The following is a 132,480-nucleotide window of genomic DNA, read 5'->3' as shown; positions in this document are numbered from 1 at the left end:
CAGGACAATTTTCCTATAAAAGTTAAGGTGTCCACTTTGCCCCGCTAGCTTGATTGTGTCTACCAAATTTAAGCTTTTTTCAAACTTTTTTTTGGAAACAAAATATTTTAAACAAAAATTTTACAACAATGTTTAACAAATGCTTAGGAACTCTAAAAAGCATACTGCACATGAAAAACAATGTAATATTCATGTCTTTATAGCCAAAATAGGCAAATGCCTTAGAGTGTCAATATTGCCCCGTGTCCCCCTACTGAGTTGAAAAAAAAGTAATTAATTTTAGTCATGTGAGGGTTGTGAATAGAATTTTGTTGGGATTTCAACCACTTGTAAGAACCTAATTTAAACCCAGTAATATTTAGGAAAAATTTCATAAGGATCACGTCGAATGTTTAGAACAGTGGTCACCAAACAGCGGCCCACGGACTCAAATTATGTTAATACTTAAAAAAAAAAAAACATTTACCCGTTCAAGGGCTTTGGCAGGATTCATGTTGAAATTGTAAGAAAAAATATGAGGAATACTACTACAATACACATATATTCGTAAGCCCCTAAATCTTTCTGGCGCAACGTATCCACTTGCACAGGAGCTGCTTTTCAGCTTAGTGTTTTATGGACACTTCCACAAATAACAGATGAGAGCTTTCTTTGTTATTTCACCATTTATGCAAACAAACAAATCGGACGTCTACGTTGGAACTTAACGATAAAAAAAATTGTGTTAGATCATCGATTTTAAAATAACAAAACATTTTTTTTTTATAATTTTATGGTGATACACGATTCAATGTTTTGACATAAACGTAATAATATTGCAATTATCAAAACAATCAATTATTAAAACTACTTTCAAAGGAAACATTTTACAACATAATGAATAGCTGAATCTTAAAATATGATTGAAAAGCTGAATCTGAAAATATGGTTGCAAAATTCTTGAACAAAAAATAATATTTTTAAAACACTGTCACCCATTTTCCATAAATTTGTCGTATTTCAGAAAACACATCTCTAAAATGTTACATAATTTATTATTTAGATTTAAACGTTTTATGACATTGTTTATATTTTATATCGCGGAAACTTTAAAAAGTAACTATTTTAAGAAATGTCGAAATTGAACTTAAGAATTAGAATTAAAGAATCTCTTTCTGTTTTCAAAAGTGAAATAAAAAATAGAAATAATTTAAAAAAAATAATGGAAACAATTAGGCTACTTTTAAAATGTTTTAAGAGATTTATCAAACAATGTTCACTAAAGATTTCTCATAAATTCTTAAGCATCTATTCTAGAGATGGATAGAAATATAATTCCTAAGGATCTTTAAATAAAATCTCCAACATTACCAGAGAGTTACAAATCAGCTTATCATAAACCCATTATCGGGAAGCAATTTCTAGGCGTTATAACAGAATTATAAGACCTCCTAAAACAATCAGACAATTTCTTATAGTTGATCATACTTCGGAGATTTATCAAAACATTTTTGAGATATTTATACCATGATAAATTTATCAAGGACGTTTTCTAACCGTTTGTCTGGAGTAGTAATTTCTTTTCTAATTCTTCTAATTATTTATTTCCTAAGTTTAACAAATCTTCCAAGAATTTATTCAAAATTCCATCATGATTAGCAAACATTTATTTAGTGACTCTTCCAGAAACTTCTTCAGGATTCCATATGGTTCTGCCAGCAGTTTAATCTACGAACTCTAGGGATTTTTCAGTAATTATTTTAGAATAAATTCGTAGATTTATCTTGACGGCTAAGAATCCCGAGGGAAATATTACAGATACAGGGCTGGTAGCGACTAAGTGTCTTAAAAAATATGAATTTTTGAAGAGGTCTCTAGTTTGAAAAAAGATCAAAATGGACAAGAACCAAAAAATAACAATTTTTACATTATTTTTTTTTCACAAAATCTGGTATTTTTGTATATTTATATTTATTTTAATTGCGACAGACATAACTCGTGACATAACAACAAACATATTAGTTTCGTTCACATCCTTCTATTTGGCTGTCAGAATAATATTAAAGCTTTTCAGACACCTTTTGAACACACTTAAATTATTTCACCGACCTCAGTGAAATTTTTCGCCGAGAACCCAACAGCTGAGAGCTCGGTAAAATTTAACGCCGAATCTCGGTACTTATTTTACCGAGATTTCGGCAATCCGAATTTTTTGCCGAGATCTCGGCGAACGTTACCGAGATTCGGTAAACGTTTACCGAGATCTCGGTAAAAGTTTTACCGAGAATCGTCAAATTATTACCGAGATATCAGCTGTTGGGTTCTCGGCGAAACCGTTTAAGTGTGAATGTCCTGGATGGTTCATTTTGATTTTAATTAGTAGGACACATTGTTTTAGTGCAATATTCAAAAATTTATTAATTTAAAGTTTATTTGTTTTTATATAAGAAAATTGCGTTGTCCTTTGCCCCTAAGGTATTATATAATTCTAAATGTCAAATGAACTTTTGTAAAAAAAAATCTTCACAGTTATATTTAACAATTGTAAATCATTGATACTGTGCGGAAAACTAATTATGTTTTGCATATAATAAGAGTCGAACCTTATTTTCCACTAAACAGATCGAAGATCTATTATCTTATTTTTCAGTCTTGCCTACATTTTTATAATATTTCGCAAATTTCGCGCTGGCGAGTTGAGGACATTTTCTTAATTTTTCGTAGTGAAAATTTTCGACTTTAATATTTACATAAATCTCAATTAGAACTCAATTAATACTTAGCCTGGGTTAAACTTAAAAAATTGTTTTTATGTGTAATTTCAGGTGGCACACTTGCCCCTTGTCCACATATACATGCTTCAAGAATTTCTCTAGGAAAAACCTCAGAAACAAATTAAAATATTTATTTCAAGTAATACTTCGCCGATTTCATCAAGGATTAATTTATTAATTGTTTAAAGACCTTCATTAATTTATTTCAAGATACCTTTAAGAATTCAACCTGGATTGTTTCTAAGCTTGACTCTAGAAATTACTACAGAGATTCCGCCATAGTATTTTTCCCAAGGCTTTTTCAAAAATTTCCCAAGAAAATTCCGTTTTCCAAAAATTTATAAAGTGATTTTTTTGACAATATTGTCAATATTTTGTTGAAGGTTTCCTTCCTAAACGAAATACAACTAGTAATTACTCCGATGATGCCACTGATTTTTTGAAGATTTCCTCCGTTGATTTCCTGAAGCAAATTCTAGACAAATTCTTTTAATGGATCATTGAAGGTAGTTTTTGTCAGTGCTCACCGCTTCAAAACAAAGGCGCCACTGTAAATGGGATTTAACATAGTGACAGCATTGCTGTTCTGTCAAACACTATCTATGCTTTCCATAGCGGCTGTTTTGGTTATTTATCCATTATTCTTTTAAAAAAATGTAGTGGTATTATTAGACATTTTTGGAGATTTTATGGAAATCTCTAAAGGATTCTCTGGAGAGATGCCTGAAAGTATTTCCAGAAGAAATCACTAAAATAATTCCTGAAGTTTTGACTCGAGGAGTCATGGTTCCAACATTTAAATTCCGGGAGAATAATCACGTAAGAGTTTGTGAAGGTTTCTCTCGAGCCTGTAGAATTATGCACCGGGATTTACTGCAAGGATAAAGAAGTGGCTTTAAAGACCATTTTTGTTAGAAATGAAAGTTTAGAAACATGCCATTCAAAATATTGAATCTCTTGACGCTTGCATTAAAATAGATACCATCTCTTTAAAAAGAGATCTGCTACCAGCCCTGCAGATATGTTTGCACGGATTTCACCCAGAAGTTATTTAAGACATTTTTGATGAATTTCGCAAATAATTCTCGGAATTATTTGAAAAGAACGCATTGAAAAGTTTCTAGATGAATATTTAGATCAATTCCTGAAAAAAAAACCTTTACGGAAATGCATACAACAATCACTGGTTCAGTTCCGCAGATAACCCTGAATAAATCTAATGAAACAAAATCTCCTAATTGCTCTTGGATGAACCTTGGAAGGAATATCTGTTGAAGCTCTTTGAGAATCTTGATAATTAGCCAGAAGTATCTTTGAAGAAATTTAAAGAAAAATCCTTTGAACAATGCCTGGGCATATTCTTGCTACATGAATAGTAGAAATTCTAAAACAAATATCTGAGAAAGTTTGAAATTTTGAAATAATCTCAGAGATTTAATTTTATATTGACAGATTGACGGTTGTTAAGATATGCATGAAGTGTAACAGCACCCTTGGACGTCGCAGGTTATTAGGAGAATGATATTGCATGTTTTCCTTAGGCTTGGGTACGGTGACTGTCTGGATTTGACCGTTCTCCTCGTGTGCACCGGGGTTGTACTGTTGCTGGAGTCCTCCCGAGACGTACCGTTCCCAGACGCCGATGCGTTATTTATACCGTCTAGATCATCGTTTTCTAATGCTGGAACTTATCGGTTTATCGAGTCACTACCGTCTAAGCCGAATTCGGGCACAATTCGTGAGTATATTGGTTAGCTGCCGGAGCTGCATCAATGTGGAGCTGATGGCATGATGGATGCTCTATTTTATCCCGGTGTGGCATGATTCTCCCAGTTTCGAGGTTAAATAGTTCAAGGGATATCTTCTCGGCTGTTTCCGGGAGGCAATCCAAATAAAATGAAAATGTTATTTATCAGTTCCATGTCCGAAACCAAAGCAAACATTTATTTTCAAACCTACCTCATTTCTCCTCCAGCTCTTATTAGGTCCTGGTAATGATGATGTCCTGATGTGTGTCTGCAGATATACATGCATACTGGAACAGCCATCCATATAAAAATGCATCGGAAGGAATCGAACTTGTTTGATTAAAAATCAGAAACACTCCCGGATTTCTTTCGCGACTGAACTTTTTGACATTTCGAAAAGTAAACAACAGCTGATGATAGGGCTACCAGTTTAACGGTTTTTTCGTTTGTTTTGAAGAGGTGAAAATTAATTTCACCTCTTCTAGAGTTACCATTTTCGTTCCGCACCCCTTGAAAAGTGGTGAAAATGCCAATTTTTGAAATTTTCTACAAAATTCTAAAACACCTAAAAATAAAAAATACTGACATAAATGTTATTGAAAAAATATTGTCTTCCGATAAAAAATATAAAAATAGGGGGTTAGATCCGACGGAAATGGTCTATTGTGCCTAGAGCGAAGGAAAAGGAAGTATGCACCAAGAGGTTCGTTTATGTTTTATAATGTGCTGAAACTAAACGTAGTGAATATTGAATATACATATAAAATATTATTATTGAAATAATAAAAGCATTTGTATTTTTCTTTTATTGTATGAAAGCATCTGAACAGAATAGTATATGGTTGAGAAACAATAACGGACCTTAAATCAATTATTCCTCATACATTATTAAATTCAAGCAAATCTTATAGGTTAACTATTTCATCACTGTTTGGTTTACAGTAAATTTAAAAATAAATGGATAATATATCGGCCGTTTGACAAATTGTAAACGAAAAATTTTGTTCGGAGAAATCGGTGTTTTTGAATGGTTACATAACTTATCCGCCTATTCCCCACATTGTTATTTTCCCATTTACAATTTTCCAAACTGTAAAAACCGTTCATGGTGGGGTTGATTTATTGTTATTTTGGATGTTATACGAAATGACTTAGACATAGTTTTGAATGGTTTTGTACAGTATAGGAAACAGTAGCTATTTGGTTCTTATTTATGCGGGCACACTAGAGCAAACATAAGGTCACAGAGAAACAGACGTCACACTCTCAATGCTGTCCATCGATCAACTTTTCAACGATCGATTTGAATATATGGTAGGTGGTCAATCGACCACAGGCAGCGCTCGCGTCGTTTTTGTTCGTGTTTGACGTTTACACACTAACGCCACCTGTCGGTCCATCGGCCACCTACAGTGTTTTTAGTATTGGGCGTACATGTTTTCGCGACTATGATTGTGATCGCGATTTGTTCTAAGTGTTACGTCTGTTTCTCTGTGATAAGGTATTCATATACAGCTTCGTGGTTACTTGGGTAGTGTCCTAGGAAGGAATTTGGGTGCGTCCTAGGAATTTGGGTTATCCCACGGAAGGGCCGAATTGCGTCAAAAGAAGTCAAAGTTGGGTTGATTTGTGGCTCCGTGTAGAAACATTCTTGATTTGACAAGTTTCCCAAGAAACAATTCAGTGCAATTGATAAACATGTATGCTTAACTAGTGTTCCACAATAGCCGTGGCAGTTTAACAAGAGTTAATATTGTACAAAGCGACGAATAAATGTTGCATACAGTCTAAGCGGCGCTTTAGTTCCTCAATTTTATATCATTTCATAATTGATCGAATAAAAGTTTAAACTGTGGTTGCAATGTACATCATTAAATATGTTTTCAAAGTAATTGAAAAAGAGATGGTTTTGTAAAATAAGATGCTGTTGTTCAATATGTGGCACACAGAATAACAAGCACATTCAATGTTTAACAACATTTGCTTAGTAACTGTTCATAGCTTTAGTTAAATCACTTGATACTGCAATGATCTGATGTTTATAATATTTCGTACTTCCAAATCGAGATTTTTTTTCAGTAGTTTAATACTTACGTGCTCGGGCTTGTTACGAATCATAAGAATAAATCTCATTTTCTATGCACAGATGTTTTTTTAATTGACAATCACGCAACTAACAGATGATCAATGGATACACGACTACGGAACAATTTTTGCCTTAATAAAAGTTTATCTGCGCTGTTTTATTAAGCTATCCATTGTTTAATGATAGTCGTACCTAAAATGGCGTTATTATTCAAGTGTTATTCGCCCAAAAATGGAGAATCTGTTCAATAACAACTTTTTCATTGTACATGTTTGTTCAATGGGCTTACTTCGGCTATTTGACAGTAGTAACATTATAAATAGACTCTTCAATGTTTATACAACGTTTAAACCACCAGTTATCCATCGAATATCCAAAAATGCTTGTTCAGTGTTTGTCTAATACGGTTGTATAACGAGTAATTACTTAATTGTGGAAGAAAAGTTGTAGAAGTCAATATTACCCAACATCACCGTCATTCAAAATAAAAGCCCAAATACAGTATTCATTCAACCACATGTTTATATAAAGTGATTGTTCGTCTTTTATTGAACCGTAATAAAGCTGATAGCTTTGATAAGAGTTGTGTTTGAGACCTTGTCACTAACAAGGTTTAACAATGGTGTTTAGACGATGTTTGAACAACACATTTACGATAACCTGTTCGATAATCTTGCTGAATCTTTAAATACTGCTTTGAACCTGCTGTTGTGTGTAACCTTGGTTGGAGCAGTGGAAATGCAAGTGCCTGCAAATCGGAAGGTCCTGAGTTCGAGCCCCGGCATCACAACAATGTTTATTAATTGAAATTAAAAAAAATCGTTCTAGGTACACAGATATGTGTATGGAATAAAGTGTATAAAAAATACGAATATTTTTCCTATATCTAGTTAAAATAAATGTTGAAGAAGCATCAAAGAAACTTCGTGTGGTACGTTTATACAATCAATTCTATAAATAAATATGGTAGCTATACCAGTCGCATAAAGCACCAAAACAGACTGTGTTCAGCATGTTTTCTGTTGAACTAATGCTGAACAAAGCCTACTATTTTGTATACCCGTAATCATAAGTAATAATGGCATCCATAACTTTTCTTCCACAATTAAGAAACAACACGTCATAAAATCCTGTTGCATAAACACTGAACAAGCATTACTTTATGTGCTATGGATACCTTGTGGTTGAAATGTTGAATAATCATTGCCATGGCTGCGTATAATCTTACTACTGTTGAACAGCCGAGGTAGGATTATTGAATAAACATGTACTATATAACATTGATAAAATGGTTGTTGTTGAATAGATTCTCCATTTCTGGGCGAATAAGGCTTGAATAATAGTTTCATTGTAACTAAGTCGATTATTAAGCAACTAATAGTTTAATAAAACAGCTCTGAGGAACTTTTCTTAAGGCAAAAATTGTTTCTTGGGTTGGCATTCTACTTTTGACCACTTTGTGTTGTACGGTGGGTATCGCGGATTGAAATAAATGTATTGCAATGCTTTGTAGTGGATGCTACTATGGACATGGTCACATTTACTGCACTGCTCAGTGATTTGTACCAGATTATGGTAATCTTAACAGATTTTTGTAGTCGGTTGAAAATCGTTGGTGCAGTTCTTAATTCTACCATGGATTTGGTAGATCATACAACAAAATTTGTTTGCGTGCAGAGAGAGGATCGACGAAAATAAATCGACCATGCGACTTACGCCCTTATTCTAGCACACGCTTGATTTTAGGTATTTTTTAGCTTGATTTTGTTGGGCAGAGGTGGACACGGCACAACGGAAGCGAAACACCGAAGAAAAGGAACCGGACAAGGAATGAAACACTTGTGTGAATGAAACGAGATAAACTTTAATACACTTCTGTTCGGGTTGAATATAAACGGATGAATGAAAAAATCAACTGTACTTTGCACTGTTGCTTTGCCTTCTCCTTCTCAATGATGCGCTTTTGGCGCGCTCGCTCGACGGTGCAGTGGGTAGCATTCAGGGTTGCCACCTTGGTTACCACTCACCGAATACTGCACGGAGAGGAAACAGCATTGCATATTCCATCACTCCTCCTCAATGCTGATCCTCGCTGCATTTCTCGGAATATCTCCTCCTGACTTCTTGCTCTTCTGCCTTCTTGCGCTCCTGCCGTCGGCTCTTGCTATGCCAACAACGTATTCCGACAGATGACTAGGCGGGACACCCCGATTACTCCTCCTGGATCGACGCATGTCTTCAGGAGTTTCGTCTGCACTAGACTCTTGAATTTCATCCTTTACTTGTAACGGATCTCGTTCTTCTTCCGTATTGTCCAAATCAAAATAGTCTTCTTCTTCACTTCTGTCCAACTCGGATCCATCGAAATTGTCCGCTTCGGTAGGCTGTGCCCCCGAGAACCACTCAACTTCACTACCTTCATTCATTTTCTCCTGTGATGAACACTTCGGATCCTGCATTTCCAAGAATTTCGCATCTCGGCTTATCGTCACCATATCCGTTCCGGTATCCACGAACCGGTAGCCTTTATGCTCCTCCGAATAACCGATGAACGTTAATTTCTTCGCCTTGCTTTCGAACTTGCCACGTTTTACTCCTGGAACATGAACATACGCCGGACACCCGTATGCCTTTAGATGCCCCAGCTCAGGCTTTCGACCACACCACTTTTCGTACGGTGTCGTATCCACTGACCGGGACGGAAGCCTGTTCTGCAAGTATGCAGCAGCAACGCAAGCTTCTCCCCAGTAACGCTTGTCCAAACCAGCATCCAAGAGCATCTTTGTAGCCATCTCTTGTAGCGACCTGTTCTTCCTTTCGGCCACTCCGTTTTGCTGAGGCGTATACGCAGTCGTATACTGTGCCTTAATACCTTCGTCAGCAAAGAATCGCCGCAACTCTTCGTTGGCGTACTCGCCACCGCCGTCGGATCGGATAACTTGTGGTTTCCGCCCAAACAAGTTCTCCACGTACCTCACGTATTGCTTTATCTTACCAGCAGCCTCCGATTTCTTCTCAAGTAAATAAAGGACCGTGTATCGACTGAAATCGTCGATCATCGTCATAAGAAATCGTTTTCCACCAGGCGTCGTCGTTCGCATTGGACCACAGAGATCTGTGTGAACCAACTCCAAAACACGCTTCGACTTTCTTTCCGCTACTTTCGGAATCGGATTCCGCGACAACTTACCCTCCAAACATGGCTCGCAAGTTTGCCTGATGCCGCAATCCGTGACCTTCACGCCTACGCCCAATTTGCCATCGACAATCTTCGACAATACTGCCGGGTCTCTGTGTCCGAAACGCTTATGCCACTGATGTTGACAATTATGATTGTGCATCTTACCTTCCACTTTCCTTGCGACTTCCGCCAGCTTCAGCTTGTACAGGGATCCAGTCTGCTCTCCGGCAACAACCACCTTACCGCTGACGTCGCAAATGGAACAGCCATCCTTTCGGAATTTCACCACAAATCCTTTCGCGGTTAACTTGTCCACAGACACAAGTCCACTTGTGAGGGAGGGAACATACAACACATCGCGCAACTTTACTTCGATTGTACTTCCATCTCCACCTACACACAACACTACACCTTCACCACATCCAGCTGTAGCAGCAACTTTGCCGTCGGCCAAAATCACATTTGGACCAGCCTTCTCCTCGAACGTCGTGAAAAATTTCTTGTCACTTGTCATGTGGCAGCTCGCTCCACTGTCTATAAACCAGCATTCACGCTGTCCATCATCCGCCACCATGAAGCACACACCGGCACTGCAGGTTTCGTTTTTCACTTTCTTCGCAAATCGATTTTTCTTCTAGCTTCTTCTCGTCTTCACCGCTTTTCTGCTTCGCCAGATAAAGCCGGCAATTCCGACGCACATGGCCAGGCTTGTTGCAGAAATAGCACACTCGTTGTGAAAACACCACCCACACTTTGCATTGCACTTTTTCATCGCTTTCATATCAAACAAATCACCGGATCGTTCCTTCCGCCTCTCGAATTCATCCAGTAGCTTCGATTTTACCAGTTGCATGGTGATATCGGCATCGGCACGACTCTCTAGGGCCGTCACCAATGTTCCGTAGGAGTCGGGCAAGCTGCGCAGGATCATCGCGATCCGCAGCGACTCTTCCAGCGGTTGCCCCGCATTCGACAAACGGTCGAATAAATCTTCCAAAACTACCAAATGGCACTCGAGATCACCATCTTCTGCGAGGTTCACACTGCAAAGCTTTTTCAATAAAGACACACGCGACGTAACCGTGTTCTTTTCGTGGTATGCTTTCAACTCATCCCAGAAAGCTTTAGCACTGTCCGCGTTTTTCACTAAACCGAACTGATTGTCCTCGATACATAAACCGTGGTGGCACGAGCTTTCCGGTCGTCTTTCGTCCACTGATCGGTAACCGGCTCCGGCTTCACATCGCCCACCACATACCGAGCTCCTCCCTGGTCAGTAGCATCTCCATCCGGAACTTCCAGATCTGCCAGTTGTGGTTGCTCAACCTGGCAAACGCGAATTTGTTCGGGCTCCGCCATTTTTTCTCCCAAACTGAATCACCACAGCAGGAAACAAATCCAATTCACACGCGGCGCGAACACCCGAAACAGGGAAAACAGTTTCTCACACTTTCTTCCTACGCTATCCGGAAATTATATTTCGGATTTCCTCTGGGGACCATTACCTGTTGGCAGAGGTGGACACGGCACAACGGAAGCGAAACACCGAAGAAAAGGAACCGGACAAGGAATGAAAACACTTGTGTGAATGAAACGAGATAAACTTTAATACACTTCTGTTCGGTTGAATATAAACGGATGAATGAAAAAATCAACTGTACTTTGCACTGTTGCTTTGCCTTCTCCTTCTCAATGATGCGCTTTTGGCGCGCTCGCTCGACGGTGCAGTGGTAGCATTCAGGGTTGCCACCTTGGTTACCACTCACCGAATACTGCACGGAGAGGGAAACAGCATTGCATATTCCATCAGATTTGAGTTGTTTCGGTTCTCCGTGTTGGGCAAGGCGAGTCCAATTCTCTGCTCCTTTCTTTCATTTTTGACAATTTCATCCACACTGATGGAGCACAGTTAGTTTCAGTTTCAGCATCATCCGGGTCAGGCAGTAATGTTTGGAAACAAAACGGACAGCAAGTTAAGATGGCCTCCTAGCCACTCCTGAGAGAGACTCGCGAAGACGAAAAATACAACGTCATATGCAGCCCAGATTCCCCTCTCACGAAACGTCATATGCAGCCCACCGTTTTTATGGGCTGAAAAAGTGAAAAAGTATTGTGTTCAAAGTTAACTGTTATTAAAAACTCAGTCAGCGGCAGCAGTTTTTTTTCCAAAGTTGCTGATAAATCTAAGCAGGAAGATTGATTATTTCTAATGTCTGCTACGTTTGCTGGCATGACATTTCACTCAAACGGCTATTTATGATTCGATGTGATGCAACTTAATTCATTTTTTTGCGAGAGGTTCATGTGAGGTATCGAACGGCTTGCGCATAATTGGGTATAAACCACGAATTGGAATAAGAAAAAAACTCAGCAATCACAGAAAAAAGAAGACCGTCTTCGCGAGTCTCGTTTCAGAGCCACTCTAGCCAAATGATAACACCAAGGTATGTAGAAGGGAGGTAGCTTAATCTGTCAGATTCCTCATCAGCCATTTTGAAATAAGAAGTGACATCTGCCGAGTTTGTTTTGTCTTAAACTTATACCATCATTCATACTATCTCGGAATAAAAGTCCCAAAAAAATCATGAGTTTTGACGAGGTTTGCCTTACCAGGCACATAGGTTGACCAGTTTTTTTTTTCAATTTCACTATTTTCTTCTCATTCCATTCATTCATTCATTCCTGGAGAAGGGCTGTATTAAAGTATAGAACATTTATTTTCCACTCACACATAGGTACATGTTTTCGCATTCCTTTGCCACTTCCACAGTTATTAACTGAGAGCTAACAATTCTACAATGCCAATGACCATTTTTGCATGTGTGTATCGTGGGGCAGTACGATATATTGGAAGTACACAAAGACAATTCAATTCCAGGATAGCTATTGAGCACAAAGAAAACAAGCTAGTACATTCCTCTGCAGACAGCTACTGGCTGATAAGTCAACTAGCAACTGCTGTTCCTTTTATTTCATCCAGGTATCTACAATTCATTTCCACTAAGCACAGCATAGCATACCTCTAAATACTACCACCGACGATTCCCGTATATCCTACCTACGAGTGCGACACTACAATCTCAACACTCCTCCTTAGTGTCGTCATCCGGATTGCTCCCTCTGTCGCCAAACTCCTCGTCCAGGTCCACAAAAGCTCTTCCAGTTCTACCATCTCGTCCATCACAAAGTCGTCCAGGTTCTACTTCCGAAGATCACGAGCTCCTTCTACTTATCCACACGAATCCTGGCCCATGACCTATTGGAAGTACACCAAAGACAATTCCAATCCAGGATAGCTTATTGAGCACAAAGAAAACAAGCTAGTCCATTCCTCTGCAGACAGCTACTGGACTGATAAGTCAACTAGCAACTGCTGTTCCTTTTATTTCATCCAGTATCTACAATTCATTTCCACTAAGCACAGCATAACATACCTCTAAATACTACACCGACGATTCCCGTATATTCTACCCACGGTGCACACTACAATCTTAACAGAAGATACTCTTAGCCCTGGGAAGTCGAGAAAATTTCCAACCCGAAAAGATCCTCGACCGGTGGATTCGAACCCACGACCCTCAGCTTGGTCTTGCTGAATAGCTGCGCGTTTACCGTACGGCTATCTGGGCCCCATGAAAACATCTTCACTTAAATATCTTCAACACCGGAATAAATGGTTTTTAATTAAAGACACTCTAACACCGACACATAGGCTAATGGACGCAGGAGAAAATTTCACTTCAACGTGTTTGTTGTTGTCAACAATCCCTAACAATCCCATAGAAACGGTAGAGTGAAAAAACCAGTATAAACAAACTCGCCAGCCAGCTAGCTCGCCAGCTGTCACTCCCATCTTCCCCTCGCACCTCGCACCCACTGACTGCTTAAGATTGCTAAACCTGTCATTATAAAAACCTTGGATAACACCTAGAGAATTGGACTCGCCTTGGTTGCGAGCAAAAATCGATCAAACGCGCAACTGTGTTGCAACTCGCTCTAGCATTACACCGCCCTTCGAATCTCTCTCCCTCTCACTCATTAAATTTCGCTTTGACGTCCGATGCGTCGGTCAAGCTTCCAGCAGCAGTCGGGTTTTTATCTTCGTGTCATCCAGACGTAATTTTGTACGCGCGCGTTGTGCTGTTAAAAAAAGTCTCTCTCAGCAGAAGAAGGAAAGTCATATCCTAAAAACTAGTGTGACCTTTTCTCTCCTGTGCAAAGTGTGTACTCGGTGTCACTCGTGCGATCCCTTTCACTCGCGAAAACTCGTCGAAAACGGTGGATGAGGTTTTAGTTTTCGCGATTCGTGAATAGTGTGTAAAAGAAAATACCCACTGAAAAGTGACGAAATTGCGTGGATTTCTTATCAATCGGCAACTTGGATTACTAGGTACGTTTGTTAATGGACGGGCATTCCAGAAAACAGAAATTATCACGGTAATGTAAGAACAAAAACCTGACAGATCGATTACGAGTTACAGAAGACAATGATGTTGGGGGAAAACTTTCTCCAAGTTCGAATTTTTTCGCCTTTACCTTTCGACTGATGGCTAGTTTCAGGTATTGCATAAATTAAGCTAAACTTGAAAAGGCTTGAATGTCAACGCAACGCAGCACCGCCCGTAATATCGATGGCAGAATTTACATTTTCATATTATCACTTTGGAATAGACGGACGGACAAAACGGTAAAGCGATCGAATGTTGCGTTTTCTTTTCACCCGCTCACCATTACGTTTGGATATGCGAATGAGAAATGCGATTGTGTGTAGGTATATGGCGACGAGACGAGACAAAATACTACGAATGATGATCATCACACAATCAAAACGAAGTAATGGGGATGTGGGGCAATATAGACACCGGTTCCCTTGCTGGCTACGTTACATGGAGCTCATTCATAAACTTCACAACCCAAAAATGGCCTAATATCACGTACGCATTTCGATTACGGTAACACGGGAGTCATGCAATTTTCCCTAACAAAATATAAGATAATATATTACATATTATATCATGATCATGATAAGGGCCTAACTTCCCAACGTAAACATTGAGAAATTCCCTTGAGAAGATCTCACATCTTTTTCTTCTTGGCATTACGTCCCTACTGATAAAACTCTGCTTCTCAGCTTAGTGTCTTATTAACTAAAAGCTTTCATTGCCGAAGTTATCAAGTTATCCTGGAATGGCCGGGAATCGAATCAAGTCAATTTCAGCATGGCCCCCAAATTCATGGTGTCATGCGAATTTTTTGAATTTCAGCAACAAATTTATTTATTTATTTTATATATTACATCATAACAATAATAAGACAAATAACCTTCTAATGGTTTTCAAAGTATATGCTACTATGCGACAATAATGCTAATGTACAAGACTAACTATTATAAAATAGCTCAATATTATTTTTGAATGAAGAATAATTCCTCGCACTCCTGCAGTTTCTAGTAGTTTATTCCAAGCACTAATTGCTCGGTGCCGGAACGAAAGTTTTAAATTGCCAGAGGCGCTTCTGGAACAACTAATAATGGTGTTCTTGGTGATTTAGTATACGAGAAGAAATTTTCAAGTATGATGGAGGATTATTTAAAATTTTGAAAGTTTGTGTACAAACCCTTGAACTTAGATGAGTTGAAACTACGACCAAGTAGTGATCGACATATCTAGAGATATGATCGCCTGATAAAAAGTGTACACTGATAGATACCGTGATCAATAAAATTATAATTACAATTACAATGATCGAATTTTCGAAGACTAAAAACATATCGAATGATAGTGTTGAAAACAAGATTGAGTTTACGAAAGTTGTTGTAGAAACTAGAGAAAACAGTATGTCCCATAATCAAACAGGATACAATAAAAGCACGTGCCAGGTGAAATCGAATATGTTGAGGAGTACACTTTCTGAGACCAACGAGTGAATAGAGAGCTTTATACACTTTACTACAAACAGCGTTGACTTGATCATTCCAAGTTAATTTGCAGTCCATGAGTATTCCTAAGTTTTTAATAACATCAGAGTATTCAAATGAAATCATTATCTACTTTCACTTTGGAGATTTATTACTTTCATACGTTTGTTGCTAAAAATGAGTTTTTTCACATTCAGTATTAATCCTTTATGCACACACCAGTTCAAGATGTTTTTAATATCATTGTTTATTTTTTGACACTATCATTTAAATTTTTATAGATTCAGAAATATATAGTTGGCAATCATCAGCATAAAGATGAAACTTACAAAGGACAAAACAAAGTAAATCATTAATGTACATAGAGAACAGAGAGCCCAAGTATCGATCCTGGGTACACCACAAGGAACCGATATTTTGTCGACATCGTGTTGTTAAAATCAACATATGAGTTCGTCCTCATTTTAAATCCAAATTTTAATTTAATGCAAAGCCGATGATGGCTAATTGTATCAAATGCCTTACTGAAATCTAAAAGAGCCATAACAGTTATCATCTTTATCTAGCGCTTCTATTTCAACATCTTTGCGAAGCCACACAGACTGCTTAAATATTCTTCTATTTTTAAAAACTAATCTACTAATATTGAAGTCAACAAATTGTAAACGCCGTTAAATAATCTACAGATCTTCCAAGGTTATTATATCCATAAGCGGTCGGTGCAGGAGTCCATAAAAAGTGAGTGTTGCGCAGTTGTCGGAGAGGGGCATGAATATTGATCTGGAGCACGCTGTGCAATCAATATGATGATTTATCATGTCTAAATATGAACAATCTCTGCTACGTTCTCTCAATCATTCTCAAACCTTGATCAGAAAGGACGATTTCAATAATACTTTTGATTAGAATCTAAATTTGTCGATATGTCATTTTAGAGTCGTAAACAGGGAAAGTGAGATTACGAGTCCCACTGTCATGCGGCAAAAGCATCCCGTACCTAGGAAATGAATGGTTAGGGGCAAAAAACCTAATCGTAAACGGTGCCGTGGAGTACCGGGCACCCTCCACAGTATTATGCCCTTACTGTGCACCCGGAGCAACGGCGCAGTTGACCTGTACTCTCCGAAATAATCGGCACTTATATTAGCCTCAAATCAGAGGCAGTGGGACAGTAAAGAATATGAATCGAATAAAATATCAGGTGAACATCAAACATTTGTCCAATACAAAATTCACCGTAAGACAAGCATTGTTGCGCCAACTATCGGGAAAACAGGTAGTATTGCTTCTGCTTACTATCCTGGAGATGTTGAAGATCCTCCATGTTCTGTCGTCATTCATTTGTCATCTACTGTAAAGAAAAATGCCCAATTTATAATAGTGCGATGCAAATGCCCATCATACATTTAGAGCAGACCGATGTTTAATAAAAGGGGAAGATCTTTTAAACACATCGTCTAACAACATAGACATATGTATAGAGGTGATCTCCTACTTTAAACTTTATCCGACAAGAGGTTCTTGATCTCACGATCTGTAGCGACCTGTTATCGGAGAAATTGTAACTGGCATGTTTCGTGGAGTAAGGTCATAAACAAATCCAGTCGATTTAAAGCTGGATCAGAAATAAAAGAAAGCTTTAGAAACCCAAAAAACCAATTGGGATCTCATCGTTCTCATTTAACGAATAGAATTCGTATAAACGGTGAACAGTTCACAACTATAAAATGCCTCAATGGGATCATTGACCACATAGGTCTCATCTTATCATGCTAGCTGTCCTATTCACAAAGGTCATCTAACAGGATGTGCCTTGTGGAATGACAAGCTGGCAGGATTGGAGAAGAAAGCAGGCGGTGTTCAATATCAAAAGATCGCTTTAGATTGGGTTGATACAAAAAAGCAGAATACAACAGAGAACTAAGGCAACGTCAAATGTAAGGACTGGAGACGGGTATGCGAAAGCATACAATTACGGCCTGCAGCTGCAAGGCTGCACAAAGTTCTTCAAAAACCATTCAAAATGGTCTAGGTAGCCTTAAAAAAGAAGACAACAGTTTTACTGTTGACTCTTCTGACACACGGAAGTAATGATGAGAACTCAGAAGGCTTTGAAATCTTCACGCCTTCGAGGGTCGAATGGGCATTGAGTCTTTCAAGCCTTTCGAATCTGCCGGAAAGATACATTTTCCCAGGCTTACTGCAACAAGGAAAAAACGCTTGCCGCTCTTACCCGAAATATTCAAAGCAGTGTTGCCGCTTATATATTCCAAAAGCGTGGCAAAAGGATCGAGTTGTTTCATTCCAAAAGCTGAAAAAAGGATAAAACAACTCCCAAAGCCTTTAAACTCTATAAGCTTTTCCTCTGTTCTTTAAAGACATGAAAAAAATATATGATGACTTCAATCAAGTAAACAAGTTTAATAGAAATGCTCTTTGTAAATACCAATTTGCGTAAGAGTTTGCAATTTTCCCGGATTCGGCTTCCCGGGAATCGGGAAATCCGGGAAATTTAAGAAACGAGAAAAAAGCAAATTGATGGAATTTTCTTTTGAGTTAAGGTACCGGGGCAAGTGGGTAATGGAATTCGCATAGTTGAGATCGTCTCAAATTCTAGAAACTTAAATCAAATAAATGAGGTCGGTATATTTTAGCTTGACTCCCACCAATATAAGCAGCATGCTGAAATTGATTTTTAGAAAAATTAAAGAAAAAAATACAGAAAATGTTTTTGAAAAATGTCTCCTTACTTTTTACTTGTCCCAAAAGTGGGCAAGTGAAAAGTTTACCGTTGAACAATAAATTCAAAAACAACAGTTATATTCACGATTTCTATTAGCTTTAACATTTGTTAAGACTTCCCAAGAACAATAACATAAGTAACATGTAAACAAAGAAAATGTTATTCTTTTCACTTAATTTTCTTCTCTTCAGGTAGTAGTTGAAATGATTCGACAACATTATAACTCAACATTTCCAATGTTAGTTCTTACATTATAGGACAGCAATTGCATTTCTGCTCTGTAGAATTTCCACCGTCGTTATTTGTTTTTTGAGAAGTCGAATATAACGTCAGATAACTCTTCGGAGAAATCAAACGGAATCCTCAAATAACGTATTTAAAATCTTTTTGTGCGGAAAGACCTACACCCCATTTTTATGTTTGAACTAGCTTTACATAGACATTCCACGAGATTTCCGTGTGTTTCTAATATTGCAACATTTCAGTCAACGTCTCCTTTCAATTGGCTGCCCGAAGTAGACATATTATATTGGTTTGGCAACATCTTTTAGAGAAGTTCCATGATTTCTAAATAGCTTTAGCGCTTGAGTATAGTGTTTCTTGAATTATCAGCACGGTATGTTTTTCTATTATAATTGCGAACCATGTTTACTTAGGCTAGAGAAAACACAAATTCTCTAATGATAAACTTTTCACTTGCCCCCCTGATAAAAAATTGACGGTGTTAAATTTAGTTATTTTTAGGTCTACGTCAAATTAATTCTAAAACTTTTTTATTGCAGCTTGAAACTGTCACAGAGGACAACTAAGAAGTGGTACAGGAAATTATTTTCCGCAACTTTTTTCCACTGACAATATTAAAATAAGATTGTACGCCGCCAATTTGTTACGAGTAACAGTTGACAGTTAACAATTTTTCGCTCTATTATGCAATAATGGCTGAAAAATCTCAGAAATCTCCTTACCTATCGTAATGTTCTGCCCTCAATGGTTTACGCATGAGTTTAAAACGTTAATTCACATATTCAGTAAAATATATCAATGTTTTCACTTACCCCATTTACCCACTTGCCCGCGGTACCTTTTCGTATTTCATGTTATATATTTAATTTGTATTGGTAATTTCTCTTTTTTTTGTTAGTTGAGCTTTTAAAAAATCTGTTGTCTTCGTTTTAATCGTCAGGCTTCAAATGAAATTCGAATCATATTTACTAACATCGAAGCAATCCTTTCAAGCACTAGAAAAAAACCAACTAGAGCCTTATGTTGAAAATTGTGACTGTTACATCCAAAAAAAACTTTATAAGCCCACTCAATTCATGAAAAAAACCCTTCGATAAATCCTTTGTTTACTATAGCTTATAATCATATTTAGAAAAAAAAAAACAGAGTAAAGTGGGGTAGGAGTTTCTTTTTAAGATTTCTAGCTCAATTCAGAACAAATCTTATAAATGTCATGGTGGTTCGAATGCTATTCAAGTAAGAGACTTTTACTCCAAATATAATAAACATCGATTGAGATTTGGAAAAGTTATGGCTATTTGTTGTTTTTTGACGTGAATGTTGTACATTTTGGTCAAACTTTCGTTGCATGGAACCAATTGTAGATAAAATCTTTTTCAATATTTTATGTAAGGGCGTTTCTAGGCCTATCATAAGGTTGCTTTGAGGTGTACTAGTTTTTGCATAAATGCTTGAAAACAATTTTTGACCCATAGTGGGGCAAATGTTCGACCCATGTATAAAATCACGGAAAAATTTTCAAATTACCTAAAATCCACATATTATCTTCAAATTTATTTAAATGTGTCTAATCGTGTGAAAACTGTCACCTAAATTTTTACATTTCCACTTAGTTTTGCGAAAAACTGCTATTTTTGAGTATATTACAATCAGTGGCGACTCGTAACCTCACTTTCTACCTGTTCTACGACTCTAAAAATGACTATTTCGGCAAATTTAGATTATAAATCTAAAAGTTAATTATTGAAATCGTCCTTTCCAACAAATCTTTACTCATTACATGCAAATTTGTTGCTGAAATTCAAGAATTTCTGATCGTGGAACAGGTAGATTTGAGGTTAGGGAATCTCCACTGATTACAATTAACCCGATTTTGGGCAATTTTTTTATGAAAATTTAGTGTGTAATTTTCGACAAACTTAAGTTTACGGCTGGTGTAAAGTATGCCTGTCATAAAAAGATCGATATTTTGTGTTTTAGCCAGCGAACTTTTGCCCCGCACTAGATTCGAACTCTTGCCCCACCGGTGGGACAAAAGTTCGAATAAGACAATCAATTTTGAAACTGTTATAACTAAAAATGAGTAAATATTTTGACACAAGTTTGTTCAGCAAAGTTATAGCCAATATGTTGAAGGTTCACTGTATGGTATTTGTTCCTGGAAACTTTGATTATACCACTAAGGTCGAACTTTTGCCCCACCTTACTCTATACATTTTATCAACAACTATTAGATTTCGTAAAACAACAAACCAACATCGAATTATAACTAGTTATCTAGTGAACTTATTGCTTACAATGATCTTCTTCTTGGTATTACATCCTCATTGGGACAGAGCCTGCAATTTTCGTGTAGTAGGTACGACGAGTACGATGATATTTTCCATTATCAAAAGATCCTGGACTGACCGGGAATCGAACCCAGACACCTTTAGTATGGCTTTGCTTTGTAACAGCGGCCTCTAACCACTCGGCTAACGAAGGTCCCTGGTTAAAATGATATGACAAGTAAATTGTGCGAAGGTTTTTGTTTGAAAATAGATGGTCAATCCTTTTTTTTAATACAACTACCCGGGAAATACGGGAATCCCGGGAAACAGAAAATCATTTCCCGGGAAATGTTCCCGGGATTGCAAACTCTATTTGCGTATCAATCAGGTAAATCTACCATTACGGCACTACAATCGCTGGTAAATAAAATCGAGAAATACCTTGAAGCCAAACAAATAGCCGTGGTTGCTTTTCTCGATATTGAAGGAGCATTCGATAATGCTTCCTATAGCTCTATGAGTTCAGCCATGGAAGCAAGGGGCTTGGATAAAAGTGTTATCGAATGGGTTATGATGACTATGCTCAAGGATTGGACAATTTCTGCTGATCTAGAAGGTGCGCAAATATCTATAAGATCTTCTAAGGGATGTCCTCAAGGAGGAGTGTTATCGACCTTACTGTGGTCTCTTGTAGTAGACGAACTCTTTAGAAATCTAAAAGATCAAGGTTTTGAGGTAATTGGATATGCCGATGATGTGGCCATCTTGGTTCGTGGAAAGTTTGATAACACGATTTCCGATTGGTTACAAACTGCGTTAAACATTACTCTCAAATGGTGTAGGAAAGAGGGGTTAAACGTAAACCCTTCAAAAACTATTATCGTGCCTTTTACCAGAAGAAAAAAGGTAAAGCTTACACAGCCTTCTTTGAATGGAGTTTAAATTCAATTTTCGGAAGAAGTTAAACACCTTGGGGTTACTTTGGATAAGAAATTGAACTGAAACTCTCATCTGAGTAAGGTCATAAGTAAGGGTACTGATGCCCTATGGGTCTGGAATAAAGCCCTAGGAAAAACTTGGGGACTGCGACCTAATATGGTAAACTGGATTTATACAGCAATAGTCCGACCAAAATTTACTTTTATGCTTCACTGGTCCAAGACAAATGAGATAACCGCTCAGAAGAAGCTGGCTAAATTGCAAAGACTTGCTTGGAGCAATGAAAGTACACCATCGATTGCCTTGGATGCCCTTCTTAATATACTGCCTTTGCATCAATTCATTAAACTGCAATCTGCAAAAAATGCCTTGCAGTTTATTCGTTATATTAAAATACTAGATAATGATTTGATTGGTTACATGAAGATCATCAAGGAATTGAATTTGAATTCAGATTTGAAAACAATAGAAGATTGGATGACAACGAAGACCAACTATGATGTTCCCTTTAAAGTGGTTGAACTAAGCCGCTATATTTGGGATTCTGGTGGACCAAGTTTACGTCCAGGTTCTATTGTATTTTATACCGACGGGGGGCAATACCGGAGCTGGAGTTTTCGGCCCTGGTACCAGCAAGGTGATTGCTATGGGGTGCAGTTCCACTGTGTTCCAAGCTAAAATACAAGCCATCATTGACTGTACAAATGTTTGTCTCAAAAGAAACTATAGGTTTGCAAAGATCTGAATTTTCTCGGACAGTCAAGCAGCTTTGAATGCTCTAAAGGCATACACATGTAGATCAAAGTTAGTGTGGCAATGCATTCTTTCTCTGAAGCAATTGGCCAGTAGGAACAAAGTTATACTTATGACACACTCACTTGTGGTATACGTACCATTGTACAATTATCTTGAAATGGGTTTCTATACTGATAATTGTCTTCATTCAAGATAGCCTTGGAATAATTTTCTTGACGGCTTGTACCATGGTATATGTATCAGATGTCTGTCCAAGGTATTACATTGTACTGGGTGCCCGGCCATTGTGGAATTGAGGGAAATGAAATCGCCGACAATCTAGCGTGACAGGTGCAGCTTCGAGCTTGTCTAGGCTACTCCTGCTACATGTGTTAAGTGCTATATTCAGTGGCTTCTCTTCAAAGAAATATACTTTATACTTCTTAAAGACAATTAATTTGGTCTAACAAACATGTAACAAAATGAACATGAAAAACAAAGCATTTACATTGAAGCATACACATATACACTGATTGTGGCGCTAGCTCTCTGAGCTACTGCATGTATGCTGACAATCATTAATGCCTACTAACTTTGTACAGTGAGGCTGTTCTATTATGATTGTGCTTGAACAGATCACATTCAGCAAAATCGGTCTATCCTTAGAGTGCTCATCTTGCCCCGCCCTACCCTAACTCACGATTGGAATTTTTCATGCGTGAGTTATCAAGCAGGCAACTCAGCAGTAAATAAATCATGGATGAATTGGCTTATCTGTCTGACTTATTGTCACATATTGCAACAGTTATATTGTATAATATTGGTCTCAAAATACTTCCTTCCGACGTTCAATTAATTTTTAATTACTCATTTTTGATGAAGTTAAGAAAAAACAGGTTAATTGCTTTACTACCTGTTTCGCTACATAAGTAGATGTTTTTCAATTAGCATTTTAACCAATTTTCAATTTCTCGTAAACTCGATTAAGTTGTTTCTATTATTTTTTCCCTTATATAGTTATTTTTGTGTGTTCAAAATACTATATCAATATTGAATTAATTTGTTCGTAGGTTCTTCAATAATCAATAGAATTGGTTGAACTACCAATCAATTACATTTTGCAGCATTATAAGTATTAATGTGTCACGTCCATACCAGCTTTTTTTTTTAAAGAATCTGAGGCACGCAATGTTGCACATTTGCTTGCTTGATTTTATAAACTAAATTATTATACTCATTGAAAGTGTGTTTTCATTCACATGCATTTTGGGATGAATTGTCTTGCCTGTTGGCTATCTTTCCCCCTGTCATATCAATAGGACAAGAAAACTGTGCCAGTGAGCTACAGCGATATTAGTTCCGCAATGCCAAAGTGCCGGTATGTTGTGAATCGAACTGCCACACTCACATAAACGTCGGGTTCACGCTGTATTCGTGGAGCGCAGGGAAAAAGATCGTACCGCGAAGGGACTTGAAGCGAATAAATTCGCATGCAAGTAAACACCGCAGAGTTATTGAACTATCGACTTACATATGCACGCGAATTATGCAAATGCTAACTCCCATACATGTACTCGGTGGTTACGCATATCCGAGTGGCCGAAAGCTGCCTTTTTGGAAAGGTTTTAGTATTAATTCTACTTTTTCTTTCGTCTCTCTTGTACTTACAGAAACGTTACAACAGTTCGATTCGTTCGGCTCGCATACTTAGACCAGTGAAACAGGTATGTACGTAGATAGTAACGTTTTGGTGATGTAAACAAAATAATCATTGCACATTAGACTGATGCAAAGTTGAAAATTTAACTGTGCACGTGGCATTCTGTAACTTAGGGCATCTTCAGCAGAGTTACAAATTGTATGATGAGTAAGATAATTTTTGAACACCAAACGTATTTCAGAATGCCACTTCGTATTTCAAAATGTATGAAAAAATGCTTGACCGAAAGCTATTGGCAAGTTAGCAAAGAAGTTCCATTAGGTTGGTCAAAATTTCTTCATTGATCCCTTCACAATAATATGGGTTCAAAAGATTGTACATAGGACTCATAGGAGCCTTAAAAAACGCCTTGGACTATATTTAAAACGCTTTTATAGTTTATATGGAAATAACTTTTAAATCACCCTTCGGCAAATTTTACTTCGCCATGTGAATCTGAATGTCTGTGTGCCCAAAGATTGTAATCTTGACAACTTATGTGAATAGCCGTAAGTCAGAAGAATACGCAAACTTATTTTGTCATCCTACGTGTTTCGCAAACGAAACTCTATAGGCTCAATTCTGAACCGACTCGATTTTCGCTTTTACAACGTTTAATTTTCGGAATTACAAAACGACGTAAGTAAGATTATCAACTTTCGCAGCCTAACCTCTACTTACACCGTTCTGTTATATGAAGAGACAAAGTGACGCAACCACAAATCAAATCAAAACACTGTTTATCTATTACTTTTTCAAATTGACGTGAGTAATTTTAAAACGGTTTTGAGAAAATCAATTGAAAAAGAATCACAGCCTGGCTTCTAAAATTGTTTCATAATGAATCCCCTTTTTTACCAATTTTTCGCCGTGTATATCGCTAAAATTTTACATGCAATCAGCTCGCGTAAAAAAGCTGTGTCAAAATTACTTACGTTGATTTTAAAAAGTGATAGATAAATCTGTTTCAATTGATAACATAAAAACTAATATACTTAAACATAATAAAATTCTTCAATACTTAGAAAAATGAGCTCTTTCAAACAAGCTACAAAAAACTTCATCTTGTTCGTCACTATACAACTTAGGTAATTACTCCTTTTCTTATAAAAGTAGATTAGTGAATCCGGGATCTACCAGATCCACCCGGCATTTTGTATGTGCGAAAGGGACGGTATGGCAACCGGCTTGTAAAGTGCGAATAAGTGGGCTGCTCAAAAACAACAGCTGAGAGCTGAAACGCGCTTAGTCTCGCAGTATCTTCTTCCCCAGTGACGGATTCGGAGTGGCGCACAAGTGGATGGGCAAGGCAAGGGGTGTGACGCTTCGCCAATTTGGCTGCTTCGCTTCTCCCCTAGTGGATGGATAGATATCGTACGATGCTGTGGCATGATGTTTGTTGGGCAGTGTTGTCTGGTGTGTTGTTGGTCAATGATGGCGATGATAATGATGATGATTACGCTGCGATGGTGTGCCGATCGTTGAATGAGAAAGTAAACGATCATTGATTGTTGGGGATATGGTTATGTACGTGTACACGCGGTCAGGTTTTTGTTTGGGTTACTTAAAATGGGGGCCATGCATAAAACACGTTATTTTTTTTTTTAAATTTAACTCTCATACCCAACCCCGCTTTAAGACGGAATATCCTTTGGAATTTTGTGTAGTTTTTTCCTAGCTCTGAAATCAAAGCGATTTTATTTTTGGCTTAAACCTATGTCCATACACGCACACTAGGAAAGTTTTATACGACTTTTAAAACATTTTTGTGTTCTTGAAAAATGTTTGATCATCTGTATTGATTTGCCTGGGTCTAATTTAACGTGTAAAGACTGAACTCGGAACTTCTCAATTTTTTAGGTATTAACTCACTATATATTAGCTACTGTTAGAAACAGCAACGACGGGCATCGATCTTACGGCAGGAGAAATTAAAACACGCAAGTATTTATTTGCCGCCAGGTAAACGTGGCTATAATATCTTTTACCATTATTATAAAATACTGTATGAACCGTTTTCGATGTAGAACAAAACGGTGTGTTTTCTTTGCCTCCGATATAAACTGTGGTGGAAGCAGACATTTTCTGCCGCGTTTTTTCTCGCGCAAATTTTTATTTCGGCTGGCGGAATCGTGAAACGGCTGATGTGAGTGTAGAGTTTTACTAATCAAATTTTTTACTAATCGAATCGATTGATTTTCGTCGTTTTGTACCGTCGTGAGTGTACGGATTGATTTTGAAAATTGTGCGTTAGATTATAAAAAAGTGCGTTTAATAAAACTCGAGCAAATGGGTTCGTGTTAACTGCCTTACCGGAGTGGATTTTTTCTCGGTTCCACATTTTGCTGGGCAGTGCTTTGCGAAGGCCCAAACCTAATAATTTGTTTTCGCGCGTCATCGGAGTGATTTTATATCCCGGCTTTTACTTTGTTGATGCCGAGATTGTAACTTCAGTCGAGGATGGATAACCAACTAATTAGTTCGTTTCATGCCTGTGAACAGAAGTTTGTCTTATCAATGGTATTGATTTATTTATGTAATCATTAAACAAAGTATGGATAGTTCGTCACTATAAGTGTCGGCATAAGCCCTTATTTCTGTTCTATAGAAAATACTACATATGCACAATATGCATACATACAATAATAATAAACGTTATAATAGATTTCATTTAATAGATTTATCGCAATTACTAAAAATAACCTTTGAACAGTTCGACATGAGAAATGTAGACGCACTGATAGATAACTATTTGAACTGAGGCTACATGCATCGCATCACTTACTAAGGTGAATCCTGATCATGTAGCTTTTGAACTTTTCTCCCAGTATTTTCTTCATAGCTTCATCGGTGTTGAATGTTTTTCCGCTTTTCTTCAACTTCTTCTTCTTCATTATCGCCCAAAACTTTTCAATCGGACCAAGTTCTGGTGTTCGCCTCCTTCGGGACTTGATAGGGCTGAAAATTTCCTTAATAAAGCTATATAATAATAATCCTTCGGGACCAGACATTGACGCTCTTCGTTTCTCACTAATCCATTACAGGCTTGGCGTAATGACACGAAGCGAGATCCGGGCAGAACAGTGTGGGACCACGGTGAGAGCGGAGGATGGCAAGCACTTCTGCAAGCATTCCTCTCGATAAATATGCCCGTTTATGGTGCCGGTTGTAACGAATGGCTTGCTCGTCTATGACTAGACAACCTGGCTTGACCAGCCACTCACGGTACTGCTTCCGCGCTCGCAATTTGGCCACCGTGTTTTGCTTATCAGTTCGGTTTGGCGCCTTCCTGACACTAAAAACACGTAGCCGAGCCCGCTTCATGGTCTGCTGGACGAACCATTTCGACGAATTGACCTTTTTGACCATGTCTTGGGTGGAACGGTTCGGGTTATTCCTAAAGTAGTTGTTGAGGCGCCGCAGTGCCTTAAACGGGATTTTCTTTCTTCGCAAAGAAAGAATACGGTTGTGAAATTACTGTTTTACTTACACTAAACACTACTTTATTCTTCACTTTGAGAGCTTTCGCCAGCTCAATACACTTTTCACTTTCACTGTTTGCTTCAACTTGACCGTTTGCCGGGTCAGAAAATACTAATCTACACGCAGAGCTGCCAGATGGTTTGATAGAAAATCTGTATCCACCAGGTTAAAAAATCTGTGTCCCATACAAAAAAATATGTGTCCATACAAAAATCGTTGAAAGAAAATCTGTGTTCCATACAAATTGAATCTGTGTCAGAATAAAAAAAATCTGTGTAATACAGATAAGTCTGTATATGTGGCAGCCCTGTCTACACGTCACACAACTTGATCGTTTGCCGGGTCAGAGAATACTGTTCTCTAAAGCGACGTTCCCACTCACTATATATATCGTCGCCGAAGGCATCTAGAACATTCTATTATTCTCCAGATTGGAACATTCTAGATAAATCGGGAATCTGGGTGCAATGCCGCTCACGCTGTCGCAATCCACATTGGGCGCGATAACGGTGATGATGATGATGATGACAGTGAGCTCCCGGTGGTTGCGTGCGCGCGCGTCGCTCATGAGTGATTGTTTACATCAGTGAGTGACCGCGCACTGCTGCTGGCTTCGGGCAATATAGGCCTATTCACATGACGTCTCAAATCAGCTGATCGGGAAGCACTTTGACATTTCTTCTATGAAAATGACAGGCCCGTGTTAGCACCGGTCCTCCACCGATGTAAACAAATGCATAGACGGATCTGTCACATGAAAAGGCCTATTATGGATTTCACTCAAGTGGCGCAGATCATTAATGCGTGCCACTAGTTCTCTCTTTTACCTTCCCGCTGTTCTTATGCAGCGCAAATAGTGACGTCACTGCATAAGAACAGCGGGAGAGTAAAAGAGGGAACTAGTGACACGCATCATTGATCTGCGCCACCTGAGTAAAATCCATAACATTGGGCTTCGGGTAGGTTGACTACTGATGATTGCTATAGGGGACAGTGGGGCAATATTGCCATCGGAGCGGTTGATTCGGGAGCGAACATACTCCCCCCGGGCTAGCAAGAACTCGTATCGAAGCACTGGTATACTGATGGCAGTTGTCTTCTTGGGGTTCCGGTTGATGATTGCAGCAAAGTCTTTCTTCCTACGTCGTTTGAAGGACAGAATGCGGTACAGGATTGGTACCGACGATGGACGATTCCCCATCGTCCAATCGGAGATCTCCACGTGGATTCGCTGAGATACACACCTGGTTTGTCCATTTTTCAGCTGATACAAGAATCGCCAAGGCTCACTCTGTGGCTGTGCAGCATAACACAACTGGTCCATTGGATGCATGTTGTAGGACGTCCTCTGCTCGATGGAATGTAGCTGGATTCTAGTCCAAAATTTCTCGGCAATCGACGCTGGATGACACGTTGCTATATGTTCGTTAGTGTTTCCTGTCGTCCCTTCTTTGGTGAGCGCACACTGACGCTGATCGAGAGTTTCAGTACGATGACCATTGCTACTCAATGTCGGGCTTTCCGAGTTGGCATCTTTCTCGTCAGTTGGACTCATCTTCGCGGAGGTCGCATCGTTGTTCAGCAGACTCAGTTCAAACGGCGGATTGTGCCACTGCTTGACCAGTTTAGGGAGACACAGGTGGAGACATCCCTTTCGTTGGTTAACCTGCATTAGCCAGTTGAGCAATCCAATGTGCTCTGCAGATCTCGGATGGCTCGCATAAGTCACAGGTGGTGGTTTGGCTGGATGGATGTGCCATTTTCTCATTGTCCTTGGTTGATAGCGACCCGAAACCCCATCCGAAGCGTTGCAACTTCTTTCCAGGAACTCAACAGATTTGGAAGTATCAGCATTCAACTCCCAATGTTCCGAAGTAGGGCACTTTTTCCCGGTTCGACGAGTACGAGCCACTACTTCAAATCCCGCATGAACGATGAGCATCATTTGATTTGGTGATGTCTTCACGGACTCTGGTTGCTCGGTGGGTTCCTCCTTAGCAAGCTCCATTTCGTTGGTAGCTGTCGTAATACTCATTGGCTTTACAAACAACAGTCTGCAGTTCTCATCCTGAGTGAACTCGAATTGGTTGTTAGCTGTCGTAACACACAATGGCTTTACATACGACAACCTGGAGTACTCCTCTGGAATGGGCCTCCATTTGGTTGGTAATAGCCCACAGTGCCGTCTCTCGGATTTCCACTGGACGCCAGGTAATGCTCTTCATGGTCGAAGTCCAGTTGTACAGCAGAGGTATCCTCGGGAAGAAGTTGGGTCGCGCAGGATTGATCAAAAAGTTCCTCCTGAACAGACTCTGATACATCCTTGACAGCAGGAGACTCGTTGATAATCATATCGGGATACATTGACCACCATTTCGTACTGCTTGGATCTGCTGTATTCTCTCGGGGTGAATTCCATTTGATCGACGGAAGTCACAGTGTGGAAGGGCTGTAACACACTGGACGCGCCGGAGAGCTCAATCAAAGTGAACTCCGGGTTTACCATGGTTCCAGCTATCACAGTCCCAGCGACTGAATGGTGTGACTGCTCTTCTTTGGAATGTGCGGACTGCTCCTTGGTAAGCTGGTCCCACTTGGTCGGCACATGTCACTCCACCGATCGATGAATCCACATCTGGCTGTTGGACGCCTTCTCTCGAGTCGACTCCTGACGGTGTTCAAGGCAATCACTTCGTAGATGTTCCCTGATTGCCAGACATGTTGGACGTCACAGTACGTTTCAGTGACTCTTCTCTGGGCGAATCGGAGAATACATGCTCCTCTTGAGCTTTCTTCGGTTCGATGTCGGTCGGGTTGCCTTCAAGTAAGACGGCACTGCATGACTCGGAGACCTCTTCTTCGGTGGGCTCTGGCAAAGGATGAATCCGAAAGGCCTCTGGAAGTCGGTACACTTCGCTAGCACGAGACTGGCTGCTCGAGCAAGTGTCGCTGATTTACTCGGTACCCTCCGCGTAAGACGGGTTGGAGTATCCTCTTCGAGCAAACTCCGTCTGGTACCGATTCCGGAACCTATCCGAAAATCGATCTTCGCTGGCTGTAGATTCAACGAGCGTGCTTACGTTGGATGGCTCCGACTGAATCTTGGCTTACGCAGCGATGTACGGCGTCTTCGCTATTGGTGTGTCAGAGAGCTTCCTCTGAGCGGATTCTGACAGCAGTCTATCTCGCGATTCGGCTGGTGGTTTGCTAGTAATTCTAGTGCGGTACGGTTGCTTCCTGATGCTGGACTGATGAGAGTGCTTGGAATTTCATTTTGATTTTCCGTCGTCGCAACGTGATTTGGCGTTTCCACGTTGGACGTGTCAGAGCGCTTCTCATGGCCGTACTCTGGAAGCTTTCCAAAACTAGGCGTTCACTCTCACCTATTACTAACTCACCAGCAAAACTCGCGGATTTCTACTCGAACCTCAGCAGCGCTTCGCTGTGAAGCTGGTCGAATCTTAGATGCTGCTCATCATGCTCGTCGTACTCCGTCGTTGGAACGCATTTCAGAATCTCCCGATGAAGACTGGTGTACTCTCGATAGTACATATCCAGCTTCTTCTCGTACGCTCGTAGCAGGGATTATATCTTCTTGGATAGGTCATCTTTCGCCTCCTCCTCCTTTTCGATCTAATTTCTCATGTAAATTGTTAATAAAATCCATTGTAATTTTTACAACATGTTGGCATTTAATTTACTCACAGATTCATGCTAGCAAGCATAAATGCCTTTGAGTGTTGATTACTAGGGCGGTTCAAAATTTAAAAATGTTTGAGAATCCAATCTTCCATATGTTTCTTACCATCCTTACCATAAAAATAGTGTTCTGTGAAATTTTCAGCTTTCTAGGTGGTAATTTGAAGGTGGACCAAAGACAATGTAGGTTTATATGGAAATTACTATGGAGAAATTTTGAGATATGTTCAAAACACGCTTGAGATATTCATGAGTTTGTTTGCTATTGTTTAGCTTAATATGGGATTATAGCCCTGCAAACATGTCTATAGATAGCCGTAGCGGTAAACGCGCAGCTATTCAGCATGACCATGCTGAGGGTCGTGGGTTCGAATCCCGCTGGTCGAGGATCTTTTCGGGTTGGAAATTTTCTCGATTCCCAGGGCATAGAGTATCTTCGTACCTGCCACACGATATACACATGCAAAAATGGTCAATCGGCAAAGAAAGCTCTCAGTTAATAACTGTGGAAGTGCTCATAAGAACACTAATCTGAGAAGCAGGCTTTGTCCCAGTTGGGACGTAACGCCAAAAAGAAGAAGAACATGTCTAAAAATCCCAAACGAAATTAGCTCAAAAGAGAATTGTTTCTTCAGCAATATTCTTCCATTAAGGTTTGAAGAATGAGTTTTCAATATGGATGATAAGTTTCTACTTACATTACAGTACTAGCGTGTTTAAAATATTTCTAATAATTTCTCCATAGTAATTTCCATATAAACCTACATTGTCTTTGGGCCAGCTTCAAATAACCACCTAGAAAGCTGAAAATTTCACAGAACACTATTTTTATGGTAAGGATGTTAAGGAGCATATGGGAGATTGGGTTTTACTACATTTTTAAAATTTAGATCGCCCTAATGGTTACTCATTTAACTGAATTAGCATGAAAGTATCACAATTGTGTGAATCATATTTAAAGTGATTGTATTTATATTTTTGTTCAGTGGGTGGTGGACTGGGTGATAAGCGAGAAGTCGAAGCCACGTGGTTTTACGAACTGTCACTGCAATGTAGCGATTTGCTCCCTAGGTGGCACTACGGTAGAATTTACACCGGAAATTTGAAAAAAATTGTTCCTGCTTAAACGTCTGTCTGCGGTAAAACCGACAACATTTGCTGTTGCTTGTTACTGAACATGTGGTCATGTCAACTCAAGAAGAATAGCTCTTGACTACAAAAACATAGTTGAAAGTACAGGGCTATAACTTTGTTAAAGTAGTAATTTGAACAACATTGTTTCTGTAATAAGATTGGTTTCATTCAATTTAACAATATTTTGGAATAGTTGTGGTAACAACAATTTCGGGATTGAGGTTACTTCAACATTATTGTCAGTGTATAAACTAAGCAAAAGGGCCTATAGTTTTGGTAACAAGGAAAACTAAGCAAACGAGTAGAGACGAATGACACGTCAGTCTTGTAAATGTGTTTCGAGCGATGAAGTTGCGCTGGAATTGGCTCCTGTTGCAATTCGGCTGATCGAGCCATTAACTTTGCATATGCCGGTTCCTCCCTCCGGACACTACAATGGCGCAGTCGCTTAAAAAGTCTTAAAAATTAGTATTGCAATACTTGGTGAAGCGATCCCACACTTTTGGCGGGTAGTGTATGTATGTCAATAGATTTTTATATAGTACCGTAATCCGGGGTATCATTGATCCGCGGGGTAACATTGATCGGAATGATTCATTTCTTAAAAAGTTCGTACCATCATTTATTGGTTTAACATTTCCAAATCATGAATGGTACTTCGCTTTCTCATATTCATGAGCTAATGAAAGTGAATATTTTTGCCAAAATTGCGTTTACCTTATGCGTAAATTTTTCAACTTTTCGTAACAATGATTTCAATGGTTAAGGATGACACAACCAAAGGTTCATGTCTCACATAAGTTCTGCAAACGATATGAACAAGAAAAATGCGGTTCTCACTACAATTGGCATCGCCAAAAAACGATGCCGTTGTCAAAACTTTCATGAGTATGCGCAATTAGGCAATATTAACGTATTTCTGTTAAGAATGTAGAATTCTCTTAGGCAATTGCCTACATTTAGGCGTTTGGCCTTCATATTCGGCTCCATGATTTAAGTAAGTAACGACATAGGTGATCAATGTTACCCCATATCTGCTAAATCAAAAATTCGATCAAAACATTATTTTAAACATGCTTAAATTTTTCAAAAAACAAAATACAGTATATGAGTATGCTCAATTAGGCAACATTAACGTATTTCTGTTAAGAATGTAGAATCTCTTAGGCAATTGCCTACATTTAGGCGTTTGGCGTTCATATTCGGCTCCAGGACCATGATTTCAGTAAGTAATGACATTTTCGGTATTATCGAACGTTGTTTACATAGGTGATCAATGTTACCCCATATCAGCTTAATCAAAAATTTGATTAAAACATTATTTTAAAACATGCTTAAATTTTTCAAAAAAACAAATACAGTACATAGTCACGAGCTATTGGTGGTAGTACTTGTTTTTAAAATATAAAATTGGCAACATTTGTATTTTCAAAACGAAATATTTAAGAAATATTCAAAAAAATGATCAATGTTACCCCGGATTACGGTACTCCAATGGGATTAAATGGTATAGTCCATTTTACAAAACGACAACACTGATGATATTCCTGTTACTTTTACACATTACGACACCACTTTCTATTAAAATTTCATTCATAAAATAAGCGATCAGCTGTTCAAAAACGTCTCGTAAAATGGACTATAGTACTAAATTCGGGTTTCGTTTCTTATACACTTCCGTGCAAAAGTTTGGGTTCACCCCTCAAAAACATACAAATGTGTTTTGTCCATATATCTGTGATAACAAGTCCAATTTGGCGCATTTGAAAGACAATTAGTGAATCTTACTTCGTAGGTATTTTGACAAAAACAATTTTTGATTTTTTTACTAAATTTTAAGTAAAGTTGTGACATTTTTCAATAAACACACTGAAAAAACATGGTTGATTTTCTCAGCATTGTATCGACCAAAACTTTAAATCAATGCGTCATTTAGAACCGTAATCTTATGTTCTTTGACGAACACATGCAAAGTTTAGGTGGAAATATCGGAAACTTTTTTAATATTAATAAAATAGTAATTCATGTCATCGTGCAAAAGTTTTGGTTCACCCCTTAGTATATGGTGCAAAGATTTGGATCCACTGGAAATTGAAACACGCTCTTGAAACACGAAAATTTTGTGAAATCTCCATACCAATACTCGATAGGTACTTTCCAATCGTTTTAATAGTTCATGAACCCATAGGACATGGGTTGAAATCAAATAACATATACATAGATGTGTACACCAATATATTTACATTCAAAAACGGATAAGATGTGGCAGAACGACACAAGAATAACCTTCGGTCACACTTTTGTCATGTTTTTTTTCTAGTAGGGTACGAAGCGGAACAAAACTTCTCCAAGTGCCAGTGCTTTCTGATTCGGAGGAATGACGATGCTACTCCCATCACATATAGGTATTTACCTTTTGACGTTGCTTGCATCAGATGAGCCTAATGCCCAATCGAGCTCAAAACCCAATCATAGTCACGCTGTATACAATTCGACGCAAATGACGTCAATTATGACCGCCTCATTCCCCTCATGTTCCCTCCATGGCTCATGGATGGTTGGGATTTGTTTTGCCAGAAGTAAAACAAAAAATCGATGAGAAGCAATCTAGCGCCGCTGTTTGACGAAAAACCCAGTATGATGTCTTGTAAAAACAGAGAAACCTTACGCTCTCGCTAGTCGAGGAGCTTGCGATTTAATTGAATGCACTTGGATGTTTTCCCTGCAAGATTTCCTATAAGCTAGATGGCGTTGTGGATCGTCACAATCACCAGTTTCGACTTTTACGTAACACGGGCGATTGCATCGGATGATTATGAAATTAATCGGTTATCAATAATCGTATGACGTGAATATATGTGCAACGATCTTTGCACCATTTCAAGTTCTGCTGAAGGTTAAAAAGAATAATCCGGAGACGAATCGATCCAATACCGCACCGCCAACCTCAATCTTGAACAGCATTCCAACCTTGACCAATTTCATAACATCTCTACTGGAGCTATCGCCCCAAAATAGCGCCCGCCGCCTATCACCATGCCCAACCACGAACAACCATTATTCAAACGTGAACTGACAACGCGCTGCTAGAGGGAGTTGGGGGTCAGCTGTGTCGTGATTGTTGATAAGAAATATGCAAATACGTTTGTAGACAAGCAACACCTTTTCAACGCGTTCTTATTGTGTCGTCATACGTCTTAAACAAAGGTTACCGATAGAATCATACCGTCCGAGATCGTTTGAATAAGTTGCATTCAATGAGATGGTTCCGAATGTAAGGGTATCTTCATAGTAGACGAGTTACGTACCGTAAAACGGGACCGGTGTGACCATTCTCGTGAAAGCAGGGCTGGAAGTGAGTCACTCTTTTTGAAGCTCACTATCTAAGGTATCTTTATTTATGTCACTTTTGTCACTATTTTTAATTCAAACATAGTTTTAGGATTAAAGCTTTACTGACAAATCAATAACAATGAGAAAATAAACTTCATTCTTTTTAATAAAATTCACGTTTCGTAAACCTATTTTAAAACCTCTATGAATACCCCACACGCCCATCTCCTTCAGTTTCCTTTGCTATTTTGTTTTAAAAAAAAGCTTAGGATTTCAGTGCTAATAATGGACCCCTTAGTAGCTGAGATTCATTCTCAACGGTTTTTTTGCAATGATATCTTAGATAGATATACGTTTTGTGCAGCATTTCAACAAGTTCCATGTCTTTAAACCGTTCAATGTTCCCGATCACGGTACCGCGAAATCAGCCACAGGATTTGACGTATCACCGTTCCTCGTTGTGTTCCTCGTCTCGCGAGGTCGCATCTATCATTACAGCAGTAAGCACCGAAGCTACATGCTATTACGTCGTGTAACCAAATGTGACTGCAAATCACGCAATCCAGCAGCCTTCCGATACACCTTATGAGGAACGACATCACTAGTGAGCGTTCGATTTCACTCTTCATTTGACCTCTAGATAATCATATTCAGCTGCTCTGGATGGATGGCTATTGCACTGTGCGGGTCAGTGTTTTTTGTTTATGATTCGAAAGTACAGGAACGTTCGCAATGAACTTCGCTTCTCTAGAACACCTCACGCTACCGCCGAGACGTCAGATTGTACGAGTTTGTATGTTTGATAGTAAACCTGACAATCCTTGTGCTAGTTTATAGAAAATCGCGATTGTAAACTAATAACTATATTACAATCGCAAGCCCTTTTCCAATCCAATCACAAATCGTGAGCTGCAACGTTGCAACCTGTTCGCCCGTTAAACATACACGGGAATGTTGATTTTTAGCCAGAAAACAGGTTTTCGCTTTGTCGTTTTCCAGCGAAGTATTTCGTTTATTTATTCGGCTAATAATACTGCATCTCTTAGCCTTAGGGAGGGTAGGGTACTTGAAGAAAGGCATTGACGTAAAAGAAACGAAGAATGCGGTTGGCTTGCTTGAGTACACGAATCTAGTTTTAGCCAAGTTTTGAATTTTACCCTTAAATTTATCACAAAGCGTTCTATTTACACACTTTATCATATTCTAATTCATTACAAATTCACATGTTTGTAAGAATTGTTCATTTGTAATGTTTCTAAAAATACAAAATTATATAAATAAAATCCTGTCACTATTACAAATCTCATTCTACCCAAAGAATACATATTAGTAGCACTAACAAATTTCTTAACATTTCAAAGGTCATCAACATTGCCCTACAATCTTTGCCAAATGATCCGTTCTTTTGAACCAAGATCCACATCATGCAACATCGTGCCATATTTTGACCTAGCAGCAGCAGCAGTATTAAGTACCTATCTCAGCTCAGTCAAGTGCATTCTACTTGACGCCCGTTCGTGTCCCCGCATTGTAGCTAGGTTCCTCCGTGTTTTACCTTGAGTCAAGCAGCAGATTTAGTTTGAATACAAAAAAAAATCACAAGCCTCTCCTTATCGCTATCACGGGTGGCTTATACATATAGAAAAATGCATGTATCGACCCTCATTCCCATATACTAAAATAAGATTCACACAGTTTTGGTACAGTGTGTAGTTTTACAGTATTTAGAAAAAAAAATCATCGAATTTAAAAAAGTTGCTCGGTAATAGAATCTGAGTACATTAAAGATTTTTGTTTGATTTTATGTCAAAAATTTTACATATATCATAAGAGAAACTGCTGCGTAAAATCCAAGGAAAACTATTAAAGAATTCCATGTTAACTCTTAAACGAATCTTCCGAGTGATCGAGATGAATTTTCTGCAAGAAAAAATTGATGATTCCTTGCAGTAAATACTTAGAGGCTCAAAATATTTCTATACAGTTTCTTATGAACTTTCTTGACAGATTCATCGAGAAAACGCATTGGAATTTCTTTCGGTAAATTCATTAGACATACATTAGGAACTCCTCTGGGATTCTCTAGGGAATTCGTCTTGATTTTTTCCAGCAATTACTCAAGAGATGTTCAGGACAATAACAATTTAAAAAAGTATTTTTTCGTCCTTTTTTAAAAATTATATATTAAAAATAAACTACTGTTTCCCGAAATTTCACACTTTGATAGTACCTGTTGATAATCGCAAAGAACATCTAACTAAAATTTTATTACAATATTCCCAATGTATTCTGAACTACCGTCGTCGGGGGTGAGAGCGGGTCAAAAATCAAAAAATATTTTCTGTGATATTTCAAAATATGTTCTGACCCATTGTCACCCACATCGATGGTGTTTTAGATTATGCTTTGATTCAATGTGATAAACCCTCTAATACCCCAAATTTTTATTTTCGATCTAAATATAATTTTTAGTTATCTAAAATCGTTTTAAACACGTTTTGGACATTGATTTATTTTTATTCGCAAATCTATGAATTTTGGTTTTTGATTTTTATAATTTTTATTTTTGAACATCCCTATCCTTCTTCATTTTTTCTTAAAGCTTCCTTCTAGTTACTGATTTTTGGCAATAATAAAAATTCAAGTTGTTACGATACTTTTGAAAATATTAAATTTTTAATATTTTTCTGGAAATATTTTTTATTTTCCGTGTAACTAACGGAAAATAAAAATATTTGCCTTGAAAATAGCAAAACACCCGTTGCTAAGGGCAACCCAAAACTACTGTAGATAAATATTCTATTTCCCGCTGCATTTCCCGCATATAAAGCCTTCAATGACACTACTGATTTAGAAAATTCATGAACCCAACATAGGCTACTTGATGAGATTCACAATTTTGAACTACTGTATTAGAAGAGACACGATTTTCGCAAAAACTCAAGCCTACCACTACTGTGTATTGCGCGATTATTGTTCATTTATTATTATTTGAAAACTTCTTAAAATGCGTGTAGATCGCCGCAGGTACTTCGAATCGTTTTGGTGTCTTCTGCGCGATTATTCCTGGTTGTCCAAGGCATGATCGCGCAGAAGACACCAAACGATTTGAAGTACCTGCGGCGATCTACAAGCGTTTTTTTAAGATAGTCGGCGCGAGAATTTTTCGCGCCACGCATAATATTACCATTCCCAGCCCTGGTTATGAGTCAAGCTTATAAAATAATTTTGACTTCCGAGCTACGAAAAAATTCCAAAGTGTAGCCCGTCTAAAGGGGTTGGGTATTAGAGGGTTAAGTCAACAAATTAGAAAGTATGTCTTGAATTTTTGTGAAGTGCCGCCGAGCACCAGCCAAGGTTTTTGCGAGGCATCAAGTGTTCCGTGGAGCAAGACCTTAAACACTTTGAGGGGATTTACAAAAATTCTTCCAGAAATAGCTCCAGGGGATCTTCTGGCAGGCCAACGCTAATACTTTAAGTCAGGGATTTTCATTGTATTTGACTCGCGGAGCACTTTTTGGGAACAAAATTATTACGCGGAGCACTTGTTTTTAAAAAGATTATGTACACTAGACTGATGCTAATTTTGATGTTTTTGCTCCCCTATGCTTAAACGAATGTAAATTATGATGAAAATGATCCTCCCAAAATTTGAAGTGATTCGGAAGAAATTTGGTTGTGCACACGCCATTTGAAGTTTATATGGAGATTACTATGGAAAACGCCAATCTTTTGTGTTCAGCCCTCTAACACGTCATCATAATATTTTAGGTAAAAGTGAACACACTCATCCTATGTGAAAACTTCCCAGCTACCAACTTTGCCGAAGACCACATTTCGATGGGACGTAAGGATTATTTGTTATTATTTGATTAACAAAAGTCCAAATCGTGCTGAGATGATCATTCAATTACTTTCAGAGCAACACTGCTTTTTTTGCTGTAGAACATAGTAGCCTGGATTACTTTGGTCTATGCTTCCCGCCAGGAGCACCGCTGTTGCCTGCCGAACAGTTGGTGAAGCATGCTACATGCAAACCAACTTTATGATGAAGAATAACAATTTATCGTGAGGTCCAATCAAAAAGTGGTCTTTGACAAAGTTGTAGCTGGGAAGTTTTCACATAAGATGAGTGTGTTCACTTTTACCTAAAATATTATGATGACGTGTTAGAGGGCTGAACACAAAAGATTGGCGTTTTCCATAGTAATCTCCATATAAACTTCAAATGGCGTGTGCACAGTCAAATTTCTTCCGAATCACTTCAAACTTTGGGAGGATGCTATTTACCATAATTAAAATCGTTTAAGCATAGGGGAGCAAAACATTTCAAAATTTGCATCACTCTAATGTACACCGCCTTCAGCACAAAGGCTGCACAGACTGAACGATCACTAACATTAGGCAACGGACAACACGAAACACCCAGTAGCCCAGCGATGAATTTTTTCGTTTGACGAAAAGTTTTCACCGAGTGGAGGGGGAATCGAAACCCACACCCCATGCACAATACGCCTAGACGACTGACGCCGCTAACCGCAAGGCAGTGGTGGAAAGAATCATGCCGTTTACGCAAAATGAACCAATCCAGGATCCACGCTCACATGACCACCAACAGCGACTGATTTGCTCACAGATTCTTGCGTCGGGGAACCAGAACAAGGATATGTAAAAAGAGCGTGATTGCTGGATGAGCAGAGTCTGCTCACAGCCGTTTCTTTTTTCCGTTCATAGTTATTTTTGTAAATTATTGGGTGAATCATGATAATAATAGATTGATAACAAACTAATGTACGTCAGGTATTGAGAAAATTAATCGATATATGGTGTTATTGTAGAAATAACACAGGGAATCGGATGCGTGAATGTATGTCAAAATAAAATGATGCAATGCCCTCTACAGTATTTGTGTTCGGGCGATCGTGAGCACAGAAAGCAAGAACGCAATCGCACAAAAGGAACCACCGATGCGTAGCATTTTTCTGTTGTGCATGAACAGACTCTGTTCACGTTTTACAGCACTGCCGCAAGGCCACGAAGCCCACGAAGTTTTTCATCACCACTTAGTTTTGAAATTCGGATTTTTGCCACACTTAAATCGATACTATAATTTATTAATCTTCCATCAATTTTTATTTTCTGGCAGCATCCCATTTATTACAAATTTATAATATTCGACCACCTCTTCCAGCGTCACGCAATTTGTGTGGCGCCTTCTAAACTTTTGATGCCAACTTAAGTAGATTTGTTTTATTTGATATAACAAGCCTTTTTAGTTTTAGGCTTAAACTGTAACAATTAAACAATTAAATGGAACTATATTTGGTTTATCGTAAAAAATCGTGCTTGAAAACTAAAGAATCTCATTAATTAGGAAGTTTTCTGAATTTTGTTTTAAGTTCGAAGAACTGAGCGAGTTTTTGTAGCGAAATATTTTTGTTTAACCTCTTATAAATGTGTTCCAATAGGTTAATCACAAGTTCAACACTCACGGAAATATTCCTAATTTTTGTAACACGGTATCAAGCTGTCTATTCATATCGAAGTTGACCATTCTTCTGTTTTTTTTTTCGACGGTTTAAGTATACCAACAAAACTTTTACACCTCTAATATTTCAAAATATCCTTTGTCATGAGAAATAGGATTTTTTAAACTGCGAGGGTTATTTTCCATACTAAATGCAAGAAAATCCAATTTTTCAGTTAAAAACTGTCCCATACAAAAATATCTGAAGTACATGAAAGTTTGATAATGATCGATATTTTGACACCGTTTGTATTAATAAAACTTGTTACAACTGTGTTTCGTGACGCAAACGTAAGATAAAGATTAATTAATATCATCTCTAAACCTCTAGAGAATGAAACGGTGGTCTTAAAAATTGATATTGAATCAATTGGTCACAACCAACGAGTTACTAATCGATTCAATTTTCAGCACGATCGGTCTTTGGTTCTCCAAATTGGAAAATTTTAGGTTTGGCATGGTTTGGTATAATTAAAAGCGTATTTTATAAAAAAAAAATTTTGGAATAGTTCAAAACTCCGCGGAGCACAATATGAAAACCGCTGTCTTAAGTTATTTCCAAAGGACTGATCCAAAAATTCTCCCAAGGATGCTTGTCCGGAGATTTTCCCACCGATGTATCTAGTTGTTGGCGTCTAAATAGAACCATATTTGTTTTTCCGTCAAATGTTTTAAAGTTCGTGACTTGAAAACGTCAGAATTGCTTTAGTTATGATTTTTTCCGTCTTTTGTTTTCAGTTCCAACAACTGAGTGAGTTTCTATAGCTAAATATTTCTTTTCAAGCCTTTATTGATGTGTTTGTATGGGTTAACCACAAGTTCAACTCTCACGGAAATATTAATTATTCTGATAAATCTAGTCCTATATTCCTTATTTTGTATCATGGTATTGGTATTTCGAATATTATCGAAGTTGCATGTACCTCAATTTTTTGATGTGGATAAGTATCTCGACAAAACATTCACATCCTGAAATTTTCGAAAATATTCTGTTGGGAAAAAATGGAATTTCTTCAACTCCAAAGATTGTTTTCTACACTAAATTCAAGAAAATCCAATATTGCAGCTCAAACTGTACTGAAAAAATTTCGCCGACAGAATGTTTTATTAATATTTTGACACCGTGTGTATAAGACTCTTAAAAACTGTGTTTCGTCCACCATAACATCGTAAAGTGAAAATGAACCACCAATAAAGTTTCAGCAGCACAAACCTAGAGACCTCTATTTAGAAATGGTCGCAACCAACGAATTACTAATCGATCAAATTATTAGATTGTTCTGTTTTCCAAATTTGATTCTTGAAAATTCTAGGTATGACTTGGTTTGGTATATTTAAAAGCTTATTTTTTTGTAAAAAGTTGAGCTATATCAGAGCATTTGTACAAATTTTCAAAACTGTCTCAGTACACTTGCCAAGGCTTTGCGGAGCACCAAGTGATCCGCGGTGCACGATTTGATGAACGCTGCTGCTAAAGAGAATCTTATAGAGATTTTAACAGGTGACAGTTACTTATATCGAGTGACACTGAAGAAGGCTACAAGTGGTAGTTCAAATACGCGTATCTGTCAAAGATAAGCAATTAGGGCGAAATTAAATGGCACAAGGTACTCAAACCTACTTTTTTGATTCTCTCTATTCCAAAAGGAATTCTCTTAGGAAAATCTACAAAAGTTTATTTCTGGGGGAAGATTCTGTAGATCTTTCTTTTGCTAAGTAATTTGAAAATGGAACTATTCACTTGCGTATAGTGTACCTTGGTTTAATGCACCTTTGCCTATATGAGGAAGATAGGGTTAATGTCAAATGAATCGATCATTATACGTCCCCCTGAAGAAAGCACTAATTCTTGAAGCTTTTTGCATGGCGCTAGTGCTGAGTAAACAAATAGGGTCCTAAAACTCTGTCCCAATTTTGATGCCAAACGCTTTAGTTTAGGCCAGTTACACATGTTTACTCAATTTTCTAAAGTTTTCCGTTGGTTTGAGTCCAAAAAACATTTTTTTTATGTTTTTTTAAGATTTTGTCACACCCCTTGGCTTAAACTCAAATGTTGTGTGTATTTTGCTTCCCGTGTGCCTTCCGAAATGTCAGATAGGAACAACCCCAGAGTTAAAACTAAAACCCCTGAGGTGTTTTTGTCGACTAAGCGAACGTTAAACATGATCAAAAGTGTCAAGGTTCATTTATGGACCCAATTTTTAAATTAATGTTAAAACATGATATAGACGTTATTTGAGCGGGGAAAATTGCTAAAGTAGAAAATGTTCACTGACAGAATAACGTCGAAAACAACAAACCAACGAGATACTAATTAGTTAGCGCGTTAGCGTTGAAAATTCTCGATATGGCTAGATTTGGTATAAATAAAAGCGTATTTTAATGCGAAAAGTTGACATATTGAAAGGCATTGATACAAATTTTCAAAACTGTCGCGGAGCACCTGCCAAGGCTTCGCGGAGCATCAAGTGCTCCGTGGAACACGATGTGAAAACCGCTGATACGGCATTCATCCGACATTATCGACGTCAGGGCCTACTGTGGTGCTCGACCATAATCGTAAGGCGATTGATAGGTGGATGCAGTACTTCGATAAACACTTGAACGTCTTCGGTACTAAAAGCACAGGCAGTGAGGGTCAAGATAATGGATATTCTATATCAATTTAGTGGAGGATGGAAATTAATCAGTTCCCGCGTGCAGGGAAATTGAAAACACTTTGATCAGTTGAGAAACAATAAAGCTAGCAAGAATGGAATGGAATTGAATCCATCACGTCGAATGGTCCCTGAGAAGCTGGATATTTCTATGCACCGCTAATAGACACCACCGGATGAGTAAATGAAAAGGGTTATATACCCCGTTTACAAGAAAAGCGACAAGTTGAAGCGTAAGAACGTTTGAGCGATCACTATTTTAAATGCCGTTTACAAATTGTTATACCAGATCATTTTTCATCGTCTGTCACTACACTAGTAAAAAAGCTCGTAGGAAGTTATCAAGCCAGTGTCGTTGACGACCAAACGATGACGAACCAGATCTTTACTATACGCAAAATCCTTAAAAAAATGCCGTGTGCAGGTCCCAAAACACCACCATTCATCCATTTCTGAATTCCAAAATATTTCACCTTAATTATACAAATTTCGTCCTCATTCGACACATCATCACCCCCAACGACGGCTGTACAAAATTTATTATGTTTCCATTCGAACGCTGCTTGCATCATACGTCTGCTGATTTCTGGGGTCACTCTACCAATCGTGCCATCACTCACATGTATGAGAGCTGGACACGTTTTAAACCCCTGACTGTTTCCTGATACCGTCGGTGTATGCAGCAGGGCTGATTAGGTCGCGCCAATTTTCCGAAAGATAATGCGAAAGAAAGTCATCAATTCCGGAATACATGTACCGTGCTATGGGCTGTTCGTGTGGTCGGCGTAATCTAATGGGTCTGACTGTTCTGCCGAATTCTCCCGGACAACATATAGCAGCAATACAATCAAACCTGATGACTGACCACCACGAACGAAGCCGTTTGCGAAAACAGATAGTAGAAAAAATTGAACAACCGGTCGGTCATCGAAGGAGCTTGATCACGGTTTACGCAAACCACGGTAGATGTTAAGCCAGCTCGCCGCGCGACGAGCTAAGTCAGTCACTGAGTCAGTCAGTTACCAGGGAACCGCGCGAGAGTACGGATCGTAATTCCAGCTCCAGCTGATCGCTTGTCTCGGAACTTAGTGGTGTTTTAATTTCTTCGGTCGGATTTTAGTGTCTAGCCTAGCAGTGTTCGGGTAGCATCATCAGCATTGTCTGACTGGCGGAAAACAGTGCAAAGTGGATTTGTGACTAGGTGAGACAGTCAGTCAGCCAGTAGTGGTCAGGTTTGTTGGGTTGCACAAAGCGTTATTACCGAATAGTCTTGTCTGTTGTGTACCAGCTTCGTCGCCCCGTTATTGCTGCGGCGTTCCGTAATTTGTTGGCGGAGTGTATCGAGCCTCTCTGATAGTTTTACAAGTGAAAGTGGCACGTGGATGGTTTTCGACCGAAAGCCCCACTTCAGTTCAGGAAGAGTAGTGTGATTCACGGTGTGTGATACCGACCGTGTTAAGCTTCGGTTTTGTCTACGGTGGATGTATCAGAGGGGTTGGCAGATGGTAGGAGGTGCGTTTACTCGATTTTTCGATTATTCAACACATTCGTGGATATATATTACACAACCGTGTGCTGTTTGTTATCTTTGTGCACTCTTTGCCAATTAGGTATGTGTCTTCGGTAAAGTTGAACAGAGAGATAAGATTGAAGTTCCAGTTTCCGATATCAATAAAGATATCGCTGCCAGTCTACGTTTCGGAAGTTGATCGTAATGAAATGTACTCAATTAAAGCTGATGATTATTCATTACTCAAATTGATTTAGTTTAAAAATAAAAATTAAGTAATAAGTTATATTTCTTCGTGGTCATAGTACTATTCGAAATTCTTTGTAAGTCTAAATATAGAGAATCTCGCTTTCCAAATATTGAATCTTTGCTCAGAAAACGTGCAAATACAACATTGTTTGCTCCTTGATAATCCCTCAGATAGTAGCGAACACTGTTTTGTTTATTATGCTCAGTCAATCATTTAAACAGTTTGATAATAGTACCTACGTGCTCCTGAACAGCAGCTCGATCGTTTACAATTGTGTACGTTTAAATTTGATGATGTCAAGTGTGCAATGTGAAAAAGTTCTTTTTTCGGAATTATGTTCCTACTGAGACAGGGCTAGCTACCAAAGTACTACCAAAGTTGTTATCTGCGAGCTGTCTTTGTCGATTGACCAGTTTTGCAATTGTGAATCATGTTGGATAGTTTATGTACCAGGAAGTCGTTAAAATTTCCGATCTTCGACAGGCGAAGTTTGAACCAAACGGAGAAAAAATTCTAATAGTAGAATATATTGCAACAGTGTTTCAGAATACTTTTGCAAGTAAATAAAAATCATGTCCTATTTGTAACTAAGAATTAAAAACTCTCAGGAACAGTATACTGCCTAGTCGCGGGTTTCTTTTTAGAAATTGAGACTTGGACTTTGTAATGCATAAGTACCAAGAAGTTTCTACTTTTTATATAAGGTTCCTCAAGTTTCCTCATTTTCAAGCAAAGCCACTCGATTACTCGATGGAATTGTCTTCTGATGTTTAGCAGAGAAAAAGCCTTAAAGGCGTTTCTAACAAATTTCAATCAAAACGTCTGTTTTTTTCCTAATCCCTAACAGTATTGATATGATTATGTTGAAATTTTGTGTTAAACGTAACACCATGAAGGGTGTCTCGTTTTTCTTGCACAACCAAAAAATTTGAGTGCAAAACAGTACTACTTCTAAATGGGAATAGTTATTGGTTTGGATCGGTCGATCGGAATAAGGCTGTTGAATAGTTAGACCAAATCCGATACGAGGCATTTGCAAAGAACATCTATAGAATTTCAATTTGCTTCTTGAGCTTTTCGAACGATTCATTCAGGTTGTATGGCAAGGAAACGTTGGAGAGTTCTTTTGGAATTGCTATAAAAAGTGCTTCGGTGGATTTTGGAGAGAGTTCAAAAAAATTTATGGATAGTAACAGTAGAGCTTCATCAAAGCTACCTGTTCCACGAATATGAATTCTTGAATTTCAGCGAAAAATTTGCATCTAGCAAGTAGCAAGTTTGTTGGAAAGGAAAATTCCAATCATTTGCTGTTTGCTTTATTATATAAATTTGTTAAATAAGCTATTTTTAGGTTCGCAGAACAGGTGAAAAGTGAGGCTACGAGTCGGCCCTGAATATGTGTGTGTGTGTGTGTGTGTATACAATTCACCTCCCACTGACCGGCAGTGCTTTTATGGAAGAAAATTGTATGCATGTATTTTTGATACCCTTCGATATCTTTATATCTGCAGACAATTTTAGCCCGGGATATGAAAGGTGATAGCTCTACTGAAATTCCAACGACCCATTTCAAGAATGGCAGTAAATACACACACATTCTGAGGTCATTTTCATATACAGTAAGCCCCGCATAAAAACACCCAGATATCAAATGGATATATGAAATGTTTTTACACTTCCCGAATCGAAAATTAAATTTTCGACCCTGGCACGTATTTATTTTCAAATGGTAATAGGTGGTAATGGTAATGGTAATAGAACGATTTTACCTGGATGTAATGCTCTTTTTTTCCGCGCCACACTGAGCTTACCGCCAAATACTATACACTTTTTCACTACACTACGCGCATAACATGATCGCTTCACCCGCCCCCGCAGGAGCAAGCGTCACGGTCAAAGGATCACACACTACTAAATTATCACGCCACTTTTCTCCCCCTCCACTGCACTGCGCGCGTAACAAGATTAATCCTGTCTGACCGCTTCACCCGCCCGCGCAGGAGCAAGCGTCACGGTCAAAGGATCACACACTACTAAATTATCACGCCATTTTTCTCCCCCTCCACTGCACTACGCGCGTAACAAGATTAATCCTGTCTGACCGCTTCACCCGCCCGCGCAGGAGCAAGCGTCACGGTCAAAGGATCACACACTACTCAGGCTACGAGTCGGCCCTGAATATTAATGGAAAATCTTTTAAGTAATCAAAATGGTATTTCTGCAACAATTTACAAAATGAGTGCTTGCAAAGAATTATGGTGTACACACTAGTTTAACTAATATGTCAGCCAAAAATCAAGTTTTTGCATAGCGGCACTTTTTTGTGCCGTTGACATCAAACGCTACTTTTTGCTGATATGTCAACCGATGTATGAGACAAAGTAAGAATCTTGAAATCTTTCTAAACCATAATGAATATCATGAGATCTTCTTTGAAAATAACCATTTGTGAATTATATCATGTTTAATGCAAACAATGTTTTTTTTTTTAAATAATGAAATAGGCCATTTTCATTACTTATTCTCAAATCTCCATAAAAAAAAAAAACAATACGTTTTCGAGACAATATTCCACATTTATCTCCATTTACTTATTTTTCTTGATGTAGAATTGCGAATAACTAATTAAAGTGGGCTATTTTATTATTTAAATTATCATTTTTTGCATTGAACTTGATATAATTCAAAAATGGCTACTTTTAGAGAAGTGATCATGATAATCATTATGGTTAAGAATGGTTTCAAGATTCTTATTGTGTCATCAGAACATATTTATTTCGACAAAAAAAAAAACAATTTTTAAAAATCGACCACAAGTTGTTCTTAGAATTTTTTTTTTCAATTTCTCCATCATGAAATTTTGTCCCAAACATCTGTTTCCTATCATATTCCTATAAAATTTAATGAATATAAAAAATCGGGTTTTTGTGTAATTTAAAATTAAAGTTTTATTTCTGAATTTTTCATGAAAAAATGTATATTTTTTCAGTGTATACTTTTTTCTTGTAGTTCAAATGGTTCGTAACAACTTCTTCATATAACATTTTTCTCTAAAATCAACAGTTTCGGAGTTAGATTTTTTTAAATATATTGCGTGCAAAAACTTGTAGGCCATTTTCAAAAGTATTATTGAGTCAAAATGATCAATTTCCCTATAGAAAACACTTATTCTACCATATCGAAAACATGTGCAACATTTACTGCAAATCGAAGATGTTCGAGTTCTGTGACTGATCGATTTGACATGGAATTCTCGCGAAACATTACTAAAGGACCTATGTACAAATGAGAGATTATCTCCTCTCTCGTTCTCTTTCGATTATAACAGTGGAACACTAAAGATTTTGGGAAGTTTTTCACTATAGATCGAAACTCAATTTCCTTGACTAGCGTTTCATACAAAAAACGCAACAGAAGAGTTTAATGTGACTCAGTTATTAATGAAAGAGAAAGTAAACAAAGAGAGCCTCTCAATGTTAGATAGGTCCTTTAGTAATGTTTCGCGAGAATTCGTCTGTTACGAATGAATGTGTAAAAATACTTAACTAGTTTCTACAGGATTTTTTCCCGAAAAAAAACTCGCAGACTTTAGTAATTATTCAAACTTTTTTTGCAAGGAATCTGTGACATTTGGTCGAATGACATTTCGTCGAATGACGTTTGGTCGAATGGACATTTGGTCGAAAAGAATTTAATTGGTCTAATAATCATATGATATTTGTTAATTGAAAAAAGGAAAGAATGTTTGGTAGGTGCTATTACTACTTACAACTTTTGTCATCTAAGTTGATTTGTCTAGCTTTATGCGATATACTGGATAAAAACAATTCTCTTGTTTGGTAATTTTCGTTTGAAATAATTATTTACTTATTATTAATCGAAATCATCGACTACATCATCGGAGGCATATGTTTGCCCAAGGAATGTAATTTAGCTGAAAGTCACAATTACAACAATAGGTAATTAACCATGAGTAAGAAAATGTATCCTACAGCTGGAACTTTTGATACATTTCATCAAAATCGTTTCCTAAAAGCCATGGCCATCAAAATTGTCCCCTTTATTCAACGTGTAAAAGTGAATCATATGCAGACAGCTCAAGATGGCTGAGGTGTTCTTCAAGAATTTTAAATACTTACCAACGGCCATATACTGTAAAACTTAATACGTATTAAAGGTTCCGAGCACTCACACTGGAATTAGGCTTAGGATAAAGATAAGCAATTATGTGAAAATAATGATGACATTTTTAAAGAATAATAAATTTAACAATATTTAACCCTCTAATACCCAACCCCGCCTTTAGACGGGGTACACTTTGGAATTTTGTTTATTTTTTCGTAGCTCGGAAATCAAAATGTTTTTATTTTTGGCTTATACTTTGACTCATAACAGGCATATTAGAAAAGTTTTTTATGACTTTTGATTTTTTTTTGTATTTTTAGAAATTGTTTGAAAAATTGCATTCTTATATAACCTACAAATGCCTGGGGTTCATTTAACGTGTAATATAAAAAATCGTACTTTTTATATTTTTCTACGATCAACCTATCGCAAAAGAAGAGCCTGGTGGTATTAATATAATTTCGAACCTGTTTTTCCGTTAGTTACACGGAAAATAAATTACGCTCCGAAAAAAAATAAAAAAATTAATGTTTTTAAAAGTGCCGTAAAAATTTAAATTTTTATTATAGCCAAAAATCAACAACTAGAAAAAAATGAAAAAAGCTAGGGATGTTCAAAAATAAAAATTATAAAAATCAAAAACTAAAATTTAAAAATTTACGAATAAAAATAAATAATTGCCCAAAACGTGTTTAGAACGATTTTAGATAACGAAAAATAATACTTAAATCAAAAATAAAAATTTGGGTATAAGAGGGTTAACATTCCAATAACTGAGGGACGAGAATATTGTCTAGGATTTCTTATGAAGAATGATGATAATTTGAAAGAATAATAAATTCAATAAGACGTTGTGTTTCCAACGGTGAACAATAAATAGGCACAATTATCTGTGAAATTCTACAAAATTGGGTAGAATAAAACGGCCTGTCTTCCAGTCCAAACATTTCTGAAGAATAAGAACATTTATAAGAATAATTTATCCTATATATACACTAGTACACATACTAATCACATTTTAAAGCGTGGGTAATAATAATCATGTAGATAGTGTCCGATCATCCATTGTGCAAATAATCTAGTTCTGTTTTATATCTGTTGAACTAAACAGTTTTTCGATCAACTTTTAAAAAATATTCTTTCGACGAAATGTTCCAAAGTAATTCGACCAAACGTCCATTCGACCAAATGTCATTCGACCAAATGTCCTAAAGCCTTTTCCAGATGCTTTCGTACATAGTTTTAGAAAATCCTCTAGGGATTATTTCGAGAGATCTTCCAGAAAACATTCCAGAAAATTTCCGCTGTTTTTAGAGGTTACTCCAGGAGCTCGTCCAGGAGTTCCTACAGAAAATTCCCCATTGATGTCTCAATAAATTCGTTCAGGGTTTCCCCCTGTGACATGCGGTTTTTTTTTTCGGTCGAATTGTCTGAAACTCTGCAACGAGAAGCATTTCAATACTAATATGAGCTTACTAGCTTTAAAAACTTTGCGAAGTGAATCAAAAGTGCCATAGTAAATAGGGTCTAAATCCCTAACTGTGGAAATGCTCATAGTAAAAAGAAAGTTTTAAAATACTCATTTCTTCAAAGATCTTGCCAAAAATTAAAAAAAAAATTACCTCTTCTAGCTAAATCCAGGTCTCGTTTTTGTCAAAAATAGTCGAATATTTGATTTTGTCAAAAATAGTCGAATATTTGATTTTGTGGATGTCGTAAACGATCTGTGCTATCTCCTTTCCTCGTTCAAGCTGTCGTTCGCCGACGACTTAAAACTTTTCCGAGTCATACGTTCGTTACACGATTGTGCGGCATTGCAAGAGGATATCAATGTAATGTTAACCTGGTGTAGTAATAACGGTATGCGCGTGAACTGCAAAAAATGCAAGGTTATATCCTTCACCCGTTCAAACTCCCCAATCAACCACCAATATCGCATGAACACCGATATACTGCAGAGAGTAACATCCATATGTGACTTGGGAGTTATCGTCGACGAAAAACTAACGTTCAAGGAACATGTGAAGACAACGAGTGCCAAAGCATTCTCAGTGCTAGGATTTATACGTCGACATGCTGCGGAGTTTACAGATGTCTACGCATTGAAAGTGCTATATTGTGCGTTAGTACGTAGCATCTTAGAGTACGCCTCCCCGATATGGTCCCCATATCATGTTACGGATGTACTCTCAATCGAACGTGTCCAAAAGAAATTCGTACGTTTTGCATTGCGACTGCTTCCTTGGAACGATCCAAACAATCTTCCTCCATATGCTGAACGCTGTCAACTGATAGGATTAGAGCCACTATCTTGCAGACGTGAGAGAAGTCAACGGTTGCTAGTTTTCGACATCATCACAAATGCGATTGATTGTCCCGTGCTTCTTGAGCAAACACCGCTTTACATCCCTCCTCGTAGTTTCCGAAACTCTCCATTACTAGCTGTTCCATATCACCGGACAAATTACGGCTACAACAACCCGCTTGACTCCTGCATTCGGTCGTTTAACGAGATTTGTAACGAATTCGATTTTGATATATCCAAAAACTTGTTCAAAATCCGTATAAGTAGGCCATAGCAAATTTAGATATAGTTAGTTCAGTCTGTACGACTTACAGTCGAAGACGGTGAAATAAATAAATAAATAAATAAATAAAATAAGGGGCTAGATTTTTGACTCAGTGTACCAGCCAGAGCCGTTTTTAAATTTCAGTGAAATGCAGTGAGCAAAAATAAATGTAGAAGGCTTAGCAAATGTTCCAGTTATTCATAAAAGCTTCATCTGCACATTGTTCGGTCATTTATTTGAGAAATTCCAAAAATATTGCTCAAATTTTTTCAGTATAAATCAACAGTTGATCCCGTCCAGCATATATTTAAAACACATCTCGCATTTTTTACAATAGTTTTGGTTTAGAAAGTCAACATTATTCTTTCTAATTCCATATTTTTTTGAAGTCAAATGGTTGTCAGTTTAATCAATCAGTTCAATCTGATTAGGATACTGAAAATAAACTTAAAGGGATCCTCTGAGAATTTAACTTTCCAAGTTCCGTCAGAACATCTGGAAGGTTTTTTTTTTCTGCGCTGGATTATATGGGATTGTCCATCAGAAGTATTCTGCCAGAAAGTCACCAAGCATTATGTACAAAACCCTTGATATGTGTAGGATTTACTATGATAACTATGATAGGTCGAGGTATTTACAGCAGCTTTGTTCTTTTGGTCAAAATTTGTATAACTTTTCTTCGCATAAAAATACTTCTCTCATCTTTAAAATGTATTTTTTACTAACAGAAAAAGATACCGAATATACACAAATCTTCCTATGTCCGGGATTATGTGAGAACCATGTCTATAATTCAGTGGAATCCTGCTGTATCCAATTTACGATGAATATTTATTCTCAAAATTCTCTTTCAAGATTGCATTGGATTCGTACTCAAAAAATCATCCTTCTATATCTACCATGACCCCACAGTTATGGATCAAATAGTGTGGAGTTCAACATATAAAATTCAATAAAACGACATGGAAAACGTTAAATTGTAATTTAAAAGCACGAATCGAATCGTTTCAAATTGGAGCTTCGGTTAGTAAACTGTTTTGAGTGTAATATTTACATAGGATTGCATAAAAATTAAAAATTGTGTCGGTTCCTGAAAACCATATTATGGATCATTTTTCATATTATGGATCAAATTGTGACATATTACGGATCAGTGCGCAAAATCAAGAGATTTTCAACTCAATGCATCTTTATTGCATGGTATGGCGAAAGTTAACAATGTGACATATATTACTGCAAAAAATAGCAGTGTTAGAGCTGGAAACAAGGGTAAAATGCCCTTTTTATTGTGATACTGCATTGTAGTAAGTGAGACATGAACTGTTTCCGCTCCACACCAAGTTTTCCACCCATTTTTGTCTGCTAAAATATGAAATTTACAAACCTTGAAGTTTTATTAGTTTTATCCTTAGTGCTATTGTCTGAAAATGTCGAATCCAAAACATAAAATAGCAGTAATCTACATTCTTTGGAAGTGATCCATAACCGTGGTAAACAATCATTTCCTGGTCCATATTATGGATCACTAGTTAGAAGTGCTAATATTCGGTGTTTTGAATAAAAATTCATGTAAAATGTTTTCCAAAGATGAATTCATACTAAATCGAAGCGAACGAGTATAAAACATGCTATAACATTTGAATTTTACCACCTGTGGGAGCTTATGAATGCTGACGGCACTTCTTACAGAAAACAACCATATAATGATAGCTGTGTGGTACCAACTAAACATTTGTCAAAAACACCGTTATTTAGCGGTTGAATTTTGTGCTTAACATTGCAAATGGTAGAAGACAAATAGTATAACATGGGAAAAATATGTTTTACGTCAACGTTTATGTTTTGAGCGAGTTATCCGATGTTGAACGCCAAAGTGATCCGTCACTGTGGGTGATCCGTAACTGTGTGGGCATGGTATATCAATTGGTTAAACTCCAGTCGCTTAGGGTCCCATAACAACTATGCGAAATTTTAGCTCAATCAGTAAAACTATAATTTAGCGCCAGCCATTCAAAGTTTGTATGGGATACTTTAAGAAAACTAATATTTTCACAGCAAAATCGCTTTAGGTCATGATTCTTCTTCTTCTTTCTGGCGTTACATCCCAACTGGGACAGAGCCTGCTCATCAGCTTAGTGTTCTTATGGGCTCTTCCACAGTTATTAACTGAGAGCTTTCTATGCCGATTGACCATTTTTGCATGCGTATATCGTGTGGCAGGTACAATGATACTCTATGCCCAGGGAAGTCGAGAAAATTTCCAACCCGAAAAGATCCTCGACCGGTGGGATTCGAACCCACAACCCTCAGCTTGGTCTTGCTGAATAGCTGCGCGTTTACCGCTACGGCTATCTGGGCCCATGAATTAACCTTTATAATAAATCTTATAATAGACCTCGATAGATAATTTTACAATAAAAAACATTGCCAAGATCGCAAAATATGCCGACACTTGTAGAGAAAGTTATTCAATGTAAACCGAATGGCAAGGTGATGATCAATTAAGGAATAGGGTGCAGAGCTACTTGGGCACTTCCATGATTCACTTTGACATGAAGTATTTTTTCTCGGCCGAATTATCTAAAACTGCAATAAGAAGTACTTTAATACGGCGTATAATGCGGTCAAATTAGAGTTCAGTAGCTTTCAAAAATCCCTAATGCCGAAGCGAATCAAAAGTGCTAAGAATAAGATCCGACGCTAATAATAAACTTGTGCTAAATTTTAATTTTAATTTTTTTCCTTGTAAAAGTAAGTTTTGCCATAGTAGGTCCCATACAAACTTTGGACGGCTGGCGCTAAATTATAGTTTCACTAATCGTGCTGAAATTTTGTACAGAAATTTTAGGAGCAAAATGGATCCCAAAAAGTGAACTGAAGCGAGAATTTACGTTTTCCATCCAACCGTGTCTAATAATAATCATATTAACAGCAAAAACCATAAAATTGATCAACTAGTTTCTAGCGAAGAACTGTACGCAGTCAACTTCCTCTTACTCCATATTAGGAATATCTTTCTTTCTAGAATAAAGGGTTGAGATTTCGTAAGAGGAGCAAAGCCTAAGGCTTTTCAATTATTTTTTCATTAAAAGTTACGTCTTTTTCGTATAAACTGAAAATTTGTTATAGAATTTCGTTGAACATTACAAACGTAGCCTTGTCACCACGGGCAAAATCAATGCGAGAGATTGCCGCGTGTCATTGTTTACTTTTACTACGACCAATCCTTGTGTGTGAACATCTACTCTAAACACATCGCTACAATGTTACCATTGCCATGACTAACAGTTCTGCAAATTTCCTATCAAAGCCCCGTAGCGTGGAGTTGTGAGTGCTCTCCAAGTTTGTTTTTCGTCATTCGATTGCTTGCGCAACAAACCAGTGACGACCCAGATTACGGCTGCTTGGTCGTTCATAGAAGTTAATATTCAATGTTATCTTCTTTTCCAAGCAGCCTAGATAGCCGTGTAGTGTCGGTAGTGGTTGTCTCAACTGGCTAAGAATAACACTACGGATTGCCTGATCCTGTAGTAAAAATCTACTAATCAGGTAACCCCAATCCCAAGGTGTGATGCGACCCGTGCTGATGGATGAATGGTTGAGGGGGTTTAAAAATATGCTCAATCGCTAACGGAGCCTGGAGAGCACCAGGGCGAACTCTCCAGTATGTAGCTCTTACTGCATTAGGGCGGGGCAATGATGCAGCGGACCGTCTTTCCCCAGCGACTCGTGGGACCAAAAAATGAGTGCAAATAATCAAACCAAAATAAAAGGTGTCGACTGCCTCCCTCAGTTCGAAAAAGGTGACGACTGCCTCTCCCAGTCGGACGAAACGGAAACAGAGAATGCTTTTGGTAAGCTTGGACTGACCGAAGATGAGCTTCTCAGTAGTTCGCATGAAAACATGGAAACCGACCTCCCTCTGACACTCCCGAACGACCCAGGACTCCATCCTTCGGTTGAACCAATGGACGACGAAGAGGATGGAATTACAGTCACAATAAACTTGTCAGGATCGCAGCCATCAATCACAGGATCGAACGTCACCTCGGGTCCTATTGATGGGAAGACCGATCAACATCCAACAGATGACGCGAACAAACAAAAACCTACTGGCACCAAAAAGATCACTCGGAGCCAAAGGAAGCAGCTAAAAGCGCTCCGACAAAGTGGCTTAAGCCGCCCTGAGGCCCTATCCAGAATCACGGGGGGTGAGGCTATGGTGTCAACTCCTTCGAAACGCACTCGGCAGGACCTTGACAAGTCTACAAATGCTGAAGAAGAACATAAGCAGAAACGGATGAAACAACACCTGAATCCGAGAAAGCGCGTTGGGCAACAGGAAACCAACAGCTCAACAGCCTCGACGATCAACAAACCCCCTCCAGAAGATAAAAAACAGACTAGTCTAAGCTACGGTGAAATTACCAGTCGCAGGAGAGTCGGAATAATCCCAAAAGACTTCCCCACGACCCAACTTTCAACGACTCAGCTGGACGTTCTCCAGGAGGCACTGCTGCTTCGGGTTGAACAACAACGGAACGCGACAATGAAGCCCAAGTTCTCTAACCTTATCTACAAGTCTGGCCATATGGTTCTTATTTGTAAGGATCAGGAGACTGCGGAATGGGTAAAGGAGATAACACCTGCATTAAATCCCCTGGAAGGCGTTGAGTTGGTTGCAATGGATGAGGATAAGATTCAACGTCCAGAACTGATTCGAGCCTTCTTCCCTCAAAGCGCACAATACACCGATGATCGTATCAAAGCTCTCATCGAGAGTCAGAACGATCTGATAACCAACAACTGGCGTGTCATGCAACGGCTCACTCCTAACAACAAGCATGTGGTGTGGGTCTTTAATGTAGATGGACCGTCCATGGAAAAACTCATTCAATCCAAGTTCATCCTCAACTTCCGCTTTGGAGAAATACAGTTGAGGAAAGTAAAGAGCACAACCCCAAACTCCAAAGACAATCCAACTGGACAGCCGACCCAAGAGAAATCTGAGGAGGCCTCTAGTAGCATCCCACAACCAACTCCCACCATACAGGCTAGCTTGTCTTCCTCTGATGGAAAAGATGCATATTTGACCTCACTTCCTGGCCCAAGCGGTGTCACCTCAATGGCTCCCAATAAAGGCAGTGGAAATGTCAAAAGTGTAAAATTGACCACAGCGGATAAGCCAGCAGGCCTAGGTAAGGGAAAGGACAAAAACCAAAATCTAAGACATCCCCCAAAATCAAAAGTTGATGATCCGCAACATCCAAAGAAGGACGGCAAACGTCCGGAAAATGCGGAACGCCTCAGCAATGATTAAAATCCTCCAAGTGAATCTCCATCATGCTCAGTGCGCAACAGATGTGCTTTGCAGGAGATTCACAAAAGAACACCTTTCCGTGGCACTGATTCAAGAGCCATGGGTCAACAAAACTCGAATACAAGGTATTCAACTAAACTCGTGTAGGTTGGTATATGATGACAGCCAGCTCTCTCCCAGAGCAGCTATTCTAATACGCAATGATACTAAATGTTTTCCAATTACAGAATTCATCAAAAGGGACATCGTGGCGGTCAGGATGGAGGTTTCTACTGCTAGGGGCAGTACTGAGATCATTATGGTTTCGGCGTATTTCCCTGGCGACGCAGAAGACATTCCTCCTCCAGAGATGGCTGCTCTTGTCTCTTACAGTCAAAAACACAACATCCCCTTCGTCATCGGTTGTGACGCCAATGCTCATCACCTTGTATGGGGAAGTACAAACACAAATATCAGAGGTGAGCATCTTTTGCAGTTTCTTTCCTCCAAAAATATTGACATATGCAATGTCGGTGATAAGCCTACATTTGAAAACATCTTACGACAAGAAGTCCTTGATCTGACTTTATGCAGTCAATCCATCTCGGATAAAATAAAAAACTGGCATGTTTCTAATGAAATATCTATGTCAGACCATAAACATATAGTCTTCGAGTGGGAAGGGGGTCTAATGATTCAAAAGTCGTTTAAAGATCCCAAGAAAACTGATTGGGAAACCTACTCAGCTATTCTCCGTTCTGAAGACTATATAATAGAGCCGAATATTCAGACTATTATACAGTTAGAAGCAGCTTCGGATTCTATTAAAAACAAAATTCTAAATGCTTATCAAGAGAGCTGTCCGATCAAAACAGTTAGTTCGAACAGAGATGTTCCATGGTGGAACTTCAACCTTGATAAACTCAGGAAAACTGCTCGGAAGGAATTCAACCGAGCCAAACGCACTTCTGATTGGAGTCTATACCGAAAGGCTCTGACAGAGTATAACAAAGAAATGAGACGAGCAAAACGGAAATCATGGGTTCTCATGTGTGAAAGCATTGAGAAAACTCCCGTAGCTGCTCGACTTCATAAAACTCTTTCGAAGGATCACTCCAATGGTTTGGGAAGTCTTCAAAGGACTGACGGTTCACTCACTGTGGAACCTCGTGAAACACTGAGTGAAATGCTAAGAGTTCACTTTCCTGATTCAATCCCACAAACGAGTCTAAATGCTGAAGGTGCCAGACTTGACGTCTCAGTTCCACACGGGTTCCTATCAGGGGACTCAGGAGCAAAAAGGGACGCAATAAAGGTTGCCAAAGAAGCTTTTACTCGCGATAGGGTTGTTAGGGCAGTGAGATCTTTCGAGCCATTCAAATCTGCTGGCATGGATGGAATCTTCCCAGCGCTTATCCAAAAAGAGGAAGAGACACTGATTCCACACATGGTAGAGATTTTTAAGGCAAGTTTAGTTCTGGGACACATTCCAAATGATTGGCGTCAAGTTCGAGTTGTCTTTATTCCAAAAGCAGGAAAAAAGGACAAAACCAACCCTAAAGCATTCCGACCGATAAGCCTATCCTCGGTAATGCTTAAAATCATGGAGAAGGTATTATGCGAGTATATAGATTCTAAATTTATGAAAACTATGCCTCTTTCTAAATCCCAATTTGCTTATCAAAGCGGAAAATCAACGGTCTCAGCACTGCACACGTTAGTGAACAAGATCGAGAGAACCTTTGATGCAAAAGAAATCGCTCTTATAGCATTTCTTGATATTGAGGGCGCGTTCGATAACGCTTCTTATTCGTCTATAGGTTCGGCAATGTTGAGGAGAAACTTCGACCCATGCATTGCAACCTGGGTACATGCTATGCTAGCAAATCGACAGATCTCATCTGAGCTGAGTGATTCGCGCATTACTGTAATGGCTACAAGGGGATGCCCTCAAGGGGGAGTACTATCTCCCTTATTGTGGTCATTAGTGGTGGACGAACTGCTAGATAGCTTAGAAAGAAGGGGTTTTGAAGTTGTTGGATACGCAGATGACGTAGTCATTATTGTACGAGGCAAATTTGACAGCGTTATTTCATCAAGGATGCAAATTGCTCTCAATCACACACTCTCCTGGTGTCAAAAAGAGAAACTAGGAATAAACCCTTCAAAAACAACAATTGTACCGTTCACAAAAAGACGAAAGGTACAACTCCACCCTCTTTTCTTGAACCAAATACAATTAGTTTACTCAAATGAGGTCAAGTATCTTGGCATCACACTTGACGCAAAACTAAATTGGAACAGCCATCTTCAAACAATCATAAATAAAGGTCTCAATTCACTCTGGGTTTGCTCAAAGACCTGTGGTAAAACATGGGGTCTAAAACCCAGTATGATCATGTGGATCTATAAAACAATCGTTCGGCCTAGAATAACCTATGCGTCCCTTGTTTGGTGGCCTAAGACAAAGGAAGCTACGGCTAGAGCTAAGCTGAACAAAATTCAACGTACTGCCTGTATTGCCATAACCGGTGCAGTTCGTAGTACCCCCTCGTTTGCCCTAGATGCTATACTCAATCTGCCCCGGCTGGATCAATTCATAAAGCTGGATGCTGAGAAAAGTGCTCTTCGGCTAAAACGATCAACAGTCCTACTGTCAGGGGACTTAACAGGTCACCTCAGTATATTAAACGAATTTTCGATAAATCCTATTGTTGAAAAATGTAGTGACTGGATGGAAAAAGTGGTAAACTATGACTCGCCATTCACGGTGGTCTTTCCTTCTCGCGAGGAATGGGAAGGAGGTGGACCCACCATTTTACCGGGATCTATTAAATTCTACACAGATGGTTCAAAAATGAATAATTTGACAGGGTCTGGAGTATACGGACCGAAAACCAAAATCTCTGTCTCTCTTGGACAGTGGCCTACAGTATTTCAAGCAGAAGTCTATGCAATCAAGGAATGTGCGCAGCTGTGTCTGAAAAGAAATTACAGACATGTCACCATATGTATTTTCTCTGATAGTCAAGCAGCGCTTCAATCTTTGAAGGCTTTCACTTGCAACTCAAAACTTGTGTGGGAATGCATTCTTGCACTGAAATCCCTAGCTGAACGCAATCGAGTTAAACTATATTGGATCCCAGGACATACGGGTCTAGAGGGTAACGAAATTGCCGATCAGCTAGCAAGGAATGGATCAACCAATATGTTCATTGGTCCAGAGCCATTCCTTGGCATTTCAAACTCTGCACTAAACACGGAATTGAACAACTGGTTGTTCGGTCAAATTCAATCAAATTGGAATACAGTTTCCAATGCGAATCAGTCCAAAAGGTTCGTAACAATAAACACGACACAAACACAAAAACTTATAGGTCTCAACAAAAGGGATCTCAGAACATACATCGGTCTAATAACTGGTCACTGCCCAAGCAGATACCACTTATACAAGATCGGTGTCGTCCAAAACACAAATTGCCGTTTCTGTGACGAGACGGACGAAACCTCACAACACCTTCTCTGCTCTTGCAGTGCACACATCCATCGTAGGTTCAAAATATTTGGCAAGCACTACTTACAGCCAGCTGATATTTGGAACGCATCCCCCAGGGAGGTGGTTAGCTTTATTAGGCTAATCACGCCAGATTGGGGGAACTACAACACTGCAACCTAGGACTTCTGCCCATCAATGGCAGATGGTTCAAAGTTCAGTCAAATGCGCAAAGTATTCCGGAGGCACATTTGCTACTGGAAAACATTGTGTACATAGAGTAATAGGGTATATCACAAAAGTCCTAAAAAATGGACGCAGTGATCCCACACCCGACAGAAGAAGAAGAAGGCAGAGACGACGCGCCTGCCATCATGGCGAGATTTGTGCAGTCATCGTATATGTACGCATCTAAGTCAAACTCATCTTCTCGGCGGGAAAGCCCAAAAAAGTAGCACGTGCATGGCCGATTGACACCATAGTGGTAGATATACCTTACCTACCGTTCTGATCCAAACTCCGGACAGCTTCTAACTACTAGACACTACTTTGTATGGGAAATATTTTACACGATGTGTTTCAATTTTCGATGGTAAAACGATTTCACTTTTGAGGCTGGTTTTAATAAGCATTTTCTTAGATATCTATAAACATTTATAATGCCTAAAACGTGTGTTTAGTGATGTGGTGATTTCAATTGATGGTTTGATTTTCCTAATTATTATTTCCATAAGTTGTCCGGAATAGAATAGAATACAAAATAATACAAATCTTTTCCCGCCATTCGAAAGTTGAGTGTTTTCAATGTTCAACAACACGAACAATTCATACAGAATTATTCAGTTTACATGATTTTTGCTGAGTTAAACTTCACTGAGACCTCAAGTTTCCGTTGAATGAATCAAAACGGTACTTATTGGCATAAGCCACATAGCCACTCAGAGCGTCATCAAACACCCCTTGCGTACACGGATGAGACTTTGATTTAGTGCGAATCGAACAGGTTTTGTTGCCAGGTGGGGTAGCGCAAGTATCTCCGGCTCAGTCCACAGTTATCGTATCGATTTTATTTGGTTTTTGTGACGAAAAGAAAACAAATGTGATCTTCGTCGAAGCTGTTTGGCTGTTTTTTTTTCCTCTGTGATGCAAAATACCAAACCGGTCCTGAGCGCTGTTATTTAACGAAAAGTTGACCTGAAAGAAGTTATGAATTATTCAGATTTTGGAGGGCATCGACACGAACTCGGCCACAGTTTCCATATTTAGATGGAAGGCTTTCTTTTTCAGACGAAGAGCTAAAATATTTTGAATATTTACGCACGATTCAAGGATAAGCTAAGCTGTCTGGCGCAAATGGTGTACCTATTTCTTCAACATTTTGCAATGCAACAGGGTTGTAGTGCAGCAATACCTATATTTAATGGCATGTAATCTTCATCTTGAGTCTCTAGAATAGATATTAGAGTGGTTTAAAATAATTTGTTGTCAATATGTTTTAATATCATGCTTCAGGCATACGGGAGCTCTTGATTATCGGACATCGTCGAAAAATGCATAAATGAATGAATAAATGAAGAAAAGAAATCTATTTAAAAAGCAATGTTTGCGTAGAATCTAGAGTGTCCATTTCCCGGCCATTTTGCTCGTCCCGGGATTCGGGACAAAAATCTATGCTTGTCCCGGGAAATCCCGGGATTTTTCAAATTTTCATTAAAACTAGCATTTCGGTTAAAATGGAATTACAAATTTAACAAGACATTTTTTTTCGATGGAATAAACAGATAATTTAACTTTTTGAATTATTATGTAAATTATAGCAAAACACATTTCAGATAAGACTTTCTTGTTCTGATGAAGAAACCTTACAAAAATCAAAACTTAGCTTGATAATTACGGGTTTGCTATGGATTTTTTCAAATTCTCTATAACACTTATGAATGGAAGTGCAGGTCGGACTCGATTATCCGGAATTTTGGACTCAATTATCCGGAATTTGTTTTTTGATGTTCATGTTTTTCAATTTGTATGCATAAATCTGAGATAATTTGGTATTGCATTATTCAATATGAATGGTTTCGCAGTTTTGAACATATTTAAGAAAGGTAGGGTTTGAATAAGTGTTTTTTTTTTTGTGTATGCTGATAAAAAATTGTTTTTTTTCCCTACTGTTCCAAGAAATAATTTCTGGCTACGCCACCGCATCATATAGATAAAACATCGAAAAAAAAAAATATTTAAGTTCTTTTATCGAAGATTTAATTTTTTTTCTTAGTGATTCGATTATCCGGTGTGAAAAAAAATCGATACTCCGGATAATCGAGTCCGACCTGTATAATAAAAGCTTAAGTCATAATTTTAAAGCAATTTGCTTCAAACATTGAATAGTCATTAAAACTTCAGAACAAAAGAAATGATTAAAGATCATTGAAGGTATTGTAGATCATGCTGACAATTGTTGACTGAAGTTTACTGCCGTGGATTGCCCATCTGCATTCTGGTCAAAATTGAGTTGATAACAGTTTTCATTATATCTTCTAATGATCTTCAAGCTACACTAACGTGAAATCAGTTTTTGTTCAGTAAAATTAGGAAAAACCACCAAGCCGAACTGTCCCATAATGAAAAGTAAAAGTATGTCAGTCCCACTGCAGATTTTTGCATCGTGTAACACAAAAATGAATCGTTATATGCTCATCTTTATAATTTTCTTGGAAAGGTAACGAAGTGAAAAGCAAATTATGAAAGTTTAGTTAAGATCGACACATGTCCAATCTCCTGATTTTTTTTTAATATTTGTATGGAACACAAGATTTAAAACTTCTCAGTCAATTTTCTCAATGCCTACTTTTTACAGACGGTACTGACTTGCGACTTGCGGCAGTTTAGGTGTTCTTTAAAATTTCGTTTTCTCAGCATAGGCTTATAAAAACGGCTAATGTTGATAAAAACTTTGTAATTATACAAATAAAAATATGTGTTTCTCACTTGAAAAATTGATCTTTTCATGAAAATAATTACTCGTGTATTCTCTTTTTCATTATGCTTTTCTACTTTATCAAAAAAGGTTGATAGTGATGAACAATGTCATTGTTTTTTATCGAAATTTAGTGGTTTTCATCAAATTCTACGTACATTTCGGGAATCCCAGGATTCCCGGGATGTCAAGCATAAAATCCCGGGAAACGGGAAATCCCGAAATTTGTCAAATCCCAGGATTTTTTGTCCCGGGATGTCCCGGGATGGACACTCTAGTAGAATCACATCCTTAAAATATGTCTTTGAAAAAGTAGAGATATTTGAAAACCGATTTAAAATTGACATATTGCCCTCGATTTTAACCTAATAATGTTTTTTCGAAACAAATATTTGAAACACGCAAACATGATCGAATATTATCATAGTTGAAAAACATGAATATATGATATCTCGTAATTTTTGCACAAGTGTCTCAAAAGCAGTGTTGGCAGGTGCACACTCGAAACACAATCATTGAGTTCTCCTGCAGGAGAAAATTAATTTGAGATCTGCATCGTTTAACTTACGCATAAGATTTTGCTATTAAATCAAAATCATGCCGACAACAATGATTCAATAATAAAATTCATCGAAAACCCCAATGTTTATGTTTATATAAGAAGGGATTGTTGTTTATAAATATAACAAAAAAGCAGAAAAACAACGATTATTGATTATCATGAAAATAGAAGCTATGAAAATACAAGCTAATGAGTCAAACAAATGGGTCATGATGTTGAGTTGCGTATGAAAGTTGATTTCCGATTTTGCATCACTTTACAAAAACTCTTGCTTCTTCTCTGGTCTGGAATATAAACCCTTTATGATTGAGCCCATTTCCGAAAAGTACGATAAATAATTCTTCCGTAATCTCCAATCACGGTCAATGTCCGCTCAGTGATGATCGTTTGATTAACTTTTTCCATTCCCAAAACTTCTCCAAGCATCTCCAACAATCCCAGCAGATTGGTTTATTATGTGCAAATTAAGCGTGCTTCATCATCTAATTCAGAACGTATCGCCCGTTTCCTTCTTATTTTCAGATCAAACGCAAAGAGGCACGTCGTCGTCAACGCAACCGGAGAAAGTCCACCACGACCCAAACTAGCAAAGAATGTCCGCAAAAGCAATTCGCGAAGCCACCGGTAAGGATATCATCAACCGACACCTCGTGGGAGATCATGGCGCTGCCAAGTGTCGATTCGCATCCGTTGACGAGACCACACAATGGACCCAGCTTGTTGCCGATCACCCCTGGCTGGAAACTACCGTAAGTGTTTCCCCCCTATACTAGGTAGTTTGCAAATCGTTTCATAACGCGATAAGTGACGACGAGACGCGCTTATTTTTGTGCCGGTAGAAAGCCATTGCCGCAAAACGGCGACGTCGCTATTATCAGTCTAGTTTGCGTTAATGCGGATTTGTTGCCTCGATTGAGCACCACTTGTAGTGGTACAGCCGAAACCTGTCGTGTGACTCCCATAACCATTCAGGCCGGTTAGATAAACACGTGCATCTAGACTAGAAGAAGGCATCGACTTTGCTAATGAAATGGGGTTATTCGGGCACACTTAACAGGTATTTATACCGTATCGAGACATACCTCCCATAAATCAATCATTATTAGATATTTAGCTGTTGTTCTTTCATTTGAAAATTTGGCTTGCAAACGATTTTGACATCTGACAAGCCCCTTGCCGTTATCGATAACGATTGCATAAAGTTATAATCGAAAATAAGAATTGAAGCCATAGATCAAGCGTGTGCTAGAATACGGGCGTAAGTCGCATGATCGATTTCTCTTCATTGAGCCTCTCTTCTGTAAATAAAGGTGACAAGATGCGGGTTTGTCAGCATTTTTTCTCGTGTTTAACTAGCATAATGTTAAAAAACACGTTAATAAAGATGAAAAAAAAAGCATTTTTTCACCTCAGGACGCAAGAATGCATTGCTACCTAGCGTCCTAAAGTGAAAAAATGCTAACAAACCCGCATCTTGTCACCTTTATTCACAGAAGAGAGGATCGATGAAGAGAAATCGATCATGCGACTTACGCCCTTATTGAGCACACGCTTGAGATAAACAGACACAGTGTTATTAATCAAATTAAAATATTCACATCCTAAAGCTAAGCATAAGTGCAGCTGATCAAAGAGGCTCAGTTGCTACCAGTCCTGATCCAGTCATAATTAGACTTATCGTGACATTCAAAGAAATTTAACTTTACTTGAAAAGGCTTTCACACGACCACCGACAGTCATATTTATAAGTTACAGTCTTGAATACACTGTTAATTCAAAGTATATCAAATTACTTCACTATGATTCAATTTCCTTATGGGGCACAAGGTGCCAATTTGGCTAAATCGAAACAACTTGCCTCAAATCAATTTCCCTGCACTCATTGTATCTAGGTGAGCAATTTTTCAATCTTATCACCGGTAATCTGGGTGCGGTGAATTGGTGGAGTGTCAAATTAACCAATATAACCGTTCGGACCGTTCTCTTCCGCTTCGATAAACCAATGAGGCACACACAAACGAGACAGGTTCTTTTTTATATTGCATGCTTATCGATAACGATGCAATTGAAAATTGTTTAAGCAGCAGGTGTGGAGTGCAAGTACACGCTTCTACCGGGTGGCTATCGAACGAATATTTGTCTCTGGAATCATTCTGGCTGAATTTGATTGCACGGCGTTTGGTGCTAGGAGATAGACCGGCATCTGGATAGCGTAAAAGTGTAGTAGCAGTTGCTGGGAGAAAACAACTCTTATTCTATTGCGGTACCTTATGCTATATTTGTCTGCAGAACTTTAGTTTGGTCAAAAGTTTAATTGCACTTAAGTTTGACGAAATCTTACTTATTCTCTCAGCCATATCATATCAATTTCTCGATTTTTTTTAGTTAATATTGTTTATCTCAAATTCAGTTATTGACATGTTTTGAATTTGAATAACTCTAACTAATAACTAAATAATTTGAATAATTTGAGTGAAGAAAGCTTCGAATAACAGCAAATTTTACAGGAAGATCTTGCTAAGCACTCTACTGGCGTTATAGGTTGGAGTTTTCTGAATGTTTCTGCAGGAGGGTTGTTGCTGTTCTATCCAGAGGAGACTACAACTGAATTCTTCTTTATTTTACGTTTGTGTCTTGAGATTTTTTTGCAGGTTTCTTGAGTAGACCCATAGAAGGTTCAATAATAATATTACAAGAAATCCAGCAGAGGACCATAGTGCCAAAGATCTTAGGAGGAATCTACAGAAAATTAACCAAATAATCCCTCAGCAACTGTTAGAGAATTTCATCAGGGATCTATCAAAATTTAACTCAGATATCCGTCAAGATTACCACAAGTTTCCCGCCTAAGGCAGCGTCCATTTATTACGTAACGCTAAAATTGAAAATTTTTGACCACCTCCTCCCCCTCCGTAATGCTTTTTGTATGAAAAAAATCAAATTTTTGTATGAGTCGTAACGCTTGAGCCTACTAACCCCCCCCCCCCCCCCTAAAGCGTTACGTAATTTGTGGATGCCGCCTAAAGGTTTTTGAAAGGAATTTTCAAATATTTATCAAGAAATTCAGTCAAAATCACATCTTAAATTTGAATAACTTGTGCATTTGCAAGAATAAGAAACTCGGGTTTCCAATGTCTAAGGTGGAATCCGCAAGGAATCTCAAAAGACATTATTATTGAGTTAAAAATGTCACTGAAATCTTTAAAAACCTACTGGATTACCATTTTTCAAAAAACTCGAGTGACAAGTTCGAGTCTACCGAAGTTTTCGATCGGCTGTGACTCCAGTCGAGATATTTTGTTCGACTCGACCAATAATTATTAAATAGTTCCCTAAGAACGTGATGCAATCAAAGTTGTGCTTTTTATGATCACAACTTAAATGCATTTAGAGATACTCAATACAGAAATAATAAACATCATTCAGGTCAATATGTTTTTTTTTCTAAATTTTGCTTTGATAAATTCAGATTTTTACACGCAGCATATTGAAGACATACAATATTTAAAGGTCTATTGTTTGAGTCGTTTTGAAATGATTCGATTTAAATGCTCTCTTGCGATGATAGCACAGGTGATAAACTAACGATTCTTGACAAACGCTAGCTAAATCTAATTGGTAAGAGTAGCTCAATTTTAACAGCCTTATACACTCATTTGTCTCAAACAACGAAATAAGTGACTGTATGGTCAAACTATTGATAAACAATCAATTAAATATTGATTTTTGATCAAACAAATAAAAGTAAAATAAAATATCTATACAGTTTGCGAATAATATAGCTTATTTGCAAATTCTAGCATTTATTTTAGAATCGTCATATTGACTGTTAAATTGTCGAACAAAGCGGTGGGGAAGAAAGGATTACAGTTATGATGCCACACATCAAATTTTCAAAATCACAAATCTGGATGGTAATCAAATACCCGTTCAAGCTGAAAACTTGATCGACTGACCACTCGCTGGTGGTGACCACTCAATAAAATTTTCGGTTGTTTGGTTTTTCGTATTTGTGCCATTGAAAATTTGAGGATTGGCTTCGATTTATTTTCATCATAAGACAAAACTACCATTTTCATCCTTCCTCCCCTTTCCCCCTTCGCCTATGCTATATCAGGTAAAAATGGCAAAAAGTAAGCCCAATGCACTAGGAGGGTTCAAATGGCCGGGTTTCAAGTAACTAAAAGTTCCGATAAAAAGGGCATTAGCCAAAAAAAGCCCAATACGAAGATATGTTAAGTTACAACCTAAATCTGACGTCCCGCCGTCCGACTCTAGTGGGCCTTTTGTTGTTTTCTTTCGACCCAAAGGCAAACGGTTGAACACTATTCAGATCAGTAAGGATCTAAGCGGTTCTTTTCCGTTGTCGCCATTGACACCAGTGGCGCGGGAAGTGGGTAGGACAGGTAGGACATGTACTACACACAAAAACACCTGGGTAGGACAATCAAAGGATTGTCCTACCAACGATTCAACAAAAAAAATCAGTGCAAAGGAAAAAGAAACAAAATTCACAGAATGTTTGCTGTTTATCCATTTGTTACCTAAAAATATAAGAGGAAATTAGAATAACCTCACTGGTTGCAAAGGCAAACTTTCTGACCTAATTGTGTCAACTTTGTTTAATAGAATTGGCATAAAAAGGATAGAAATATAAAATGTATGCATATTTTTTAATATGAATGATAATAAAACTTGATTCAATGAATGATGCAAACGACAGGATTGGTAGACTTGGTCTCTATTTCAATGCCAGTTTCTAAAAAGTTTATATTTTCAATTTTTTTTTAGTCAAAATGGTCTCTACAATTTTTTTGCTTACATTCTTATTCTGCTTACATTGGATCCTGATGCAAAATTATACAGGCTCCAAATAAACCTTCAGAGAATATAATGGGTTTAAGAGCCTCTTCAAGAAATTTGTCTCAGATTCCCCGGAGAAAAGCTTCAGGAATTATCGTAGTGATTTTATTTGAAATACTTTCTCCTACTTCCTCTCTTCAGAAATTCTTGCAAAGATTTCTCTATCAATTCTCCCATAAACTCTTCCAGCGATTTTCAAAGGATACTAGGAAGAATTTCTCCAAAATTCGCTCCTAAAATCTTCGGAAACTCAAAAGCTACTACTCTCAGTAATTTCCTCATTTAAAATTTGTTTTCCAAAATATCCTAGAATTTCCTCCAGATATTTTTCACTAATCTTTAAACCAAATTCACAAGTTGTTACTCGTGGAGATCTTCAAAAAACTTCTACAAAATTTCTTCCAAGGAAATTCACAAAGGTTTATTCCAGTGTGTTTAGAAAAAACAGCTTAAGAGTTTTTTTTTACAAAAAAAAAACCCTGCGAGAATTTCTTCAAATGTTCATGTGGATTCCATCAAGAATCCATCCACGTTTCCCCCCAAAAATCCAAAATTCCTTAGACAATTTTAAAGAATATGCCTAGAATTTTTTGGAGAAATTATTGATTAAATTTTAGAGGACGTTTTGGCTGGGAGCTTTCAAGGATGTCTGTGGGAAAAATTTCTCAAAGATATTTTTAAAGGAATTCAGATGTTTTCTGAAACAATCTTTGAAAAAAAAAATTTCATTTTTGTAGTTTTGCTTGGAAAAATTTAGGTTGAAAAAATAAATCTTAAAGAAGTTCGTTTGGAAATAATCACTATATGAACTCTTTTTGAAATTTTCGAAGTAATATCTGAGCATTTGGGCAAATATTTGAATAAATTTCTGATGAAATTCCTAGAGAGCCCCTGAATATAGAAATTTTCAATTTCAAGTCCAGGGTTAAAATTGTTCTTTGCTACACCATGCACAAAATATTTGCCAAACTTTGTCCTATCCATGGTTTCGAACGTAACCGCGCCTCTGTTGATACAGTGGGTTCCGGTAAGCTACGCGTCACTGTCAGTGACCGTAAGCAGGCCAATGAGATTGTGGCTTGTGAGCTCTTTACTCGGGAGTATCACGCTTATCTGCCAAGCCATGATCAGGGCTCCGACTCTGAGGTTGGTGAAGGGATTTCCTTCGTTTTCAAGGGTACAACGAGGAAGCGTGTGAGGCTCCAGAAATCCACAAAAAAGCCTCGGAATCTGCCTAGAAGTGACCACCCACCAACCATGAAAAATATTAAGCCTGTCGCGAAAGTCTGAAAGCGTTCACCTCCTGGATTCAAACTCCAAGAGGAAAGAGACTTTCCGTCGCTACTAGGAACATCTAAAATTCCGTTTTACCGTAACTACGCTAACGCTAACGCTACTGGGAACATCTAAAATTCCAGATATCCTTAAATTTCAGACTACTCAGCCAGAAAGTTCGCATTCGGATGACTTAGAGCAATCTCAGGGCGTTCCAATGTTTACGCTTTCTGGCATCGTGGATATCATCATTAATATTGAAGAATCTGACCTGAACCAGTGAAGAACATTGTCACAGGATTGCTTCCATGTGTGACTCCTCTTTTGAAGCAGCTGGCTCCGTTCTACACTGGAACTGTCGTAGTATTATGTCTAAATTAGATAGTTTCAAATGATTAGTTAACAATTTACAGTGCGATGTTTTTGCGTTGATATATGACCTCTGCGACGCCTTCAATATGGCAATTCTCAACACTGGGGAAGTTACACGAGGGGCACCTCCAGCTCAAGATGGAAGTCCTAGGGATAGCCGTTCAGACCTCTCAATATGTTCAAGCTCGTTATCGCTGGATTGTTCCAGGATTCCCATGGTAGCGATCGCTTGCCGATCGTAGTTTCAATTTCCAATGAAACACAACAAACTTCATCCATCGATCTTGCACATAGACTGGGGAAAGTACGCGGAAGCAATCATTGATGGAGAACAAGCGGTAGAAGTTCTTCTTCCGTTGGAAGAGTATCGATTTGTATCCGAGTTAATTCTCAACAGCGCACTTCAAGCACAACGCCGTCCTGTGCCAGGTCCGTCGGTTCGTAAGAAGCCTCCCAATCCGTGGTGGGATGACGAGTGTAAGGAACTCTATCGCAAGAAATCCGCCGCGTTTAAAGACTTTCGGAAACGTGGTTCAATTGACAACTATGAGCGCTATTCTTCCCTTGCAAGTTTGAAAGCTTGATTAAAGCGAAGAAAAGCGGTTACTGGCGTCATTTTGTGGAAGGATTATCGCGTGAGACCTCGTTGAGAACGCTTTGGACCGTCGGAAGAAGAATGCATAATACATCGTCAGTTAATGAGGATCGAGAGAGTTCTCCTCGGTGGATTATCGATTTCGCTAAGAACTTGTCCGGATTCCGTTCCTGTTGATCGCGTGTGTGGAGATATTCCGGTGGATAGGGACGCCATGTAACAATTCCGCTCCAAGAATGGATAGAATCAAGTTCAATTTGCTTAAGGGCCCAGGGTCCCCCTTCTTTATAATTCTTATGTGTTTATAATTTTTATGTGAGAGACATGACTGTCTCATGGAAAATTGCTCGTTAAGACAGATTGTTGACGACTGTGTTGTTTCTGTCACAGGCCCAAAAGCAGCCGAAATACCAGGACCCTTACAAGATTCTCTGGACAATTTGTCAACTTGGGCCTTAAAGCTGGGTATCGAATTCTCTACGGAAAAAACTCAAATGGTTATCTTTTCAAAGAAACACAAACCTGACAAGTTTCCTCTTACACTCATGGATCAATCAAGACAATCACTCATAGCATGTCTTCTAAATATGTAACGACGCCAAATGCACTTGGGGGAAACACATTGCGTATCTGATACAGAAATGCCAAAAACGAATCAACTTCATGCGAACTATAACCGGAACATGGTGGGGAGCCCATCCGGAAGATCTGATCAAGCTGTACCAAACAACCATCTTGTCTCTCACGCCGAGAACCTGGGATCGATTCCCATCCCCGAGATAGTCACTTATGACATAAAAGTTATAGTGACGACTTCCTTCGCAAGGGAAGTAAAGTCGTTGGTCCCGAGATGAACTAGCCCAGGGCTGAAAATCTCGTTAATAAAGATAGAAAAAAAAAAACATCTTGTCGGTCTTAGAGTACGGTAGCTTTTGCTTTCAATCCGCGGCGAAAACACATATGCTGAAGATTCAGCGCATTCAGTACCGCTATCTTCGATTCGCGCTAGGCTGCATGAACTCGACTCACACAATGAGTTCAGAAGTGCTTGCAGGAGTACAGCCCCTGACAGATCGTTTCGCGGAGTTAACACTCAGGATCCTTATCCGTTGTGAGATTCTCAATCCATTGGTTATCGAAAACTTCGAAAAGCTGCTTGAACATAACCCTCAAACTCGTTTCATGAGTGTGTACTACTGGTACATGACACTGGAGGTAAGCCCATCTTCGGTTAACACCAATCGTGACAACTTCCTAAACTTCGACTGTTCCACTATAGTATTTGATTTGTCCATGAAGCAAGATCCATGGTATACCAGATCACTTTCGTTCAAAGTTTATCTCTCCCATGTTTGCTAGTAAATTCTGGCATGTCAGCGAGAACCGACAGTTCTTCACTGATGGGTCAAAATGGATGATATTACGTCTGGATTGATTACGTCTGCTTAGGCGCCGACGTTCTGCTGCCCTTCGGTGCTATTGCAATAATCGATCGCAACAGACAAAATTGGCATTCAATGAAGCAAGTCGTGAGTACAGGAATTATAATGCTTTACTGTATGCTCGCTATAAACGAAGAACGGAACAGAACCTTCGTACGAACCCAAAACAATTTTGGTCGTTCATAAATTCGAAAAGGAAAGAAAACGGCCTACCGACATCGATGTACCTAGACGAGCAGTCAGCTGACTGCACCAGCGACAAATGCGAACTCTTCGCGGCATAGTTCCAACGTGCTTTCAACAATTTCGTTGCTGCGCCATCGCAAGTTCATGTTGCATTGGATGATACTACTCGTGATGTCTTCAGCTATGAAATGTTTGAAATCTCTGAACGAGAAGTAGCAAGTGCGATAACCAAGCTGAAGCCCTCCTACACTCCTGGACCAGACGGGATTCCGCCAGCGCTACTAAAAAGATGCTCAGCGTTGCTTATACCTTTGGTGAAGCTGTTCAATCGTTCACTTGGATGCCGAGTATTCCCACGAAGTTGGAAAATGTCGTGCCTATTTCCAATTCATAAAAAAGGTGACAAACGTAACGTGAGTAATTACCGTGGTATTACTTCACTATGTGTCTGCTCAAAGGTATTTGAAATTATCATCAACGACTCCTTATTCAATAGCTGCAAACAGTACATCTCCAGTGATCAGCATGGTTTCTTCCCGAAAAGGTCGGTCACTACTAACCTCGTTGAGTTTTCAACGCAATGCATACGAGCGATCGATGCTGGTAAACAGGTGGACGCAGTGTATCTGGACTTGAAAGCGGCGTTTGATCGTGTTGACCACGGAATCCTTCTACAAAAACTTCGCAAATGTGGCGTGTCCGATAGCTTCATCGATTGGTTTGAATCATATCTCACCAACCGATCGTTATGCGTAAAAATAGGCTCTAATGAATCGAGCTCATTCACGAATTTATCCGGAGTGCCACAAGGCAGCAATCTTGGGCCTTTGTTGTTCTCACTATTCATCAACGACGCATCTCTAGTCTTACCGCCCGGGGCCAGGCTGTTCTACGCCGATGTTACAAAAGTCTATATGATCGTCGACTCCTTGGATGACTGCCATCACCTTCAGAGATTGTTGAATGATTTCGAAGCGTGGTGCTCACGAAACTGCATGACCTTGAGCATTGAAAAATGCCAAGTTATATCGTTTAACCGAAAGCGGAACCCTATTCATTTCCAATACACGCTATCTGGTACAGCGATTGAACGAGTACAACGTGTCCGTGATTTGGGCGTTTGGTTGGACGAAGAATTCACGTTCAACTATCACTTCAATGACATCGTTTCGAGGGCAAACAAACAGCTTGGCTTTGTTCTGAAGGTAACAGAAGGTTTCAGCGACCCGTTGTGTCTGAGATCCCTTTACTGCGCTCTAGTTCGTTCTATTCTGGAATTTGCTGCGATAGTGTGGTGTCCGTTTCACGCCAGTTGGATTACCCGAATTGAATCTGTTCAGAGAAAATTCCTGCGCCACGCCCTTAGAAATCTTCCTTGGCGTGATCCCAGTAACCTGCCTCCTTACGAAGACCGCTGTCGTTTATTGGGGATTGATACTTTGGAGAACAGGCGTTGTGTATCGCAAGCCGCTTTGGTAGCCAAGTTGCTTCAAGGGGACATCGATTCGCCATCCCTTCTGGCTGATGTTAGCATCTACGCTCCGGAGCGGAATCTGCGTAGACGGAATTTTGTCAGTCTCGGCAGTCGGAACACTCTATACGGACAGCATGACCCAACTAGATATATGGCAACGAAATTCAACGAAATTTATCATCTTTTCGATTTTAACATCACTATGACGACGCTTCGTAATCGATTTGCTGAATACTTTAGACATAGTTAAGTGTGCATTTCATGTAATGTTGATGTTTGTTGCTCTTTTTGTTTTTTAGTTTTACTTATATTCATTAAGACAAATTTTATGTCAGATGGATCAAATACAAATAAATAAATAAATAAATATCACTGGTTTCGGTGTTTACAACGTTTCTTCAAAAGCTATGTTCTGTATATGTTGCTGATCTAGCAGCTATACAATACAGCTTAGAGTACATCAGTTCTCTCCCACCCGCGCACTTCTTCATTTTTCCGACAATCTAAGCTAAGTAATGATAGATTTTCATATACATTGCTCCGGCTTTGAGCAAAAAAACTGGTTTTGAAAATTCGTGAAACGATGATGGTTATTTTCCTCTTAAGGGATTGGGCAACAGCCGTGATTTCATTCGTGTCACGTGTCGGCTTATGTCCAATCACTATTCGTTAAACGTTCATACTCACCGTATTGGGCTCTCAGAAAGCAATCTCTGTGTTTGCGGCGTGGCTTACCAGGATGTCGAACATGTCGTATGGGGATGCGGTGAGCATCGTGACATCAGATCTGAACTGACCGAAACTCTCCGGATCCCAGGAAAGCAGCAGAAACCTGTTAAGGAAGTTTTGGCGGGCCTCATAGCATGCTAAATATTTCGGGGTCAGATTCGACGCCAAATGCCAAAAACGGTTGTCCGACATTTCGCGGTTAACCATTTCGCGGTCAACAAGTTCGCGGTGTACCATTTCGCGGTGTGTATCATTTTGCGGTTAACCGTTTCGCGATTAGTACCATTTCGCGGTATGCCATTTCGCGATCTATACCATTTCGCGGTGTGGTTTTTCCTACGAGTTGCACTGAAAATTGTTGGCATTATCATCAATAATATGTTCATCGGAGATTTACCCTTCTTTTGAATACTTGCAGTCCTTCAAATTGCTCTGTTAAGATACATGAAACATTTCGGTACAAACCGCGAAACAGTACACCGCGAAATGGTACTGACCGCGAAATGACATGCCTCCAAATGGTACTAACCGCGTAATGTCGTGCCGCGAAATGACAAACCGCGAAATGGTACACCGCGAAGTGGATTACCGCAAAATGTTATACAATCGCAGAGAATTGAGTGTTACAAAAAATATTATCAATTGCAATGACAAGCAGTGTCCACTTGTTCTCAAAAATTCTTCTCATTTTCTCTCTTATTTACAGCCCCTTGTTGTAAAGCCGGATCAGTTGATCAAGCGACGAGGTAAACTGGGACTGATTGCCGTCAACAAGAACTTCACCCAGGTCAAACAATGGGTCGACGAGCGCATGGGCAAAGACCAGAAGGTGGGCAACGCCACCGGCAAACTGCGAAACTTCATCATCGAACCGTTTGTCCCACATAAAGATGTAAGCTACTGATCTTCCAGTTCTTGGGCTCATGGGTAAATAAATGAGACCGCGTTCTCTCTTTCAGAACGAAGAAGCATACGTCTGTATTTACTCTCACCGAACGGCAGACACTATTCTGTTCTACCATCAGGGAGGTGTCGATATCGGAGATGTAGACTCGAAAGCACTGAAACTAGATGTACCTGTTGGACAAGATGTTACCCTGGAGAGCATCGAAAAAGTGCTACTCACCGAAGTAGCAGCCGCTAAAAAGAAGTAGGGTTTCCTTGCTCCGAACATATTCAAAATGCCTTATTACTAAACGACCTTTTCCCATTTTTCAGGCGAGTCGCCAGTTTTATCTATAATTTGTACAAACTTTATGTAGACTTGTACTTTACCTATCTGGAAATTAACCCCTTGGTCGTGACAGAGAGCTCCATCTACATTCTGGATCTGGCAGCCAAGATCGATGCCACCGCCGATTTCGTGTGCCGTCCCAAGTGGGGAGAGATTGACTACCCGCCGCCATTCGGACGTGATGCCTATCCGGAAGAGGCCTACATTGCCGATCTGGACGCAAAGAGCGGTGCTTCGCTGAAGCTCACCATCCTGAACCGAAATGGCCGGATATGGACGATGGTGGCCGGTGGTGGTGCTAGTGTTATTTATTCCGATACCATTTGTGATTTGGGTGGCGCCTCCGAACTGGCCAACTACGGCGAATACAGTGGGGCTCCATCCGAGCAGCAGACCTACGAGTATGCCAAGACTATTCTTAGCCTGATGACTAGCAGCCCAAAGCACCCACAGGGCAAGGTGCTCATCACCGGTGGAGGTATTGCCAACTTTACCAACGTGGCAGCTACCTTCAGCGGTATCATTACGGCTCTGCGAGAATTCCAGCAGAAGCTCATCGAGCACAATGTTTCCATTTTCGTTCGACGTGCCGGTCCCAACTATCAGGAAGGTTTGAGGAAAATGCGCGAAATCGGCAGCACGTTGGGTAAGTTGCTTCCAGGTTTGGTCCGTTGAACAACAATCAAAGTGTTTCCATTTGTAGGAATCCCTCTGTTCGTGTTTGGTCCGGAAACCCACATGACTGCCATCTGCGGTATGGCCCTTGGTACCAAGGCAATCCCAAAGAGTTGTAACGTTCACTTCGCCACGGCCAACTTCCTGCTCCCCGGCGGACAACAGGCTGCCGATGCCGCCAAGAAGTCCTCCGCCGCTAGCAACGATGCCGTCAACGGTTAGTATTGTTTTGCAATTTGAATCCTCCGGAAGATCGGATAACTGATATCACACTAACACTGTTGCTAACACACACTCAAACACAACTAAAACATCAACACGAGCATTATGCGCCGTCGTCGGTCGTCGAATGCGCCGATGGCCATCGTAAGAACAGTCTGACAAACCGTATCAACCATGCATTATATAGTTACAGGTACTATAGCACGATTAGGGGTAGCAAGATTGCTTTCGAAAATTTTCTACGGTAGTTCTGGCAGTGAAACAGGTATCATGTTATTTTATTGCGTTGCACAATTACCTACTGATACTGTGTGATTCTGTTTTGATGGTACTTGTTTGCACCTTAAATTTGATGGTCTGTTTGGAAATTGTATATAAAATAATGTTTGTTTGTCCCGGTGCTTGGTGGAATGTTTAGTAATGTTGTATAAAAAGCCTGTACTTCCTGCCAGAATAACCTTTTGGTGAATGAAGCACCTGATCAGTTGGTTGGATTGTATTTGTAAAGGGAAAACCCATTCGTTCAGATATCCGTCGGCAATATACTAGATGAGTTCCAATCAGCAAGTCCCCATTGTCCCATGACAAATGTGCAAAATTTTGTTCAGTTTGTTCAGTGAAACTATAGTTTAGCACCAGCTTTTTAAAAGTTTTCGGCTCTGTGAAACACATTAGCATGAAGAGAACTTATGGCTTCTTAACACAACAGGTTGAAATAGAACATGTAAGATTTGCAGAGTAGACTGGAATCAGTATCTTACCTAACATTCAACATGAAAAAATAACATCGATCTTGGTTTGATTGAAGCAAGTACATAGAAAGCAACTTGGCAGTCGAGAGTGATATACTTCTACTTTGCCTATTGAGTGCTGTTGAAATGCTAATGAAATCTACATCTTTATTTCCATTTGAAAAAAAAAAAAACGGTGCAGTGTCTATCAAATGAGTAAAACCGATTCGGTCTTAACTCACAATGTTATACACCAGCACCTTCACCACCATCTCCAAGAAACTGTAAAAAGAAAAAATCGTTTGATATGCTTTCTTCAATATCCTGATATCTTCTCGTGTAGAGAACTGTGAGTTGAATTTTTAATCAAGAAAGTTACAAGAAATTGTGAGATCACTTGGAGCAAACACAATTTTCATCCAATTCACCTAATGTGAAAACAATGCATCGAGGTTTCGTGTTTCCTTTAAAAGAACAATTGGCCATGTTGGCGATATCAACTTCCAACTATTCGAAAAGCACTTTGTTTCAAGTTCTAACTCGCAACTAGACGTAATATCGATGTCGATGGTTTTAGAGCATTCGACAAATCTTATTGGTAATCTTTTTAAGCAGTCTATAATAATTATCGATTGTAATTATTGTAAATCTCAGGAGAAACGGCATGCATATATTCTTGCTGATATCATTGAAAGGATTGCTTTCTTAATTTATGGTAGAAAAAATATTTTACAGTTTAAAATTAAGAAGTTTTACTAAAAAAATCAAAATAAGTCCTTTTTTGCGAATTTTTGCTTGAGAAATTCCGAAATAATTCCTGAAAGAAGTTGAGCAATCGAGATGAAACTCCTGCAAACAATAGTGGAAGAATTTATGGAAAGAATTTCCTAGTGAGGCTCCAAAGGTTCATATACACCTCCTCCTCCTCCACAGGAGATTTAGGAATCCCTTTCCTTATGAGATTCCGTGAAGATCTCCAGGAATTCTTTCAATGACTCATTAAGAAATTCAACCGTCTTCTCAAACGCACACCAAACTCATTGGGTCCGGCGGTTTCGTACTCTCCTTGTACTCTGTTCTCGTGTGCAAACCGAAACGCTCGAACCTGAACCTCTACCCAAACGTGTAAAGTGAGCATCGGTTCGAAAGCCGGCACATTTGTATCTCGATTGCAACCGCGGTTCAAATGTTGGTGCAAATCTTCAGTTGCATTGCATCCGAGGTTCAGAACTATGGCACAAAACAAAAGAAGTAATAAACCATAGAAGAAGAATGTCGCTGGCGTCGTTGTCGGGACATCTTTTGCTGGCGGAGATAGGCGGGGCTATAAATGTCAACGCGAAAATGTATGCAGTTTGACACTTATGTACCCAACATGTTTCTGAGCGAGAACAAAGGGAACACCAGCGACATTCGTTCTCTATAGTTTTCTATCTCTATTCACAAAACGGACAGACAGAAGACAGTTGAAATTCACGCTTATCAATTTCTACTCATTGTGTCTTGTTGTATGGTATAGAAAATCCTTGTTTTTTCATAAAGTTACCGCTAAATGTTACCTAAAGTATTGATCTAAGTTGATCTGCTTAAATAAAACAATTAGTCAAGCCTCAAGGGTCTTGCGATTTGTACCAAGATGTTCCATATATGATCGTAGAAATTTATCCGCGTGGATTTCAACCGTTCTCTGTCTGTCTGCTTTGTGCCATTATTTGAACCTAAGTTTTAACCGTAGTTTGAACCGAAGTTCACATGTACCGGGTTTGTTGCAAGGTTCAAACCAATTTTTAACATTGGTTCTGTTCATGGAAATACTGGACTCAACTCTTCATCCCGAAATTACCTACTCCAGAGATTTCAAAAGGGATACATAAGGGAATTCATTTTACTTATTTAAATCCTTCTCGCTGCTCAGCACTATTCTCTTCTTCTTCTACTTCTTTTTATTCTTCTTCTTGGCATTACGTCCTAACTGGGATAGAGCCTACTTCTCAGCTCATTGTTCAATGAGCACTTCCACAGCTATTAACTGAAAGCATTATTTGCCAAATTTGCCACTTTTGCATTCGTATAACGTGTGGCATGTGGAACTCTATGCCCCCCTATTTCCATTACGAAAAGATCCTGGACGGACCGGGAATCGAACCCAGACACCTTCAGCATGGCTTTGCTTTGTAGCCGAAAACTCTAATCACTCGGCTAAGGAAGGCCCTCAGCACTATATATACTGTAATTCAATAAAGATCACCCTAAAAGTTCCTCCACTAGTTCCTAAAGAATTTCCACCAAGGAATTATTTCAGAGATTAATTTATCAGTTCTTCCCACGATGCTTCATTTACCGTTATTAGGTATAAAAAAATAGCCATCCGAAGTTTTACCGCCAGTTGTTCTACCTACACCTCTAGAGCGATTTTCAAAAAAAAAAATCGTTAGGCGTTAGACATCATGATTAATTGTTTAGAAGCAGGCTCAAGCGGTCTGAAGCATTTAGATTCGATTTCATAGTATAATGATACAACAAAACCGTTCTAAGGCATACCAAATCTAAATCGTTTCAGAAATGCAAGTTACATGAGTGCACATTATATTTCAAAATGTAGGAAATGTCTTTTTGGTTCGATTCGGAAAAGAACTTTGCCCAGTGAAATTCGAAGTCACTACCTTCAGCATGGTCTGAATAGCTACGTCTTTACCGCTACGACAAAGTGAGCTTTACATACTAGGTGTCATAGACTGATGGAACCATACTAGGAGTGACATTTCATGATTTCTATGATAATCCCTTGATGCAACTTTCCAAAGAATTTCTAAATATGTTTACGAGTTTCACTGTACATCTGTACCTTGATGTTATTTTTAATCAGATTTGGACTCAACAACAAAACATCAAAACCCGGAAATACACGTGAGGTACAGGGCTGTAAGCATTTTTTTAGTACAACATGCAAGTCATTAGTTCATGTAAGAAGCATGATTCCGAGCACTTGAATTTATGATATCAATTATTTTGATTCTTGTATTGAAAAATGGTTCAAGTATAATTACACAATGAAATCGGCTCCGTCATGCCTCAGAGCACTAGAGCTCTCAAATAAACAAATAAATTGATAAGTTAAACCAAGAAACAATTACAAAAGCTTGTTCTTTATTTCGTCTCTCAAATCACATCCAGAGAGATTCCTTTAAAATACCCTCACGAATATTCCCAAGAAATGCTCAAATGGGTTATGAAAATAATCGTACGAGAAAAAATCCCATCGATTTCTCAAGCAATTTCTCCAGGGATTGTTCCAAGATCTACCAAGAATTTCTACAGATATCCCTAAAGGACATTCCAATAATTTCGTCCAGAGTTTTTTTTTTCATGAGTTTTATGTAGGAATTTCGGAACGGATTACCCTAGCATTACATCCAGAGTTTGCTTTAACAGGCTTTTGCGAAGATTTCACGAATTCTTATCTACATTTTCAATGGATTCTTCAATAAGCTCATCTAGCGTTACAGAGAGGAGGGAGGAAAATATCTAGGAGAAACTAATGGATGAAGATCTGGAGTAATTACTAAAAAATATCTATAGGTTTAGCTGAGAAATCACTTAAAAGCACATATTTTACCGGAAATTCGTAAATTTCACCGTAATCTCAACAGCTGAACAGTTCGGTGGAATAAAACACCGTAACTCCGTCGGAATTTAACGGATTCCGGTGAATTTTCACCGAATACTGTAAAAATTTATCGTACTCCGTTAATTTATTTTACCGAACCGTTTAGCTGTTGAGATTTCAGATTTTGCTTAACATTTATGCCAAACCAAAATTTTGTTAAGGTGCTAAGAAGTTGAAACCAAAATTTTGTTAAAAGCGAAAAAAAAATAGTAAATTGGTTTGTGGAGAAAGTTCATTGACGAACCTTCAAGGAAATTCTGGCTTAGTTTTTTATTACTACTAGCTCCAAGCGAACCTAATTAGATTCATAACATAGTTTTGACAGATGCCTTGAAAGTTCCGTTGCTTCTTATTCTTCTTTCTGGGCTAACTTCTCAATTCGGATAAGGCCTGAATTTCAGCTTAGTAGAACTTCCACATTTATAGCCTTTATTAAGTTTATTTGCGAATTGCCCATTTTACGACCAATTTCTATCACGCTACGAACTACGTTCTGAAGAGTCAAGCAAATTTACCACTATGGCTATTTGGGCCCCAAGTTTCGTTGCGTATTGTTCATTAAATTTGAATGATTCCTAGTGAAATCGTTGGTAGAAGGCTTTGACAATCGACAATTATGTCCTAAGGCCTTTATGCCAATGGCAGCCGAAACTAAAGGTAGAAAAGGCAAACAAACAGAAACTTGTTCTGTTTGATTTTGAAAAAAAAAATATCGAAATTTTAGCGTGACATAAAAAAATATCGAAAAGCGTGTTGCCCGATCTAAGAAGTGCTGTGCAGTTTATAAAATATTTCCACGAGTTCAATATTATAGGTTAAGTTGTGTCCTTAACTTGAATGCATTCAAATTTGTAACTTGGTTTTGAAATACAAAAATCGTGTAAATCATTGTGTCCGTAATCCCAACATATAACCTCTTCATTTCTTCCACTAACTGTGACTAATACAATCAAAAAGCACCCCATCCTGCATAATATATCATGTTTCAAAATTGTTCACTTCACTAATCACCCGTATCATGCCTCGATTATATTCCTAATCAAAATTATTTCATTCTTTTTATTTATCGGTTCTGTTGGCATTTATCCCGGTTAAAAAAATCCAAATCGTACCCCCACCTCATCCGTGTCGTGCAACACGCCCAAAAACCATGCTACGAAAACACGTGTTGCTTCCTATTTCATGCTCCGTTCCGTGTGTTCCCATCACGTGTGCCTGTGTGCGAATGTGTGCTGGCCATCATCGATTCATATAATGACACAAATCCCCAAAAAAAAACCTCAATGTATCAACCAACACACACCCAAACCACACACCATGGGCAACAAACAGCATCAACATCATCAACAGTTACTACACCTAGTGCAACACAATCGGCGGCTGCAGCGACCAGCAGCAGCACCATCAACAACGGCACAACGGTCAGCAGCCGACCAATCAAGAGCAGTAATAGATCGGACCATTTGTTATATCTTAGCATTAGTGGCACTGGGTAACCATAGACTAATTGTGGGTGTTTTCTTAATCGCATACGCAAAACAGGTGGAACCGCAGTCAAGTACTCCCAGGTAGAGATCGGCTCCGGCGAGTACCAACGGATGTTCACCAACCGTACCAAGGCGCTGGTATGGGGCATGCAGACTCGTGCCGTCCAATCCATGTTGGACTTTGACTTCATCTGTCGGTAGGTTTTGTTATTAGTGTAAGGGCCATGTGCCATGTGCCATGAAGGGCATTTGACATAACATGATTTCATCAAGAGCAGACATCTTTTGAAAGAAGGGATATACCGTGACCTGCTCTAATTCCGTGTATTGCCTAATACCGTGTATTTGGGAATTATGTGGATTTCTAGCATATTATATTATTTATTTTTCTAAATGATTGTCACAAACGTTAGCACATTAAGTAGTATTTAGAAAGCCATGACAAACTTGAACTAAAGTTGCACACACAAACAAGCAAAAATAATGTTAGAATGTAATCGCCTGGTGCCAATACACGGTATTAGGGCACGGTTGCTTATGTGTTCCAAATACCGTGTTTCAGTTGGCGAAGTGAAATATATATTTTATTTCCCGAATCCATCATGCAAATCTCAATACGTTCTTCGATACAAAAGTATTATTTTTGATGCGCTTCGTTCGTTCAATTGAGAGATGTTTCAAAATGTGACTCAGCAGTTGTGGTCAGATGCACGGTATTTGGAACACTGGTATGTTTAACAACATCAACTGTAACTATGGTTAAAATTTTCAAAATGGTTCAAATCATATTTTTTATGCAAAGTATATAAAACGGTCTACTATATAAAACATAAAAGACTTGAACATAATCATACGTTATTTTTATCTGATCGATTGAAACTTGAATTTTTTTAACCTCACGGTAATAGAGCATGTCACGGTAATCCTGTTTATGCTAAATGTCGATTATGCCAAACGCAGGGCTGGTAGGAAGTCTCTTTTCAGAGACTTGGGCACTATTTTAATTCAAGTTTCTGAATTCTCGCATAAATGTTTCTGTGTGGTCTCTTTTTTGGGCAAGAGGTCTCCAAAGTTCCTTTTTTCAAGACCATCAGTCACCACCAACCCTGCAAACGAATTTATGCCAAACGGCCCGCTCCCTGCTTGTAAGCCATCCTTATACATCGCTCTCATATACTGTCTCTCTTCCAGACGCGAAGAACCGTCCGTGGTAGCCATGGTGTACCCCTTCACCGGGTACCACAAACAGAAGTTCTACTGGGGACACAAGGAAGTGCTGATCCCGGTGTACTCCAAGATGTCCGAGGCCATCAACAAGCACAAGGAAGCCGACGTGCTGGTGAACTTCGCTTCACTCCGATCGGCCTACGAAAGTTCGATGGAAGTGCTGGACTATCCGCAGATCCGCACGATTGCCATCATTGCCGAAGGTATTCCGGAGAATCTTACCCGCAAGCTGAACATGGCCGCTCGGGAGAAGAACGTATCCATCATTGGGCCGGCCACCGTCGGTGGGGTCAAGCCCGGATGCTTCAAGATCGGTAACACCGGTGGCATGTTGGACAACATCCTGCACTCGAAACTGTACCGTCCAGGCAGTGTAGCTTACGTATCCCGTTCCGGCGGTATGTCGAACGAGCTGAACAATATCATTTCGTTGACGACGAACGGCGTGTTCGAGGGTGTGGCCATTGGAGGAGATCGTTACCCTGGAACCACCTTCATGGACCATATTTTGCGATACCAGGCCGATCCTGACGCCAAGATGATCGTACTTCTTGGTGAAGTAGGTGGCGTTGAGGAATATGAAGTATGTGAAGCTCTCCAGGACGGAAGAATTACGAAGCCTTTGGTGGCATGGTGCATTGGAACTTGCGCTGGTATGTTCACGTCTGAGGTTCAATTCGGCCATGCCGGATCGTGTGCCAATTCTGATCGTGAAACCGCGACCGCCAAGAACAAGGCATTAGCTGCCGCCGGAGCTCACGTTCCAGATTCGTTCGACAACCTTGGTGATCTGGTAGGATCTGTGTATGCCGACTTGGTCAAGAGTGGAGTGATCGTTCCGGCGGAAGAAGTCCCACCGCCAACCGTACCCATGGATTACTCGTGGGCCCGCGAGTTGGGACTGATCCGTAAGCCGGCCTCCTTCATGACTTCGATCTGTGACGAGCGAGGACAAGAACTGCTGTACGCTGGCATGCCAATCAGCGATGTCCTGCAGAAGAATGTCGGTATTGGTGGCGTTGTCTCACTGTTGTGGTTCCAACGCTGCTTGCCACCGTACGTTTGCAAGTTCTTCGAAATGTGTCTGATGGTCACGGCTGACCATGGACCGGCCGTATCGGGAGCTCACAATACTATTGTGTGCGCTCGTGCCGGAAAGGATCTCGTCTCGTCGGTGGTCAGCGGATTGTTGACGATTGTAAGTGCTGTTATTCGAAATCGTTTCGACAGGTTTGATAACAATGTTTCTTCGTAATTTATAGGGTGATCGATTCGGTGGTGCTTTGGATGGTGCAGCCAAACAGTTCTCTGAAGCCTATGATTCCAACCTGCACCCTATGGAATTCGTGAACTCCATGAGAAAGAAGGTAAGTCGATGTAATAATATATTATCAGAAGTAAGAGAGTCATTTGGCATAATTTGCACTGTGTGGAAGGAGAGGGTCATTCTAAACCTCATGTATAGAGCCAAATGACGATACTTGAAATCACTCATGAACGTTATGGATAATGTTCTGAGTGGAAGGATATAAACCGAATGTTCAACATAACCGAGAGGGAGGTTTTCAACAGCATTCAAAATGACAAGATCGACTTCGGCGAAGGACTTTTCGACATTGACGCCATTACACAGTTTTCCGTAATTTTGAGTAAGAGCTCCGCCGGGAGTATGGTTTGGTCCATCAATTATGTCCGGTTTGCACAGTGCTTAAATGTGGTGTTATCGAATCAGTAGAGTGTGGGCTTGAGCCCACCTAACGGGAGCCCAATTAAAACGAAGTGCAATTAAACGTAGTGCAACAAACGAAAAAGCTGAAAATTATACAGAACTCTATTTTAATGGTAAGGATGATAAGGAAGTTACAGGAGATTGAATTTTAAAGCATTTTTGAATTTTGAACCGCGCTAGTGCAGTTACTATGTTACAGGCACGGTTTGAGCGCCCTGCATCTGGCGCCTGAGAATTGTCAGCTGAATTGCGATATTAAAACTGTCGATGAGATAATTGGAACGTGGAAGCAGTAGGAGTTGCATGGAACACCCATATGTACTGGCCATGATGGCGGGGAGGATCGTTGTAGGATGTGCTGTAGATTGTCGAGCATGTCGTTGCTGGCTTTTTAGTGCTTTTCGATCGCCACAACGATATTACTTATATTGTGCACCAACAGTGTGCTTTACAGTACAACTTGGTGGATATTAATGGGCCCTACTACAAATATCTGCCTGACACGGTACTGAGAAAAAGTTGCATAAATCTGTACTGGGATCGCAAGTTCATAATGGGCGTCCCCATCCATGCCAGCCGCTCAGACTACGACTAAAGGATGGAACGAGTAACCCTTATCAACATCACTGTATCGCACTGTATCGTTCTCTAACAAAATGACTTGACAAAGGAGTTGAAGCAGACGTTCCTATTATTTTAGATGTCCTCAGTGACCTGAACCGTCCCAAAATCTCTACTAAGGTCCCTAGATGATCAGGAATTGAAGCCCACGCTTCGTGCCCGTAGAGAGCCACCGGGAGAATCAATGCTGTATACAGTGCAAATAAGGTTTTCGTTTGCAAGTTGCAGATCTAAACTGGTTACGTAGTCCGAAAAGGCCCTATTCGCAGCCGCACCACGTCTTTTCTTCGCGGGAAACGTCGTGGCCACATGTCGCATGTTTTCCAAGATGAACAAATTCTTCAACAACTTCCAACACTACTTCAGCATCAAGCATGCTTTATGTTCGTCTTATTGTTATTGTTCTGAGGTCTTCTCAAAATGAGAATTCAATTGAATAATGTCTCAAGTTTACAGTTTGGATAGACAAAGTTATTGGTACGGTATTATGAATATATAGGGGGCTGAAATGATATACAATATGTGTTCGCTAAGAACTAAAAATGTTACTTACCCCTTTCTTAGTATACCCACCAACGCATATGGATCGTTTTTACCTCAGTTTGATGGTAATTCGATCCGTGTCCGTGCTGATCTATGTGCTTCGGCTCCTAACACGACGTTTGATACATACGACAGATGACTTGCACCCTCGTGATGGTGTTGTTGTTAGTTGTTATACATGAAAAGAAAGAAAGAAAGAAAGTTATTAGTATTAGGAATAAACCGGATTTAGTGAGTTTTCATTGAATTACATTTGACTAAATCGCTGATTATAGTCAACGACATCGGAAACTTTATGTGTTGACTGTTGATCTAGTTTTTCCTCAGTCCCGTTGGTCAGTATTGCTAAAGGTCCTTTTTAACATGTTTATAAGTACTTGAACAAGTTGAATATTTTAAGTTTACTACTTTTGTCATGTTGGTCAATAATGATTTTGATCAGTTTGTTTTATACATCTATTCATATTCAAATCTGGTCTCGTCTGTTTTCATTTAGAATCGTCGTAAATACATTTCTATGTGTTAAAAACTATACTAGAAATAATAAAGAAATAGAAAGTCATTTTTTATTGTCCGGATCCACTTTTCGGTGACAAAATAAAGCTTCATCGCGCCTAAGCCCTATCTATTTATTATAATTTTGCGAGAATGAAGTTGTTGTAGTTTTATGATACCACCATAATAAATGTGTTTTTTTTTATTATGACTCTAATGAGAGAAGCATAACAAATTAACATTTGTGTCACATTCTACTCGATGGATCCTCAGTCATTCTCCTCATTAGTCAATATTATAACCATTTAAACAAAATCTAACCTATCTGCATCAAAGCGTGGCTACGGCTCCTGTTACCCCGATGCCTGGTAACAGGATAACCGTTGGATCACATCCGTAAGATTGATGCATCTATGCCAGATGGTTGATGACGCGGCATTAAACAAATATTTCCTGATGTGATACCACCACGACTGGACATGTCTTTGGTTCCCATATAAGTGCTAATGGGGTAAGCCCACCCATCGCGGCAAGATTACACGTCCTAGGGGAGGGATGGATTACTGATTAATTAATATTGTTACAATATATTAATTGCGCTTCAAAATGACACTTCTTACCTTACTTAATTGAATATTGTTCTCTGATTCCATTTCCTGTATCGCGATGTGCCTTTTAACAGCGCCTAATTTCTTTGCACCAATAACAACGTACGGCGTCAACAGAATAAGACGTTGTCGAAAGAGTGATTAAAATTGAAACACTTTACGGGACATCTGAGTTATGCAAAATATCCATTAAGGCTGCATCCACAAATTACGTAATGCTCTAGCGGGAGCGGGAGTATTGAGCCTTGAGGCTCATACAAAAATTTGAAGCGTTACGGATGGGGGGGAGGGTTAAACATTTCCAATTTTAGCCTTACGTAATAAATGGACGCTGCCAAAGTCAAAGGACCCTTTCTTTACAAATGGTTTCATCAAAGGTTCATATTATTCCAAATGACTTTTAGTTTACATATGGTTTGACAATGTTATGCCAAATGATTTTAATTTTTTACATAGGTAACTCGAAATTATGCCAAATGACTTATATCCTTAATGTTATATGGCCTTATGTCAAAAGACTCAGAATAACATGAATATTGAACGAATTGGCATTTCCATTCCGCAGGGTCAACTGATCATGGGCATTGGACACCGTGTGAAGTCAATCAACAACCCGGACATCCGAGTCAAGATCATCAAAGAGTTCGTCATGGAGAACTTCCCAGCCAAGCCCTTGCTCGAGTATGCTCTGGAGGTGGAGAAAATCACAACCAGCAAGAAGCCGAACTTGATTCTAAACGTTGACGGTGTGATTGCTACCTGCTTCGTCGATATGCTGCGAAACTGCGGATCCTTCACCAGGTGAGATTGGAACGACCTCATAAATGATCTTACCACATACTTATCCTTGTGTAAATTTTCCATTTCAGCGAGGAAGCTCAGGAGTACATTAACATCGGTGCTATCAACTCGCTGTTCGTGTTGGGTCGCAGCGTCGGTTTCATCGGTCACTACATGGATCAGAAGCGCCTGAAGCAGGGTCTGTACCGCCACCCATGGGACGACATCTCCTACGTGCTTCCGGAGCAGTACAACTAAATTAGGAACAATGACTGACGACGGCACTTGGAGTGTGTATCCATCGTGTGACAAGAACGACCGGGGGGCTTTAAGTCTAATGACCTGACATAGCACAACTGAGATGTCTGTATTTTCATTATTTTACGGTTCATTCATTGAACAGCTTACAAATTTGACAAACTTGACTTGTGGCTGCGATTTCCTCGATCGAGGAATCCCTGAAACAGAATCTCGTTCAAACGGTAGATTAAGAGAAACGATGGAATATCCTGACTATACGCATCCAACTCATTCCATTTGTTAGATTCAGTTCCCGTTTTCTCCCATTAACTTTCGTCCCTTCAGATACCCTTTCCTTCATTTTCTCATTCTCAAAAAACCTACATTCTATCTGATGATGCATTTACCATTTTCTTCCCGTAAAACAACTCACAAACTATGCCCGTTTGGAACACCTATCACAAGTTTTACCCCTCTAACAACGCTCATGGTGATAACAATCAGAATCGCCATATAAAATAAAACTGCAACTTAAAAACGACGAAAACATTTACTATTTCCAGAGCGAAAACGTAAGAATGCATATTAAAAAAAGATAACAGCAACAAATCTATTTAAATCCAAATCAAATTTAAGTTATTTCCCTAAACTGTAAGATCATAATTAAGTGTAAAAATTATATTCTATTGCCGGACAGAAGTTGAACGGAAAATGTGACTAAAATTGCTTCTAGTTTTATTGGCATACGTGGAAGTGTAAACAGTTTCTTTTTAGGTGGGATCCTTGCATGAAAGAGATACATTTTTTGTTACGCTATGTTATGAAGCGAAAAAGGATTATCCGTAAGATGTAATTTTTGTTCGTAACGGTCTATGATGATATCTTTTCTTTTAGTTTGAATCACCCTTCACGTCTCTGATCCTGATTATGTTTTGTGGTTTTCCTACTGTTGTTTTACGTTAGCGTTTTTTTTTCTCACCCATTGTATAACAGTTAGCAAAATAGTTTTTTGTCTCATTTTCAATCCGGTCACTATCTGTAATTGCGTTCGTTGTAAGTGAATCATTATTTTTACAGTTTTATTGTAATAAACTGATGAGCCGATTTCTTTCACATTTTGTTCGTACTATTTTTTTGGTCGCATTCGAAAATTTCCTTCGTTTACTTTTTAAGTTATTGTTTCCATAAAACAAATGTTGATTGAACTATTACAATGTCATTGTTAAACAATTACTATACTGCCCATAAACGCATGTCAGTCCCATGTTTGCTGGATTTCCTATTCACATGGGACAAGTATGCGTTTATGGGCAGTATATACATGCACTCTAAATTTTGCGACGGCATAACGCTGAGCAGCAAAGCCGCGCCAGTAGCACCGAGCACTTGTTTGAGAAACATGAATAGAGCGAACAAAAAAAAAGCTATTTAACTGTTGAACTGCACTGCGGAAAAAAATATTCCGATTTCCATACGAAACGGTTATGAAATTTTACCAAAAGAAAATATTATAGATTTCATACGATGGCTCTATGAACGAATTAGCTTGTGGTATAGTATGAATTTTGCAGTACAGTAGTACAGATTTCATAAAAGTGTCGTATGAAATCTATGGATATTTGTTATAAACTTCAAAGTGTATTTATATGAAGCTCAATATATTCAAGTATGATTCTTATACGCAAATTAGTGTAATTTATATCATATTATTATGCCTTTTGTAATATTTTAACTATAACAAGAGGTGTTCTCGTAGTTTTATACAATAAACTTTTGATGAGAAAATAAGTATTCATCAGAAAGTACACGTTTTATCATTGTTTGTAAATTACAAAATGAATAGTTTATCTTCCCGTTTAAATTGTTATCAAATCGAATATCGCCGTTGTTAGAACTGAAAAAAGCTTGGCACCGCTCACGAAACCTTCTTCGTCACTATTGATAAGTTGGATAGATTCTGAAGAAGATAGTCGATTAATTATTTGAAACATAATATTAAACCTAATAAACAAACTCACGTTTTCGATGCCACGCTCAAATAACTTCGTATTTCCATTCTGTTGCCATTGCACGAGACAAAGTTTAGCAAATTTTATCTTTTACACAAGTCGCCACATTTGCGCCACTCTACATAGAATTATCGATATTGATGCATACATTTTGAATATTATCTTCTTTACTATCTAAAACACAGCCATCGTATTCGCCAGCACTTAAAAACACGTGAGCTTCGTTTGTTCAAACGCCATTTTGTTACGTTTTGATGCTCGGTTCATAAGAAAAACGTATGATATTTGTCAAACAAGGCTTGCTTTGGATTTCATAAGCACATCGTATGAAATATAATAGGACCGCATATGAATCTTGAATCTAATTCATATGTTCTTCATAAGCGAGTTGTGAAAATCATACGCGTCGTATGAAATGTTTTTCAGCTAGCAAAATACTGTTTCATACGAAAGGTATTATGAATAACATAACTACAGTTTTCTCAGTGTGCACTACAAATGAGCAACTAACTGAACAATCGCACCACACTCACCAAACGATCATAATGATACCGGATCTGCGCACAGGGTAGGGAAATGGTTCCAGCCTCTCGCCCATCAGGGTGAGGATATATGAAACACGTGTGAAAGGGAAACGGACACTGATCGGTAGAATATTTGCACCATGGTTCCGTGTGTGTAGTATATGCTTTCTTTACAAGATGTTGGGAAGCTTTTCTGGTAATAGTGTCGTCTGAAATCTCAAAGCTTGTGCTAACTCACGTTCGCTCATTGTCTTCGGAGTGGAATCTCATGTACTTTGGGAGTTTGTGAGCATGCTCAACATCAGAGGAGGAAATCGAAGTTTCCATTACCTATGAAGCAATCAAGGGAAAAGCTTCCAATAAAAAGGCTGTATTAGAAAGTAAACATTGTTCGGTTACCTCTTGTTGTACGTGGTATATCACCCCCATGCTATAATACGCATTTTTTTGTAGTAGAAAGTTGAACGCATTACATCAGGGTTTCTCAATCTTTTTGAAGCAGACAGACGTTTATCAATGTTCTCTTCAGAAATCCAAGAAATATCTCGGTGAGAATCCCCATCCATAATAGAATCAGTAATAATGGATCTAACAAGGTAATCCCTGTTATGATTTAAAAAAAAAATGGAGGTGTTGTGGGGTGAGAATTGTCGGTCTCGTATAGCGACGTGACAACTCTCGACTCGAGGAAAGTGACTCGCCGTGTAAACCAAATGGAGAGTCACTTCACTCGAGTCGAGTATTGTCACCTCACTAAACGAGACCGACAATTCTCACCTCACGCCACTCGTAGAATAAAACTAATGGATTCATCGATACGATGAGATGAGAGAGAAGTGCCAACTCCAACAATAATTCTCGATTACTTTTTCAAATCGACGTAAGTAACTTTCATATGGTTTTGAGAAAATTAATTCAAAAGAATCACAACCTGTCTTTTAAAACTGTTTTAAAATTAATCAGCTTTTTAAATTTTTTTCGCCGTGTACATCGCTTAAATTTTGCATACATTAAGCTCACGTTCAAAAACTAGAGAGTTCCTGTTATTTCCCACAAAAAAATATTACAAAATGATAAGCCGATTTATTCAGTTACTTTCGACGTTTTTCTACCAGTGTAAAATCGGCTCAAGTAGTGTTTTGTTTTGATTCGTGGTTAAGTCACTTTGTCTCTCCATACAGCGGGGCGGCGAAAGTAGTGGTTAGGTTGCGAAAGTTGAGAATCTTACTTTCGTCGTTTTGTAAATCCGGAAATTAAACGATTTAAAAGTGAAAAATCGAGTTGGTTCAGAGCGCAACGTGTAGAATTTCGTCTGCGAAACACGTAGAATCGATAAAGTAAGTTTGTATACTTTTTTGACTTGAGTCTGTTAGAATAAGTTTTCGAGAATTGATGTTAGAGATGTCAAGGAGGCGTATATCAAGTTCCTATGCGCCACCTATTCATCGATTTCAAAGGGCCTATGATACTATCGTTTAGGTAACGGCTTTCAGTCTTAAATAAAACTGAAAAACGGGTTTTCGAGTATTATTTAAGACTGAAAGCCATTACCTCAAACATCAACAGAAAGAGTCGCACCTCCAAGAATATTATACTAACGATCGCGAAATTATGGACGATACGGTAGTATACAGTGCTTTGTGAAGATATCGGGTGCGTTATCGGGCTCGTTTTTGGGCTGCAAAATGGTGAGTCGTCAGCTACACTTAAGTTGGCAGTCCCATCAACGTGATGTAGGTAGAGCGACCCCGGTAAGGTAGCATACCAAATTAATTATCTAACACAAAAAACGGAGAAAGAAGAAGAAACGAACCCTATTTTCGGCAAACGACCTGCACGCAAAAAAATTGTGCGGTAAAAACTACCATTTTAGGGGGTTAACCTAAGCGCTCGCACCGGCAATTTTCAGCAGACCAGAAATGCGCTTGATTTTACCATGTATGTAGTCGAAGTCAGATTGTTGTAAATTATTTCTGTCAAACGTACCAGTAATGTGGTGTGATGTACCGTAAACATAGTAAATTGGTCTAAAATTCCATGGTAGTTTCAAGAATGGGCGTAGTCAGCTAAAATAGTAGTTTTAACCACGGAATTTTTTTCCGTGTGGCAACGAAATAAGGACTATGATTGGAAACTCGGTACCTGGAACGTCAGGACCTTAAATGAACCTGGACGAGTGAGCCTTTTGGCTCGTGAATTGCGAAAAGTTGGCGTGTGCGTGGCTGCTATTTAGGAAGTCCGTAAGCTAAGATCTGGAGAACGTGAATTCAGAGCGGTATACCCCGTCGCTAACACCGCCTTCAAATACAACATCTACCACAGCGGTGGCGATAAATCTGAACACGGAGTCGGTTTCATAGTGATCGGGAAGCAGATGAAGCGCATTATGAGGTGGAGGCCGATCAACGAGCGGATCTGCGTATTGAGGATTCGGTGCAAGTTCTTCAACTACAGTCTGATCAACGTCTATGCACCGACGAACGACAAACCCGATGACGTGAAGGACGCGTTTTACGAATGTCTCGACAAGGCCTATGGAGAATGCCCAAAACACGACGTGAAAATTGTCTTCGGCGCCGCTAATGCGCAGGTCGGAAAAGAGGGCTTCTTCCGCCCTATCATTGGTACAGAGAGCCTTCACTCTGTTACCAACGACAACAACCTACGTTTAGTGAACTTTGCTGCCACCAGGGGGATGGCCATCAGTAGCACCTACTTTGCACGCAAGGATATCCGCAAGCACACCTGGCAAAACCCAAATGGCGAACTTTGCAACCAATTCGACCATGTTCTGGTAGACGGCCGACATTTTTCCGTTGTCATCGATGTTAGAACTTTCAGGGGTCTAAATATCGACTCAGACCACTATCTCGTTGTAAGCAAAATTCGAGCGCGATTATCAACCGTTTCGAGTTCTAGGAATCGACAATTGTTGTGTTTCAATATTTAACGCCTGTCAGCGGATGGTGTAGTAGCGGACTATCATCAAAAACTCGACGAGCGGATTAGCGAAATCAACGAAAGCGTCAACCTCAGCGATCTGTGGGAGTCAGTCCACGGAGCGATGAGCACAGTGGCGCGAGAAGTGGTAGGTACTGCTCAACGAAGACCAAAGAACGGTTGGTTCGACGAGGAGTGCCAGAGAATGACAAACGAGAAGAACTTGGCTAGAAGCCAGATGCTGGTGTCTGGTACCCGTCAGAGCAGAGAGCGGTACAAGGAAGCAAGGGCGGCCGAAAACGGATGCATCGCTGAAAGAAGAAGGAGCATGAAGAGGCAGTAATCACTCAGGCGCAAGAAGCTATGGAACAGAAGGTTTATGGACAAAAGGTCGAAAGACAAAAGGTCGAAAGGACAGAAGGTCGAAAGACAAAAGGTCGAAAGGACAAAAGGTCGAAAATGATTTGCATGGTGGGAAATTTTTCCTTCTTTGAAAAAAGATTTTCGACCTTTTGTCCCTTCTTTTATGTTCTTCGACCTTTTGTCCTTTCGACCTTTTGTCTTTCGACCTTCTGTCCTTTCGACCTTTTGTCTTTCGACCTTTTGTCATAGATTCGAAAGAGTACTTCGAGTCATTGTTAAACGGAGATTACGGAAGTGTATATGGTAGCAGAATCCAAATCGATGACGATGGACAGGCTGTGGAACCTCCAACGCTATCAATGGACTGAAGCTGCTGGGAAGGACGAGCTCCCGGCCGAACTTCTCAAACACGAAAGTAAGCAGCTGCACGAACTCCTTCACCGTATCATTTCGAAGATATGTGAGGAAGAACAAATGCCTACTAGTTGGTTGGAAGGTCTCATTTGCCTTTTGTACAAGAAAAGGCATCGATTGGAGTGCGCCAATTACCGAGGGATAACACTCCTTAATTCAGTCGGCGAATACCAAGCTGGTTTTCGAGAGGGCCGATCAACGACGAACCAAATGTTCACCCTGCGTCAAATCCTAGATAAATTCCGGGAGGACAACTTGCAGACTCATCAGCTGTTTGTATTTTCAAAGAAGCGTACGATTCAGTGAAGAAAAACGAGTTGTGGCAATTATTTCCGAACATGGCTTTCCGGCGAAGCCGATTAGACTGATTTGTGCAACGCTTGATGGATCGAAATCAAGTGTGCGGGTGGTGGACGAGATTTCGTCATCGTTCGTAACCTTAGATGGATTGAAACAGCGCTCGAAGGTGCTATCCGGAGAGCCGGAGTGCAGAGAAGCGGTACCATTATCACACGTTCTCATATGCTCCTAGGCTTTGCGGACGATATCGACGTCATCGGGATTGACCGTCGGGCAGTGGAAGAAGCGTTCGTGCCTTTTAAGAGGGAGACAGCGAGGATCGGGCTCACGATCAACACCACAAAAACGAAGTACATGATAGCTGGTGGTCAATGTGGGTCCGAACGTGTTAGTGGTAGCAAAATGGTGCTAGGTGGTGAAAAGTTTGAAGTGGTGGAAGAATTTGTGTATCTTGGAACATGATGTTACCCGCGAGGTGAAATGACGTATTGCAGCTGCGAGTCGGGCTTTCTACGGGCTCCGTAACCAGCTGAAGTCCCGTAGCCTGCAAACGAAAACAAAGCTTGCGTTCTACAAGACACTGATCCTTCCGGTTGTCCCCTACGGCCATGAATCATGGACGTTGAAGAAAGCCGACCGGAGAGCTTTCGGGGTGTTTGAACGTAAAGTGCTGTGAACAATACTCGGCGGTAAACTAGAAAATGACATCTGGCAGCGACGCAGAATCACGAGTTGTACCAAGTGTATGAAGAGGTGGATATTGTCAAGTGCATAAAACACGGCAAGCTGCGTTGGGCTGGTCACGTTGCCCGTATGGCGGAAGAACGACAAGCAAAGATAATATTCAACAGAGAACTCGGACGAGGCCGCCGACTTCGTGGTAGACCGCGCACACGATGGCTTTTTGCAGTTGAGGAGGACTTAAGGGCACTGAACGTTCAGGGCAACTGGAAGCGATTGGCCCAGGACCGAGCCTAGTGGAGAAGACTTATCCATTCGGCGCAGATTCATCGTAGCGAATTGTAGCCCATCAAGTATCAAGTAAGTAACCAAACTTTACTGTTTAATTATGAGAATTATGTGATGGACATAAAAGTACGATTTCGAAACGCTTCGGAATTTTGAAATAAAGTCTCATTTTCAATAACAATATGTTATATTTGTTACCTCCATCGACATTTTTTTGCTTTTTTCTTATAAAACGAAAACAAAGTTATAATTAATAGTAACACTCATGTTATGCATTGTTTTTCTTCGATAAATTAAATCATGCATTTCCTACCAATTCTGTCTACGCTTCACCAATTCAAATTTCTGACTTTAATGTCGAGTCCAAACGCTTTGTCTAAAATCATCATTTTTATCGTTTAAATGCTTGTCTTAATTATGTAGCTAAAATGATTATTATAATCCACTTTGCCTCTCTGCAACTCGGGTGAAATCTCTCAGCAAAAGAATAACAAATCAGTCTACTCTCTATATGCTTTTGTAGAAAAGTAATGCTTAAAAATGTGTTTTCGGTAGTATGTATAGTGTGAAATTTTTGTTACAATTGAAAAGAAGGTCAAACTATAATTAAATCTAGAATGATGTTGACATCAGCTAAAATTTTACAATGTTTCAAATTTCCAATCGTTCCTCTTGCACTGTTACTGTATAGGTAAGTGACGCAAGCGAGTGATGTGCTTACAGAGGAAGATCGTCATTTCTCTCAGTGGTTAATTCCATTGGCCATGGCTTTGCTCTTACAGATGCGTACTTTCGGTTAAAGCGTCGTAAGCGACATGCAAAGTCATGCAAGGAGATGAAAATGCCATCAGCTATGATTGGAAAGGGCTACTTTTGCTGCACTTCTATTCACAAACGATGGAAGTAGATGCATCTACAATCGGCTAGTGGGACCCCTCAGCCTTCAGTCGGATTTCGTTCCACCCTGCGGTACCTCGTCGGATGGATCATCAACAGGCGAATTTGTAGCCATATCGGCTTCTGGCATTTCATCTTCTTGTGGGTCGCCATGATCGGGTGTCAATTGCTCGGCTGCAATGGAAAAAAATGTGACTTTATTTTATACGAACAAAAAAAAATCGTGGCGGTAATAGGGTGATAGTACATATGTAATTGATTCCTGTAAAACTCCGTAGCATAACTTGTATCTACCTACTTAGTAAATTTAAAACGTTTTTCTCAATCAACATTTGTTACTGAGCGTTATTATCTAACATGTAGATAGTTTCAGAATATGTAACGAATAAAAATTATTTGTCCTGAAAAATACCGAAAAAAAATTGAAATGTTTTCACTTCCGTATCCGTGGACGAATGGACGCATAACGGTCCTACTGCAGTAATGTAAATTTGTATAACACTTATTATTTACAAACTTTTAAAAAGCATGAATAAACTACATATACATCAGCTTTGATGGTGTTATTGGGGAAGATTTTTCGAGGAGGAAAATTGTAATAATTTGAGCTTATGCTTAATTGTTGGCCGCCCGTGGTTGCTACGCCAGAATTGCCAATTCAGCTGCACTTACACAAGGCGCAATCCAGATGACTTTTTGGGACTAACAGACACCCTCAGTGTATAAGTGCTGATGATCTTCTATTTTGTGCAACACCCAAAAATCATCCCAGGATTCTGGCTCAACTCCACAATTTCTTCCGAGGGTTTCTCCACGGATACATACAAGTATATCTCCAAGTAGTCCTTCGAGATTCTTCCAGTAATTATTCCGGAAATTTCTTCCGAGATTACTACACGAATCGCTCCAAGAATTCCTTCAGGTGGTCTACAACTCACAAGTTTCTCAAGAATTTCTGACAGGAATTCTCCTAGAGTTACCACGACGAAAATCGCTACATAAATTATTCTAATGATTTCTCCAGATAATCCTCCACTTCTTAAGTCTTCTTGGTCTTAACGTCCCCACTGGGACAGAGCCGGCTACTTAGTGTAGTGTTCTAAGAGCACTCCCACAGTTATTAACAGAGAGCTTTCTTTGCCTAAATTCCCATTTTCGCATTCGTTTATCGTCAAGGAAGTTAAGGAAATTTCCATTACGAAAAGATCCTGGACCGACCGGGAATCAAACCCAGACACCTTCAGTATGGCTTTGCTTTGTAGCCGCGAACTCCAACCACTCGGCTAAGGAAAGCCTCCAATGCTCCAGGATTACCCAAAAATTTCTCAAGAGTATCTCTTGAAATCCCCCAGCGATTCTTCCATAAATTCTTGCAGGAACTTCATTAGGAATTATCTTAATAAGTACTTGAGGGATTATATTAGGAAAATCTTTACAAAAATTTCTCCAGTTAATGATTTACGAAAATTCTTTTTAGAAAATCTTTTCATGGATTTCTCGAGAAATTTCTCCTGAGATTTTTCCAAGGATTTCTCCAAAAAATCTCTACAGGAGGTTTTCCAAGGATTTCACCAGGAAGAAGATTCGCCAGGAATTCTTCCAGGGATGCCTCCAGGAGTCCTTCAGATGTTCCTACAGGCATTTCTCTAAAGACTATCTCTACATCTCTACATATTCCTCAGGAAATTGTTCCAAGAATGAGCTTGCTGGTAGAGAATCGACTGCATAATTTATTGAAATATGTTTTTCGTCTACGCAGTCTTTATTATAAAAAAAAGCCGTTGAAAAAAGACTGTGTGGCCAAATGGCCGAATTCCTCCAGAGATTTCCTCGGGAATCTCTCCAGAGACTTTTACTAGAATTTCTCCAGGAATACTTCCTGGAATTTAACCGGGGATTCCTCTAGGGATTACTCTAGTTTTTTTTTTTTCTAGAGGTTCCTCCAGGAAGCCCTTCAGAAACTTATCCAGATTTTTTTCAAAAAAAAACTTCTTCATGAAAGGAGTTCCTAGTAAAATCTGAATAAAAATTGCGAAGAAAATCCTGGAAGAATTCATTTCATTTTGATGAAATCCCTGGAGGAATCTTTGTAGGATTTTTTTGAGAAATACTTGAAGAATCCGCGGGCGATTTTTTTGGAGGCCCAGAACGGATATCTGGAGAAATTTCAATGGAAATCCCTGAAGGATTATCTGAAAAAATCTTAGAATAATGCATGTACCGAGTTTCCTGGAGGTATCTCTAGGAAAATTCTTTAAGGGAACTCTTGAGGAATCCCTATAGGAATTCATGAAGTTATTTGTTGTAGAATCCCTAGATGAATTTATGGTAGAATCTCCGAGCGAATTTCTACAAGAAGACTACCAAAGAAAATTCTGAAAAAATATCTGAAGTAATCCTTAAAGAAATCGTTGTACTGTAATTTGCAGCAAGCATTAAATACATTTCTACATAATCCCTGGAGGAATCCTTAGAGGAGTCCCGATCAGACGGAGAAACAAGATTATAACAGAATTTGTACGAGAGTGGACTGTATTTCTTAAAACTTCTACATAGGCGGACCGACGTATCTCCGAGAAGACCACTTAACAGGGAACCGGGACCAGATGAAAAACACTTTGCTTAACAGTTCAAACTTCTATTCACAGCTATTTACATGGTTTGTTAGTTTTCAAATTCACTTTACTTAATTTTGCTACGACACGTTGAAAGCACGGCGGACAAAGATGTCTTCCCATCACGGGTAGCAAAATCCTCAATTTTTACGCGCTCATTTTTTGCGCGCTCGTTTCGTGCGGCTGCGGCTGATTGCATCACACGATGTCTTTTCATGCATCACGCAACTCAGCAGGCTGCGGCTGGGCGATGCACTCACAAAATATTCATTCGGGGCGAACGGCTCGAACAGAATTTGTTGATGTAATATGATTTTATTATTTCACCAGTTGTTATAAAACGTGTACCGCAGAGTCTATGAATGGAGAGTTGCGCGAAGAGTGAAACCAAATCTACCTATCGAACTGTCAAACCGTCTACCTATCGAGCAGCCCAGCAAAAAAGGTAGGGGCTGTTTTTGAAGACAAAGAAGAACAATCATTCAAAGAAGTCTCTTCGCGCAACTCTGTGTATATAGACTTTGATGTACCGTTAGTAGTTAATATGTAATAATCTTGTTATGTGATTCTGGTTGGGTCTCTGGAAGAAATTTTGGAAGAATATCAGGAGAAATCGCTTGAAGAATCTCTGGTGGATTCTTTGCAGGAGTCCCAGAAGTAATCTCTGGAAAAGTTCCCTAAGGAATTCTTGGAGAAAATCCAGGAGAAATCCTAGTAAAGATTTTACTGGAGGAATCACAGGAGGCATTCCGGCAGAAACTCCTGGCGAAATCGTTAGAGAAATCCCTGTAGGAGTATCCCTACTAAAATTCCTGGAATAATCCTTGGAGAAACACCTGGCAAAATTCCTGAACGAATTGCTAAAGCTATTTATGAAGCCCTATCGAAACCGGTCTGGTAACGAATGAAATTTCTTCCTGGCGAAACCTCAGCGAAAATCGCTAGTGGAATCCCTGAAGAAATCGCTGTAAGGATTACATAAGAGATTATCTTGGAGGAATTTCTGACGAATTCTACCGATTCCTTATACAGTCTACTCAACCTTACACGATTTTTCGTATATCAATATCGAGTTAGAAGACAATGGACCGATGCACGAGTTCACTGTTTGACGTTTAAGCGGTGCCGTGTTATTTATGTGACCATGGAAACAAGTGAATTCGGCACCGCTCAAACGTCAAATAAGTGAACTCGTGCATTGGTCCATAGTAAAAGTTTGTTTGCATGGTTACATCGATGGTTCTTTGGATTGCAGGGTTCAAATCCCACCGATCGAGGATCTTTCCGGGTTGGAAATTTTCTCGACTTCGCAGGCATAGGGTATCTGCAGGTCCGACCCACTCGGGTTCATATTAGGTACAACTTCTCGTACTGCAATTGGTCCCTTGGTACTACAAAAGGTACCCAAGTTAAACAGATCGCAGTGTACTTTTCACGACATTCTGCATTTTGCTCTATTACTTTATGCGCCATAAAATTTGCATGCGTGCCACAAAGGGAAAGCTCTCCGTTGATAACTGTTGAAGAGCTCGTAAGAACACTATGCTGAGAAGCAGGCTCTGTTCCAGTAGGGCCGTAACGCAAACGGCTATAAGCCATTTTACGAGACGTTTCGGAACAGCTGATCGCCGCAACGGCGTCAATTGACAGAAGATCTGGGATTAAATCCAGCATGATTTTTAACAACGCCTCATCTTACCAAACGGGGACATGGAGAAAATGACATAAAAGAGATCCAAAAATGTTCGTTACTGCAACATTACACCTAGTTGTTGTATCAGCTATCTCTTTGTTACCCATATTGCACATAAAAAGGCACTTTTGTGATCAAAAATATTTTAATAATTTTTCTCCATTTAGGTTTTTGCCTGGATGAAAAGCTGCGCTAGAAATGCGCGCAGTCATCAACCATCATTATCGCGAAAACTGATGACGATGATTCAATTCTCCCAGGTCTCCTGTCATTTGACTAGCTTCGTAAAATGGTTCATTATGCCAAACGGCATACCCAATACGTGGGTCTGGATCGATTCTACCACATTACCCCGAATGCCATTCACCCGAACGCCATTACCCCGAACAACCCATCACGCCGAATGACATTACCCCGAATTCCAATATCATGGGGAAATGTCATCAATATCATCATGTCCAAATAATTGTAAATTCGGGAAATCGAATTTGGGGTGATGGAATTCGGGGTTATGGCATTCGGGGTAATGGGGTAGAATCGTCTGGATCATTTGGCATAAAGTCATTTGACATTAGTATATTTGGCATACATTGCATTTAGCATAATGGTCATGTGATGTACTGGACGTTTAGCATAACATTTTTTAGCAAGAACAGTCATATTTTGAAAGAAGGGCTATAATTCTGATTATGCCAAATGACCATTATGCCAAACACGGCGTTATGCCAAATGGCTCGCTCCCGTCATAATCAACAAATGCAGGACTGTAACAAAAATCTTAAAATCATATCCGCGAAAATCGCGACTGGAGAAATTCGATTCGCGCCAAGAAACACCAATCCGCGCCGAAAAAAAAATCTTTTTCATTGACATCTTTACTATTCATTATACAAAAAATGTGAAAACGTGCATGATCAAAAATTAGTTTTTAATGGTATTTAAAGTGAATATTTTCGCCTTATCTTAAAGTATCTACCATTGAGCAAAACAAATTGTAGGAAAATCCAATAATTCGAGTTTTACATCGGAAAATCGTATTCAACAATATCACTCGAAATGTATTTGTCACAGGGAATGTCTGAAAACTCAGTGCAGTGCCAAAAGCATGCGTGCCACTCAGAAATTGATTGTGCGTCTCCCATTCTTTGCGAGTAAACTCAAAGCAAGGCGCAGGAGACAATTTGTTTTTGTGCGAGACAAAGCAAAGCACAATCTCTAATCTTTCAGTCTCTTTCGTGAAAGCACAAAATCCACTCTAGAATATTTTCAACAAAGTATGCTTTGAAAGCGGACAAGCTTAATAAGTACTTTGGAAAAACTTATTGGTGTGTATCTTGACATATTTGGTAAAGTCAGAATCATAAGGTAGTGACGAATTATGTTCAACTTGTTTAAGAGTTTTGACAGTCACATATCAATGAAATGAATTCAAGTGAATTTGTTTACGCGTGTACGAAACGCAAAGAGTCAAAATGAGACAACTCGATACCGTGCATCCCAAAGCACATTGCGAGTCAGCACTGCGAGGGTGCAGTCCAGAGAAAAGTACTCCTGCACGTCTCTTTCGAATTTTGGGTGCTATCTCGCTGCAGTGCGTGTAGCACCGAAAGAGATTTGAGTCGCACCCCATCCCTGATTTGTCATCAACATTTCAATATATTTTTTGTAGAAAATCGTGCAATTCAATAAATGGTATCGTCACTACAAGCAGAGAGGAGGCCTAATTTGCAACTATACTTAACACAATTCGATATGATCTTTGCATACAATAGGAGATGCAAAATGAAGTTATTAATGATAACTTAACAAGAAAAACGTACACATTAATTTTACAATTTTCTCTCATCTATATTTTAAGTGGTTATGTTATCGAGAGCGAAAAGATTGCCATTAATAAAATTAGATCGTCAATAGTGTATTTTTTTCATGCAATACATGGATAGGCAAACACCATCATATTGTTTAAGAAAATAATGTTGCAAAAATATTGTTTTATTTATGAGATGTGGACTGTTTTTATTTTTATAAAACTTCATGTCTTAATATTCAATCAATTTGAGGTAAAAATACTTAACATTGTTGTGATAATTTAATATTTTTCACAAATTTGTTTTTTTTTTTATGAAAATTGTTATTTCTGTGTGCGTTTGAAATGCAAATATCAAATGCGGAAACACCAAACGCGGTAAGATTTTTCATAAGAAATGCGATGTCAAAGATAGATTTTTCTTGCTAGCAGTGATGCCACATACACAGATTTATCTGTAACTACAACTGTTCTTTCATTTTCATTTTGCAGCGTTTGGTGGGGCAATGAGAGCGCAAGTCAGTCCAAAGCCGGGGGAAGGGATAGGTAATGGCCGTAATAGTCTATGCGGACCACTTGAACACCATCGGAAAGGATAAGAAGGGTTGGGGTAGGGTATAGGGAATGGAGAAGACTTGACACAGTAATGCGATTAATGCTGCAAAATGTAAATGTGCTGAAAGCAATTAAATTTGAGTTTTGAAGTTAGATTTGCTTATTAAAATTCCAAATAGATCGGCCATTGTACAAGTAAGAAAGAATATGCTGATCGCTTTCTAGAAATTTTATAAACAACAAAATAATAACAATATGAGGGCTGCTGATGGCACAATGCGACGCTTAAGGAGATTTTGATACTGATTGAACATTACTATACAGAGCGCAATTCAATCGATGGTGATAACTTTACAAACTTTATCTGTTTTTGCACTGATTGACGATGCTGATTCAAATAAAAATATTTTTAAAATATTTGATATTATTAGTTCATTTGTTTGTGTGATCTAAGTGTTAATAATGGAAAAATTTTACATACCCTTAATAATAATACTTCCCTGATCAGAAATATTATATTTTGAGCGCCCTTTTCGAAGCTATTCTATCCAGGTATCCATGTACTGCTTTCAATCCTGAAATTATTCTTATTGTGCATGCTCATGCGTTATATTAGTGATGCTCATAATCATGCAACAGATAAGAAGGAGAGAAAAAGAGAATATAGAAACAGTGATTAGTAATGAGTTAATTATGTAGTTTTGTTAGAATTATAAACAATTAAACAGTAGTAATGAATAGCTTTTAAAATGACTTTGCAGCATAGCTGAGCCTTTCGGATCGTAAGACCGATGTATAAAAATAATTTGTTTCGAAATTGTCCGCGTGGTCTTCTAGTGCCCCTATTAGATAAGAATCAATCATAGACGTACATACCGAATGCTCGCCATGACCCTATGACCAACATTTGTATATGTATAGCCTTAGCTGATGTGGCTTTTCTAATAGGTAGTTCTTTCACTCATTGATTGTCTTCAAAACCTTGTCAAGTATAGAAAATTGATTTTATTTCATTTATTACTATATTGAAGCTACATTGTACTTATCAAGTATTAGGTATTATTTTATGTTTTTATCACTATTGTTATTATCAAGGCCAAAATTCCCAGTGAGTGAAGAATTTTATAGTACTAGAACACCATAGAAGATCGCTAAACATTACCTAATCATCGAACGGCTTTTTGTTCTATTATTTTAGGTAGATGCTATTGATCTCCCTTTGCTCCTATCCGCAACCCGGTGCACGCGCCCTGTTGGTTTTCGAAAACCTCGTAGAAGATTACAAACCGTCAATGGCATTCCCAATTACTACCCCACATTGCACATTCAAGGGTCTAATTGTGCTCCTAACCCACCCTCAGTTCGTAATCTTCTCGCCAGTTTGAAATTATATTTTCCCGAAGTGAAAGTAATTTTGATGAGTGATAGCCTAGTGCAGCCCAACTGCATAGTACAGTAGTTTAACCAGAATTTTTAGGTCAGAAGATAAAATCTAAATTTTGTAATAAAAAGGTTGCCATTGCTTTGAAATTCACCCAACATCTAATCAAAACTACTAACAACAGCGATCAATTATCAAAATTCATCGCTCCCTGGAAAATATAATCCCAAGCCCAGGGAGATTTATCTGTAACTACAACTGTTCTTGCCTACAAATATCTGTGATCAAAGATCACAAGATAGATAAATATTTTAGGATTTTAGGACACAAGTTTTGGACATGGGTGTGGAAGATATTGAGAAAAAAATACCATTACTCTGATTATTTTTTTCTTGAATTCTTTAGAATTTTAAATTTTTAGGAACAATTATGCATTTTTTTCTTAGTTTTAGTAGAATAACTCCAAATCAAAAATTGTTGACATGCCAAGAACAGCCATAATTAGTTTGTAAAGGTTCTTTTTGAAATAAAAAGGTAAATTTCAAATTTTTGCGCAACACAGATTTTTACCAAGATTTTTGGAGGTTGATTTAAGATAAAAAAGATGTTTTCAACCTAAAACACAGATGAAATTCGAAAATAATGTGGCAACACTGCTTGCTAGGGCAGCGGTGATTTATGTAATCGTTGCTAAGTGTCCTTTGATTACTTTGTGTTACCGCATTTGAAGGACGTTTACTCAACATTTGCATCTCAAATGCAAACAGCAATACATTTTTTTCAGTAATATTCATTAGTCATTGGAAGTACATTGGACTATACATGCCCGTTCACCTTAAAATGTACTTTGAAGCACAAAACCAAAAAAACACTTCTTTAAACTACACGGAAAAAAATTCCGTGGTTAAAACTACTATTTTAGCTGACTACGCCCATTCTTGAAACTACCATGGAATTTTAGACCAATTTACTATGTTTACGGTACATCACACCACATTACTGGTACGTTTGACAGAAATAATTTACAACAATCTGACTTCGACTACATACATGGTAAAATCAAGCGCATTTCTGGTCTGCTGAAAATTGCCGGTGCGAGCGCTTAGGTTAACCCCCTAAAATGGTAGTTTTTACCGCACAATTTTTTTGCGTGTATGTTGAGTCCATATCACGCACAATGTATGGAACCTTATATGTCCCTCACAGCTTCAGAAAATCTTTCTGCTTTTAAATTTTTTTTTAATCCGCCATGAAACAATTTTCCTTTCGCGTTCACTTTTCAGCTCTTCTGAGTTCAAATTTTTGAACTGATCACCCAAGCAACCAATAGTTCGGATTGTACTTAAGCAGTGAACTCCGTAGTTCACTTTTGGTATAAATCTAGTTGCAGTGAAACTTTATCGCTGATTAAGAGTTCACTGCGGACATTAAATGAACTTGATTCTCAGAAAAGTAACTCATGAACTCATCAACAACTTGAAAGTTTAGAACAAGGTCGAATTGAACTTATTTGGTACATGAAGGTAAAAATCAAACTTAAACGAACTTTATATGAACTATAAAGTCCGGTTAATTACTTAAAAAGTAAGCTGATTAAGCCAAAACATGCCCTTTTATCCAAACTTTTGGTTGCTTGGACAATGTTCAAGCCTACTTGATCTCTCCTTCAAAAAATTGAACTGGAACGCAAACTGAACACGTTCAAATGCAACACTGGTACATACAGTTGTGTTCAGAATAATAGTAGTGAAAGCCGATTTTCATATAGAATATTCAACTTTAACATGCTAAAACTTTGTTCTCCTTTGAGCAAAACGCATGAAATTTTGACAGAGAACTCAAAATATCTTCAATTTTATTATCATTAAATTTGTCATAGTACTGCACACTAAGAAGAAACTAATATTACGTACGTAACGTAAGTTTGATGGCATTAAAAATTAAAAATACGTCATTCTTGAAAAATTACATCCAACGTGACTAAAAATTTTTTGTGATTCGAATAATCTTTAGTCCATTATGACGGAAAGTTACGTCATTTGTGACTTAAGTTTACCTAATTTTACTTGCTTCAATATGTCGGGCATATATGACATAAATTTCAATGATTTTTTCTAAGTGTGTTTAAATTTTTCTTCACTCATCGGCGTTCAACAATTTCTTCCACCCGCTTGAGCCTGTTAAATAAACGTATAAGTAAAAAAAAAAATCTTCCAGATTTACAAATTTATAAATTTGGCAATTTCAACAGATGCTAACTTTTTAACTGGTGTGTTGTGGTGGTTATTCAATCGTTGTACTGGTTTTTAAAGCAGATCGTAAAACGGTTTTATGGCGATCAGCTTAAACTGCAAAAGGTTTTATTTAGTTACTAGTGGTCCCGGCAAACTTCGTCTTGCCATCAAGTAGGCTGTTGAAAAACTCTATGCAAGTCCCGTGTAGAAATGTCAGATTAGTTTTCTCCAGTTTTCCTCACTATCCCGAAGACTTTTTCAAACTTTTTCTTCGCACAAACACGTCGGAGCTCTAGACAAATTCAACAGTGAAAGAATCATGTAAAACCAATCACCCGTTCTCAAGCCATTTCGTGACATACAAACATCATTCCATTTTTATTTATATAGATATTTACATCCACTATTGCATTAATTATACATACAATTTTCATTTTTGCTTTCTATTAACTTCAAGTAATTTTTATCTTCTAGATTTACAATGCTCTTCACTGACAAAACTCCTAATTTGACTGCGGAGCTATATATTGTTTTAAACTTTTCTATTGATGACATGATTTAAACTACCAGAGCCAATAAGGTCAAAATAATAACCTTTTTTAAAATCCAGCAAAAATTCACCATCGCAAACAAAGCTGAAGGACCACTCTGGTCAACCACTTAAATTGTTGAAAATCATTTCCCTGTAAAAACTATTAAGAAATAAACATGACTTTAAAGCAATGCAAAATTCTATTGATGATAAGATTTCATAGGGTAACCAACTATGACTGCAGCGCCAAAACTCAGCCAGAGTGTCCGCATATTATCCGTACAAATTCCTACATGGTTTAATGTCTTGACATATTATATTCATTCATGTCTGATTTCAGATATTTGAAAAACCAAGCCAAATGAGTGCCATTTTCTAAGATTTTTAACGAGAAAGAAATGAAAATTTTCTATTTCCAGTTTAACCTATTAAATCAAAAACCTACCGATCGCCGCAAACACAAATAAAAAATTTAGATTAGTGTAATTAAGAATTTAGGGAAAAACGATCTCTTGATTGCCTAGCGACCCTCGAGAAATATGACTTCAAATATAATGAGAATGGTTTACAAATAAAATGTTACTGTTTTTTTATATTTCCCTGAACAACATTTTCGATATCAGTGACTATACTAACTGAACTTTAGTGCTCTCAAAAAGAGACATGATTTTTTTTGTTTTAAATAGAAATTTTCTAATTATTAAATCACGACTGTATGTATATAACTGCAATTTTTTTTGCATGATTTGGGAAATCCGCGATTTTCGCGACAGAATTTTATTCACCCGCGATTTTCGCGCTTGGCTGGCCAAATCCGCTACAAATCCGCGAAAATCGCGAAATCCGCGAGAATCGCGAAATTCGCGCCTGTTATAACAGCCCTGCAAATGCAATTTCGAGTTCAATGAGAAGGATGTAAAACCCCTCCCCACTACCTACCTAAGTCCGTGCAAGTATAGATACCATCTTTTTCTTTTTGGCATTACGGCATCACTGGGATAGCCCCAGCCTTTTCAAAGAGTTATTTGGAAAACTAATTATAATTTTTCAAAACTTTCGATAGCTGTAATAATAATAAGAAATAATAATGCCAAATATTGGAATGATTCCTAATTTGACGATAATAGGAATGTTCAAGTAGACTTAAATTGAGCTCATCCTTAGGGTGCTAATCTTGCCCAGTCTATCCCTACTTGTTTTTGAAAATGTGTATGTTGCGGCGCTTATATTAAATCCACATCCAGCGGCGGCGGTAACGCGCAGAAGATATGCGCGCAATTCAAACGCAACGTCAAAATTCAAGTAGGCTTGGAATTTTTCGTCCTTCAAGGACACAAATGTTTCAAATTTGCTAAATCTGAAACATTTGGTGATTTTCATTATCACTGCGACGGTATATCGACATTTTCAGATAATCGCATTACGTGGATGTATTTGCAGAGCACAATAAAATAAAGATATTTCGGATACAATGCATAAAAAATCAAATATTCTTCCGAAAATCGCACTATCAAAGTAATTCCATTTTACGATATTACCTTTTATAAAACACCGTTCCCGAATGATTTCGTTCTTAATGTAATTATACTTACATTCCGCTGATGTTTCTTCGCTAGCACTTCCTTCGGCAGCAGATTCCTCTGACTCCTCTGCCTTAAGTTTTCTTTGTGCCAGAGCTACTTCGAACGGTAGCTTCGGCGCCTGTGGCCGTTGTTTCTTGGCATGATTGTAAACCCCACAGAAGGCACACCGGAATGGCGAATATTCGTATTCTTCTTGCAGGGCCATACCTGGAAAGGGTGTAAGTAATATAGCAACCACTAACCCAGTACAAATGTTTGCAAAAAGCTTACCGTTGTGCATGAGGCAATGCTGGCAGATCATGGCGAAGCGACTACTGGGCCCATCACCCACCAGGTAGTCCACCATCTTTTCGATGACCCCCTTCTCGCTGTGGTTGATGATGGGATAGGGTGTCCGTCGATATGGCATACTTTGAGGATTGGGGCCAGCCGATTGCGGTTGATGGAATGAAGTTTGCATATTCGGATTAGGGAGCCTCATATTCGCATTCACTCCCATCGGTGTGTTGGGCTGCATCTGTGGTCGCATCGGCGTCATCTGCTGTTGAGTCGGAGCAGATTGTGGTCCATGAGCAGCTCTCGCCGGGACTGGACCTTTTGGTGTTCCCGCCATCGGTTGGGGAGCTTTCATCGGCGATATCCCTAGGATCGGGGAATAGGAAATTAGGGGTCAATACCTACAGTGCTGTTCTGAATAATAGCAGCGCATATAGTTTTGTATATTCAATTTTGAAACCACAAAATTTAAAATTTATCTGAGCCCCTGTCAAAAAATAAGATATACTCGACTCTCAATAACTCGGTTTTCAATCCCTTCAAATTTATATACATTGTGCTCTCCATAACTCGAATGGACTACTTCTTGATTGTAAATGAAAAATGTTTGTAACATCCTGAACTACTGTTTGAAGGTTGAGTTACCGAAGTTTTCTGACAAAGTGTAAAGTGCCCCCACCCATACTTACCACTCATATCCTGAGTCGGCGTTGTTTTTAGAGGCTTGTCTCCGAATTTGTTCAATATATCCACCGCTACCTTGTAGGTTTCCTTATCCATTACCTTCTCGAGAATCTTCTTCTTCTGGGCCCGAAGCACTTTGAGTTCGTTTGTGTTGCTCACCACTTTTTGCTCGAAGTACCATGCCAGCACTTTTTTGATTAATGTGATGCTGCAAAAGGAGAAAACGAATTAGATCATTTTTCCAATTATGCAATTAGCGCGAAAAATTGTTCAATCTATAGGTATATGTTTCCTGACGATGGGAAATTGATAATTAGAGGCTGTTATTTATTTGAATCTTACATCATCGGGCAGATGAGCAGCGGCAGCGAGTGGATGATACGTTCGTTCCATGTTGGCGGGAAAAACACAAAGTAGAACACCGCAAACGATATCACGTACAGGCCAATCGAGATGACCAGGAAGTTGGCCACGAAGCGCTTCTGCCGCTGTTGGGTGGTGATTGTGTACTCTTCGATGTCTCTTATCTTTTCCTCCAGGTTCTCCAACAGCTCGTAGGTGGTTTTCTCTTTCTGTAACGATCGGATGGAAGCGTGTCAGTGATGAAGGTTGTTTTCATGGAATAAACGAATGGGGTAAAATCAGCTGGTAAATTAGCGCATGCTCGAATCAAGGAGATGCAAGCCAAAAGTGAATGTGCACCATGACAAACGGAATTTTTCGTTTAACGTAATTAATGCATACATGCACTGCGCCCGAAAAAAATGTATTATTCATTACCAATGAATCAGTTCGAGACGCATTCCAAGGCATTGGACGTCGCGATTTAAACATTGGGGAAACATAAAGCTTCTACTCAAACATTGATTAGATTCTATTCAATTCAGATCAGGATCTCAGGGCTTCAATTTTAGAATAAAACCGTTTCTTACAATTAAAAGTTATATTTACCAAAGTCGCCCTCTCAAATTTATGGATTCTACCCCTTAAAATCTTTCTGGCATCACTGATTGCTTTCAATCGTGTTTACTTTGAAGCGGAATATTTGGTTACGTTTTTATCGTTTTGTGAAGTGTGTAAATTCGTGATCCGTCGCTCAACCCTTTTATGTATATGACAACATTGAACTGTGGCTAGAATATTGTACAGATACTGTGCCTTAGTGGAAAATAAGTGTTGTGATTCCTGGTCGAGTGCTGACAAAAACATTCCCCTTACCTGCCCCCCATCGCAATTTTTTCCGTGATCAGCGACATCTTCCGGAAAATATTGGGACTACAAATTGCTTGCAATAATCCAATCCAAGTGCTATTTTCACCACCGTCACCCACCTTCGCATCGTTCCTCGCGCAGCCTACTTAAAGGCGCATTCGATCAAGTTCTTAATCATGGACTGCGCCAAATGCACCATGAAAATTGCGGGAATCGAATCACCCGTTGTCTGTCGTGGCTACTGTGGCAGCGTTTTCCACATGACTTGTGCTGGTGTTTCACGTGCTCTTACGGACTACTTTGCGAAACATCGGAAGAATCTCTTCTGGATGTGTGACAAATGTGCAGATCTTTTTGAAAATTCACATCTGCGGGCCATAACGAAACAAGCAGACGAGAAATCTCCGTTAATGTCATTGACCAATGCCATCACGAATCTTCAAACGGAAATACAGAAGATTTCGTCGAAACCTGCATCAACGATGTCATCTCCGAACCGTTGGCCAATGATTAGCGAAATGACACGAGCCAAAAAACGACCTCGAGGATTTGACTCTTCAGAATGTCAATCTGGTTCAAAACAACTGAATCAGAATGTAGTATCCGTACCCGTAAGCGAAAAACCAGCTGCCAAATTTTGGCTATATTTATCCCGTATCAGACTAGATGTGACGAATGAAGCGATCGCCGCTATGGTGAAAGCAAACCTGGAACTTGACACCGATCCAGCCGTTGTTAAATTAGTAGCCAAAGGGGCGGACACAAGCAACATGTCTTTTGTGTCATTCAAAGTTGGCCTTGATCCTTCATTGAAAGATAACGCGCTTGATCCTTCCACTTGGCCAGAGGGAATCATGTTTCGTGAGTTCGAGGACTACAGTTCTCAAAAATTTCGGAGAGCGCCAACAGTAAGCCCTGGATTATCACCGTTAGCAACAACCGCAACGATAACTGTCAATTGAATGCTCATCTACCTTTGCCGGGATGCACCTGCGAAAGCTGTAAGGAAGGCCTTATCCCACCCGAAACAGTCGCACCATTCACTATTCACCATCAACGACTATATCCATACAATTTAGTCAGTTCCTGCCATCAAAGTCATCCCGGTCCTGTTTTCGCGGAAAAGGGAGAGGCCTTCCGGACCCCTCTCGCAGGCAAGTATCTAAATTATGCATCTCCCATCGTACCTGAAGTATTCTCGGATTTCAGTAATGCTAACTGTGAAAGAGCCTATTTCGGTGGCCAACCTGTTTTTGGAAACCTGATGGTCGATTCCCCCGTTCTTATTTGGGCCCCCCGACGTGCACTACATCATGATCCACCGTTCTTCAATCAACATTCGCCGGGATGCACCTGCGAAAGCTTCATGGAAGACTCCAACCCACCCGAAACAGTCGAGCCAATCAACGAATATTCGCCTTATTTGCATCACCCGATCAGTTCCTGCCAACATAGACATCCCGGTCCTGTTTTCGTGGAAAGGGGAAGGGTCTTCCAAACTCCAACCGCAGGCAAGTATTCTAATTGCTCATCCCTTCATCTGCCTGAAGTGCTTTTGGATACCCACAGAACACATTTCGATGCTGCTGATGCAAATGACGGAACACCTGAAGGCACGCAGCATTCCGTGGAAATCCACCATTCTGACGTACAGTGCGCAACACAGCAACATTCTGGTCATCAGCAGGGATTAGCTACTATTCCCGTAAACAGACAATCAACGCCAATCGATCGCTTTCTGAGCGTATACTACCAAAACGTTAGGGGAATTCGTACTAAAACCAATACTCTTCGCCTTATGCTAAGCAGCTGTGACTACGATGTCATCGTCTTTACCGAAACATGGCTTCGGCAGGATATCGCCGATAGCGAAATCTCCTCTGAATATAATATCTTCAGATGCGATCGTAGCACGGCAACAAGCGAATTTTCGAGGGGTGGCGGTGTACTAATCGCTGTCAAGACTGCTCTTCAATGTAGTACACTTGAACTAAGTGACTGCGGTCAACTCGAACAGATGGTAGTTCGCATCAAGCTTGCCAATCGATCACTCATCATCGTCGCTATATACCTTCGACCAAACTCCATTCCAGCTAGTTACATCGCTCACACCAACGCCATCCAAACTCTTTGCGATATGATTTCAGACACCGACATCATACTAGCTCTAGGCGATTACAATCTTCCTAACCTTCAGTGGCAGTTTGACGAAGATATCAATGGCTATTTACCGACGAATGCTTCTAGCGAACAGGAAGTTATTTTGACCGAATCTTTTTCCACTAGTGGCCTCATTCAGTTGAACTCTATAAGCAACTCTAATGGTAGAATCCTAGACTTGGCATACGCAAACACTCCTGACTACATCGAACTCATCGACCCACCTTTGCCCCTGATAAAAATGGACGATCATCACAAACCGTTCATTTTACGACTTGACACACGGTACACTTCACCATGTTTTGACAACGTCCCAGTGGATGCCACGGCTCTCGACTTCAAGCGATGTGATATTGATGTGCTTCGCTATAAACTCTCCTCAATCGGTTGGATCCATCAACTCAGCTGTTCTTCTGTGGACGAAACGGTGTCTGCTTTCTACAATATATTGCACGGCATATTCGATGAATGCGTGCCTCATCGTCGGCTTGCTCCAGCTATCGTCAATCGTAAACCTTGGTGGACAGCTGCGCTCCGTCATATGCGTAACAAGTTACGAAAAACTCGGAATCGATTCTTCGGCGATCGAACTGATGCAAATCGAATTGCACTTCATCAGCTGGAAACTGACTACAACGACTTGCTTTCATCGACCTATGCAGAATATGTAAACAACATCCAATCCAACTTGAAGCAGAATCCATCCTCGTTTTGGTCATTTGTCCGAGCACAGAAGTCATCTAAACGCACTCCATGCAACGTCGAATACAACGGACAAACAGCAAGCTCAGCCAAAGAGGCGGCAAACCTATTTGCCAACTTTTTTCAAAGCGTGTTTCGAGATTCTTCTCCAGCATCCAGATTCCACCATCTTCCATCATATGACGTCAACTTGCCGGATTTCCGGTTCTCCGCCGGGGAAGTCTTAGAACTGCTCCACTGTCTCGATGCATCCAAGGGACCAGGGGTAGACGGACTACCACCATCGTTTATCAAGAGTTGTGCACACGAGCTGGTCACTCCAGTAGCGCTGATCTTCAATCGCTCTTTGACAGAGGGTACATTCCCGGCTATGTGGAAAACTGCAAGAATGATAGCAATCCACAAAGGAGGATCCATCAATCAAGTCGAGAACTACAGGGGCATTTCGATACTTTGCTGCCTTGGTAAAGTGTTCGAGACTGGTGTTCGTAGATATTTATACAATGCCGCAAAACCCTTCATCAGCGAATTCCAGCATGGCTTCGTCGAAAATCGGTCAACAACGACAAATTTGATGGAATATGTCAACACTCTGTTTCCTGCAGTGGAATCACGATGCCAAGTTGACTCTGTGTACGTGGACTTTTCTAAGGCCTTTGACCTGGTTCCGCATAACCTGCTTATTGAAAAACTGCGTCATTTGGGCTTTCCGCATTGGATCACTGACTGGCTTAATTCTTATCTCACAGACCGCAAAGCGTTTGTCCAAGTTAACCAGCAAGTTTCGAATCATTTCTCCATCCCTTCCGGAGTTCCACAAGGGAGTGTGCTTGGTCCTCTAATATTCGTCCTGTTTATCAACGATCTAGCAGACCGAGTGTCTTCAGGAAAATTATTCTTTGCTGATGACCTCAAAATGTTCCGGATTATCGCTTCCGCCTTAGACTGTACAGCCTTGCAAAATGATATCGATCAACTTCTGGACTGGTGCCAAGAAAATGGAATGTTCGTCAACATAAAAAAGTGCAAAGTTATCACTTTCACTCGATGTCATACTCCTATTTGTTTTTCCTACAAAATCGGTTCAGCCTCACTTGACCGGGTTGATTCTATTCGTGACCTGGGAGTGATAATGGATAGCAGATTGAATTTCAACGAACATATCTCATTGGCGGTATCCAAAGCGTTTTCTGTACTTGGTTTCGTTCGCCGTCATTCAACGTTCATCACCGATATCTACGCTCTAAAAGCCCTGTACTGTTCTTTAGTTAGAAGTATACTGGAATATGCCGCCCCAGTGTGGGCCCCGCACCAAGTAACACAGATTTTGAAAATCGAGCGTGTGCAAAAGTATTTCATTAGGTTTGCTCTTCGTCAACTCCCCTGGGAAAACTCTTCAGAACTGCCCCCATACAACTCGCGCTGCCTGTTAATCGACCTGGAGACGCTTTCCGCCAGGCGCACAAAGCTGCAACGCGTTTTTATATTTGATTTGCTCTCAAATCGCATTGACTGTTCTGCTCTGCTTAATAGTCTCAATATAAATGTCCCTTCTCGCATCCTTCGAAGCCATAATGCATTGGTTCTCCCTGTTAGTAGGACGAATTACGGGTTCAATAATCCATTTTATGTTTGTATTCGTGCTTTCAACACTATATTTCATCTGTTTGACTTTGATATAAGTAAAAATGTATTTGTTAGTAGGATTAAGAATATAGCGTAGAATAGCGTACAGTCTGTACGGCTAAGGCCGAAGACGAAGAATAAATAAATAAATAAATAAATAAATAAATAAAAAGCCACGGAATTGTTATCAAAAGTTATCTTCTCATAAAATAAACATATTTTCAGCAAAAAACCAAAAGTCTTTGGAACGGATAAAAAAATGAAAATTTGTCGTCGATATCTGGCAGTTTTATAGAACTAATTTTACATGCCATTAGAGCAAAATTCACGTTAGTTGATTCCTTGAAATCTCTTCTATTATCAAGGGGGTTTCCCTTCTTATGAGTACGAGTTATTCTTTCACATCATGTATTTTCAACTCTCTATACATTATCAACCGGTATTACATGATATTAAATCAACGATTTGTTCATCTATAATATTTAATTTTAGTAGAGTTTGTATCTTTTGACAGATACGCGTATTTCGAGAGAGTAAGTGAGAAGGTAAAACCAGCACATGCACTGTATGTGAGCAATTTTCGCTGAATTGCGCAAGTGGTGTGCAGAGTGCACATACATTACCCTTAGTCATAGCTCCTTATCTCCCCTGCACCACCTTTAGGTATTTTTTCGGGGAGGGGCCAGTGCATATAACACTTAAAACATGTAGTAGAAGTAGCCTATGCAAACTGCATCTTCTAACTGACTTAAATAATGTTATAGGGGACCAGCCTCGACAGGGATACTCCTCTAAAACCAACTCTTATCGCCGCATCATAGGCGCTGCAGTTCTAGCATAATGTGAGTTACAGTTACTGCATTCGAGCTTTCGGCATTCACACTATGTTGTAGGGGGTGTTCTCTCCGTTCACTTCCCCATGGTTTGTTTCATACCAATCTGACCCGGGAAAAAAGGTCCACCACGCCAGAGCCCTGCATTAACGCGGTAAGGGACAAGATACTGTGAGGGGTGCCCAGGTGCCCCACAGGCTCCGTTAATGGCCGAACATCTTTTTCACCCCTTCGACCATTCATTCCTCAGCACGGTTTTTCGCTTGACACCTTGAATTGGGGTTACCCTGTTTGGTGGACTCTTACCACCGGAACCGGTCATCCGTAGTTCTATTCTATAAGCCGGAACTACACAGCAAGCCCGTGCTACTCGTGGGATCCAAAAATGAGTACAATTTCAAAAATAAATCAGAATAGTAGTGGTAGTGCAGGTAGTAGCAGTAGTAGGGAAGCGAACCCCTTCGCAAGAAGTGGGCTAGCTAGATCTCCGTTGAGGAGAGCAGAAGCAGGAGGAGGCAGCAGTGCACGTAGTGCCAGTGCTGGAAACCATATTTCATCTCCGGCTAACGCATCGGGTGAAGTTATGGATGGAGCGTGGTTGATGAGGGCCATCAATAAAAGTAGAGATGGGCTCTCTGCGACTCCATAATTGACTTTGCGTCCTCGAAGTCTAACATCAGCAAGGACCTCAAGCAGGCCTTGTTCAGACTTCGTAAGTCAATGTTGGCGGCCAAGCAGAACCATGCTGAACCCATGGTGACTGTGGCTGCGGCAGAACCCGTGGAATTGAAGGTGCCGAAGTCTACCCAGACGGAACCCTTCGTTTTCGCGGGTAGCCCCAAAAGCGTGGAAGCGAATGCTTACAACAAGCAATCGCAGAAGCGCGCGAGGCAGCCGTCAGGGGAGGAGCTACCCGGCGGCGCTCGTAAGGCCAGGCGGATACTAACCCTGAAAACCGGCAGAAGTGCCGGAAAATCGGCCCCAGCCAGGCGTCCCGGAAAGCCGAGAAGGGTGGGCCCGAAAAGGCTGGCCCCTCATGGAGTGATGGGAACAGGGGGTTGCGACCTTTTAGAGGTCCCAAATCACCACAGGTCAGGGCGGAGCAGGGGGGGGACGCCCCCTGGACAACCGTAGTGGGGAAGAAGAAGAAGAAGAAACAGGAGAATCAGGAGCGCAGCGATACCACGCCTAAGAAAGGTAGGAGGGTAGGTGCCAAGCGCGAAAAGGGTGATGCGATCATCATCAAGACGGAAGAGTCCAAGTACTCGGAAGTCCTGAAGGCGATGCGCAGTGACGCGAAGCTTGCGGATCTAGGAGCCGACGTACGCAGTGTCAGACACACTCTTACAGGTGAAATGATCCTCGAGCTTAAGCGCGACAAGGAGCGCAAGGGCGTCGCCTACAAATAGGCTTAGAAGAAAAAAAAATTCCTTAGGCATTACCCCACGGCACTCTGACATAGACTATCAAAGCATGGCCGTTTTCGAATCTCGATTATCTTTTTGAGAGCTAACTTTGCCTCTCTGAATGCTTTACTGCGTTATTTTTCGCGACATGAATGCACCAACTCGGTGTAAAATGTCGTTAATTAAAAAAAATAAATAAAAATACTGCGTTATTGTCTTTGTGTTTCTATGCGTGTGCGTTGCAATCTTCGTCTAGCCCGAAGACAGATTTCTCGAAGATTTGCAATTGAATCGCACCACCTGTACACCGGCGGCCTGTTCTTTCTAGGAGGGGCTTTTACCGGAATGGAAGTATCACACACTCGTGATATCACAGCACCTAGCTCTTCGCCGTTTAGGTCCTGAATGTTCCGTTCGCTCCTCAGGGCTTCAGTGAGTACTTCGCCGTCGAAACGCGCTGTTTTCCAACCTCGTAATTGGGTCGAGTTACATCGCACTGCCTCCCGCCCGTCTGGTATTATACTATAGCGAATCGATTGATGATCGCTATTAGTATAACCGTCATCAACTCTTTAGATGTGTGCGTTTGAAAATGTGATTTTTGGCTTCGATTCATCTTCACCTTACCTTATCCTGAAAAGGCTTCGTGCCGCGAGCCGAAATGTGTCGGCAGAACATTTGGAACGGTGGCAGAGCTGTACACCCGCCTGAAACGTGAAGCGACAAAAGTCGTTGGTGAATGCGTCAAAAACAAAGTACATGCTGATAGGCGGAACCGAGCGCGACAGAGCCCGCGTGGGAAGCAGTGTTACGATAGACGGAGATACTTTTGAGGTGGTTGATGAGTTCGTCTACCTCGGATCCTTGTTAACGGCTGATAACAACGTTAGTCGTGAAATACGGAGACGCATCATCAGTGGAAGTCGCGCCTACTATGGGCTCCAGAAGAAGCTGCGGTCGAGAAAGATTCACCCCGCACCAAATGTACCATGTACAAAACGCTACTAAGACCGGTGGTCCTCTATGGACATGAAGCATGGACCATGCTGGTAGAGGACCTGCAAGCACTTTGAGAGTTCGAACAAAGGGTGCTCAGGACCATCTTTGGCGGCGTGCATGAGAACGATGTGTGGCGGCGCTAGGCTCTACGGCGAACCCAGTATCCAGAAGTTTGCGAAAGCCGGAAGGATGCGCTGGGCAGGGCATGTTGCAAGACTACCGTACAACAATCCTGCATATATGATGTTCGGGTCGAATCCGGTTGGCACAAGAAGGCGGGGAGCACAGCGAGCGAGGTGGCTTGATCAGGTGCAACAAGGTCTGGAGAGCGTGGGCCAAAATCGAAGTTAGATGAACACAGCCATGGACCGAGTAAATTGGCGTAACATCGTTACGAGAGGTCTTTGTGTAGTCTGATGTATTGGGTTTTAACAACTTTTTAGATCGGCGAGGTTCAACAGTTTTATTCCCAGTATCAGAGTTCCATTTTAATGGAGCATGGTGAGAATCCACAGAAAGGCTCTGGTCCTATAGTAAATGTTCAGATGATCCAACTCTTGCCAGTTCATCTGCTATTTCACTTCCTTCTATTCCTTGATGTCCAGGCACTTAATGAAGAACTTAAGGATTATTGACTGACAATTTCTGAAATAAGAGAATAGCTACATTCCTAATGCATATATTGGAGTGCTTGCATTTTCTTTTTAAATAAATAGAAGCACATTCTAGTAAAGCTTGTATTTCAGCCTGGAAGAGGATTGGCCATCTACCCATTGAGACTGATAACCATACACCGGGACATGTAACACCAGCTCCCACGTGATCGTTTTGTTTGGAACTGTCAGTATAGAAAATTATTGATCCAGAGCGAATTTGTGGTACATACTCCCACATCCCAGACTGAGCGATCCTTTCTATTTTTTTTATTGCACATTTTTCCAATTCTGGGCTCACAATAGCCATGAATATCCAGTGGATCATAGCTAGCAGCAGTCCCCATTTATTTTCAAAAGTTCTTTGACTTATCCATAATTCATTTGCTGCCTTATCGAGTATGTGACTGAGATATAAACTCCAGTTCAATTTACAAGTCTAAAACGACTCCCAGATTTTTAACATTCGATGAAAGTGTAATTAAAGTTCCTCTCATACGAAGATCAGATATCTTTGATGTTCTTTTCTTAGTAAACGTAATGATGCTTCGAGGGTAGATGTCCAGTAGTGTGGGACAAAATTTAGATTGCCGCTACAGTTCACTTTTTGGATTGCATTTAGGACCCATAACAAATATGCGAAATTTCAGCTCGATCGGTGAAACTATATTTACGCGCCAGCCGTTCAAAGCTTGTATGGGATTTACTATGGGAAAACTCACTTTTACATAGAAAAACCGCCATAGGTCGCCATAGTGCTCCATAAAAATGCTGAAAACAGACTTCGATAGGTATTTCTACGATGAATTTAGTTGAAGACCGCGAAACAATCCGACACTTCTGAAAAAAGTTATTCAATGAAAACCTATTGGCAAGGCGACGTTGATTATCAACGTAAAGGAATAACAATAATAACAAAATTGGGCAAAATTTCCGAATAGTTTATGCTTAATAACTTTTTTTTACAAGCATCAGATTCGACAATGTTGTTCATCGTAGAAATACAGTAAAGTGCCCTGATTCAGCGCAGTGCCTAATTCCGCGCATTTCATACAAAATTATTTATATATGGAAATACACATTAATATTTCAGCAACTTTTAATGCTATTCGAGGCTACTTTGATTAGGAATAAGTTTGAATCACAAATAAAAGCAAATAAGGCATTTTTTCGCGGCATAAAAAAATAATCAGTGAAGGCCCGTCGGAGTAGACGTTATTTTTCTAATTTTCTTAGCGTCCGCGCTAAGACTGTAGGACAACAACAAACGCGATTTCTTTAGGGTCCGTGCATATATGACGTAGCATTTTTTCACTGATTTTTTACACCCCCCTCCCCCCTCGTAGCATTTAGTCACAAATGATGATACCCTCCCTAGGAAAATACGTAGCATATCAAGCAACCCCCCCCCCCCCCCCTAAATTTTTAATTTGTTTTCCTCAGCGATTGGGCTAAAATGAAACATTAAAATCCAGAAGTTTCTACACAAATATATAGATTAATTGATATTAAACACTGAAACATCAGTATAATCTGACGAATGATAGTATGATATACCGTAACGCTAAAAAATCCTTTAGAAAATAGTTTGAACGTGCATATTTCCTGTTGAGGTAACATAATTTTGATTCCCAGTAATTTAATTTGTAGTACTTTTGCTATTGTTAAAACTTAAGCAGGTAACAGCTGAAAATGATAAAAAAAAGCTGAAAACCTTGCTCGGATTGATAAAGCTAACAGCACTCATATAGGGTTCGTAATTTTTTATAATATATTGAACAGAAATTTTGTTATATAATAGGCATTTTTTAAACTGTTCGTGGTTGAGAAACAGATTTCAGTGAATATGATCAATAGAATAATTTTATTTTGAATGGATCTTCGTCATTATTTTCTAAATTCAAATCCATTCAGGAAACAGTTGCCAGATAGAGAAAAAATAACAATTGTAATATTTGTAATGTTTCGAAAAATTAGCGATTTTTATGCAACCACCTTTATTAATAGTTCAGCTAAAATTCAACATTGTTCCCCATACTGAAATATTCTTACTTAACTCATAATGAATTAATGAAATAATAAAAAATGTCCTTTCGTTGAATTTCCGAGTGATTTATAAATCTGAACACAGGACAATTTTGATAAAACTCGAATTTAATGTCCTCATTCCAGGCTGATCCATCAAGAGCATTGATATATCAAAACAAATCGATGATTTGACTGAGTGGAGATCTCCTGCAACATTTAACGCACCGATTAAAATTCTCGTTTTACGTGTTTTACTATAATAACGTTAATATTTGCCTAAATGAGCATATTGAATTCTTTTGAAGAATTAAAACTTCAACAGAAAATATGAATAAAACCAAAAATGGTTGATTCTATGTCTTGTAAATAGAAACACAATATTTTCCAAGTCGATAAAGCTTTGATTATTACTTAACTTATTAAGCTTTTAATTTGTTTGTTCATAAATAAAATAGTTTAGACACAAATACAATATATTATTCACATAACGCTACAAGTATTTTCATTAATAAATAAAAAAATTAAAAATAAAATAAAAATAAAGCTTTAAAGCTTTATAAAATCTGTTTGATTGTATTTATCAGGAAAATTTGAAATTTCTTGTAAGTTTTCAACCTGTTCTGAAGATAAATCATCATTTCATAACCCAAGTTTGATAAGTCAGACAAAGAAGATTGATAGGAAGAAAACTGTTTGTCCGTTTTTTTGTAGAGCTACTCTATTAACCAAAATTATTCAAAATGCTACGTCCACTAGTTGGGACCCCTCCCTCCCCCTCGTCACACATCGTCACAAATCCGTGAAGACCCCCCTCCCCCCTAAAATGCTACGTCATTTATGGACGACCCCTTATTAAAAATGTTTTATTTTTTATGCAATATTCCATGGAACTACTTGCTACAGATATGTTTCATGGTGCTTCTATGAAATCTTATCAAATATTAGCATAATTATTGAGTTTTATTCAAAAAAGTATTGCGCGGAATTAGGCCACGTCTTTTTTCATAATGCCCTAATTCCGCACACTGTTCTTCGCATAACAACAGACAAGTAAAACATGCTATATCCGTCTTCACATCTGTCTATTTCTCTGAAAAGTAACTTTATGCATACATACGTTTCATGTACAAGCGGAATATCGGGAAAGCCCACTTAGGCAGCGTCCATAAATGACGTAGCATTTTTGACCAATTTTTGACCCCTCCCCCTTCGTAGCTTATTTTCCCATACTTAATACATGGTTCGCAGCCAAATCGTAGACTCCCCCCTCCCCTCATAAAATGCTACGTCATTTATGGACGGTCCCTTACAGGGAAAAATACCACGTGGTTTATGCACAGCCCCAACAAAATAGTCTATACACACTTAGATTTTTTTCACGAGCTCGGCTGTGCGGATCTCGGTTGAAATTAGCCGAGATTCGGCATTCTGAATTAAGTGTGTACATCTGTGTGCAAAAAATTTACTTAGCATAATGAACCACACATAACATTGGCAATGTATACTTGTTTATGATTCTTATTTATATTATACAATCCATATAGAATTATTGTAAAAACAACATATCATTCACATGTTCAACAGGACGTAATTTGTAGAAGATCCCACAAATTACGACACACTCTCAGGAAATGATTCACGGAAACTTTACGATCTCTACATAATTTACGAAGCCTCCTTAGCTTAGCTTAGCTTAGCTTAGACTGACTACACATATCAATGGTTGCTATTCCGTGATTGACCGAAGTCAGTGAAAATGCACAAAGAATCAACTAAAAGTTCAGCTGGGATTGGCCATAATCTTCTTCAGTGTGCATAATTCAGTGCCTCTATTTATACAAGGTCAATAACGGCGCCGGCCACGTCCTTGCAGTCAGGTGGGATTGAGGGAAGGAATGTTAGTGTGTTACCTTTGCTATTTGGAGACCGTGTTTGCCTCTGCATCTCCACAAAGGTTACTGGGAGGGATGTTTGTTAATGGGGAGGATCGTTGGGTCAAAGGATTCACTTTGATAAGCGATTAGACCATGATAAACAATGATTTGTGAGATATATACATGCTTATACGTAAATATAATTGTTCATATAATTTCTATGTAGAGGAAAATTATGCCGACACTTGAGGTGACTAACCATTCAAAGTTTGTTGAACAAATACCTAAATGTAACATTCCTACAGCTGTCAGTACGAAAGCATGTGTTATTATATTTTACTCATTTGAAAAGAAACAAAAGACTCAATTGGTTGGGACATCATAGAACACTCTTATTCTTATGCCGACACTTACAGTGGCGAACCATCCAAAGTTTGTTGAATAAAGTGAACCTTTCGCAAGTCTACACTTGTAGTGTCGAACCATTCAAAGTTTTTTTTAATTACAAAATTAAAGGTATATAAGGGGTGTTCTGAAAAAAAAAAATGTTAAACATAAATAAATCATGAATCAGAGTTTGTGTCGACACTCATAGTGACGAACCATCCATAGTTTGTTGAAACATCATATTTACATCCCACCATTGTAACCATTAAATGTGCAGTCATACATATTTTATAGATTAGAAATAGTAGCATGAAACGAGCTCACCAATTGATCCGTTATCCTTGACTGAGCAGCCACAATCCACTTTCAGCTTCACTCGTTTGCTCGGCTAGCACTGAAAAAAAAAAAAAAGGCGCGCGACCCGAAAAAAAAAACGGACGACAGCTCGGGCTGCCCAGGAGCAAGCGTCAAGGTCGTCGAAAGATCAAAAAGAACGAACCGATCGCGGCACTTTTTAACTTACTCCAACCGAACTCCCCGATCACGCCACTTTTTCACTTACGAGATCGACGCGCGACATGTTTGATCCTGCCCTCGTCGCTCGCTCCGGCAAAAGTAAGCGTCAAGGTCGAAAGATCAAACAGAACTAACCGATCGCGGCACTTTTTCACTTACTCCAACCGAACTCCCCGATCACGCCACTTTTTCACTTACGAGACCGACGCGCGACATGTTTGATCCTGCCCTCGTCGCTCGCTCCGGCAAAAGCAAGCGTCAAGGTCGAAAGATCAAACAGAACTCTCTACATAATTTACGAAGCCTCCATACAAAAAGTATGATAATACGGGGGAGAGGGATTGAAAATGGCCATATTTTGTGTGACGTAATTTATGGATGACCCTTAGGTTCTTCTGAGGTTTCTTTTTGCTTAAAAAGTAAGTTTCAGTTACACGTGGCATTAGTGGATACCATTAATTGATTTGCTTAAAACCCTTTGATTCCAAGCAATAATGCGAACTGGTCCTTGTATTGTATGAACAGTGCAGTTTGCTACAAAGCAAAGCCATGCTGAAGGTGCCTGGGTTCGATTCCCGGTCGGTCCAGGATCTCGTAGTGGAAATTTCTTTGACTTCCCTGGGCATGAGGTATCATCGTGCCTGCCACACGATATATACGAATGCAAAAATGGCAACTTTGACAAAGAAAGCTTCAGTTAATAACTGTGAAAGTGCTCATAAGAACACTAAGATGAGAAGCAGGCTCTGTCCCAGTGAGGACGTTAATGCCAAGAAGAAGAAGATGGGGGTTTTTTCTCGACCGAATTGTGTAAAACTATGCAATAAGAAGCATATTTAAGCCAAATATGAGCTCAGTAGATTTCGAAAGAGTATTTCATTTCTAAACTTTCCAGTTCAGTGAATAAAATAATTAAATTGTTAGATTCTATGGGATAATTTCACACCATAAAATAGGGTGCTCATATCACCCCATCGACAGAAGAATCGACGAAAAATTCATTAGTGTTTTTTTAAGACGACGGAAATCGTGCGTATCTAGTGTATTGATCTAAAAATTTCAATTATTACGACTTTTCTTAAGATGGCCAAATTGCCCCACTTTCCCCTAGACGAAATTTACACGTACCAATGCAACGGTTTTGGTTATCTTTATTTCATGTGATATAGACAAAAAGTTAATAAAAAAAAACAACGTAGACTAAAAAGTTACGGTTCATACAAAACTCTACGTTTTCTCATACAAAAAGCGTTACGGAAGGGGAGGGGGTTGAAAATTTTCAATTTTAAGTGTTACGTAACTAATGGATGCAGCCCCAATATCAAAATTAATGTTAATTTGATTGTTTCATGAGTGCGCGGAATTAGGCATTCTTCTGCGCGGAATATGGAAAAGCGTTTAAAAAATGCGCGGAATTAGGCAATTTCAACGAGTGAACTATTTCAAAAAAAATCACAATTCTAAATTATGAATACAGTCTAGTTTATATTTTTCCCATAATCTTGAATAGATTTGCTAGCGATCCACCCATAAAGCTTTTTTGTTGATGCAATACTAATTTTTAATTAACAATTTGAATCGTTTTATTCCTTAACTGCGCTGAATTACGGCACTTTACGGTACCTACCGAGATCTGTGTTCAGAATTTTTATAGAGCACTATGGGCGACCTATGGCGATTTTTCTTTGCAAAAGTGAGTTTTCCCTAGTAATCCTTTATCCAGCTTTTTACTAGCGCTAATGGCTGCCGATAGCAGGCTCTCTTTCTGGTAGGAATCGCTCGATTTGACGTTTGGCATGGGTCCGCTCAATATAAAACGACCCAAGCCAAACGTCAAATAGACCAATCCATACCAGAAAGTGAGCCTGTTTGCGGCAGCCATTAGCGCTTTTAAAAAGCTGGATAAGAGAGATTCGCGGAAGCTGACATTTCTGTCAAAGTGTGAGCCAATCGAGCAGCGAGAGCTGTCAAAGTGTGAGCCAAACGAACATGCGTTATGTTTGTTTTGATTTTTTCTTGAGGAGTAATGTAATCCACTTGAAATTATTTCGGTAAAAGTAATTTTGCATGAAGCAAAACAAATAAATATTTATCTTTTTAAATTTTTGTCAATGCGATTTTTAGTTGTTGATTTTTTCGGCTGTTTATTAGTTTGGATATGTAGCTCAAAGATCTATAACAAAACAAAATACACTTTTTAGCAATAAGAAAGTCATGTCCGTGTTACAATATTATTCTCGACGTCGAGCAAAATCAGCACTGCTGGTCTGTTGCCAAATCATTCCATTTTACTTCCGCTTATCTCTCTATAAAGGATTACTAGTTTTCCCATAGTAAATACCATACAAAGTTTGGACGGCTGGCGCGTAAATATAGTTTCACCAATCGAGCTGAAATTTTGCACAGTTGTTATGGATCCTAAATGCAATGCAAAAAGTGTACTGGAGCGGGAATCTAAATTTTCCCCCACACTAGGTGAAAGAACATAGTACCCGTTACCAGCCCTGTCGTGCTTGTTTCGCTCCCCATTCCCCCTAACAAGTGCGCGATAGTCATGATACCAATAGAACAAAAATATTACTCACCCGAAATCGTGAAAATATAGCCCCCATGGTTCCGTTTGTGTGATCTGCTCTGCTGATTCAAAAACTACGTCAATCGATCGAATAAATCAAGTGCTCCAAAATGCCATCAAGCGCCACTCACTGATCATCGGCCACCACGATATTTTCCTTTTCTGCAAAAAGGCAATCTAATAATAACACTATCCATGAACGAAAACCATCGCCATCGAAAAGGCTGAACAATCCAAAAATAGAGCTCTCACTCTCGTATCAGTAATAGTAATTCCTTTCGCTTCTGAAACTTCGGCGTTTTGGCTTTGACCGTCTTTCTACAGGCCACTCACGTTTGCACTTTGATTTCTCTCTTTCCGGTCTCGAAGTCCTCCGGTGTCCTCTTCCTGGCCCTGGGGGAAGGTCAAACTACTCTTCTTGTTTTCTTCTCTTCGCACCTTATCAGAGTCCCGGATTCTGCAAGCTCCGATCAAAAAATTTCGCTTTACGCTGCCGAATCACTACCTCTTATCACACACGACGAATTAACTGATTCGATAAATAAATATGCACCGAACACTCACCTTTGCGTGGCGTAGCTTTTTTTGTTTTTGCTAGCTTTTGGATTTTTCACTTTTTGCCAACACAGAGTCCAGCGTCAGCCGCCGTTTTTTGATGATGATGATGTGCAAATGCAAATGCGAAGCAGAGGCGAAAGAGGGATTTTTGTATTTTTTTGTTTTGTCTTTTGATCTGTCAAACGCAAAAAACGGTCAAAATATCAACCGGTTCGGCAGGGTTGCTACAGTAGAATCCTGATTTTTGAGACTACACATTCTACGAAGCAGCTGTGCAGATTTTTGGAAAATTTACTTGGCATTCCTGCTATTTATATTTTTTTTACTTAACTCGTTTATTTGGAAGGATCAGATGCCGTAGGGCATAACAGAGCCGAAATCTTTTCTTGTTTTACATTGTTTACTTTTTAAATATTGTATTTATTTTAAAAACTATGTTAGTTTGGGGAAGTTTTAAGGTTAGTGAATATATTTATACATCAGGTATCAAAATAAAAGGCCCAAACGCAATGATAGCGGAACGGCAACGGAATGCGGAACCGGTTCGCCAGCATGAACTATAATCAGCTTGTCGACTCAGTGTTGATCCAATTTCATTCGTTGTCAGCTCAGTCGAGATGTTGTGATTCATGCTGGCGAACCGGTTCCGCATTCCGTTGCCGTTCCGCTATCATTGCGTTTGGGCCTAAAGGACTTAAACCGACTTCGTAAAATATTTGAATTCATTTGAAACTAATTTTCCCAGGGGGTGGGAAACTCGGCACACTGTGCCCGGCACAGTATTCGGCACAGTTCAGCACATCTGGGCACCCTTCTAATCGACAGTTTATTTTTCTTTCCGCTGATTGGATTTGACAGCTGAAACTTTGTTTTTACTAACCACAGCAAATGGTCGTGCGGCTCAACCAGATTGTTGTTATGCCGAATTTGTTTGGTAAGTACAAAATGAAGAATACGGTGCAGGAGACCTTTCTGTGCCACCATCCGACGATGGCAATCTAATGAATGCGTCTCTGCTATGGGGTCATTCAAATATTACGTAACGCAAAATTTGTCAATTTTAGACCCCCTCCCACCCCCACGTAACAACTTTTGTATGGAACATTTTAAATTTTTGTATGGACCGTAACGCTATGTAAGACCCCCTCCCACCCCTTGTTGCGTTACGTAATATTTGAACGGCCCCTATGCAGGTATACATAATCGCACCTCGTGGTAACCCGCACAAACGTATCCACGACGGGAACCGAAACATCGTGATCACCGAGATTCCAAACGGAGCTACAAATTTCAAAGTGGTCCTACCCAACATCTTGTCGGATTTGATTGTGACTACTGAAGAGGACCTGGAAGAGGAACAAGTTTCAAAATCTCTGCCAAGGAATGCTGGGAATATACCTGATCGAAATGGTCAAGTGGTACTCGCATGGAATCCAGTACACGGCCGTAAAAGGCAAACATCAAAAATATTAAAGATAGATCGTTGACATCAACTCTTCGAGACTGAAGCGGGAAGGTAAATTGATCACCCTTGGCAGAGATGCCAACCAAGGTAAGACAGCTGAAGAAAATGAAGAGGAACCTGTGAAGGAGTTCAATGATGAAGAAAATACTTAAAATAGAGATGAATAATTTATAAACTATGTGTCTTGGCTTGCTTCCAATATAGCTTCTTTATTACTTTGCCACCGATAGCAAGTCATTGGCGTACACATCGATAATATGAGTCTGCATTGACACTGTACTGAAGGTAGTTTCCAGTGAGAAGCATCTTCAGCCCCGTCTCCCAGGGATTCCAAATGCCTTCCGGTCGCTCCACATCGCACGTATCTTCTCCCTATCCAGAAAGTCTGCTGGTTCTGGCAGTACGATTCCTGGCTAAACTGCCCCAACTCCTTGGCATTGTTGATCAGAACCACAGCGGAAATGTGAAGACCACCTTGGCTGCGCAGTTGGAATAAATTCTCCCGCGTGGACAGGAGCGGCGCCAGAGCTGGAGCGTAATGAGAAGCAGGATGCTTTCGCACTACAAAATCAATGTCCACCTCCAAACGAATAACTTGCAGAACACCCACGGATTCACCCAGCTTGAAACAGCACCCGATTACGTGCGTTCCGTTCAATCGCCGCTGATCGGGGTGTACAAAGTAACATGTTGGCCTTGAGTCGTTGAGAATGCACTGCAAGTATGGATGGGGAATTTGTGTCATTCCAGTTTCTCTCCTGGAGGATAAGCCGAAAGAGACTTACCATTATCTGATCCTAACAACACTACCAGCAGCACAATAAACGCCCCTCGAAGTTCGCATTTTCACCATCACGGTCATCCACTACATTTCGGAAACTGTTTAGAAAACTCCGCTATCATCCATCAGATCCTTAGCGCCCTGGTGGGTATCCAATACTACGATCATTATCCGTTTGATTTCTTTGCCGCTGGACTGCAAAATTATATGAATGTAATATTTATTAAAGGCTAATTTTACTTAAAACTTATCATAATTATGCTCATAAATCTTAATAGCGGCCTCCGTCATTCAAAAATTTTAGATTTGATGCTGTTCAATCGAATTCGATCAATCGGTTATACTGAAAATAAACAATAACAATTTGCCATAGAACGAACAGAGTTGCCAGTTATTGCAGTGCAACCAGACAAATATGACATATCGATACGGTCGCTCCAAAGACAACTTCGGCACAGTCGACACAAATCGGCACAATTTTAGGTGAGCCGAGTTTCCCACCCCCTGAATTTTCCTAAGTATTGTGATCATACTTTGAATAAATTATATCTACACTAAATTAATTTTGTACATTACTAAAAACGTGAAATAAAAAATTAAATTTAATTAAAAGAAAAGAGTAGAAAGGGATAGTAATGTGAGGAAGTAATGAAGTGTGATTGAATTATCTATTCAATCAACACAGAACAACAGGGGCCCAGATAGCCGTAGCGGTAAGCGCGCAGCTATTCAGCATGACCAAGCTGAGGGTCGTGGGTTCGAATCCCACCGGTCGAGGATCTTTTCGGGTTGGAAATTTTCTCG

At 39.3% G+C, this 132,480-nt stretch overlaps 2 protein-coding genes and 1 long non-coding RNA gene across 14 annotated transcripts; 1 reads left to right on the top strand and 2 right to left on the bottom strand.

Annotated features, from left to right (window-relative positions):
• Positions 1-4,151: 4,151 nt before the first annotated feature.
• On the bottom strand, positions 4,152-5,042 carry LOC110676655. Its single transcript, XR_002500602.1, has 2 exons — positions 4,713-5,042; positions 4,152-4,622 (listed from the first exon to the last, which is right to left on the bottom strand). It is a non-coding gene; the product is annotated as an uncharacterized LOC110676655 (long non-coding RNA).
• Positions 5,043-13,842: 8,800 nt separating this feature from the next.
• On the top strand, positions 13,843-91,240 carry LOC5564509 (ATP-citrate synthase). 10 transcript variants are annotated; one of them, XM_021845392.1, is made up of 14 exons: positions 13,843-14,158; positions 24,286-24,339; positions 65,453-65,679; positions 76,573-76,758; positions 76,826-77,016; positions 77,085-77,746; positions 77,804-77,992; positions 78,185-78,262; positions 83,728-83,841; positions 83,938-84,079; positions 85,074-86,307; positions 86,372-86,476; positions 89,671-89,906; positions 89,975-91,240. In XM_021845392.1, exons 3-14 carry the CDS (start codon positions 65,524-65,526, stop codon positions 90,141-90,143), a joined length of 3,462 nt encoding a protein of 1,153 aa, XP_021701084.1. In that variant the 5' UTR covers positions 13,843-14,158; positions 24,286-24,339; positions 65,453-65,523; the 3' UTR covers positions 90,144-91,240. The 10 variants fall into 10 exon arrangements, with proteins under 10 accessions (XP_021701084.1, XP_021701089.1, XP_021701090.1 ...); XM_021845393.1 differs by lacking the exon at positions 13,843-14,158 and adding an exon at positions 14,182-14,205; XM_021845397.1 differs by lacking the exon at positions 24,286-24,339.
• Positions 91,241-97,812: 6,572 nt separating this feature from the next.
• Positions 97,813-129,559, bottom strand: LOC5564503 (protein lunapark-B). Of its 3 annotated transcripts, none has more exons than XM_021845390.1 (7): positions 129,125-129,559; positions 128,883-129,034; positions 112,244-112,473; positions 111,907-112,109; positions 111,212-111,583; positions 110,951-111,148; positions 97,813-98,715 (listed from the first exon to the last, which is right to left on the bottom strand). In XM_021845390.1, exons 2-7 carry the CDS (start codon positions 128,907-128,909, stop codon positions 98,588-98,590), a joined length of 1,158 nt encoding a protein of 385 aa, XP_021701082.1. In that variant the 5' UTR covers positions 128,910-129,034; positions 129,125-129,559; the 3' UTR covers positions 97,813-98,587. The 3 variants fall into 3 exon arrangements, with proteins under 3 accessions (XP_021701082.1, XP_001648847.1, XP_021701083.1); XM_001648797.2 differs by having other exon boundaries at positions 129,206-129,559; XM_021845391.1 differs by having other exon boundaries at positions 129,437-129,559.
• Positions 129,560-132,480: the final 2,921 nt, after the last annotated feature.

This window comes from Aedes aegypti, chromosome 2, assembly GCF_002204515.2.
Source record: "Aedes aegypti strain LVP_AGWG chromosome 2, AaegL5.0 Primary Assembly, whole genome shotgun sequence".
NCBI lineage: Eukaryota > Metazoa > Arthropoda > Insecta > Diptera > Culicidae > Aedes > Aedes aegypti.
Note: the sequence above shows the minus strand (reverse complement) of the source record. Positions and strands in the feature narration are given on the sequence as shown.

Excerpts from the sequence above, each read along its gene's own strand:
- LOC5564509 (XM_021845397.1), top strand. The coding sequence starts at position 65,524 with ATGTCCGCAAAAGCAATTCGCGAAGCCACCGGTAAGGATATCATCAAC. Across the intron at positions 77,017-77,084 it reads GTAGCAGCCGCTAAAAAGAA|GCGAGTCGCCAGTTTTATCT; the intron begins GTAGGGTTTCCT and ends CCCATTTTTCAG. Across the intron at positions 89,907-89,974 it reads AACTGCGGATCCTTCACCAG|CGAGGAAGCTCAGGAGTACA; the intron begins GTGAGATTGGAA and ends TTTCCATTTCAG.
- LOC5564503 (XM_021845390.1), bottom strand. The coding sequence starts at position 128,909 with ATGGGGGCTATATTTTCACGATTTCGG. Across the intron at positions 112,474-128,882 it reads CTATATTTTCACGATTTCGG|AAAGAGAAAACCACCTACGA; the intron begins GTGAGTAATATT and ends CGATCGTTACAG. Across the intron at positions 111,149-111,211 it reads GCATTGCCTCATGCACAACG|GTATGGCCCTGCAAGAAGAA; the intron begins GTAAGCTTTTTG and ends CACCCTTTCCAG.